The sequence below is a fragment of the Liolophura sinensis genome, chromosome 13 (assembly GCF_032854445.1).
Source record: "Liolophura sinensis isolate JHLJ2023 chromosome 13, CUHK_Ljap_v2, whole genome shotgun sequence".
Lineage (NCBI taxonomy): Eukaryota > Metazoa > Mollusca > Polyplacophora > Chitonida > Chitonidae > Liolophura > Liolophura sinensis.
Genome location: NC_088307.1, coordinates 27622989 through 27767167, shown reverse-complemented (window position 1 = coordinate 27767167; position 144179 = coordinate 27622989). Strand labels below are relative to the sequence as shown.

Sequence of the window (144179 nt, the reverse complement as noted above, 5' to 3'; positions counted from 1 at the left end):
TGGAACATTTGGTGTCAGACATAACATGAGCCTTGTTTTGTGTGGACGTGGTTTACTATTCTGTGGGCTTGGCTTACTAGCCTGTGGAAGGGGGTTTTATTAGCTGAGAGCTGTGTTAACTCTCTGCGGTGGATTGGTCAAATGTTCGGCCATATAATAAAAAAGTCTTGATCTTCTAACGTGTTTTAGTTGTATTACGATAATAATGAGTGTACGATAATAGTTACATGCATTACAACTGACTGTGCCACTTGCCAATCCGCTGTCTTTATCTTAAGGTCTTAAAACGATGTGGGACTTCCTTGGCCGAGGATGTAAACACGCCAGCACGGCGCAATGACCCAGGAGCCTCTTACCAATGCGATCCAGCTTATGCTGGGGTTCCTGTCCGGTCGTACATGGAAAGGTCTTGCAGCAACCTAATAAGTGAAATATTCGTGAGTACGGCGTAAAACACCAAACGAGTGAATCAACAAGTCCTAGAAAGATGAGCTATAAGCAGGTTATAAGGCTGGTGTAGCACCCACTTCGATTCAGAGCAAATGATTTTCTATCGTTTTTCCAGGTATGTTAAAGGTGTTTTTTTTTTTAGATTTTGACAAGTGAAAGTTTTATTTGTTTTATCGCACTGGTAGACTTATTAATATATAGGTGACGCCATGTAGCATTATCCCAAATAAAGGCAATGCTATATTCTACAGATGCTTAAAAGGTGATACGATCTGTGCCAGTGAATGGTTAGGGGTTGTATTTACGCAGTTTTCTCCTTTGTTACCTTTTGAGTAAAACTGTTTTTTTTTCATCTGATAAGTAGTAGCACTCCTGCATTTCCATTAATCCAAAAATTCTCATTTTATCTCTTGTAGAACAAAATATTCGATCTCCAGCCACTGAAGGAAGGTAAGGCTCAGCTTTGCAATATGACGTCATCGGAATTGGGACCCATACTGAGCCAGTTTTGTGACAGAGCCCCGGCTCATTGGTTCAATGTCACAAAGAAAGTTGCGTCATTTCAAACTAATTTGGTTGTGTACTTAGTTTTTAACAAAGTTGACACCATATTTAACATTCTTTACATGCTGTTTTCAGAGTTTGTCTAAATATTTACAACACATAATGAACATTTTATTTACTTAATTTTTTGTTAAGTACGGCGTAAAACACCAATCAAATCAATTAATTTTAGTTGGTTAAGATGACTGTGGAATTACGAATTGCCTAATTATGAATTAGCGAATACTTCAGTTGACAGTTCAGTATAATCGTCATAGTCTTCTCTAATGGATTGATGAGACAACTTCATTACGTGGTTACGTAATGCAGGCGTATGTATATTGTAATATTTTGTTTCTCTGTCACCTTTATCTACAATTTTGCTCCTTTAAATCTTATTATTAGAATTCAGACACCCCTGGAACAAACCACGAGTGGTTTTATTCTCCCCTTCCATGCAAACTGCCACGTTTCATGAGCATGTTGTAATCTTTTGGTGAAATCAAAAAGGTCAGCTAAATCAGTCTAGATGAAACTCCGAATGGAAGTGGTTAGAGTCACGACCATGGGCCGTCAACGTTTGTACAGAATCACGATCCAGTATTTATTTCATTCGGCAATAACTCTATGTGGTGTTTTCAGTAACTGTTCATGCTCTCAAAAATTATCAGTCAGATTGTCTGAGCGATGCTACTTGTTGAATTATTATAATGATATTGCAGCAGGATATTCTTTTAAATAAAACACAAATGCTTTACGACAGCGGTCAGCATTATGGTGGGTCAATACGCTGCGCTAGTGAGCTAACCAACTGAGCCACGGAGGCCCCGTCAAAATAAACATGAATGAACATGAATGAAAGCTGACAGGACATAACGCTGAATGTGAATGAATGAATGAATGAAAGATTATGGCTTAACACCACATCGGCAATATTTCAACCATATCGTGGCGAACGCTGAATGTGATACAGTATTATGTTATGATAGTTTCAATCAGAGTTTCTGTTCAAATAAACACATTTTTTTTTGGAGTGTAGAGTATTCTTTGCCCAGTGAGAAACCGAGCAAAGATCCTTCCTGATTTGACAACTCTACACACACAATTTTAATTAATCGTTTTAAATGAATAAATTGCTCCTATCAATGATGCTTGCATACAAACACTGCGAGATAGTAAATGTTTTATGTTAATACTATCATATAGCGTAAATAACTTGATGTTCAGACATGGTTAAGGTTTCGGGTAGGTAGAGACTACTCACGGTTTGTCCCTGTCGAGAACGGGGTCCCCCTGGATCGTGTACTATCTCCCACCTTATTTAATATGCCAATTAATGATATGCCGAAGGCTATTTCTCCTCAGCTAAAATGCTCGTTATTTGCAGATGATAGGGGCATGTGGTTTCATCCCCGGAGTCATAAATTATGTACTCCATATATACAACAAGGGTTAGATGACATTGTGAAATGGAATTTGTCTTGGGGGTATAAATTTTCCTCAGCTAAAACTGAAGCCGTTATTTTCACTCGTAGAGCTGTTAATGCCGTAGTTATAACACTCAATAACTCCCCTGTCAAATTATCTAAGCCCTTCGTTACCTCGGTGTTATCTTTGATAAGCGTCTAACTTGGGCAAACCATATTGAGTATGTCATCTCTAAATGCCAGAAAGTTTTGAACCTGATGAGGACTATTTCTGAGAAATCTCGGTGAGGCGGATAGGGATTGTCTGCTTCTGTTATATCGTTCTCTGATCCGTTCTACGTTTGAAGATTGTGCAATACCCTTAAGGAGAAGTTCGATTCCATCCAGTCCACTACGGGTGTGTACAGGAGGTTTGCGATCCACACCACTTATAACTATGCCGGTCTTTTGTAATGAGTGGCCTTTGTATCTCCGGCGGCGCCTGCGCATCCTCAAATGCTTATTTAGGTTACCATCTGATGCACATAACTCGGCATCTAGCGCAATCAAACCTTCCTATTAAGATTAGTTATATGAAGGTAAAGATAATCATGCCTTGTCATTCAGCTTGAGGTACAAAGCGATCTCATCATCTTTACGATGTAATGACTTAAACATTCACCCCTCGTTTGTCCCTGACTTCGCCGCCATGGAAATTGTATCCTACCTCTATTTACACATGACTTACATAGCAAAATTAAGAAGGCTGACGACCCCCTCCGTCGCTGTGTATTAAAGATCATATTAAGTCTAGCTGGTCTGAGAACTTACATGTATACATAGATGCGTCTGAATGCCCAGAGAGTAATTGTGTAGGTGCCTCATTTTGTCCCTGAAATGAAATATAACCGATCCTTCAGACTGTCCAATCTCGTTTTTGTGTTTACTGCTGAACTCACTGCCATTATATGTACAATGAAATTTCTGTTCGAGTTAAAACCTGCCCATTTTGCTGTTTTCACGGAATCTTTGTCCTCGCTACAGGCGGTGTTTAACTGCATGTGGACAAAGAAATACGACACTTGTGTACTATGCTTAACTTTCAAGAGGTTGATATCTCATTTGAATGTGTACCAGCCCATATCCGTGTACCTGGCAATGAACTGACTCCTTAGCAAAACAGGTTATTTCTTTCTTTCTCCCACACTATTCCCTTATCAATCCAAGAAGCACTTAGCAAATGTACTTAGCAAACCCAAACTCGTTGATACTTTTCAGCAGGACTGGAATAATTCAGGCAAGGGTAGATTTTTCTACTTGACCAATCCCTCGATTAATACGAAGTCTTTCGAATTGTATCCGGGCACCTACCCACAAATTTGTATTTGTATCTCTTCGTTAACCACGACACTCTAAAATGGGTTTGTTCGAAGAGTGTCACGTAGAAGACTCGACCACCCATCTGCCACAGCATTGCCACATACAATAAAGTGTTCCAAGCTGTGGCAAATTTTCTTACCAGCTGCCATAGTTATTAACTAGATTTAACCATACATTTTGTAGTTAAAAAATATATATACAAATATATTCTCGACCTCGTTGTAAAAAGTAGGAATTGGCGTAAATCGTCCAATTAGGGTGGGTACACGCCATTTCAAATTTATCCACCCCCATGGTAATAACACTTAATTATTTAATTGAATACTTAATTAATGTATCTATATTTTGTTTGTTTTTGTTACAGGTTAAAAAAGTAATACATCTACACGACTATCAACTTCTTACCACCACAACACGGAGTCGTGTAGACCGTTTGGAATGTCATTTCCGAGTCACTTACCACAACTCTGAATTATGGTTACCAATAGTATGAAGAATAAAACAAAACAAAGCAGATGCTGCATGTATACTAACATGTGAAACTCGATGAAACATAACGTAACGTACATGTATTTAGTAAATGTAGAGACCAAGGGGTAAGCACGCCAGCGTGGCGGAGCCTCTCCCCAATTTGGTAGCTGAGAGTTCAAGTCCAGCTCAATTTGATTTCCTCTCTGGTCGTACGTGGGAATCTCTGCAAGCAATCTGCAAAATAATTGTGGGTTTCTGACGGGCTGTGACGGGTTTCCTTCCAGCGTATTGCTGGCTGTGTCGTATCAGGGAAATATTCTTGAGTACGGCGTAAAACAAGAATCAAATAAATAGAAAGATAAATCATAGTACATGTACCACTAGGCCAACAAAAAACACCAGATGTAACAAACAGGGGTTAATGCATGCACAGGGCATGAAGAAACTGATACGGCGTTGTCAGGCGAAATTCTTGTTGATCATAACATTAATTTGATCCCATGTGCCCATGTCTGTAGATTATATACACAAACTGTTGCTATTACCTTCGGTATTATTTTGTTTGTCTATTTTTCTGACTAGCTGTTTGACTTCCGTCGTTACACGTAACCCTAATGTGGAGTGGTAAATAGAGTTAAAGTATGCCACGTGATCATTACAGATGTAACAGCCTGTCTGTTACTTTGGCCCTCCCCTCGCTCTCTGCAAGGCTACAATCTCTACACACGATCACGTTACGAGGTGTGCTCTATGAGCTACACCCAACAAAAATATAAACGCGCCAAGCAATTTTATATTGTTTACTCGACAATTAGGATAAGTGTACATTATCAATTGTGGCTTCAATTTCCTCCAAATTTTCATATTTCAGGTCAATAATACAGGAGCTATGGCAGCGAGAAAACAGAAAGGTGAGTAATCACAGTTCGCGCTGTTCGTGATGCTAACGGTGGACAGTCTCGGCACTGAATGCTTTGTACTGTGATTTAGCGACCAAGCTGCTTTTGCCTTGCCACGGCTCATGGATTATTGCTCTAAAATGTAAAAATCTGGTGGCAGTTGAGGCCAGAATTGATAATGGATATTTATCCTACATGTTGAGTTAACATGTCAGTTAATTCAGATGGAAGGCAATATAAAATTGCTTCGTGTGTTCATATTTTGTTGAGTGTACATAGCTGGGACCAGTACGCTTGACCGAGATTTCTTCACTGAGGCACAAACAAACCCAAGTGGCTACATGTATGTTAAAGTATTGCAATTTGTCTTCACACGCAATTCAGTGCCCTTTGTACGCGTCGTCGACATCTGAGACTATACACGCATTCGAGCATAGTTTGAGGTCAAAATCTTAAAAGGAGACATAATCACCCAAGATAGGTAAGGTTGTGGGCTAAGCATAAATGACGGTGTGCTTTTCTATATTCCCTGTATGACCCGTTCTGTGCATGCATACTGATGGATACAGCTGTTATGCTCACTGCATTTCATTCACAGGTTTTATGCTTAAAAACCACCGGGAGCCCACTAAACGTGTACAATATATGCACAGTTGCTGCATGACACCCACTGTTATTGGTGATTAATATTGGTTAATTGGTTAGTTCTTTTTCATTTTCCCAATCAGCTGATTGCAAGTATGGATTTGTAATAGGTGGCATCAAGTACAAAACACACCTGTACAAATGCGGGTGAGAATAAGAGGAATAAAGAACGGGAGGACGCCTCCGAGGCCGGGGTGATTAGCGTGCCTGCATGACGCAATGACCCAAGAGTCTCTCAACAATGCGGTCGCTGTAAGTTCATACCCAGATCATGCTGGCTTCTACGCTTGTAGAATTGCAGGTGGGCATAGGTGTCATACGGAAAACGCATGTAGAAGACAGACATTGTGTAGGCTGTGATATACTGGGCCCGGTTGTTAAAAAATGTTCTGTCTAATACCGGTACTAAATCACATTATATATCTACGATTTTTTGCAAAACCTAGCGACTAATACAGTTGTGCAAAGATCAAAACTGAAGACTTGGTTTAAAGTTAAGTCTAGAATCAAGTCTTAGGACGGTTTCGAACCACCGACCTCTGGAGGATAAGCTACAGTTTATACTTGTTTGTCCAATATTTAATACTTTAATTGTGAGGTATTTACTTTTGTTTATTCCTTAAGCATACAAGTTTGGATTCCCCCACGGACAGACGTGGGAAGGTTTGCCAGCAACTTGTGCATGGTCCTGGCTTTCCCCAGTGTTAAATGTGTAAAATGGGTTTCCCCAGCGTAAATCGTATAAATGCAAAATTAATAAAAAACAATAAATAAATTGAAGCTTGTAAATAAGGCTTCAATTGTACAAAACCATTGCTGACTGAAGTCAAAATTTGATATACAGTTTTAAAGTTCAATGAATAAAAATATTTATCTCTTCATAAATGGGATCTTAAATGAACTCTGCAAAATTTCGACTTTTATTACCAACAGTTAATCATTATGACGAAGGGTTTGTAGGTTTTTGATACCTAAGGCAGAAATACACATGCAGAGTGCTCCATGCAGAGTGGTCAGACACTCCACCATTCATTTTACAAATACATATATATTCAACACATAATGTAAGCACGTCACTAAGTAGACAATAACAGATTTAAAACTATTCTTTCCTGTTCTTTTTATTTCTTTAAAAGTTTCTCTAGTGGACCAGGAGTTTCTAATTTGTGTGCCTACCCTGAACACGTATCCTTTTTCGCAGACATTAATCGGGGTTCCGTGCAGACAGTAAACAGTGTAATGTGACACACACGCAGGCTACAGTGGATATGTTCTCGGGCCCAGTCAGTGACAGTCACAGTCAAGGCACCCGTGCTGTTTACTGCCTTTAGTTTACACGTGTACACTTCTAATTCCACCTGCTTTAGGCTCACGTCCTCCTTTATCTTCTGCTCATTCAAGATTTGATGAATTCAGAAAAAAGTTTTTTTTGCTTGTATGCAAATGGAGTTGTGGAAATTCTCTCTTTAGATTGTTTGCAAACAAGCCAAATTCGGTCTCAGACATGAACATACATTTTCAGCTTTAAGGTTCAAGAATTTCCAAATGTAGATTGCCTTTTGAAGTTCCACGAGTGAACATGAAAAAATTCCTAAAATATATCAATAAATCGTTTGCAGTCAATGTATGCTTGTCTTGTGTGATCGCTGTGAGTTCGTCCATCTCATGCTGGATTTCTCTCCGGTCGCACTTTGGAATGGCTGACAACAAACTGTTGGTCCTTGGCGTGAAACACCAATCAGATAAGTAAAAAAATGTATTCTTTCGATGTTCCAAATCTTGTCTTCTGATTTGTTGTCGGTATTTCTGTCTTCTCAGTGGGTATCATGGATCCGTAAAGCCGGAGATGTGGACATACACGGGTCGGTTTTATCTGATGACAAAGAAGAAACGATTCTCATGGTGTCGGCGGAGGCGTACAAGATTAGCGAGGAAAACTCCATGGCCCTTCATGACTTTAAATTAGTGAGTAGAAATGTCTATAGATATCCAAACAGTATTATAATATAACATACTCTGCACTGAGCTATCTGAGTCGTGAACACATCCAATGTATAGACAGACACACATCTTATATTAGATCATACTAAAGGATTGAAATTATTTAACATTTCCTCTTTTCGGACTCACCCATTGTCTTTATACTCTGACTAGGTGGGGCGCCATGTGTGGTGTCTTCAACTTGATATTCCAGTGAGACAGCACTAGAAATATTGACACCGGTCTGTTACAAGGAGATAGCGTTATGGTACCATCAGCTTCATAGTGAAGGCAAAGCTAAAACCCGCAGAAACATGGGTGGCTAAGCTTGTTGGTCATAGTCTCCAGTCGTGATTGTTACATGCTTGGGATAAATATGAGTTCATAATGAATCACAAAGCCTTCCTCAGTAACAGCTGTAAGTCTCTGTAGTCTTGGTTTGTGGGGCGTGCGTACAGCGATGTGCTGATATGATGTGGTGTGGTTTCTGTCCAACTAGGGTTACGTGGCGCTGAGAGACTTTGGCCGGGACATGTGCTTGGTTACCAATGTGAAAATCCCCGATTTCTGGTCCGTCAAGCAGATGTTGGAAGACAGACGAGTAAGTCAGCCCCATATATACTTTTGGATCTCTGTGTTGCAGAGACCTATTCAACTATACACTTAAAAATATATATACCTTGATTATTATTCTTAGTATATAGATCAAATTATGCAAACGTGTTACCTTTTGTAAAGATTGTAAGGATTTCAGTTATTTTCTTGTGACAATAAACTTTCTGTTTTATCGCAGTGGCAAACAGCTTCGGGATTTACACAATGTTCACATATAAAATGAAAGAAAACATAAAGATTTGAAGTTTCAAATGCTAATCATCTTTCTCATTTTATTCTTAATGAAAAAATACTTTGATTATAAATGCTGTATTAGTCAACTAAATAGATAAGTGTATTTTATACATATGCATTCCATCTCTTTCAGGGTAAAAGGCTCAGCCATTGAAGCAGGGCAAAGGAGAGCTCCGCAATATGACGTCATCAGAATTGGGGCCCAAGTTGAACCAGTTTTGTGACGGAGTTCCAGCTCATTGGTTCGATATTACAGAGACAGGTGCGCCATTTACGTGACTGATTGCCTTTTGTGTTTAGCTTGGTTTATTATTATACGTTTAATTTTTTGTAGACTGGCGTTTTGTGAATTGTTACATGAAGGTTTACCGTCAAAAATCTAACTCGTGTGTTAAAGTACTGTACACTGAACAGTCATTTATCCAATCGGTCACTCAGTAAATCAACCAGTCTTTATCCCAATGTATTCTCATTCTACCTCTGGAGGAATGGTGAAAAGGCAAGTTGAAGTGAAGCTCGGGGCTGAACTGGAAAGGATACCACCCGTGGGAGACAGACCAGTAGCGTGTTTACAAGCTCGTTTGTCTTGCGAACTTTCCATTAGTTTTTAACTTAATGCAATGTAGCAAACAAATTTAATTGTTTATAGTGAACCAGTCAATCCATTCAGCTTCATCCAAGAGTGTTTTTAGTTTAACCCCTGAGTAATTGGGAAGAGACAAATTGATTTATTGATCCATGGCGACATTAAAAGGGGTGAGCCTATAGGCGAGAGACCAGTCGCATGTTAAGTAGTCGCAAACAATGGAATCCTTCTACTGGATATTAGCTTAATGTGACGAAGCACTTGGAATTAACTAAAAGTTTTCACATAGTATTCCCATTGGCCATTTTTTTATATTTTAAAATTGCGTCATATACCGTAGGCATCTCCATGACGAGTATATTTGTGACATGACCATATCGCTATGTTCTATCACTGACTCCGAAAAAAGTTATATTTATTTTGTTTTTCAACAAACAACTTTATGTTTATGGTGAATTTTAGAATAAATGAAGCCGAAGATATCAAAGTATCAATATCTCTGTTACGTTCTCATGTCTGTTTATAAGAGCTTATTAATACTATTCCCACGGTGTGACATGCGACGCCAGCGACGCGTGAAACAGATTACCTTACTATAAATTTTAGATTAAAAGTGATAAATGCGACGTCAGTGACGTGCATAACATATCAACCTCTAGGTGTTGTTCCAGCCGCGTTACATATACATTTTTTGTATTTAATCATTTGACTGATGTTTTACGCCGTACTCAAGAATATTTCACTTACACGACGGCGGCAAGTATTATGGTGAGAAAAAAGCGGGCTCTCTGTCCGGGGGAAGCTCACGACTTTCCGCAGCCTAGTGGAATACCTTCGAAGGCAACCCCTTTGGTGAGTGGTTCCTGGGTCATTGTTCTTGACTAGCACTCTGACTACAGGGCCACAAAGGCACACTGGACAGATTATAGGTACTATTCAACCCGTGCTACATGCAGGGCTAGTGACATGTACAACACACCATCTCATGGGAGATATTAACTGTTAAATGCGACGCCACTGACGTGCACAAAGTAACAGCTTATAGAAGCTATTCCATCCGTTACATGCGAAGCTAGTGACGTGAACAACATAGAGTATAGCTTATACGTGTTGTTCCACACGTGTTACACGTGACGCCAATGACCTGTACAGGACACCAGGTTATGGGGCATTTTCACTCTGTGTTAAACGCGACGCCATTGGCGTGTACAACGCAACAGCTTATAGAAGCTATTTCATCCGTTACATGCGACGCTAGTGACGTGAACGACATAAAGGATAGCTCATACGTGTTATTCCACACGTGTTACATTCGGTGCCTGTGACCTGTACAACACACTATGCTATGGGTCATTTTTACTCTGTGTTAAATGCGACGCCATTGGCGTGTACAACGCAACGGCTTATAGAAACTATTCCATCCGTTACATGGGACGCTAGTGACGTCAGCAACTTACAGGGTAGCTTATAGGTGTTGTTCCACATGTGTTACTTGTGGCATAAGTGACGTGCGCAACATACAGGATAGCTTATACGTGCTGTTCCACACGTGTTACATGTGGCGTCAGTGAAGTGTGCAACAGTATGGCCTACACTGTACCTCTGCAGTACATCTGTAGTAGAGTAGACAGTGACAGTGACATGTTACAGGAAATTACTGACCAATCGTACGGTAATACCTGTGTAGATAGCTGCACTATCTCCAATAAGCTCGACAGCTGTTTCAATTAGTGCATCAGTGTCCCGTGAGTCATACGTGGGATAAACAAAAGCACTTCGGGATCATTTATGCCTACGCTACAACATTACAGACCTGGACAAATGCCAAATATTCAGCCGTCTGATTTGTATGTGTATTTGTGTCTCATTTCAACTTGAAACTATGTTTGCACCCATTTAAAGCTGCTGTTGTCACGAAGACTATTATAGAATGCACGAAACTTGCTCAAATGGGTGTAATTGCCGAGAGTTTTAATGCTTTAACCTAGCTACATGTTGGCTACGAAGACCACCACATCAAATGTAGCTGGCCCTGAAAAAACTTCCACTAAATAGTGTACTTCACTTTGGCGATGGAGATATAATAGCTACACTGCCATATGTGAACGTATCTGAAACGAAAGGAATGGCTATAGATGAGCTTTATATTGATAGGTAGTTGTGTATATAGATGAGTTGTATATTTATAAGTAGTTGTATGTATAGATGATTTGGGTATTGATAGGTAGTTCTATATATAGGTGAGTTGTAAGTTTTTAGGTAGTTGTATGTATAGGTGAGTTGTATATTTATAGATAGTTGTATGTATAGATGAGTTGTATATTTATAAGTAGTTGTATGTATAGATGATTTGTATATTGATACGCAGTTGTATATATATATATATATATATATATATATATATATATATATATAGTTGTATATTTATAGGTAGTTGTGTATATAGATGAGTTGTATATTTATAAGTAGCTGTATGTATAGATGATTTGTATATTTATATGTAGTTGTATATATGTGAGTTGTATATTTATAGGTAGTTGAATATATAGGTGAGTTGTATATTTATAGGTAGTTGTATATATGTGTGAGTTGTATATTTATAGGTAGTTGTATGTATAGATGAGTTGTATATTCATAAATAGTTGTATGTATAGATGATTTGTGTATTGATAGGTAGTTGTATATATAGGTGAGTTGTATATTTATAGGTAGTTGTATATATAGGTGAGTTGTATATTTATAGGTAGTTGTATGTATAGGTTAGTTGTATATTTTTGGGTAGTTGTATATATGGGTGATTTGTATATTTATAGGTAGTTGTATATATAGGTGAAGTGTGTATTGATAGGTAGTTGTATATATAGGTTAGTTGTATATTTTATAGGTTCTTGTATATGTAATTTATCTAACACAAATATGTTTTACACTGCAGGCACCTTCTTTTAGATTACATAAAAATGTTATGTTTTCAAGTACAAATGTACTTACTGAGAGTAATATACATTCACTTATGGCACTGACCCTTTGTGTGAGCAAATGTTTATATTGCTGCATACATTTAAGACAAACTTAAAATAGATTGTATAAAGATTTATGTATAAAAGTCTTAACTGTCTGTGGTTCAAGAAACTGGCTAGGAATTCTTGGTACTCTGAATTTTTGAGGTTTATAACATGGCAAATTTTTTGACATTTCTCCGCGCCTTCTTGTAACACATACGACGCTGGTGTTATAGAGGGCAATGATAAGCACAGTAAAGAATACAGCGCACCTTTGTGTGGGCAAACAATAGCACCATTCATACATGAGTGCACCTTTAAAATCCACCAATCAGTCATCTTACGAAGCACCAATCAGGTGTCTACTTCAAGCCTAATCGTACCTGATTGGCCGAATCTATCTAGCCTTGTCCCTTGCATGAAAACACATGGCCTTGGCGATATAAAACGTGACCTTGCTTTGTCAGTTTCTAGTTAACTCGGAACACTGTTCACATGTCTGCAAAAGTCAGCACATATTTGTACAAAATGACGGGACTAAAAATGGCAGATAAGATAAAATTGGACAAAGTGGTAAGTAAATATTTTAGATCAGGCATTTTTTTTGTCCTTTTTTATTTTCGTTTTTTTTTCATATTTCACACTGCTGACATAGATTAATCCATACATGGACTTGTGAACACATTCCCCTAGATAAAGAAGCTAAATGAACATATTTCTCATCACTGCTACCAAGAGGGAGGAAGCCTGCATGAACTGGACTAGAACTCACAACGCCCGCATTGGTGTGAGGTTCCTGGGTCATTGTGCCTCTCTGGCAAACTAAACATTTGCCCCGCTCACGTAGGCCCCTTGATGTCACATAGTACAGAGTGTAAAGCACAGACTTGTGTCTATCAACAAGTGTATAACCGACCTATTATAAGTAGTACATGTGGTTTAACGCCGTACTTAGGAAAAATTAAATTTTGTATATTATCGGTCGGGTTCATAGGTGGAAGAAGTTGGGCAGATTGCGGGGAGAGTTACTTCCCCTTACCCACGTACTGTCTCTCGTGCCTTGTAACACAGCCAAAAAACGTGAGCTCCTAATTGCTGCATGCGGTAATTACGACGGCTTTTACGGAACAACCTTTAAACCTAATTTCGTCATCGACTGTTTCCTAAGAAATTGCTAATAAAATCGTGCATGCGGCATGCTGATAGCGAAATAAATGTAGATTCCGAAAATCCCAAGTTACATACAAACGAGATCTTGTTTTGAAAAAAAATGGCGTCTCCATATCCGCGTTTTGGCCAGACAACAGCGGCGTGACTAAGCAAAGGTGTAATTAGATTTAGTAGCCTTGATCAATCCTATCTCTTGTGTAGTGGTTAGAGCGTACACCTCAAATTCGGGAAGATCTGTGATCAAAGCCCAGTCCAATGGTAACACAGAGAAAGGTGCTTTTTTCCTGTTTTGTTTTTTTGCTTAGCATTGAAAGGTTGGAGCAGGGAAACAGGACTGGTAGGCCACATGTAAAATAATGTGACCGGGTGTGGTGCCAGGTCTCTTTGGCACAATACTTCACTGCCGGCAGCACTTCGGCGGCATGAACTCGCCGCACCAGAAGAAGACACAGTATGTGTAGACACTCCTAAGTACAGCTCGTTGTCATCTGGTTGGTTAAATGCAAGGTAAAACTTCCAGCATTGATACAGATATACATTAGCATTCACAAGTTGATTTCACATTTGTAATGTGTTCTACAAAGCTCTGGGTGCACCATTGATTTTATGTTTGTTTATGAATATCGTTTAGTTGTGTTGTTTAAAATTTTGCGTACGTGGATTCACAATGTTTTCACAGTATAACCAAGAGGATTGTACTCCAGCTAGAGGAGAACACAAACGCTCTGCATTCGCCCTGATTGCTGCACTCTCCACCGCTTTGGTTCTTGGTGCCGTTTTTGCTGGGGTAATATTCCATCTCCAAGCCGAGAAAAGTTCCGCAAATCAAGAGGTATGTTTAAATTGTTAACAAACAGCGCACGTCACTTAAGCAGTACACAGGTGACAATAACTATGTAACAACAGATATGAAAAGAATTTTCTTTTACCTTTCTTCTAGTTACTGTGTTTAAAGGCGTGCTCTGTGATATTGCATAATGAGGGAATTATAACGGAAAGTAGCCAAAAAAAAACAGAAAAAAAAAAACAATGACGGGTATACATATTTTACGTTACGTACTGAGGCCTTTTTCCTGATAGAGGGGACTACTTTATTAGCTGATCTACTCGGAACAGTAGTAATGCATGCAATTACAAGTCTCCTATTTGTATCACGTGATGAAACTGGCTGAAGATTGAAAGGCTTTCTGATGAATCCTTGCTGTTTTTGACGCGCCATCCACTAGTATCAAAGAGGACTACAGCCCGATTCGCACAATGTCAGGCCGTCAACCAGCTCGATAAATAATAGCCGAATTTATCATTTTCGGAATTTCCATTCAAAACAGTTTGTCGTTTTGACTAATAAAAAACACATTGTATTTACCACCTAGGTATGGCATTTCCGGTGTAAGTTCCAAACCGCTTCCAGATGAGTGATATGGCTTCTCAATTTCTAAATGCCAAGTATTTTGCCGGATAATTATCATCATTATACTGTTTACTTTTCTGCCATCGATAGTTTTGGAGGAGGTTAGCAATTTCTCCTTGTTAGCTTCTTTTTATCGGTACTTTCCATGAAACTCGTTATCTGTACAAACGTTGGTTTCGCGGTTCTATTTTGTTTCAGTGGATTTCGTGGAAGCGTCTCCATGGCAACATAGCGACTCACGAGTCGGTTGTCATCAACGTGAAGGAACGGACCATACTGATGGTGTCGGCCGAGGCTTACAGACTCAACGCTCAAAACTCTCTGGCCCTGCATGACTTCAAAGTGGTGCGTTATGGCAAAACATGATATGACTTTAGCAATATGTATTGGCCTCGTGATCTTTGTGAAAATTTCCAGGATAGTGCCTTATTTATTTTTTTAGTTGTGTTTACGACGTCTTCGAAGAAGTTTCACCTATATGGCGTCGATCAGGTTTTTGAATGAAGAGAAATTGAAGTGTTCGTTGTAAACGCCCGGAGCACACAACATCTATGTGCTTAGCAAAAAATCATTCTTGGCATTTGCCTTAAGCATGTAACTCTCGCACTGTGACCTTTTCTGAAAGCTTTTGTCTTTAGTGGAGCTGCGCCAAATATATAACATGTTTGAAAATTTGGTTTATTCATGCACTGTGCGTTTGGCGAATGCAAGTTATCTCTTTTAAAATAGTCGCCAAAACGTATGCGTTTCCGGGTCACATGACCTGTAAGATGGCGGTTCACAACGACATGACAATAGGAGACGGCAGATCAAAGCGGTCATCTCTGTGTAATGAATATAGAAATGCAAACATAACCAGTTTATCTTTGAAACTTGAGGAGAGAACATCATATAAAAAGGGATAGTTTGGTTATAATTCAACCAACTTATCTTCTAATATAACCTATGCCATCAAGTCTCTGTGAACCGCCACCTTCCAGATCATGTGAACTGGAAACGCATGCGCATTGGCAGCTACTTGAAAGGAGATAGCATGAATGAAAGAAATTACCAAACACCTTAGATATTTGGAACTGAGTAACCATGTAACTAATATTAGGGTAACAGCTAGTCAGTACTTTAGCCATATGATCCAGGGGACCTCCAGCCGCCTTTAACTACATGCATCTATAAAAAATGAAACATTTTTAAGCACTACTTTCAGTTGTTTGTTGATGAGCCTTGTTTCATTGCTTGCATTCTTTCATTCTACAGCCCATGTAAACTCCATGCAACAAAATGTGGAATAATTTTCATTCATTGTATTTTGTGCGATTCTGTGCATAGTTATCCCTTTAGTGTTAGGTTTTGATAGCCTTTATTTCGGGATAACTTTTTTCAGTTATTCGAGGTTTAGAGTAGGTTTGAAGTACTTACCTCTAAATCTTAACTTAAAACATGGGTCGAGGGTTCAAATCCTGCCTTAACAAAGAATTGTTACGAGTGGATTTCCCGCCCTTAGTGCTGGACATGTGTGGCCTTGGTGACAATAAGCTGTCGTCTGAGCAGTCTAACGATCCAGGGAGACCACATATCTCCCAACAATGTGTGGTAAAGTTTTTCAGTAACATGCTTTTTCCTGTGCATACCCTGGGCACTCACGGGGAATCCGATTCCCTCCAGCCAAGAATCTCCCCGACATCAAATATGTGACAATAAATCTTAAGACTGGAGTTAGGCAACTCTCAAATGAAATGCATCGAAAAATTTTGTAACATATTGCTTTACAAGAATTGATATGACACCTGGGTAGTTCGGGTACACAAAACAGGCTGGGGGTGGGGGGGATCCGTCAAGAAAAGTCACTTGGATAGAACCTAGTATGTAAATAGTTCTTAATAATGACGTTTAGGTGAGTGCTGTTTTTTATTCTTTCGGTAGGGTTATGTTGCCCTGAGAGAATTCAAAAGGAACCGTTGTTTCGTGACTAAAGTTTCACATCCGGATTTTGAGGCTGTTAAAACTACCGTCGAAGCGAGACAGGTGAGTGTCTCGCGTCTACGTAATCTTAAAGTTGGAGAAAGCGACAAACTGGAGTAAAATTCAGATTAAATAATGGGAAAAGAAATTTATAAATATGATCATCAATATTTCACTCATTTTTCTTTAAGGAAAGAAAGACATTTCAAAGACAAATAGCAAGAAGTGGTCCCAAATAACCACAATACAAACATTATTTTAAATGTCCTTTTCCCCATCAAAAATTGAACAAATATTTAAGATCATATTTACAAATAATTTTTCACACCCTTTGCTCATTTTTTGTTTTTTTCTCCTTTAGTCTGAGCAGCTGGTACATATACAGTGTAATTGGTTGTTCCCAATAACTGCTTTTTTAACAGAGAATAGTCTATGTATAACTCTCTGTTACTCCAGTTGAGCTAAATTTTGCACCGAATTCCCTGGCATTAGGCGTGGTGACGTGCCTCACATGTTTCGATTCACAGCATGCAGCTAATACCGACGCATGATTGTAATTTCCTGGCTCAGTCACTGCGTGTCTTATAAAAATTTTCTATGAAATTAATGAAAAGTGCTCAGAGTAAACAACCGATTGTATCAGAGAATAAATTGTGGTGGGACATCTTGTTAAATGCCAGATATAGCTTAATGTCCGCATTTCTGTTTTATGTAGGTTGATATCGATTTGTGTCTAAAATAGTGGTAAAATGTGATTTTTGTTTTAAAGGGACGAGATCTGGCTCCACAGAAAGTGAAACTCGCCAGACTCCGGCCTGGGAATATGACGTCATCAGAGTTAGGCCCCACACTGAGCCAATTCTGCGCCGGCGTGCCCGCTGTCTGGTTTGATCTTACCGATGACACAGGTTAGCGTATGACACAATTTTAATCTTACAGTGTTTAAGTGGTATTATAATTAAGATCGATACTTCAACGAGAAAGATGTCGGCAGTTGAAACTTCGACTTATTATAGCTTTTGGATCTAAATGAAAGAAAAAAGCCTCTGAGATTGTTTTGTTATTTAACCGAATATTTCTCTCTTATAAGTAAAATATTTAGGAAAATATTAAATACATTATTTAAAAGATTTCATGATATTCGATGTCTGGTAGAGTTTTCGAAGCCTCTCACTTAAAGGCTGTGGCCTTTGACAATGGTCTACGCTGCCGTTACGGGATACCTGTTGGCCAGTGAGTTCGCGCTTATAGGCTGTGGCCTTTGATGATGATCTACATTACCGTTGTGGTACACCTATTGTCAGTGAGTGCGCGTTTATAGGCCTTTGATAATGATCTACGCTGCCGTTACGGGTCACCTATTGACCAATGGGGTCGCGTTCATAGGCTGTGGCCTTTGATAATGATCTACGCTGCCGTTACGTGATACCTGTTGGCAAGTGAGTTCGCGCTTATAGGCTGTGACCTTTGATAATGATTTACGCTGCCGTCACGGGACAACTGTTGGCCATTGGGGTCGCGCTTATAGGCTGTGGCCTTTGATAATGATCTACGCTGCCGTTATGGGACACCTGTTGGCCAATGGGGTCGCGCTTATAGGCTGTGGCCTTTGGTGATGGTGTACACTGCCGTTACGGGACACCTGTTTCTAGTAAGGTTGCTGTTACAGGCCGTGGTCTTTGATAATGGTCTATGCTGCCTCTCCAAGTGAGGTCAAGTGTTCGAACCCTTCTTACGCTTCACCTACTTCTGTTTTGTAAAGCTATTTGTCACATTTTCATTATCTGAGGTTTGTGAACGGCCATAAAGAAATACTCATCGAATACAAAAAATGACCAAAAATATCATTCTCTTTTTCATTGCCACGACAGGAATTACAAAGAGGCGTGCTGACGACCAACAAAGCCACGAGAGACTCAACTGCGTGTATTATGAGATTGATCTACCTTTCTGGGACAGTTCAGTTGATTAATGATATTTCAAAACCAACAGAGCAAAATGAGAGGCGTCCACATAAGCTCCTAGTTATACAACACGCCAACGGATACAGGCAAAATGATTTTGTAAAAGATACATCTAAAACGTAAAGAAAGTTTACATACACATCAGGTGTGTGTATGTCCTATATTATTTCAAGATCATGATGGTTTTCTTTTTCTTTTCTTTTTTTGCCTCTAAGGCTCCAGGCTGTATATTGTATATCGGCCATAATACTGACCTGATGACTTTAGCCTAGGCTAGAGATAATGCTGATGACTTTAGACTAGGCTAGAGACAATGCTGATGGCTTTATCCTAAGCTAGAGATAATGCACAAGCCCATTACATTTTCACCTACCAGCCTATTAATTTACAGCTAGCAGTCTACTGCATTTACACCTACGCATTTGCTACATTTTCACATACCAGCCTACTAGATTTACACCTACCGTCTACTACATTTACACCGACCTGTCAACTACAACTACACATTCCCGCCTGCTACATTTGCCTGTCAACTACTTCTACACCTACTAGTACACTACATTTATACCTACATGTACTACTCCTGTATACTTACACCTACCATTCCACTACATTTACACCTACCCGCCTGCTAGATTTGCCTGTCAACTACATCTACATCTACTAGTTTACTACATTAACAACTACATGTACAAGTCCTCTACATCTACACCTACTAGACCACTAAATTTGCACCTACATTTACTAGTCATTTTCATTTACACCTGCCTGTCTGCTATATTTGCACCTATTCGTCTACTAAATTTGCACCAATCCGTCTACTACATTTACACCTACCTGTCCACTACATTTGCACCTAACCGAGTACTACATTTGCACCTACCCGTGTACTACATTTGCACCTAACAGTCTACTGCATTTACACCTAGCAGCTACTACATTTGCACCCACATTTATTAGACATATACATTTACACCTACCTGTCTACTACAGTTGCACCCACCCGTCTACTACATTTGCAGCTAACTGTCTACTACATTTACACATGGGCCTCCGTGCCCTAGTTGATTAGCGCTCTAGTGGGGTAGTTGTGAGTTTAAGTTCAGCTCATGATGTCTTCCTCTCCGGCCGTACGTTGTCTTCCAGCAACCTGCGGATGGTCGTGGATTTCGACAGGCCTATGTCCGGTTTCCACCCACCATAATTCTGGCCGCCATCGTATAAGTGAAATATTCTTGAGTACGGCGTAAAACATCAATCAAATAAATCGAATAAAAATATATTTACACCTTGCGGTCCACTACATTTACGCCTACCCGCCTATTACAGTTACATATATTAGTCCACTACATCTGTCAGTCTACTGACACAGGAGCCTCTTAACAATGCGTTCGTTGTAAGATCAAGACCAGCTCATGCTGGCTTTTTTCCAACAGTGCGTTTTGAAGGTCTAGCAGCAACATACGGTTGGTTGTTGAGTTTCCACCGGGCTCAGTCCGGTTTACTCCCACTATGAAGCTGGTCACCACCGTGTAAGTGAAATATTTTTCAAGTGTTGCGTGGTTAGATATGCTTAACCTACCCCCTCCTTACCCCCACAAACATTTTAAACTTGCTAGGGTGAATTTAGTGCTGGAAATTCAAAGTATATACTTGGCGCCTCGTTGAAAAATTTCAGTTCCTTCTGATAAGAACAAGTATTTCTTTGAAATTCTTAATTTCCTTTCAAACAGATGAGGCTGTTTTACGAAGTTTTTGACTTAGTGAGAAAAAAATCGTCTAAGACGCTCGTCTGTATGTGTCGTAGAAAACACGTTCAACCGCAATGTTATACTCGGAATCACCACTTCTACACCCTGTGCACTAACTTCTAATCTTTTCGTTCTGACCCTCGCCCAGTATGTTGGAGTAAACTTTCAAAACCCTATAATCTTCAACATGTCACTTTTACGCCTCTATGCTCCTCAGATCCCTTCTCTGGTTGCCCCAAAATGGTTGAAATCTTGATTACGGTCTTGTAGAGTTGCAGACCTTCCGACTCGTATGCAGCCCCTTGGACTCTCGCCTGAAGTCCACACCACATTTTGAATTTCCCTCCGACACCACTGATGTATAGATTATATACACTGATATAGGCAACACGCTAATGGTGTATAGATTATATACACTGATATATGCAACACGTCACTGGTGTATAGATTATATACACTGATATAGGCAACACGCTACTGGTGTATAGATTATATACACTGATGTATGCAACACGTCACTGGTGTATAGATTATATACACTGATATAGGCAACACGTCACTGGTATATAGATTATATACACTGATATAGGAAACACGCCTCTGGTGTATAGATTGTATTCATTGATATAGGAAACACGCCACTTGTGTATAGATTATATACACTGATATAGGAAACACGTCACTTGTGTATAGATTATATACACTGGTATAGGAAACACGCCCCTTGTGTATAGATTATATACACTGATATAGGAAACACGTCACTGGTGTATAGATTATATACACTGATATAGGCAACACGCTACTGGTGTATAGATTATATACACTGATATATGCAACACGTCACTGGTGTATAGATTATATACACTGATATAGGCAACACGTCACTGGTATATAGATTATATACACTGATATAGGAAACACGCCTCTGGTGTATAGATTGTATTCATTGATATAGGAAACACGCCACTTGTGTATAGATTATATACACTGATATAGGAAACACGTCACTTGTGTATAGATTATATACACTGGTATAGGAAAAACACCTCTGGTGTATAGATTGTATTCACTGATATAGGAAACACGCCACTTGTGTATAGATTATATACACTGATATAGGAAACACGTCACTTGTGTATAGATTATATACACTGGTATAGGAAACACGCCCCTTGTGTATAGATTATATACACTGATATAGGAAACACGTCACTGGTGTATAGATTATATACACTGATATAGGCAACACGCTACTGGTGTATAGATTATATACACTGATATATGCAACACGTCACTGGTGTATAGATTATATACACTGATATAGGCAACACGTCACTGGTATATAGATTATATACACTGATATAGGAAACACGCCTCTGGTGTATAGATTGTATTCATTGATATAGGAAACACGCCACTTGTGTATAGATTATATACACTGATATAGGAAACACGTCACTTGTGTATAGATTATATACACTGGTATAGGAAACACGCCTCTGGTGTATAGATTGTATTCACTGATATAGGAAACACGCCACTTGTGTATAGATTATATACACTGATATAGGAAACACGTCACTTGTGTATAGATTATATACACTGGTATAGGAAACACGCCACTTGTGTATAGATTATATACACTGATATAGGAAACACGCCACTTGTGTATAGATTATATACACTGATAAAGAGATTAATACTCTATCATACTCAAAACTCATTAGCTCCCCATGACTCAAAGTGTTGCGTTGTAACAAAATATAACATGACGTCAACAGTACTAGTAGCTTTACAATCTCAAAATAGTGTTTTTTGTTATTTAATGTGAATTGAGTGATTAATTTTACGAAGTGCTCAAGCCTTTTTAACATATGGTGTCGGTCTGGTTTTTAAGTGGTGGAAAATCGGAGTCCCCGGTGTAAGGTACCAACCTTCGAAATCATATCACAGTTCAAATCCGCACTCACAACAGCCGGTATCAAACAGCACTCCTCCCCCCCCCCCCCCCCCCACCCCGACTGTTCAATGGCTTGATGGTATCAGCGAGCTAGTACTTTAGACATCTGAATCAGCCCGCACCTATGTTACCTTTACCTATCTTTGTGGGAAAAGAATAAAAGAAGCACTTTTAAGCATAACATTGTTTGTTGACGATCCTTGCTACATGGCTTGAATTCATTGAGTGTAATGCTCAGGTATACACCATTACACCTAAATGTGAAATAATTTTCATTTCTTGTAGTTTTGTCAGATCCTGTGCATATTTCGACATGACTTTAATGTTAGGTTTGGAGACCATGTCAGGGGCTATTTTTTCTGGATTATTAGGACTTTATGGTAAATAACAAGTATTTAACTTTCAACGGTATGTCCACATGAGTTGAGAGTTCAAACCCGGCCTTCGGTAGGGAATCGTTACATGCATAGATTATAAGTGCTCGATGACGAAAAGGTATCCAAAACAAACACAAACTGAAACTGGAATATGGTTGTCAGCTGAAATTCTTATTAATGATAACCTTTGATACAGATTGTACCTGTCAGTAGGATATATCATGACACTGTGTGATCCTCGATGATGTATTAACGTCGGGTTGTCTGAGGTCGGCCTGTCGTATCGGGAGAGGCTGATGCGACCTCAGGCAGCAAGATGTTGATACAACTTCGCGAAACACACACAGTGGCGGGGATTTGTTTATCACACACCTCTTTATTCAACAAAGTGAACAACCTTACATGTTCAAGGTAAATGTGTGGTTTACAGCAGGAGGAACAAATCAAATGTCAAAGTGGAACTGAACTGGCTTGAATAAAGAATACAATTACTGGAGTTTTCAACAACTGTATCCGTGACTGTGAAATTTCACCTTGGAAACAATTTACAGGATAGCCGGTGACATTTTTTGTTATCCCGATGTTGCACGTCACAATTTATACAGTTTAGGAGTTTCCCCAGTAGAGGGCACAAGCAAGGCCATTGGGTTCAAAGTAGTCCCAGAGGAGTGCTGTCAAAACTTTGTATCAGATGGCTTCTATGAGATGTCATAGACAGATGGGTAAATCGACTGTAGCGTTGTTTCCCTTTGTGTGTCTGTGTGTTCGTATTTCCATGCACGTCCTGACGAGAGAGGTTTTGACTTCTGAAGTAAGCTTTAGAGGAGCAGGATGTAGAGTGAAAAGTAAATATAAGCGTCAAGTCCGACATTCATATACCATTCGTAGTCCGTAAAGGGCTTTCCAAGTCGATAATCGCAAGATCCATTTCCAAAACAACGTTTAACACTATCTCCCAAAGACAAAGGTATGTAAGAAATTATACAAATAAGAAATAATGCCGGTAACACACAAGAGAGAAGCGGTCATCAGTTTTCAATGATGCCGGGCAGACAATGAACATTCCAGGAAAGAATTCCATATCAAAGTTCAAATTCGTAGTCCGTGAATGAGTTCCATGTCAGATAACAATTAAACAAGTATCTCAGTCACGCTTTAATTGCAACTGTTCATAAAGGCATCATGCAGATGTAATGAGCATGGCTACCTTTACGGCACCTAGCCCCAGGTTAAGCCATATTAGATACAGTTTGAAAATGACGAGAGTTACACACCCTAACCGATCAGATTATGATTCAAAAGTAACGGACGATTACGTCTTTCCCGTTATAATGTAAAGATCTCATGCTACAAGAGGCGCCATCTATGATGTTACACATGACATACAAGATAGACGGTTACACTGGGCAACCAGCACCATCTATGTTGTTAAATACCATGTAGGTGATAGATATGTACATAGGGATAACAGCGCCGTCTATGTGGTTGATCACAATGCTCTGTCTATACCTGCCAACGACAGTGTTATATTCATTGTAAAGTTTGAGAAACTTAGAATGAAGGCGTTTGATGGAGTATCCTTGACAAACTAGTTTTTGAACTAGCAACTTGTGACGCAGATTGCGGTCATCACAGTTAACGCAAGATCTGACAAATGCTACAAGGCGAGATATGTAAACGCCATATGCAGGACCTTTTGCTATATTGCTATCTAAATAAGGATAATTTACAAAATCAAAATTGAAATTATCCCTCTTGTCGTAAAGGCGGCGTGAAAGGAGACCTTGTTCGTCTTTGTACAGATATAGATCCAAATAAGATGTACCACCAGGACCATCTGTTGTCTCCTTTAAATCCAATGAAGGCGGATAGATTTCCTTCACCGCTTCAGCAGTATGGGGATTATTTAACGCCAGTAGATCATCAATATACCGCTTGGTAAATGAACGGATCGAGCTTTAAAGATATTACTTTTAAGTTATTTCTGCATATAGTCGTATTCATATGAAAACAGGTATAGGTCTGCCAAAAGAGGCGCACAATTGGTACCCATTTGAATACATATACACTGTTGGTAAGTGGTATCTCCGAATTTCACATAGATGTTATTAATGAGAAATACAAGTAATTCAGTAAATAATGTAACATCCAATAAGTGGTAGGTTTTATAAAGAGTGTAACTGAAGAAAGCCTTATCGCTTCTGACATTAATGTAACGGTGACCTGTTTTAGTAAATACCGAGACAATTAACAACGATATTCTTTCAATAAGATCTTTGTGAGGAATCGTGGTATAGAGAGCAGAGAAATCCCATGTGGATACACCTTTGTACGGTATATGTATATGAGCACCAAGTTCTTCTGTAAGACGTTTTGAGTTTTTAAGAATCCACATGAAGTTGACACCTGAATTTTTTGTTATGGCACAACAATACTTATTCCAAAATGACTCTACTTCTTGTAACGCTCTCGTAAGTAGGGTTGACAAGAGTTTGGTGGTACAGCTTCTTGAACCCGCAATAACTCGAGCCTTGTATGGGGATTTATGCATTTTAGGAATCCAGTAAAGTTGTAGTATTTCTGCATGACGGGTAGGTATATTTATGCGCCTTTTTTTAAGAAAGGTTTTGTGTTTGTTAAATAGTTCCTCCAGAGTACATGTAGTAGCAGAATACGTGGATGTCGTTGTAGATGCACATGGCTCTTGAACAAGAATGATAATTCTTGCAAATAAAGATGACATTATTAGGAGCCTTGTCTGCTACAGTGATGACAAATTTACTATGAAGGTCAGCGAGTGTTTCTTGCACAGTGGGATTTTTCAGAACCTGTTTAACTTTAGGCAGAGCATCAATGTCTAGACGGTGTATAGTTAAACTAACCTTCTTTTTGACAATCTCAAGCCAATCGTTAAGTACCGAAAAATCTACTTTCTCCCGTTTTGACCATATTTTAACATACTCCTCAAGTGCCGAGATGATAGTTTTTTTCGTTTCATCGAATGTTCTCAATACTTAGGACCCCTCACAAAGAGATTCCTTAGATCATGATTCTTAATAATATTAAGGTCACCAGTCAGGACATGTTTACATTTGTCGTAGGTGAAAACTGAGTATTCATAATCACAGTTATAGCCGCCAGAAGTATACGTTGCCAAATCGGACTCCTTGATGGCCTGGGAATAATGGAAAATTTTGGAAGCGATAGGCTTTGTATACTCATGGGATATGCAAGGTGGCTCTTGGATATTAAAATAATTAGGCCCAGCACTACGAACATCAGGTTCATTAAAGATGCGTGGTAGGTTAATTAAATCAAGGTCACTGTCTAAATACTTTATCTTTAGAAAGAGTCGATGTTGTTGAGTTTCAATTGTAGTTACAGGGCGATACAATTGAAAATACGATATGTCTTGACACAGACGTACAATGTGAGGTGGAACATTAAAATTGTGTATGTTATTGGATACGTCTTGAACTACCTGTTTTAGCAAGTTCAATGGCAGTGCATATAATAGTGTGCGTAGGGCATGCATGCTATTGGTGTCACACGACAATCCTACTAAATAGCTAACTGTAACGTGTTTGTGAATCATGTTTCTGTTGAACTTCCTCCTACCATGTCTGTGGGGTCTGCGTTTATGCTATTTGAATAAATTTGTTATGATGGAGTCATTTGGTTGGCTGGATGTTACATTGCCAATTCCCATATGGTTATCATTCAACACATACGGGAAGACTGAGCCAATCTCTAGCATCCAGAATAGCTCACCGTCACGGATTTTACGTTCAGATTCGACATCTGTCTCAATTGCTGATGGATAAATCGATTTTATTATCTGAATGCTGAGATGGTCCCAGTCATGGTCGGAGGCAGAGAAATACTTGCCTATTAGCAATTGTTTCTTGCGCACGGACTTACGGTGCCCGTTCACCCGTAGATGTAGTTTCTGGGTGGTCTTCCCAACATACTGCTGACCACACTTTTTGCATGTTACCAAGTAAATACGGTTGTACGCAATACAACATAAGTTAACGTAGGAATTAACAGAATAACATTTACCAGTCAGTGAGGAAATAAAAGTGGCGGATGTATCAAATGATGTACGTGTAAGACAAGTGGTATGTCCACATTTGGAAATAGTTAAATGTTTGTTTGGGGAATTCAGTGTCAAACAATCCTTCAGTTGGATAGAACACGGTTTGGTACAAATACCATTTTTAATGTTCTCAGATATATCCGGTATTTGGCTGGAAATGGGTCTTAGTGCAAAGGAATCATTTATTGACTGGCCCTGGGAACATGCACCACTATTCCCAGCGTAGACCACTTCAAGTGATCATTACAGACTCAACAGACGTCTTCACGTGGCTCTCCCCACCACTCTATGAAGGCAATGATCTATACAAATGATGATTCATGGCTAATGCTATAGAGCTAGCTACATAACATAATACCAAATTCTGGGTCGCCTTCTAGGATTTCCTTGCAGCCTGACAAACAACCCACGTGACTGTGTTATCGTTTTGCAACCTTCGGCCGTCACACACAATTCAACATTCGTGTATTATATTTATTACTTTTTGTGCATTTATCTGGTGTTTCTGTCATACGACGGGATCGAGCTGGAGACAATCTAGCAGACATCTAAGATTTTACATCGGCTCGAGCTTAGTTTAAACTCGAAATTTAGAAATGTACTGATAAAAAATTCAAATTCATCTGATGTCTAGGCTGTTCCTTAAGTTGTTGTACCATATATGCAAACATTATTGGTTCCGCTGGCTAATTTAACATAACACAACTTTGCTCAACTTGTGTTTGTGTATAAATGGCTTGTTATATGAAATATACCCTGTATTGCTTAACGAGGAAATTAATTTATGTTGAATTTCATCGGAGTTACACTTACACCGTATAGACATAATCGACCATGTGCTTTTGTATATGTATATGTGTCCGCTCTCGCATACTGGACCATCAATCAAGGTCACAATTAACAAAGTTACAACATCACAAATAACGAAGTTACAACATCACAATTAACGAAGTTACAACGTCACAATCAACGAAGTTACAGAATCACAATTAATAAAGTTACAACATCACAATTAACGAAGTTACAGAATAACAAATAAGAAAGTTACAACATCACAATCAACAAAGTTACATCACAAAAAAAACAAATTTATATCACAAATAACCAAGTTGCAACTTCACAATTAACAAAGTTACAACATCACAATTAACAAAGTTACAACGAAGTTACAACATCACAAATAACAAAGTTAAAAGTCTCACCCACGGTATTAGGATGGTTTTGACCGTGTGCTGATAGAAGGGGTGGGTCTTGTGTACAATAAAATCATATATTATGAAATTAAATCAGACACATTTATATGTTTGTATTTGGCATTGTTTACCTACAGGAGGACGACCATCATTATGATGCTTGTAATTCTTTCTCTTTTGTGCGTCAATCTTGGGCACATTTCGTTTTTCCTCGCCTCATTTCCTGGGATAGGCCTACGTGATAACATGTCAAACATCAAGATCCGGGTCATTGTATGGCGAAATCTGTCGCCTGTGCAGACAGTAAACAGTGTAATGTGACACTAGCTTTGAAGGATGCGGGCTCAGGCGGTGCAGGCCCTAGTGAAAGAACGCTTTTTAACGCCTTCAGTTTACACAGTCTTTCCATTACAGCGGCTCAAGGAGCACGTCCTCGCCTTCTATGGTCTTACTAAGTTGATCAGTTCAGAAAACAGCTACTTTTCTCTTTTTTTAAGTGGACACATTTATGAATTAACATTTTACTGCAAATAAGCCGAAATTCGATATATGACTTCTCCGAGATCAGATCTTCCTCACTGGTCGGTGCTGAACCAATCGGAACCTACATCCTTGTTGACGCCATTTCTACTGGCTGATAAACAAAGGTTGAACTCAATTACACACAACATGAGGACTTGTATAAAAACGGAATGTGTTCTATTAGCCAGTTCTGCACCGATGTCCAACCTGCCTAAACTTCCTCTCAGCTAAATAAACCGGCAGCTACTTTATATTCGTCAACATGACCGGAACGAAAATGGCACAGGAGTCCGATTTCTGTAAATTGGTAAGTTTCCCTATTGGCGGTATAAGAGTCCGCGTGTTTGGTCCCTTTGTAGTGTTTTTTTGTAATGTAATTGTTTGTAAGTATGATAAAAACAAAGCATTTTGCGGCATTGTACTCTAGTGACATCTGATAAATTGGGATGTGTGAGTTGCTACCATTTCATCTTCTACTTGAACAGTTAGAATAAAACCTGAGCTAAGATCATATTCTTACAAATTTACCACGTTACAAATGTTTACAAAATGATGTCATCTGACTAGCTTATCTTACATGTATGTCAAATCAACATTGATGGTGTTGTATTCCACAACAGAAACATGTTTTTCAGAAACATGAAATGTTTTAATCTAAAATTATTTTACAGGCTGCAAACAATCAATACGTGGAGAGACTTTCTAAACTGTTGGCATTAACATTTATTTAGTTTTTTGTGTATATCATTTGAGTTTTAACTTAATGCTGTTGAACGCAATGTTTCATTTTCCATTTTCCCTCTTTTTGACATGAAGTTTTGCTTCCACGTCAGAGATGGTATCGCAACAATAGATATGCTGTAAAACTAGGCCTCAGTATACAACGCGTGGGAAGCACAGAGCGCATGTCATTGTAATGGCTTAGTTATTTATTTATTTGTTTGATGATTAAAAGGTTACTAAACAAAAAATTCACTTATGCGACGACGACCAGCAGTATGGTGGGAGGAAACCGGGCAGAATCCGGGGGAAATCTACAACCATCCACAAGCTGCTGTCAGACCTTCCCGCGTACGCCCGGAGAGGAAGGGATTGTTAATAATGGATTCCTGGATGTTATGTAGTTTGCAATAAGGTATACTTTTGGACTTTTTCTTAGGACTTAGTGTCAAATTTCCAACTCTCCATCCATGCAGTATTAAGTGCCAAAAGAAGAATATGACAAAATAAAACAAATAGTAAAGCACGAACAACATACTATTCTTCCAGACATATCCGGAAGGAGACCTACCCAGTAGAGGAGAGAGAAGGCGTCCAGTGCTTATAGCCGCGATTGCTTCACTCTCCACGGCACTGGTCCTTGGCTCCATCGTCTTTGGTGTCATATTCTACCTTCAACAAAACAAAGCAGAGAAACCCGAGGTAAGAAAACGATGTTGAATATTTTGTGTTCGTAAATGATGTTAATGTATAATTCCGGTGTATTTTTTTATCTACCTCGCAAATCAGTGTAATATTTTTGTGCTTTGCCTCAAACCAAACATTCATATATCAGCCGTTAACCAAAATGGACGTTCCAGTTCAAATATCGCAAGAAAACTTTCTATGGCGCTGTAAAGCAATATTTTCATAATTAGTTTCACAGAATTTGTAAATGAAGATTGAATTTAATGTTCTACTTAAAACGTAACAAAGTTGAAAAATGACGTTTAGAAATCGTTTTCATGAACTCCATATATCTCAGTGGATATCTTGGGTCCGTAATGCCGGAGATGTGGACATCCACGAGTCGGTTTTGATTAATGACAAAGAAAAAACGATTCTCATGGTGTCTGCGGAGGCTTACAGGATTCACGAGGAGAACTCTATGGCCCTTCACGACTTCAAACTTGTGAGTACCTGTATTAACATTCACCGCACACAGTATTCACCGCACACAATATTCACTGCACTGTGTTAGCCGCTTCATCAACGCTCCCGCTGGAAACAAGCGTTCAATACCATATTGGGGCATTTACCAGTTTTTAACATCTGCAATCGTCTGGTTCCATCTGGATTCAGTATATACTGTGTTTAGTGTCTTGCGTCTTTGGTATGGCCTTTCTCTGAGGCAGCACAAAAATGATATATCGGCTTAGTGTCCAGCTTCCTATAGCCACATACCTACATATACACTGATCAGGCAGGTTAAAATGTGAACATAACACTTGTCAGAGCTGCAGGCCATGCCCACAAGGGGTATATGAAATTTAAACCCTGCCAAGCTGAATTAATGCGCAGGCTGATCAGAAACCCTTTATCACATCGGGCGACGCCGTATAATGACTCAGCTAAAAGTTGAACAGTTATATCAATGACGCATGTATGGGATACATATGACTTTTTATAGTGAACAGAAAAGAATGTCATTTAACGTGAATAAGTAACGGGAGTCGGCCGATATAATAAGTAACGGAATGCATGTAACGGGAGCAGCTTGTTTGTGCTTATACTACCAGCAGCTTGTGGAAATTCCCTTTTAGCTCACTTGACAGAGCGCTGTAGTTCGGCTTCTGACACCCGAGTTCGAATCCTGGTGTGATTTACGTAAATAGTGAAATCCTTCAACCAGTACATATGTATAAAATATGACCTCTTACTTTCGGGGCCGTGTTTACGGCTTAGCTCTGATATAAGGCGGTGCGTTTTCTTTCCAACTAGGGTTACGTGGCGCTGAGAGACTTTGGAAGGGGCATGTGCTTAGTTACCCAGGTGAAAATCCCGGATTTCCGGTCCGTCAAGCAGATGTTGGAAGACAGACGAGTATGTCAGCCTATTGGTGACTATCTTCAGGGTCTATTTTGCCAAACATTGAGGACTAAGTATAGTATAATCGATTTATTTACTTCTGCAATGTTGCGTTGCGTGCAACAAATTTGGGTCTTCGTGGCCGAGGAGTTTAGCGTGCTAGCGCAGTTCAATGACTAAAAGCCTCTCACCAATGCGGTCGCTGTGAGTACAAGCCCAGCTCATGCTGGCTTCCTCTTAGGTCGTACGTGGAAAGGCCAATTCGTTTCCCCCCACCATAAGCTGGTCGCCGGCGTACAAGTGAGCACGACGTAAAACAGATGATAGTCAGAAAAAAATAACTCAACTTTGCTTTCTCTTAACAATAAACTTGTTGTTTTCTCGTAGTAGTGAATAGCTTAGGGTCAGAATACGTATTGTAAACTTTTAACACAAGATCACGCGAAATTGCAAATTGAGACAAATGAAAGACTACAGTAATAACGGCGATTAAAATGTGACTTATCTCTAATTAGCAAAGTGAGACATATTGTGATTTACAAACTTGTTATTGTGGCATGCTAAAAATTATTTTTTATTTTTCTTTTAATTTGAGTATACGCATAATCAACTAAGCAGTAGGAAGAGTCTTTACTACATGCATTTCATCTCTGTTAGGGCAAAACACTCGACCTTCAACCATTAAAGCAAGGTGAAGCACAGCTCCGCAATATGACGTCATCAGAATTGGGGCCCATTTTGAGCAAGTTTTGCGACGGAGTTCCAGCTCATTGGTTCGATGTCAAGGAGACAGGTGAGTCGTTTTCATAATTAACTGACTTTTGTACTTAGGTTCGTTCCACGATTTGTTGTGTGCTTCACGATCTCTGATTGCTTTTTCCAAAATATGTAAGAGTCTGTGCAACAGTTGCTGAAATGTTTACTCATCGTATTAACAGTCTCTGAAATGCTTCATGTAGTGTGGTAAAGTCATTCACGTCCCCTGTCATGTAATATACACATAAAACAGGTAGGTACCCGTAGGAAGAACAAAAAATATGCATCTAAAATATCTGTAGGCATATTGTGTAGATCTGTTTTCACTAGATTAAATGAATTCAAATAGTTTGATTGTCATTTGCTGGCAGCTACGTCACATAACATCTGCCCAGCTTATAATGATGAATAATTAACTTCCCGCTAACTTTACTCATAACGTAAATAACTAACTTTAGTTAACTTTTCGTTAACTTTACTTCTAAAATGTGTACTTGTACATGAAACTGAATCTGGCATGCATGTTTCAGAGCCAGAAAAAAGTCGGTGTGATGTTATTGTCGACTTGTACTTTACTGCACTTACTTCAGTGAAGAAATCTAACTAAACAGTAAAGGGTGTTTCAGATACAGCTTTAAATGTTTTTTCTACATAAGCTTTTTCTTTCCGTTAAGTTTCAAAAAGTTTCATATATAATTTTATGTACAGTTCAAAAAGTCAGTTACAGCAAGCACAATTGTTGCTTTTTTACTCAAACACCAATGAATCAATCCCAACTGATCTACACAATCAGTAAATCATGCAAGCAACCAGCCCTCCAACTAAACAACCCAGAAACTAATCCACAATCAATGGATTAATCAGTCGATGAACAAACCACCCAACAATCTAACCTACCAATTAACGAATGAATCAATCAACCAATCAATCAGTCAATCAATCAATAAATCTGTCAATTAACTAGTCTTTATCCCTACGTGTTTTCATTCTATCCTGGCAGCTGTTGAAAAGAGAGCAGTTGACCCGAGACAGCAGGGGCCTCCACGTCTGGACGAACCGATACTCGCGTGCCTACATATCCGATGTGAACTACCTTCGTGATCATGTAGCTCCATGTAACTCTGTTTTCTGAAGGGTTGTCAAATTTCAATACATCAGTTTATCACCAGAATAACAATAAAGTCAACATGACATGTAACCAGTTACATGAAAACATCTGGATTGAACATTTTTTTTGCTTAATTACTTAGTCATTATCTGGAGATCATTGTTCTGCAACTCACTACGACATTTTCCTATAGCAATTGATAATCAAAACAAGCGATCACGTGATATGAGAGTTTTCATTTATATAAACACCTGAAATAAGAATTTGTTATGCTCGTTTATTTAATTATTTATTCCTTTTCTGCAAACCTTTAGTTCTGCAAAACAAAAAATAACATCTTACTATGCTTGTACATGCTACAACCACCCCTCACCCCTCACCCACACCCAAAAAGTGTTTTACTACTGGATAAGGCATGTTATACTAATGATGTAAAACAATATCTCGTTTTATTTACGTCCTGATGTCTATACAGAATACCTCATAGGTTGGTGTTAGTCCAACACCAGTTTACGGTGCCAGTAACGTGTACAACATAAGAGGTTTACAGTTGTTATGCCAACTGTGTTACATACGGTGCCAATGGGCGAGTTCAACAGAATAGTTTACAGTTGTTAGGCTAGCCGTGTTTCATACCGCGATAATGGCGTGTACAACAGAATAGCTTATGGGTGTTATCGCAGTCGTATCACCTGCGGCACCAGGGAAATGGCTTATGCTGTGCATGAATAGTGCAGTAAACGGCTTCAGCTTCTATACGTGTACAGCATACGTTATTCTGGTTAAACCATGAATCGGTTAGAATATCATCCATAAGCTATTCTGTTCTTCACGTCACCGACGCTGTCTACTGCGCTAAACATGAGCAGCATAAGCTATTCTGTTGTTCACGTCACAGAAGCTATCTACTGCACTACACGTGTGCAGCATATACTGTTCTGTTGTTCACGTCACTGACGCTGTCTACTGCACTACACATGTGCAGCATATGCTGTTCTGTTGTTCACGCCACTGACGCTGTCTACTGCACTACACGTGTGCAGCATATGCTGTTCTGTTGTTCACGTCACTGACCCAGTCTACTGCACTATACATTTGCAGCTTAAGCTATTCTGTCGTGCTTTTGCCTGGTGCCACGTGTGACACGGCTGGGATAACACCTATAAGCAATTTTGTTGTACACGTCACCGAAGCTATCTACTGCACTACACATGTGCAGCATAAGTTATTCTGTTTTTCACTTTACCGAAGTTATCTACTGCACTACACATGTGCAGAATAAGCTATTCTGTTGTTCACGTCACTGACGCTGTCTACTGCACTACACATGTGCAGGATAAGCTATTCTGTTGTTCACGTCACCGAAACTATCTACTGCACTACACATGTGCAGCATAAGCTATTCTGTTGTTCACGTCACCGAAGCCGTCTACTGCGCTAAACATGTGCAGCATAAGCTATTCTGTTGTTCGCGTCACTGACCCAGTCTACTGCACTACACCTGTGCAGCATAAGCTATTCTGTCGTGCTTTTGCCTGGTGCCACGTGTGACACGGTTGGCATAACACCAATAAGTTATTCTGTTTTACACGTCACCGAAGCTATATACTGCCCTACACATGTGCAGATTAAGCTATTCTGTTGTTCACGTCACCGAAGCTATCTACTGCACTACACATGTGCAGCATAAGCTATTCTGTTGTTCACGTCACTGACCCAGTCTACCGCACTACACCTGTGTAGCATAAGCTATTCTGTCGTGCTTTTGCCTGGTGCCACGTGTGACACGGCTGGGATAACACCTATAAGCAATTTTGTTGTACACGTAACCGAAGCTATCTACTGCACTACACATGTGTAGCATAAGTTATTCTGTTGTTCACGTCACTGAAGTTATTTACTGCACTACACAGTGGCGGCATAAGCCATTCTGTTGTTCACGTCACTGACGCTGTCTAATGCACTACACATGTGCAGCATAAGCTATTCTGTTGTTCACGTCACCGAAGCCGTCTACTGCGCTAAACATGTGCAGCATAAGCTATTCTGTTGTTCACGTCACTGACCTAGTCTACTGCACTATAGCTGTGCAGCATAAGCTATTCTGTCGTGCTTTTGCCTGGTGCCACGTGTGACACGGTTGGCATAACACCAATAAGTTATTCTGTTGTACACGTCACCGAAGCTATCTACTGCCCTACACATGTGCAGAATAAGCTATTCTGTTGTTCACGTCACCGAAGCCGTCTACTGCGCTAAACATGTGCAGCATAAGCTATTCTGTTGTTCACGTCACTGACCCAGTCTACTGCACTACACCTGTGCAGCATAAGCTATTCTGTCGTGCTTTTGCCTGGTGCCACGTGTGACACGGCTGGGATAACACCTATAAGCAATTTTGTTGTACACGTCACCGAAGCTAGCTACTGCACTGCACATGTGCAGAATAAGTTATTCTGTTGTTCACGTTACCGAAGTTATTTACTGCACTACACAGTGGCGACATAAGCTATTCTGTTGTTCACGTCACTGACGCTGTCTACTGCACTACAGAAAGGGGGAAAGCATAAGCTATTCTGTTGTTCACGTCACCGAAAATATCTACTGCACTACACATGTGCAGAATAAGCTATTCTGTTGTTCACGTCACCGAAGCCGTCTACTGCGCTAAACATGTGCAGCATAAGCTATTCTGTTATTCACGTCACTGACCCAGTCTACTGCACTACACCTGTGCAGCATAAGCTATTCTGTCGTGCTTTTGCCTGGTGCCACGTGTGACACGGTTGGCATAACACCAATAAGTTATTCTGTTGTTCACGTCACCGAAGCTATCTACTGCACTACACATGTGCAGAATAAGCTATTCTGTTGTTCACGTCACCGAAGCTATCTACTGCACTACACATGTGCAGAATAAGCTATTCTGTTGTTCGCGTCACCGAAGCTATCTACTGCACTACACATGTGCAGCATAGGCCATTCTGTTGTTCACGTCACCGAAGCTATCTACTGCACTACACATGTGCAGCATAAGCTATTCTGTCGTGCTTTTGCCTGGTGCCACGTGTGACACGGTTGGCATAACACCAATAAGTTATTCTGTTTTACATGTCACCGAAACTATCTACTGCACTACACATGTGCAGCATAAGCTATTCTGTTGTTTACGTCACCGAAGCTATCTACTGCACTACACATGTGCAGCATAAGCTATTCTGTCGTGCTTTTGCCTGGTGCCACGTGTGACACGGTTGGGATAACACCTATAAGCAATTTTGTTGTACACGTAACTGAACCTGTCTTCCTTACTATACACATACAGCATAGAATGCCATGTTTACTGGTTGTATAAACATTCTCTAAAATGGTTCATGTAGTGATGTAAAATCATTCACCTTCCCCGTTATGTAATATACATATAAAACAGGTAAGTATCCTTAGAAAGATCAACAAATCTCCATCTAAAATGCTTGTACATTTAGGCATATTGTGTTATATTATTTTCACTGGATTTAATAAGTCAAACATTTTGATGACGTGCGGATAATTAACTTTTCGTTAACTTTATCTACAAAATGTGTCCCTGTTCATGCAAAAGGCAACTGAATGTGACGTTCGCGTTTCAGAAACAGAGAAAAGTCGGTGTGTTTTTTTTGCCGATATGCTGTATCAGTATAGTCCATTACACCCACCTTTCAACCAAAATATTTGCTTGCGTTTACTTCAGTGAAGAATTTTAGCAAATTAAGCTAAAAATTGTTCATGTACAGTGTAAATGTTTTTCTACAGAAGTCTTCCAGATTATGTGAACCGGAAACGCATGCACATTGGCAGCTACTTGAAAAGAGACGCACACGGCAGGGCGTTGTAGATGAATGAAAGAAATTATCAAACACGTCAGATATTTGGCACTGCGTAACCATGTAACTAATATTACGGTAACCGCCAGTAAGTACTTTAGCCATCTGAACCAGCGGGCACCAACTACATGCAACAAAATGAAACATTTTTAGCGCTATTTCAGTTGCTTGTTGATGAGCCTTGCTTCACTGCTTGCATTCTTTCATTCTACAGCCCTTGTAAATGTGGAATAATTTTTCATTCATTGTATTTTTGTGAGATTCTGAGCATATAATTATCAATTTACTGTTACGTTTTGATAGCCTTTTTTTCGGGATAACTTTTCTGGATTATTCGCGGTTTAGGGTAGGTTAGAAGTATTTACCTTTTAATCGTAACTTAACACATGAGTCGAGGGTTCAAATCCGGCCTTGTTACAAATAAAAAATGAATTGTTACAAATAAATTTCCCCGCCTTCAGTGCTTGACACGTGGGGCCTTGTAGGGTGACAATAAGCGGTGGTCTGAGTGGTCTAACGATTCAGCATGATCACATATATCCCAACAATATGAAATGCATCTAAAACTGTTGTAAAATATTGCTGAACAAGAATTGTTATGAATGCAGTGGCACCTGGGAATTTCCGGTACACAGAACTGGCTAGGGGGATCCGTCAAGAAAAGTTGCTCAGATTGGACCTAGTATGTAAATAGTTCTTAATAATGACGTTTAGGTGAGTGCTCTTTATTTTTATTCTTTCGGTAGGGTTATGTTGCCCTGAGAGAATTGAAAAGGAACCTTTGTTTCGTGACTAAGGTTTCAGATCCGGATTTTGAAGCCGTTAAGAATACCGTCGAAGCGAGACAGGTTAGTGTTTAACATATCTACGTAGTCTTAAAATATGAGAAAACGAAAAACTAAGGTAAACTTCAGATGAAAGAATGGGAAAAGCGATCAAGAATATTTCACTTATAGGACGGTAGCCAGCTTTACTGTGGGAGGAAACCGGGCAGAGCCTGGGTGAAACTCACAACCATCCGCAGGTTGCTGTAAGATCTTCCCACGAACGGAGGGAGAGGAAAACAGCATGAGCTGGACTTGAACTCACAGCGACCACATTGGTTCCTGGGTAATTACGTTGCAGTGATATGTAAATATGATCATCGATATTTCCTCATTTGTTCTTTAAGGAGAGAAAGACATTTCAAAGGCATACACCAAAAGGTGGTCCCAAATATCAACCATAAAAATATTATTTTCAAAAGCACTTTTGCCCATAAAAAGTTGAACAAATATTTAAGATTATATTTACGAATAGTTTTTCACACTTTTTGATCATTTTTTTCTTCTCCTTTAGACTCAGCATCTGGTACATATACATTGTAATTGTTTGTTTTCAATAATTGTTTTTTTTTTTTAACAAAGAAGAGTCTTTGTATAACTCTTAGTTACTCCAGTTCAGTAAAAGCCCTGGTATTAGGCCTGGTGACCAATCTCACATGTTTCGATGCATAGTATACAGATAATACCGATACATTACTGCAAATTCCTGGCTCAGTCACTGAGTGTGTTATAATGATTTTCCATGAAATTAATGAAAGTAAACAACCGACTGTATCAGACAATTAGCCTAACATATTATTGTGGACACCTTGTTTAAAGCCATATATAGGTTAAAGTCCGCTTTTTCGTTTTGTGTAGGTTGATATCGATTTCTCTCTAAAATGGTTGTGAAATATGATTTTTGTTTTAAGGGACGAGATCTTGATCCACAGAAAGTGGAACTCGCCAGACTCAGGCCTGGGAATATGACGTCATCAGAGTTAGGCCCCACACTGAGCCAATTCTGCGCAGGCGTGCCTGCTGTCTGGTTTGATCTCACCGATGGCACAGGTTAGCATATGACACAATTTTAATCTTAAAGCGTTTAAGTGATATTATAATTAAGATCGATACTTCAGCGAGAAAGATGTCGGCAGTTGACATTCCTACTTGTGATAACTTTTGAATTTACATGGGAGGGAAAAAGCTAATGAAAACTGTTATTTAACCGAGTATTTCTCTTTTATAAGTATTTAGGAAAATGATCAATATATTATTAAAACGATTTTGTGATATTCTATGCCTGGTAGCGTTATCGAAGCCTCCCACCTAAAGGCTGTGGCCATTTTGACAATGGTCTACACTACCTTTACGGGCCATCTATTGCCTAGACAGTTCGCGCTTATAGACTGTGGCCTTTGATAATGCTCTACGCTGCCGTTATGGCACACCTGTTGGCTAATGAGGTCGCGCTTATAGGCTGTGGCCTTCATTAGTGACCTAGGCTGCTGTTATGTGTTATCTATTGGCCAGTGACGTCATTCTTTTTTTTTCCACCACAGGAATAGCAAAGAGGAATGCTCTATCCTATGTGAGACTCAGCTGCATATATAGTGAGGTATGTGTACCTATGATGGACCTGGGGGAGAAGGTTCAGCACGAAGCAGTCACAAAGCGCCTGGGTGATATTTACGCCAACTGATCCAGGCAAAGATCCTTTGGAAAAATAAGTGTATAACAAGAACAATGTTGCATCGTATATTAAATCGAATATTATGTCAAGAGCATCATGGCTTTTTAGTCAAGGGTCCCAATTTAGACAGCCTTCGATATCACGTATGTCCATGTATGTGTCTTTGGCTGTACAACTCACACAGGGATTTGAACCCGGATATCCTGAACCGCAATCTTTCAGCCTTCAATTATCCAGGTTTTGTTTTTTTTATGCTTCCTATAGCACAGACCTGACCATCACCATTTAGACAGAATGTAGCCTCTTGAGACACAGTCAATAAAAAATAATAAAAGTGAATAAATGAGAACACTTATGGACAGTTCAGTTTTACTCTTTGTCCAGACCGCTAAAAATCTGCTCCTGGTTAATAGGCCTAAATCTTTACATGGGCAACTGGCTGCGATCGGGTAGTAAAAGGGCTTGTAATTCAGTCTGAGGGGCCTCTGTGGTTCAGTTGGTTAGCGCGCTGGCGCAGCGTAATGACCCAGGAGCCTCTCACCAATGCGGTCGCTGTGAGTTCAAGTCCAGCTCATGCTGGCTTACACTTCGAACGTAAGTGAGAAGGTCTTGGCTCAACCTGCTGATTGTCGTGGGTTTCCCCCGGGCTCTGTCCGGTTTCCTCCCACCATAATGCTGGCCGCCCTTGTATAAGTGAAATATTCTTGGGTATGGCGTAAGCCACCACTGAAATAAATAATTAAATATATTCAGTCGGCAGTATACACGAGGTGCGGGTTCAACTCCGGCCTGGGCCAGGGAGTTTGTAGGTTACCCCGCTCTCGCTTTTCGTGCTACATAATTGGCAATAAGCTGTAGCCGACACTCGTGTTGCCGTTTGCACAGTCCAACGGTCGTTGACGACGACTTGTCTTGCACCGATATGATGAGCATATATGTATGTAAGAAGTGGCAAAGTTGCCAGTGAAATGTCAGTAACTTCCACAACTTTGTTGGTTTCCTCCATCAAAGCATTAACCACCATCATACAATTGAAACATTCTTGAGTACAGGGTTAAGCAGGGATCAATGCAAAATAAAGCCAGAGCTATTCACAGAGAGTTCGTCATTAACTTGCCCAAGGTGTTTACCACGGGCACAGCGTGGAATTGAACACCCAGGAAAATGACCACCCTCGTGTAAGGAGACATTCTGGAACATAGCTTTTAAGAAATAAATATATCTTGATACCGATCTTGTCCTGACGCAAAATCGATAAGCTAGAAACAATGCTGAAGACTTTAGACTAGGCTAGCGCGCTAACCAAATGAGCCACGGAGGCCCCTAGGCTAAAGACAATGCTGGGCTTAACTGCTAATAAACGTACACGAACAAACAGGCCACAGTTGACCACACTGGGCCATATGTTGGGCTGGTTTTTAGATAAAAATATTTCTATGATGATAATATATATATATATATATATATATATATATATATATATATATATATATATACACAGACATGTGGAGTATGATGTATTGATCAAAAAGCACACTTCATCACATGTTTAGTCACCTGTCTCACGTACCAAAAGGCGCACTCCCCCACATATAAAGTCACCTGCCTCACGCAGCAAAAGGCACACTACACCACATATAAAGTCAGCTGCCTAACGCACCAATAGGCACACTACACCACATGTAAAGTCATCTGCCTCACGCAGCAGAGGGCACACTACACCAAATATAAAGTCAGCTGCCTCAAGCACCAAAAGGCACACCACACCACATATAAAGTCACCTGCATCACGCATCGAAAGGCACACTACACTACATACAAAATCATCTGCCTCACGCAGCAAAGGGCACACTACACCACATATAAAGTCATCTGCCTCACGCACCAATAGGCACACTACACCACATATAAAGTCAGCTGCCTCACGCAGCAAAGGGCACTCTACACCACATATAAAGTCACACCACATATAAAGTCACCTGTCTTGCACACCAAACGGCGGTTTTACTGCATACCCATCCCTTGAAAAGATATGACAAACATAATCTTCTTGTATAGGGTATCTACACAACTTAAGATGACTGTTTGTAGATAAGCTCTACAAACAAAGCGCTCAGAGAACAACGGTGCCTCGCCGGATCAAGCAGTTCGCAATACGTTATAATGTTCAGATGATGTGATACGCTCAATTACCGACATATATACCCAAATAAAGTAAAGTAATACTATTATCATACACATATATAAGTCTGGAATTAAGTAGTGCTAAAAACTAGCAATTAAATCAACAAAAACAGGCCAATATTGATATACTGTAACAGATGGGAATGTTTATTGGATGCATAAAGGTTACAGAGGAAACACTTTGTCTGTTATAGAGTGGTAAATCGTTGCGGTGAAAAAAGATTGAATTGTGGGCAGTGGTCCTTTAAATTCAAATAGTAAATTCTCAATCCGTGTACTATGGGTTGCATTTGCTACCCTGTGAACGGCCGAGCAAATGCTCAGCTATCGTAATGAAAAAAAATACTTCCGCCTGGAAACATCGAGCACCTCGCTGAGTGATCTTTTATATGCAAATAGCTACGCACCATTGGGTAGAAGCATCCACAAAAAAATCGATTGCATTATGATAGAAACCTTGGTAATCTCGATATTTATATTCCTATGTACTTTGTGATAGAAAATATGCACACGCGGCTTCATAAATCATTAGCATCGTTTGTAAGTATTATCGCCTTACTGAAAATATGACATATAATAGTGCAAATACTGCTGTGAGGAGAATAAAAGGTCTTCCAGGGGAAGGAATAGACGTGAGCTTTCAGTCCGCTCGAATGCCGAGTTACATTGCCCGATTCTGCAAATTCAACATTTCAAATACCATGATGAAATGACGACATTAATGCTTTTCCTCGAGGCTAAAATTACATTGCGTTACAAATTAAACGAAATGATTTAACATTCGATTGAAAACACTGGTGTATTTTTTGGACATGGTATCGTAGACAATTGTGAGAGGACAGAACATATGTTGTCCCTATGACGTATAGTATATGCACAGACAGTGATTGAACCGTTCAGGGGAAGTAACTCTAAACCGATTGTTTACGCCTCTAGATTTATTCACCCTGACTAGCCATCACAAAAACAGGCATGTCATTTTCGATAATTTTTCTGTTTCATTGTCCGGTCATGTCTGGTGCACAGTAACACAGTAAATAACGGGATATGTGTTTTCACTTTAGTCCGTGCCATAAATATTGTATAACCCTTAATTTTAATAGACACCAGGGTTGACGTCATCGCTCCAGCAAGCTATGTCCGGAGCCATTGCTGATGAAGTGGAGTTATATTGTAGAACGTCTTTTGATGATTCTTGTGTCAAGTTTAAGTCATGAGTAATGGAGATTTTCAGATGATGTAAGTTTAAAGACCGAGCTATCTACTTGCTTTTTCACATGTCCCGCAGGTTAATTGCGCAAAGCCTAAATGTTGAATAGAACAATCATAACTTGCTGTTTTGATGGAAATGAATTTTTTTTAAACAATGCAAAGCAATCTCTATTGGCAGAGTAGTAATATTTCTTAAACACAGCATTTATTATGGAATAAATAAAACTCATACCTCCAAAATGTCATGTAGTAAAAATCTACGGAAGCCCGAATACGCCATACTGATATTATCTAAATGCCGTATATAGTTTTTGAAAACTAGTAACGATGTTGGATTAGTATGGAAGAACCCATAACAGTAAAGGAGAAGAGAAAACTCAAATCCTTGTGCATCTATGGAAGCACATAACAGAACAATATCAAAAGGCATTGTCATTGCTTTTGAACATATTTTATTATTTTCATTTGTCCATTTTCCTTTAAAGTAGAAAGAAAAACTGTACCAGGGATGACGTCATCGCTCCAGCAAACTATGTCCGGAGCAGTTGCTGATGCGGTGGAGAAGAAAAACGCGTTGTTTGTCTTTTTACAAACTATTACAGATAACTGTCATTATTATTAAGGACTTAGATATTTAAATGATGTAAAAATATACACAAAGTTTCAGGGACCCATTATTGCATTAAGTACCTGAACGGGAGTGATTACTAAAATAATTAATAAAATATTTACCCGAATGTAATCAAACTTAAGCAAACACAATAGATGAGAGGACGGATGTATCCTGTGTTTCATGGAAATGTTAGTTCTTTAGGAGTTGTTACATGGACAAAATCTGAATACGTGATAAAACAGAATTACTCAATGTCTTAAATGAGTGTAATCATGAAAGTAATTACCCAACCAAGCTTCAGCATGCAAAAGTTCAGAAAATAGGCCAAATCGATGGTTTCATTAAAATTGGAGTAGCAATGCGGGAGGGGATACGTGAACAAAATCGTGTTAGACACACGAAAATGATAGGGGAATTCAAATATACACCCCACTCCCGTAAACACGCAACTTCGTTGAAGAGCCCAATTTACATCAGGTAAAAATGTTTAACTTTCAATCTGAGTATGTACATAAACACACCATACCTTAGGCTAGAAAGTTAAAAAAGGCCTAACATTCAATCCTTGTATAAGAGCCTAACATATAGGTGTTGACAAAGCACGCTTCATCCAAGTATGTACATTTACACGCCGTAACTTAGACCGGAGCTAAACGAGGTTAACCTTCAGTCCATGTGAGAGTCGGCGTGTGCAAGAAAGGGGATCCACCTGTATCTAATCTGGTCCAACTGGGAGCTGCGTTGTGCAAGGATTGAAAGCGACTTTCCCCTTCAGAGTATCGGAAGAGGTGATATGAGAAAGGTTTAGGCTGTCACCCAAGCTCAGGGCGGATAGTCCCGATACGGACGTATAATGCTTTGAGATACCAAATGGCGTTTTTACCGAGTAATTTCCACCACTGCTTCAACACTTTTCATTCCAGGGCCATACTTGTAAAGCCATCGTTTCATATCAAAACCAGTGGTGATAGAAATCCATGTGTGCTATCATTCAAACACAAGGATTCCAATCATTTTGACGTTTTCCCTTAGCCAAAGGGTCACACGGTTCAAAATGAATCACATTTTACAATCATAATCTCTTTTGATGCAGAAGAACATTAATCGCATGTGTACAAAGTCGCCACAATGAAAACCAAGGAGTATTTAAATACGTTCATTGTGTGTACTACATTAACCACTGAACACGAATTTAAATATACTGACGTCCAAAAGAAAATTTACTAAGGCTTTGAGAGACGACCAAACAAAGGCGACAACATGTGGCATATGCAAGAGATATGTATTCATATCTGATGTTTTATGATGGTGAGAACTAGATGGGACTCCATGATGAGAGAAACATTTTCGTGATCGCTCACGCAAAGATGCATGCCTGTCCAAATGAAACAAGTTAAAATGGCATTTGTATAATTTCTTTTGGACGTCAGTATATATTCGTCCAGAAGCTAATGTTGTTTGTGAGAAATTCGAGGTCATCTAGCTCAGCCTATGTGTGCATAAAGTTTACACGGCAAATATATACTTTTTACGGAAAAGACATTTTATTTACCCAAGCCGGAGACATGAAAGTCTCTCTGCTTCACCGAGCTGCAGTGTAATACTAGCCCGGTGGTCTTATCAAACCTCCGCAGTCTGTCCGCCGTATCTAGTATAGGCCTATACAAGGGATCCCTTCACCCATACTAAAATGTTATACCAACCCGACATTGAAGAATACGCGGTATACTTCTTTCACAGCCTTTCTTATGTATACGCTTTTTAGAACTGTAGTCTATTTCTTTCAGCCCGTAGCCTGTATTCGGCTGTTAAAAAGGTTTTTTAACTTCATTTTACTTGCAAGTGTATTGACTTCCAACGTATCCTCGTATAGAGCTGGTGTTGTTACTTGTCACTGACTAAAGGCAATTTTGGTAGCGAGTATGACTTATTTTACACACAGCTCAATATAGGCAACTCTCCAAAAGATATAGGCTATTGGAACCGTATCTCTGTGAACATACGTTATCCACATTTTATCTACATGAGGAGAAATCGGGAGACTGGGATCAAACCCAGGCTGTCATGCCAAAGATTTCAAGAATGTTGCTTGTCGCTGCCTCGTTTGGCGCACAGCTCTGAGAGGTCAGAAGGAGGAAAAAGGACTGGTTAGCCCGGTGTTAGTATAATGTGACATGGTGGGGTGTTGTGTAGTGTCTAGCTTCTTCGTCACACGCCCTTGGCGACGTGGACTCGCCCTGCCACAGGGTGTGCACACACAACTAAAGACTCGTCGTCTTATGACTGACAAATTGTTAAATACGATTAGGTATATAAGCACATATATGCTCTCACATATTTACCTCTCAAAACAATTTACACGATGTGATTTTGGCTAATTAAGAAAACAAAAAAGTAGATAAAGAAGAATGTCAAAAACAACAAAGGAAAATTGGAATTGAAGCGATTCATTAAATGCAAATAATAACGTCAGTGAGGAAGGCCACTTGGTTGTGTTTGAATAACTGTGAACAGTTTTGTTGATGGGGATTATCGAACGTATGATCAAGGCAATAACTTTGATTATTCTCGGACGTTTATGTAGCTATTTTCCTAAAGCTGTATGGATAGAAGACTTTTGTATTCTTCAGAGATGGAATTGTTCTACATTATTCTTCGGATAATATGTGTTTTTAAACTCTGCCTGAATTTTGTGCGGAGCTTCTCGTGGCTCGGTCGGAATTACCCTACCAGTTGAATGTCGATGTACACAAACCAAAAGAACTAATGTTTTGACTATTTTTGTAAATAACATATCACCAATGCGGTCACTGTGTGTTCAATTCCAGCTGATGCTGGCCTCCTCTCACCATAATGCTGACCGCCGTCGATTAAATGGAATGCTTTGAGGAACTGGGTAAAACACCAATCAAATAAATAAATAAGTGGCTTTTTCCGTTAAACATGTCGACCAAGAGTTCATTGCTCTATACAACCCATTTTTGTACACCGTGTTTGGCGGCCCTTCTATCAGTACCAGTATATAAAATCCATTCTTGTACACCGTACTTGGCGACACTTTTCTCAGTACCAGTATATACAGACCATTTTTGTACACAGTGCTTGGCGGCAATTTATCAGTAGCAGTAAATAAAATTCCACCTAAAGTTAAGTTAATGGGAAATAACAGTGTGTCATTTTTGTGTATTAAAATAAAACTGTGTACTTTACAGACATGAAATACGCACCATTGAACATGGCATGGAAAATAACGTTTGGAAATGTTTTTGTGTGTGCTTTTCGCAACAATACATCTACGACACTCTACATTGACTTTCTTGAACTCGGGAAATGTTTGAAAATTCCAGAAGAAATGCCCATATTTATAACTAAATTACATAATTGGCGTATACGTTTAATACTGACCCCCCCCCCCCCAAAATAAAAAAATAGAAAACGAAGGTGAAGGCAATGACACACAGCTTGATGTATTTTCTTCTTGATCATGGGATTTCAACATACAATATATTGTATCAAAATATGGATATTCACGGTTGTTCTTGCCAGATAACAAGTTAGATACGAGTATGGCTTATGCCATAAATATATTTAGTAGCTACGGCCTTAAACTTACCCTTTGTTAGCATTACGGGTACAAGCGATATTGTTTCTTGCAGATTTATTGACGTTAAATTGCTCTTTTGGTTTAAAGTTATGATCAGTATTAACAGAAACTACAACACGTGACCAAATAGGTCTATAAATATCGATCGATAAAGTATCCCACCCAACGTTTCAAAAATCCACCATAAAAAACTTCCTCCATGTTATCGATTTTAACCAGTCAGACTCCACTTTTCTCTACAGCCCTATGTGGCTCTTGTTTCCGGTGTGACGTCACGCTAATCCTGCTATGTTTTCTTTTTCCACCTAGACTGAAGAGCTTAGGGTTCCAATGGCGCGGCATGGTGATATTAGTGCCGTTAACATGACACGTCCCAAGGACCCATACGATTTGCTGATTAAATAATAATTTGTAGAGTTACCATTCACGTCAAAAAACACTGTGCGCAAGAGTCTCCCACCAATGCGGTCACTGTGAGTTCAAGTCCAGCTCATGATGGCTTCCTCTCCGGCCGTAAGTGGGAAGGTCTGGCAGGAACCTGTGGATGGTCGTGGGTTTCCCCCTTCCTCTGCCCGGTTTCCACCCACCATAATGCTGGTCGCCGTCGTATAAGTGAAATATTCCTGACTACGGCGTAAAACACCAAACAAATAAATAAATAAATAAAAAACACTATAGCCGCTTAGGTTATAGTAAAGATCGCTAACAAGGCATCATCGTCAGTAAAATGTCCTTCAGGTTGGCGTTAATCATCAATCAAATAAATAAACAAAATAATTTCTGTGACTGTATTTTTCTTCTTCGCCGTCAATCGTCGATGTGCCGTGCATCCTTATACCACATAGGTACATTGAGTGATATTACATTGGAGGCTACACATGGGCAATTGGTGCAATTAAATCCAAGATTTGCCCCCGAACTGGCGAATGAAGGGGCACTGACTGGATAATAATGACGTCGCCTTGCATGTTAAGCGAGATGAATGGGTATTTATTTAACAGAGACATTTCTGAACTTTATTACCATGGATATTGTGTCATGAAAAACGTGAGTGTATTAGGTCAACATAAACTCACGTATGTGCATATTTATTACGCCAGTGAAGACATTTCCGTAAAACACCAATCACTCCATTAATCACTTATTTTTCACAGACACCATGACGATCAGTTTTGAGCCTGGAGAAAACCCAAGGCTGCCGGAGTAATATGAGTTGCCTTTGGTGAATAACTAGCAAACTCTCCTATGTATGAAGTATAAACTTGCACGCCATATTGGTGGTAAACAGCAAGGGTCACCAATGTGTCCCTTTAGCTACTTTCCCCTGCTGTTCAACCTTGTAACCCGTCAAAGGTTAATCCCTTGGGAGGATAATAATCCGCCAAAGGATAATTCCTTTGGGAAGATAATAATCCGTCAAATGGTAATCTTTATGGGAAGGTGATAATCAACCAGGACTGATAATAGGCGTATGAACCCACTGATCAAGTTCTACACACGCAACAAAGACGAACTAGATGTATAACAAGATATGCGTCAATGGCTAATATTTATTTGCCGTTGGTTGAATATAAAACCAGGTAAAACAGTTAGTTAAGGCGTGAAGACACATACTTCGGTTATTACAGGTAAGTCAGTTTGACGGTTTATCTCCGATGGCCTCAGATGCTCATCAAGGGCAATTACAATTGAAACGTTATACTGATACTGATCGTGATCTTAACATGCCATTGTCTTCGTACTCGTACATTGCCTGTGAAAGATACAACAACAGTTCACAGTAAATACGGTTTACAGCTGGTTGGTTGCGCCCTCGTTTCCATACAGCCAAAGAGCACTTGCTCAGCTCAAACTGTGTACAGAAAATCTTGAAGTTAAACTTTGTCATCTAAATATCAAGCTAAAAGCCTTTAATTCAACTTGTACATGTCTGCTTCTCTTTTTTTTAAGGAATTCATAAGTTGATTCTTAGAGAACTTTTAAGCATTTTGATAAATACTGACCCAGACTTGTGAAGGACCATGGGGGATGAGGCTAAACCTTAACAGTACGGCGTGTGTTACACCGGGTGAAAACCTCAAGCTTATCTAGTAATCGCAACGTTGTAAATCACTTCCATGAGCAATGGCGCATGCGTTGTCGGTGACCATGAACAGTTAGCAGTGAAATTATCCTTTCATCGTATTCATCTAATTTTACACCGTATTCACACAATACTTGGATTATTTTCACAAGCCATTCTTGAATACACCGCTAAACACCAATGAAAAAAGTCAATACTTTTAAACATATTCATATAATTATAAAATGATAAAACACTAATGAAATAAATGAACACATGTAGATGGATTATCATGTCTGGACTGTTAAATTAAAGAAAGAATGATCTCATTGATTGATTTTCTCATTTCCATGTACATTAATTTTCAGTCCTTGTTTCAACAGCTGTCATCTTCAGTCACAGCGGGGACTCCCTGTTGGGGAATTTATTTATTCACATGTTATTTATTTAGATATATATTTGCATGGGCTGTTCTTGACTTTATCTTGGTAAAAACAAGAGTGATAATGCATGAGAGAATTCTAATAAAAATCTGTCTATATAACGATGGCAACTGTTACTAGTTAATAAGATAAAAGCTGAATTCATCAATTATATGAAAGAATCACGAGTGATGGTTAGGTGTTTTATTGCGATGTCACAATAACCAAGGAAACATAGGGCAGAAAATTGTGCTTCTGTTCCATAGTTGAGATTATCTTTGTCCTCAAAATTTAACACTTTATTGAGTGTAGTCAATCTTCAGGTTTTGGAAATGCAAAATGACAAACAAGTAATGTTTCTTAAAAAGGTGTTTTTGTTTGTATTTTTTATCTATAGCGGAACAATAGTTTTAGCCTTTGTTTTCATTCAATTTATTCACTTTGGATAAATTCACACAGGTTTGTCACAGGGGCAGAATGTGTTCTGGCAATACGAGGAGTGTGGAAAACGCACCTGAGCCTTTAGCGTCCGTCAGCCAGTATATAGGCAGATTTCTGCAGAATTCCAACACCTGAGAACCTAGGGCTAGCTCCGCAAGTTGAAAAGGGATGGTCTCCTTTGATCTTACTGTAGTCCGAGTGTCGTAGTTTTCAAGGTCAAACACCGTCTGGAAATCAAACCAATATACATATGTGCATGGTACAGATTTTTTTACCCCCCCCCCCCTCCGAGCCATAGACATGACAGACTATGTTCCGCTCTCAACGCTTGCTACTTAGAAGTACAAATGACCGCCGCCATAAAATAACGTTTCTCTCGGTCCAGGTTTCCAAAAACCTTTCAAATGTCTAACTTGACGCTTATATTTAAGTTTCTTTAATATTATACGATCTTATTTATTTCCACTTACTTCTTTGCCCTGGACCGTTGCCTTGGCCTCCTCGAACTGGATATCGAAAGTGGAGACGAAACACTCGTTCCTGTCAAGGTCTTTTATGGCTTGTATTTTCTGAGAGAGAAAATTAAATACATTCAGTTCTTAAACATGGACTAATAGTGGTTTCTATGTTACAGTTTGCAATCATTGGTATGGCCGTAAAGAAATCGTCCGGTGTGCATTCATTGGTATGGCCTTATTGAAATCGTCCCGTGTGCATTCATGGGTAAGGCAATAAAGAAATCGTCCCGTGTGCATTCATTGGTATGGCCATAAAGAGACCGTCCGATGTGCATTCTTTGATATACGTTTTTAACGGATTTTGGAAAATGTTGAATTTACGGATATAAACTTCGTTTAATTCACTTACAAAAGAGGTCTAACAAGCCTCCCATCAAGCTACAGCCGAACGACGAGGGCTTGATTTGAACTCAAGAGAATTATGGTAGGACGTGCTTCGTATTACACGACATTTTACCCTGTTGAAGTCCTGTAGAGCCACGGTGTCATGAAGTGTCCGATTGGGTGTCCTGGTTTCCGTTATGATCACCCTCTCGGTGTCCTTCACCTCGACCTTTCCCGTGGATTGGGACTCCGAAATAATCAAGAAGAATTTCTGAAAGTAAATGAATCCAAGACAATTGCTATAATAGAAAAAAATGTTTTAAAACATATAGGTGAATAACTGGAACTGGAACCATGCCTTTGATTCTGCTGTTCTTTAAGAAGTCTGTAATCGGTTTTAGTTTCTGCTGTAGTCATCATCTAAATAAAATATTTTAGCAAACGAATACCTGGAATCAATTTCATAAGTGTAAAGGTCGGCGATTTCTAGGCTGAAATGATCTTCACTCTTCAATTCGGAGGCAAGTCTTTGACCCAGTTCCATGCATTTCGCTGGTGTAACTTATAAAAGCTCGTTTGCCGTTAGACAGGAGACATTCTCCAGACATCGAGGTGATAATATCGGTCCTTAATTGTCAAAAAAATATCGACCTTTGCTGAAAGCGTTATCCAATAAATTACTGTAACCTTTCGACTTGGACTGTCCGACAGGCTTCTGGATCAAAAGTTTGTGATTATCTCTAGCTACTGCTGTCTGAAATAACACGTTTAGCCCCGTAACCTCGGGCATTGCACTGAATTTAAAAGCGAATGTCTTTTTTGCCCTAGTACTTGAATGATTTGTAAAACACATACTACGTACGTTTTATTAAAACAGTTTGGTATCTGTGTCAGGATTGGTAAAACAAATCTCGGCTGGTGAAAGGTCTCCTAAGTGAAAGCCCCTGAAGCCAAGATTAGAGGCGAGTGAATCCGGGATGTAGCCGTTGACTAAATTAGCTCGAAACGTAATTGATATTGAGACAGGCAAAAGTGTGTTACTTTTTTGTTTTGAAAATATTTATCCCAACAGAGAGTCTCTTACCTCGGTTTTAGGTGTGTTCCTGGCTTGACATATGTAAGTGCCGTAGTAAAGGGAGATAACCACGGCTATTACAACGAATGCTGTCAGCAAACTCGCTCCACCAGCTGCTAGAATCGCACGTTTGTTACTTCTGTTCTTCTGCCTCTCCATTTCGGTCTGTCAATAAGATTTAATCATGTAAAACTTATGTGTAGTTCAAAGGCAACTGTGAAGACCGTGCGAATGTTTTCTAAGATTTGCTCTACGTGACCACGTGGCATGCACTTTTTGGATGATTGAATGTTGTAATGTTCTGGACTATCTTTGGACATCAATGGACTGACTATGATAAAAGAGAAAAAATAACTCGTCACTGAACGGTCAAGGGAGCTTTGTGTTTATAATTTAAGCTAGACTCCTATATGTCCATACAAACGTTCATCAAGATTTATGAGAATTCTTCAACAATCTTCATAAAAATACCTGCCAATGTGCACCACTTTGGTTTCACTTATATATCTACCCAAACCACAACGTATTTTGTGTGCAGTGTATATTATATCCGCATGCAAATTCGACCAAGTTTTGATACCGACATCTTGGAGGTGAAATGGTGCACAATCCATCAGTCATAATGGATGGGCTTGGTGAATTATCGCAGGACGAAAGCTAAAATACAAATTATATAAAATAAGGACGCATTTATAAACATGTAAATTGTAAGAAAAGCAGTCGACGTCTTTCATTAGTGAGGGTAAGGCGCAGAAAACTAAATTCAATCAGAGCACTCAAATAATCTTAATCTAAGACAATCTTTATGTAGAATTAATAGAAAATATGTCAAACTTGAAAAAAAAAGACAGTCCGTCCTGTCGTAATATCGGCTGAACAGGAAACTGTTGACGTTTTTGCACATATAAATACAAGCAAGGTGTACCATCTGTAGTTTTTGGCAATATATCGAAGATAGTGTAAATGCAAATATTGTATGTCAGAATGAGTGCAGTGGTTTCTGCGGAACGGGAAACTTAGTGATGTGATCAGATCATGCCGTAGGATATATTTGACATATATGTATTTAAAATATATTTGATTTTTTACCTACTTTAAATTGAACATGACGCCTGTCACATATGCAGAAAAAAAAGATGTAAGCCACAGACGTGTTGTGCAAAAGGTTATGTTGAATCAGATTGATATGCCTTCCCAACACCAACAGGGGAGAATTTGTTCCAAATGAGAAAACCCTGTTGTGTTTGGCGCACTCGCTGATGTCTACAGCCAGCTGATGCTGACAGCCAAGCAGGCACAGACAAAGACGAAAGGGGCCGTTGAAATAGTGAGTGAGTGAGTGCTTGGGGTTTAACGTGGTACTTAGCAATTTTTCAGTCAAATGACGACGAAGGAGCCCTTAAAGAGTATGCAGTGTGCCTCCTTGTTGCAGGACGGATTTCCGTCGCTAAAAGAAGACTGTGCTTACAAAGTTCGCCTTGCTGAGCTGCCAAACCCATGCATCGGTCGTTTGAAAATAGAACGGAACTAAATCTCTTGAGTGGGGTATCTCGCGTTTTATTTCCATTTTTCTATGTCAAATGCGTAGACCGTGGATATCACGTGGACCTAATTTCAGAATCACACTATATTGTTCAGTACCCATTATACTTAAACAGGAGAGATCCTAGGTGATGTGACACCATTCTAAATGGCATAGAAAAATAGCAGTGATTAGAAAATGATTATTTGCTTTTTATTCTGTTGATGAGCGTTACAGATTTTTTCTTTGATATTTTAAACGAAAGTATGGAAAACATCCACTGGGATCCACTTCAAAAATGAAGCCTGTTGTTCTGAATTCCACAAGAAAGTTTCTTTAGCTGAATCTAGGCGTTGAAACAGACATTCGTATACCAACGGTCAAGCAAGATGGACAACTCAGTTCAATAATTCCCAAAGGCTAATTCCCAAAACAACGTTTTGCACAAAGTACAGCAGAACTCAAAAAGTATATAGTCAGTCTTACCTCAGATTTGTCCTCTTCAGTTTTCAGCTCAGTCGATTTTTCTGCCTGCGGGAATCCAGTCATGGCCTTGAATGGTAGTCAAAAGTGAGTGAGTGAATTTATAAATTTGGAGTTTTCCAAGCCCTAAAAACGGATGATGCACGCCAAGAATGGCTTTCGAGCGCATTTCAAGGGCTTTTAAACTTTTCTGCCACAAAAGGATCTGATTTATTGCGGAGGTGGAGTTATGTCACGCACAAATGTGCATTCAACCACGGTAACAAACTCAATAGCAATACAGGTTTTTCTCCTGCCTATACATGAGCGATGCCCTCCTCCCTTCCTATACTTCCTCCCTATCCCCTCCCATGCTGTCTCCCCCTCCCGCGCTGTCCCTCCTACCTCTGTTTCCCCCCCCCCCCCCCCACCCCCCACCCTCACCCGCTGTCTCTGCCTCCTACATCCTCTATTCCCTCTCCCTCTGCTTTTCCGTCAAGATTTTATTCAAGATTAATTTAAAAAACATTTTATCTTTAGGTCTGTATGGTGACCCGCTAGTACCACACTACACTCATTTGAATGACTTATACTAGCCGTGACCGAGATATTTGGCCTGCCTCCGCGGCGTAATGACCCAGGAGCCTCTCACCACTGCTACGGCTATAAGTTCAAGACCAACTCTTACCGCTTTCATCTCTGGTCCTCCATGAGAAAGGCTGTAAGCAGCTGTCGGTGGTCGAGGCTTTTCCTAAAGCTCTGCCTGGTTCCCCCCACCATAATGCTGGCCGTCGTCGTATTAGTAAAAAAATTAATACGCGTTATGTCTTGAGATGAGTTTTCAAGGCAGCCACCATGTTTTGTGCGACCGTTTATATCACAATATATGTTGGAAAAAGCTAATCTTTCAAAGCGGTTAACGGTGATCAACGCAGTGGGTTTAATTTTTCGACAGCTTATAGTTTTGCCATAATTTCGGCCAGGTCAGTCAGTGTACTTGATCGGGCTGCAGAATAAATACATACATGTGCATACTGACACACAATCATCCAACAATATCAATACCAACATTCTGACACACAATCATCCAACAATATCAACACCAACATACTAACACACAATCATCCAACAATATCAATACCAACATACTGACACACAATCATCCAGCAATATCAATACCAACATTCTGACACACAATCATCCAACAATATAAATACCAAACTACTGACACACAATTATAAAGCAATATAAATACCAACATACTAACACACAATCATCCACCAATATCAACACCAACATACTGACACACAATCATCCAACAATATCAATACCAACATACTGACACACAATCATCCAGCACTATAAATACCCACAAACTAACACACAATCATCCAACAATATCAATACCAACATACTGACACACAATCATCCAACAATATCAACACCAACATACTAACACACAATCATCCAACAATATCAATACCACTATACTGACACACAATCATCCAGCAATATCAATACCACTATACTGACATACAATCATCCAACAATATCAACACCAACATACTAACACACAATCATCCAACAATATCAATACCAACATACTGACACACAATCATCCAGCAATATCAATACCAACATTCTGACACACAATCATCCAACAATATAAATACCAAACTACTGACACACAATTATAAAGCAATATAAATACCAACATACTAACACACAATCATCCAACAATATAAATACCAAACTACTGACACACAATTATAAAGCAATATAAATACCAACATACTAACACACAATCATCCACCAATATCAACACCAACATACTGACACACAATCATCCACCAATATCAACACCAACATACTGACACACAATCATCCAACAATATCAATACCAACATACTGACACACAATCATCCAACAATATCAACACCAACATACTAACACACAATCATCCAACAATATCAATACCACTATACTGACACACAATCATCCAGCAATATCAATACCACTATACTGACATACAATCATCCAACAATATCAACACCAACATACTAACACACAATCATCCAACAATATCAATACCAACATACTGACACACAATCATCCAGCAATATCAATACCAACATTCTGACACACAATCATCCAACAATATAAATACCAAACTACTGACACACAATTATAAAGCAATATAAATACCAACATACTAACACACAATCATCCAGCAATATAAATGCCTACAAGTTAACACACACTCATCGGCAGCCATAAAAATGCCAGCAAGCTGACACACAATCGTCCAGCAATATAAAAACGAACACACTGACACACAATCATTCAGCCATATAAATACCAACATACTAACACACAATCATCCAGCAATATAAATACCCACATACTAACACACAATCATCCAGCAATATAAATACCAACCATACTAGAACACAATTATCCAACAATAGAAATACCAAAATGCTGACACACAATCATCCAGCAATATCAATACCAAACTACTCACACACAATTATCAAGCAATATAAATACCAACATACTAACACACAAACAACCAGCAATATAAATACATACAAGCTAGAACACAATCATCCAGCAATAGAAATACCAACATACTAACACACAAGTATCCAACAATGGAAATACCAAAGTACTGACACACAATCATCCAGCAATATCAATATCAAAATACTCACACAAAATTATCCAGCAATATAAATACCAACATACTAACACACAAACAACCAGCAATATAAATACGTACAAGCTAGAACACAATCATCCAGCAATAGAAATACCAACATACTAACACACAGTCATCCAGCAAAAAAAAAAATACCAGCAAGCTGACACACAATCATCCAGCAATATAAATACCAAGATATTGACACATAATCATCCAGCAATATAAATACCATCACATTGACACACAATCATCCAGCAATATAAGTACAAAATGCTAACACACAATCATCCAGCAATAGAAATACCAGCACCCTGACACACAATCAATCAGCAATATAAATACCAACATACTGACACAATCATCCAGCAATAGAAATACCAACATACTAACACACAATCAACAGCAGCAATATCAATACCAACATACTAACACACAATCAGTCAACAATATAATACCAACATACTAACACACAATCAATCAACAATATAATACCAACATACTAACAGACAATCAACAGCAGCAAAATCAATACCAGCACACTGACACACAATCAATCAGCAGTATCAATACCAACATACTAACACACAATCAACAGCAGCAATATCAATACCAACATACTAACACACAATCACCCAGCAATATAAATACCAACATACTGACACACAATTAACGGCAGCAATATTAATACAAACATACTGACACACAATCATCCAGCAAAATCAATACTAACATACTAACACACAATCACCCAGCAATATAAATACTGACACACAATCATCAAGGTATTGATAACATATGCACAATGGTCATGGCCCCAGCATGCAGTGCCATGCACTTTATCGAATGCAAGACAGCGCTGTGTACTAGATTAAAGCGTCATCTATGGTAACACACTTGATTGGGTTACAGCATTAAGTATATACTGCTAGTGGTCAACAGTGCCGTAAAGGTGAAATGCAAAGGTTTTTGACCGGTAAATGAAAGTTTATGTATTCATTTGTTTGACTGGTGTTTTACGCCGTGGTCAAGAATATTTCACTAATACGACGGCGGCTAGCGTTATTGTGGGAGCAAAACGGGCAGAGCCCGGGGAAGCCCACGACCTTCCTCAGGTTACTTGCAGACTTTCCACGTACGGCCAGAGAGGAAGTCTGCACATGCTGGACTTAAACTGACAGCGGCCGCATTGGTGAGAGGCTCCAGGGTCATTACGCTGAGCTAACCAACTGAGCCACGGAGATCCGTAAGTGATAGTTAATATCAGAGATACTATATGTTAAGAACTGTTTTACGTTTTTATTGTTTATATGCGATCCATGCAGTTTGAAATTTATTTGTGACTAGAAATAAGCCGCTCAAATTTGGTCAGTGTATAATGGGCTGAACTCGTCATGACTGATTTCCCATGGACTTATAAACGTCGTGACGTCAAAGTGGCCCTAGTTAACTCGCCGTTCCACGACTTCATTAAGACAGTTACATGCACATGTTATAAACCGTGAGTGACGATCTGAAAACAAAGATAAGCTATGCATATTTTCTGAAAAATGTTTCTTGGGGCATATGTAAGGTTTTATGTCAAAACCACTTATGCGTCTATTGGATTGTTTTCCATCCTCCAAATTATATATGTTCTTGGAAACCTACATACGGATGATCATGTATTCTCTCTCACCATATGACGCAGATCGCTGCCGAAGTAGTGGATTAAATATGCTGAAGTGTAACAAATGAATATCTTTTCTTCGATTGGTACCCATGGCCTGAAATATTTCAAAAATATGGGTATGCTGCTGGTAGTTTTATCGAAACCCGAATACCATCATGTTGCATGGCAGATCTTAATATGGTATGTCTTACTTGCAGCTGTGCTTTAGCATCGACTCATTGTCTTGTTTCATGGCTATTTCACCAATCAAAGGAAATAGTATCAACAGGGAAGAAGATTCTGATTGGATTAGCAATGACCAATGATATTACTTACTTTGTATACAGAGTAGTCCACACCAAGCAAGCAGCATTAGGTCGAATCTGCGATTCTTTCATTTACATTTACTGAGGCTAGCTCTCGCAGATTAAAAGGATTTTGTTCATCTGGGCTCGTGGGTAGAAAATACTACAAAATGGAATTGAACACACGTCTAACAAAGTGTTCAATTTACTGAAGTGCATTTAAGGAGATTTAGGACTATATTCGTGTTTGAAATTTGAACTAGCTGTAACGTCTAGAATATCGACTGTCTTCTATGCATCATAGAAAACTGCACACTGCTTCTCCTCTTACATGTTACCAGCTCTATTTACTGTTTGTGTTTTATTTCTTACATGTTTCTTTGGGAACTGGTATCTTACGTTGTTTTGGAAATCGGTCTTGGGACTATCAAATTGGAACGTCTCATTTTGTATTATGAGAGTTACACAAATGTAGCACCGGAGTTTTAGGTCTGTTTGAAAAATATATGAGTAATGATGTTGCCAGTCCTCTGTGTGAATACACATTTTATCAAGTAGAGACTGCATCTTTCATATGACAGACAGTGCTTTGGAAGACAACCATAGCTTTATTCATTTGACCTATATACAGGGTAAGTTTGACTCATGGCAGGTGGTGTACGTGGCATTTTATATGTGTAAAACTCTGCGGGTGCAGATGGGGTAGACGGGGGTCACAGCAAGAGTGTATACCGCTAATGGCTCTTATTGCGGAGAAAGATTATGGCCTGCATATATTTCAGGCATATCCTGTCTCTTTTTCAAACGCAAAATTCTTTCGTTGACGTGCAGATGACCCTGAATATCATTACATTCACCTTCACTTTAAATAACATCTTTGTCAGTTCTCCCCCCCCCCCCCCACCGAAACCATTCTATTCTGCTGTATTTTGCACTTGAGAGAACTGATGTTATTTTCGTCCGCACGTCTGCACAAAGTGATATAATTCGTTGTTCCTAAACCAGTCAGAAACCTCTTCCTGTTGACATTGTTTTCACTGGTAGGTGAACAAACGATGAAATAATTGTACTGTAAATAGATTCTTATCCCATTCAATTCTACTGTATTGTGTACATTGGCGAACTTATGTTGTTTTCTTCTACACGCACGTGGGCCGTTCTATGTAGAGTTAAAAGTGATATCATTGGTTATTGCTTGACTAAACAGAATATTCTTCCTCTTCGATTTTTTTCATTGATTGATTTTAAAAAAAGGAGAAATAATGGTGCTAATAATTTGGATTTACATAAACGCTGATGGTGCCAGTAGCACTGTATAGTCGTGTCTGCATGTTCCAGAAGCACAGCTGATAGACGCTCCAATCCCCAAGCTGGAAGGCATTTAGATAGTTTCTGGAAACGGTGGTTGTAACTTAGGATCTATTTATTTATTTATTTATTTGATTGGTGTTTTACGCCGTGCTCAAGAATATTTCACTTATACGCACGACCATCCGCAGGTTGCTGGAAGACCTTCCCACGTACGGAGGAACCCAGCATGAGCTGGACTTGAACTCACAAAGTCCGCCTTGGTGTCTAACTTAAGAGTATGGCTTTACCGAAAATGGCAGAAAAGTCGAATTCTTATGACGTTGTAAGCTTTCATGTTCTAAAATACTGAACTAGCCCGATAGTAAATAATTTTATTAGCAGTTCAATTTTCCTTTCAGTGCATTGATTTATTTTTTTGTTTTCTTTTTTTAGCAAGACACTTTAAATCTTCTATCTTTGGCGTTAATTTGGGTTTTGCAGTAAACATGAAGTTTTGAAAAAAAGTTCCAAAGTTATCTCGTCGCCATCTATGTACTGTGTCTTTCTACAGATTAGTGGACGTCACATGAGGCATAACTGTTGTTAGAGCCTACACAATTTCCTTACGGCTCTAACAATGATCTGTGTGGGTATTTTGAATACCCCTTTGTTGCTTGAATCGTTATAACTTTGATATCTACTGCTAACCTTGAAGCCCAACGCAAAAAATAAATGGAAAATCAAAAACTAAAAAGGCGGAACAAAAATCGTAATAAATCAATAAGTAAAAAAAAAACATCAAAATTATAACAAATGAAAATGTATCATTATTATTTTTTTAATTGTGGACATACATAAGTCGGCTTTGACTGATGACAAAAAGGAGACGATTATCATGGTGTCTGCGGAGGCGCACAGGATTGGTGAGGAGAACTCCATGGCCCTTCATGACATCAAACTGGTTAGTGTTTATAGTTTTGCTCAATGATGCTTCAGAGCACCGGCCTTCAGCATGTGATGAGTTTACAGACTGCCAGGGCATGTCCATGACTATGGGGCGTCGGGCCTTGTCTGTGGCATGACTTTACAGGGCGGCAGGCTTTGTCTGTGGCATGACTTTTTGGGGTGCCGGGCCTTGTGTGTGGCATGACTTTCATAGTCCGTCAGGCCTTGTATGTGGCATGATTTTATGGGGCGTCGGGCCTTGTCTGTGGCATGACCTTAATGGGGCGTCAGACCTTGTCTGTGGTATGACTTTATGATGCGTCAGACCTTGTCTGTGGCATGACTTTATGACACGTCAGGCCTTGTCTGTGGCATGACAATGGGCGTCAGACCTTGAGCATGACATGATTTCTACACGACCTGTCCCTGACATGACTATGGGGTGTCAGGCCTTGTCTGTGGCATGATTTTACAGAGCGCCAGGCCTTATCTGCGGCATGACTTTATTCGGGTTCGCGCCTTGTCTGTGGCATGACCTTAATGGGGCGTCAGACCTTGTCTGTGGCATGAGGCGTCAGGCCTTGTCTGTGGCATGAGGCGTCAGGTCTTGTCTCTAGGTTGAGTGTATGGGGCGTCAGAATTGTCTGTGGCATGACTTTATGAGGTGTTAGGCTTTGCTCGTAGCATGGCCTTAATAAGACGTCAGGGTTTGTCTGTGGCATGAATTTAGATGGCGTCAAGCCTCGTCTGTAGTTTGAGTTTATAGGGTGTCATACCCTGTCTGTGGCATGAACTTACTGGGGCGTCAAGCCTTGTCTCTTTATGGAGTGTCAGTAGTTTTCTGTGGCATGACTTTATGGGGCGTCAGGACTTGTCTGTGGCATGCATTTATAGGGCGTCAGATCTTGTCTGTGGCATGACATTGTGGAGAGTTAGGCCTTGTCCGTGGCATGGCTCTTTGGGGTGTCACGCATTTTCCGTGACATGACGTTCCAGTCAGTTTATCGGTATTACCGGCCCACTAATATTATTATGCAGGCGTATGTATATTGTTATATTTTGTTTCTCTTTCACCTTTATCTACAATTTTGTTCCTTTAAATAGTAATAATAGAATTCAGAAAGGTCTGGAACAAACCACTAGTGGTTTTATTCTCCCCTTCCATACAAACTGCCACGTTTCATGAGAATGTTGTTAAGTTTTGGTGAAATAAAAAATGTTCAGTTAAATCAGTCTAGACAGAACTCCGAATGGAACTGGTTAGAGTCACGACCATGGGCCGTCAACGTTTATACGGAATCACGATCCAGTATTTATTTTATTCGGCAATAACTCTATGTGGTGTCTCAGTAACTGTCCTTGCTCTCAAAAATTATCAGTTAGATTGTCTGAGCGATGTACTTGTTGAATTATTATAATGCTATCGCAGCAGGATGTTCTCTTAAATAAAACACAAATGCTTTACGACAGCGGTCAGCATTATGGTGGGTCAATACGCTGCGCTAGCGTGAGCCACGGAGGCCCCGTCAAAATGAACATGAATGAACATGAATGGAAGCTGACAAGACACAACGTTGAATGTGACACAGTATTATGTTATGATAGTTTTAATCAGAGTTTCTGTTCAAATTAACACATTATTTTTGGAGTGTAGAGTATTCTTTGTCCAGTGAGAAACCGAGCAAAGATCCTTCCTGATTTGACAACTCTACATACACAATGTTAATTAATCGTTTTAAATGAATAAATTGTTCCTAGCAATGATGCTTGGATACAAACACTGCGAGATAGTAAATGTTTTATGTTAATATTATCATATAGCGTAAATAACTTGATGTTCAGACATGCTTAAGGTTTCGGGTAGGTAGAGACTACTCACGGTTTGTCCCTGTCGAGAACGGGGTCCCCCTGGATCGTGTACTATCTCCCATCTTATTTAATATGCCAATTAATAATATGCCGAAGGCTATCTCTCCTGAGCTAAAATGCTCGTTATTTGCAGATGATAGGGGCATGTGGTTTCAATCCCGGAGTCATAAATTATGTACTCCATATATACAACAGGGGTTAGATGACATTGTGAAATGGAATTTGTCTTGGGGGTATAAATTTTCGTCAGCTAAAACTGAAGCCGTTATTTTCATTCGTAGAGCTGTTAATGCCGTAGTTATAACGCTCAATAACTCCCCTGTCAAATTATCTAAGCCCTTCGTTACCTCGGTGTTATCTTTGATAAGCGTCTAACTTGGGCAAACCATATTGAGTATGTCATCTCTAAGTGCCAGAAAGTTTTGAACCTGATAAAGACTATTTCTGAGAAATCTCGGTGGGCGGATAGGGATTGTCTGCTTCTGTTAGATCGTTCTCTGATCCGTTCTACGTTTGACCATTGTGCAATACCCTTAAGGAGAAGTTCGATTCCATCCAGTCCACTACGGGTGTGTACAGGAGGTTTGCGATCCACACCACTTATAACTATTCAGGCCTTCTGTAATGATTGGTCTTCGTATCTCCGGCGGCGCCTGCGCACCCTCAAATGCTTATTTAGGTTACCATCTGATGGACATAACTCGGCATCTAGCGCAATCAGACCTTCCTATTAAGATTAGTTATATGAAGGTAAAGATAATCATGCCTTGTCATTCAGCTTGAGGTACAAAGCGATCTCATCATCTTTACGATGTAATGACTTAAACATGCACCCCTCGTTTGTTCCTGACTTCCCGCCATGGAAATTGTATCCTACCTCTATTTACACATGACTTACATAGCAAAATTGAGAAGGCTGACGACCCCCCCCCCCCCCCGTCGCTGTGTATTAAAGATCATATTAAGTCTAGTGGGTCTGAGAACTTACATGTATACATAGATGCGTCTGAATGCCCAGGGAGTAATTGTGTAGGCGCCTCATTTTGCCTCCCTGAAATGAAATATAACCGATCCTTCAGACTGTCCAATCTCGTTTTTGTGTTTACTGCTGAACTCACTGCCATTATATGTACAATGAAATTTCTGTTCGAGTTTAAACCTGCCCGTGTTGTTGTTTTCACGGAGTCTTTGTTCTCGCTACAGGCGGTGTTTAACTGCACGTGGACAAAGAAATACGACACTTGTGTACTATGTTTAACTTTCAAGGGGTTGATATCTCATTTGAATGTGTACCAGCCCATATCCGTGTCCCTGACAATGAACTGACTCCTTAGCAAAACAGGTTCTTTCTTTCTTTCTCCCACACTATTCCCTTATCAATCCAAGAAGCACTTAGTAAATGTACTTAGCAAACCCAAACTCGTTGATACTTTTCAGCAGGACTGGAATAATTCAAGCAAGGGTAGATTTTTTTTACTTGACTAACCCCTCGATTGATACGAAGTCTTCCGAATTGTATCCGGGCACCTACCCACAAATTTGTATTTGTATCTCTTCGTTAACCACGACACTCTAAAATGGGTTTGTTCGAAGAGTGTCACGTAGAAGACTCGACCACCCATCTGCCACAGCATTGCCACATACAATAAAGTGTTCCAAGCTGTGGCAAATTTTCTTACCAGCGGCCATAGGTATTAACCAGATTTAACCAGACTTTTTTGTAGTTTACAAATATCTTCTCGACCTCGTTGTAAAAAGTAGGCATTGGCGTAAATCGTCCAATTAGGGTGGGTACACGCCATTTCAAATTTATCCACCCCCATGGTAATAACACCTAATTATTTAATTGAATACTTAATTAATGTATCTATATTTTGTTTGTTTTGGTACAGGTTAATAAAGTAATATATCTACACGACTATCAATTTCTTACCACCACAACACGAAGTCATGTAGACCGTTTTGAATGTCATCTCCGAGTCACTTACCACAAGTCTGAATCATGGTTACCAATAGTATGAAGAATAAAACAAAACAAAGCAGATGCTGCATGTACACTAACATGTGAAACCCGATGAAACATAACGTAACGTACATGTGTTTAGTAAATGTAGAGACCGAGGGGGAAAGCACGCCAGAGTGGCAGAGCCTCACACCAATGCGAGAGCTGAGAGTTCAAGTCCACCTTATGCTGGCTTCCTCTCCGGACGTACGCGGGAAGGCCTGCCAGCAATCTACAAATAATTGTGGGTTTCTCCCGAGTTCTGCCGGGTTTCCTTCCACCATATTGCTGGCTGTGTCGTATAAGTGAAATATTCTTGAGTACGGCGTAAAACAAGAATCAAATAAATAGAAAGATAAATCATAGTGCATGTACCACTAGGCCAAAAAAAAACACCAGATGTAACAAACAGGGGTTAATGCATACACAGCTCATGAAGAAACTGATACGGGGTTGTCAGGCGAAATTCTTGTTGATCATAACATTAATTTGATCCCATGTGTCCATGTCTGTAGATTATATACACAAACTTTGCTATTACCTTCGGTATTATTTTGTTTATCCCTATTTTCTGACTAGCTGTTTGACTTCCGTCGTTACACGTAACCCGGATGTAGAGTGGTAAATAGAGTCAGAGTATGCCACGTGATCATTACAGATGTAACAGCTGTCTGTGACTTTGGCTCCCCCTCCCCTCGCTCTCTTCAAGGCTACAATCTCTACACACGATCAAGTTACGAGCTGTACTCTATGAGCTACACTCAACAAAAATATAAACGCGCCAAGCAATTTTATATTGTTTATTCGACAATTAGGATAAGTGTACATAATCAATAGTGGCTTCAATTTCCACCAAATTTTCATATTTCAGGGCAATACTACAGGAGCTATGGCAGCGAGAAAACAGAAAGGTGGGTAATCACAGTTCGCGCTGTTAGTTATGCTAACGGTGGACAGTCTCGGCACTGAATGCTGTGAACTGTGATTTAGTGACCATGCTGCTTTCGCCTTTGCCACGGCTCATGGATTATTGCTCCAAAATGTGAAAATCTGGTGGCAGTTGAGGCCAGAATTTATAATGGATATTTATCCTAAATGTTGAGTTAACACGTTATTTAATATAGATGGAAAGCAATATAAAACTGCTTCGTGTTTCTATAATTTTGTTGAGTGTACATAGCTGGGACCAGTACATTTGACCGAGATTTCTTCACTGAGGGACAAACAAGCCCAAGAGGCTTCTTGTATGTTAAAGTATTGTAATTTGTCTCCACACGCAATTCAGTGCCCTTTGTACGCGTCGTCGACATCTGAGACTATACACGCATTCGAGCATAGTTTGAAGTCAAAATCTTAAAAGGAGACATAATCACCCAAGATAGGTAAGGTTGTTTCTGCAAAACCTAGCGACTAATACAGTTCTGCGGAGATCAAAAGTGAAGACTTGGTTGAAAGTTAAGTCTAAAATCAAATCTTAGGACGGTTTTGAACCACCGGTCTCTGGAGGATAAGCTACAGTTTATACTTGTTTGTCCAATATTTAATACTTTAATTGTGAGGTATTTACTTTTGTTTTTTCCTTAAGCATACAAGTTTGGATTCCCCCACGGACGGACGTGGGAAGGTCTGCTAGGGACTTGTGGATGGTCCTGTCTTTCCCCAGTGTTAAATGGGTTTCCCCAGAGTAAATTGTATTAATGCAAAATTAATAAAAAAACAATAAATAAGTTGAAGCTTGTAAATAAGTCTTCGATTGTACAAAACCATTGCTGACTGAAGTCAAAATTTGATACACAGTTTAAAAGCTTAGTTTTGGGCTCAATGAATGTAAATATTTATCACTTCATAAATGTGATTTTAAATGAACGCAGCAAAATTTCAACTTAATTACCAACACTTAATCATTATGACGAAGGTTTTGTAGGTTTTTTATACTTAAGGCAGAAATGTCTTTATGGGATAAATATAATGACCCAGAGGCCTCTCAACAATGCGGTCGCTGTGAGTTCAAGACCAGCTCATGCTGCCTTCCTCTCCGGCCGTACGTGGGAAGGTCTTTCAGCAAACTGCGGATGGTCGTCGGTTTTCCACGGGCTCTGCCCGGTTTCCTCCCACCATAATGCTGGCCGCCGCATGCAGGGTGGTCAGAAACTCCATCATTCATTTTACAAATACATATACATTCAACACATACTGTAATCACGTCACTCAGTAGACACTAACAGATTTAAAACTATGCTTTTCTATCATCCTTTCTTACTTTTTCTTTCTTTAAAAGTTTCTCTAGTGGACCAGGAGTTTCTAATTCGTGTGCCTACCCTGAACACGTATCCTTTTTCGCAGTCATTTATCTGGGTTCCGTATAGTAACATACAAACATCAAGATCCGGGTCATTTTATGACGCAATCTGTCGTCTGTGCAGACAGTAAACAATGTAATGTGACACACACGCCGGCTCCAGTGGATATGTTCTCGGGCCCAGTCAGTGACAGTCACAGTCAAGGCACCCGTGCTGTTTACTGCCTTTAGTTTACACGTGTACCCTTCTAATTCCACCTGCTTTAGTCTCACGTCCTCCTTTATCTTCTGCACATTCAAGAGTTTATGAATTCAGAAAAAAGTTTTTTGTGTGTATGCAAATGGAGTTGTGGAAATTCTCTCTTTAGATTGTTTGCAAACAAGCCAAATTCGGTCTCAGACATGAACTGTGTCAGACATCTCTGATTGGACGCTGCTAAACAAATCAGATTCTTTAACTTTGCTGATACTATTTCTATTGATGGATTAAGGAACGTTGAAAGAATGATATAAAAGCGGACTGTTCTGTTGGATTCTTATATCCATTTGTTGACTGGATCCAATCTGCTGAAAGTCCTCTCAGCTACCGAAACTATAGCGTTGTTGCAAACATGACAGGACCAAAAACGGCAGAAAAGTCGGATTCGTATAAATGGGTAAGTCTTGGTTGAACCAGATTTGTCAACATTTCACATGTTGCATCATTTTAAAGCTTAGATCGACAATGTTCTAAGTAAAGCGTTTGAGAATCTAGGGAGTGCTATTCGATTCAGTCTTTTGCAATTCGTGATTTTGAGGTGACGATCTTACTATCGGTGATGGTGTTGCGACAACAGACATTAAGATAAACTTTCTTTCCTTACCGGTATGCAATATAAAATGGAAGAACAGATATATGAGTAAATACAAATAAAAATAAAAACCCACTACCAATTTTGTAATCTTCCAGACATATCCGGAAGGAGATCTACCCAGTAGAGGAGAGCGGAGGCGTCCATTTCTTATAGCTGCGGTTGCTTCACTCTCTACGGCACTGGTCCTTGGCTCCATTGTCTTCGGTGTCGTATTCTATCTTCAAGAAAATAAACCAGAGAAACCCGAGGTAGAGTACAATGATCATTCTTTTATTTTATTTCTTTATTTTCTTACAATGTGTGGCTGTAATACAGTAAAATTTTGAAGTGTTTTTCATCTTCCGAGTGTACATGAGGAAGATTTTTGGATTTTTCAGATATTGTCATTGAAACTTGTACGGCGTTCCAAAGCAGGCCAATCACGTGCATACATTTTCAGCTTTAAGGTTCAAGAATTCACAAACGTAGATTTCCTTTTGAATTTCCACGAGCGAACGTGAAAAAATTCAGGAAATATGTCAATAAATCGTTTGCTGTCAATGTATGCTTGTCTTGTGTAGTTATATTCTTTCGTCCTTCATTGCGATCGCTGTGAGTTCGTCCATCTCATGCTGGATTTCTCTCCGGTCGCACTTTGGAATGGCTGACAACAAACTGTTGGTCCTTGGCGTGAAACACCAATCAGATAAGTAAAGAAATGTATTCTTTCGATGTTCCAAATCTAGTCTTCTGATTTGTTGTCGGTATTTCTGTCTTCTCAGTGGGTATCGTGGATCCGTAAAGCTGGAGATGTGGACATCCACGAGTCAGTTTTGATTGATGACAAAGAAGAAACGATTCTCATGGTGTCCGCGGAGGCGTACAAGATTAGCGAGGAAAACTCCATGGCCCTTCATGACTTTAAATTAGTGAGTAGAAATGTCTATAGATATCCAAACAGTATTATAATATAACATACTCTGCACTGCGCTATCTGAGTCGTTAACACATCCAATGTATAGACACACATCTTATATTAGATCATACTAAAGGCTTTTAAATTATTTAACATTTCCTCTTTTCGGACCCACTCATTGTCTTCATACTCTGACTAGGTGGGGCGCCATGTGTAGTATCTTCAACTTGATATTCCAGTGAGACAGCACTAGAAATATTGAGACCGGTCTGTTACAAGGAGATAGCATTATGGTACAATTAGCTTCATAGTGAAGGCAAAGCTAAAACCCGCAGAAACATAGGTGGCTAAGCCTGCTGGTCATAGTCTCCAGTCGTGATTGTTACATGCTTGGGATAAATATGAGTTCATAATGAATAGCAAAGCCTTCCTCAGTAACAGCTGTAAGTGTCTGTAGTCTTGGTTTGTGGGGCGTGCGTACAGCGATGTGCTGATATGATTTGGTGTGGTTTCTGTCCAACTAGGGTTACGTGGCGCTGAGAGACTTTAATAGGGACATGTGCTTGGTTACCAAGGTGAAAATCCCGGATTTCTGGTCCGTCAAGCAGATGTTGGAAGACAGACGAGTAAGTCAGCCCCATATATACTTATGAATCTCTGTGTTGTAGAGACCTATTCAACTATACACTTCAAAAAGATATACCTTGATTCTTATTCTTAATTTATAGATCAAAATACGCAAACGTGTTACCTTTTGTAAAGATTGTAAAGATTTCAGTTATTTTCTTGTGACAATAAACTTTCTGTTTTATCTCAGGGGCAAACAGCTTCCGGATTTACACAATGTTCACATATAACATGAAAGATAACATAAAGATATGAAGTTTCAAATGTTAATCATCTTTCTCATTTTATTCTTAATGAAAAAATACTTTGATTGTAAATGCTGTATTAGTCAACTAAATAGATAAGTGTATTTTATACATATGTATTCCATCTCTTTCAGGGTAAAACGCTCGACCTTCAGCCATTGAAGCAAGGCAAAGGAGAGTTCCGCAATATGACGTCATCAGAATTGGGGCCCAAGTTGAACCAGTTTTGTGACGCAGTTCCAGCTCATTGGTTCGATATCACAGAGACAGGTGCGCCATTTACATGATTGATTGCCTTTTGTGCTTAGCTTAGTTCCACGATTTATTATTATACGTTTTCATTTTTTCTAGTGTTTTGTGAAGGGTTACACCGTCAAAAGTCTAACTCGTGTGTTAAAGTAGTGAACACTGAACAGACACTTAAGCAATCAGTCACTCAGTCAATCAATCAATCTTCATCCCAATGTATTTTCATTCTACCTCTGCAGGAATCGTGAAAAGGCAAGTTGATCTGAGGCTCAGGGCTGAACTGGAAAGGATACCACCCGGGGGAGACACAGTAGCGTGTTTACATGCCCGTGTGTCTTGCGAAATTTCCATTAGATTTTAACTTAATGAAATGTAGCAAACAAATTTAACTGTTTATAATGAATAAGTCAATTAATCCAGCTTCATCCAAGAGAGTTTTCATTTTATTCCCTGAGGAATTGTGAAGAGGCAAATTGATATATGGAGCAATGCCTAACTTAAAGGGGGTAAGCCTACCACCCCTATAGGCGAGAGGCCAGTCACATGTTAAGCAATCGTAAGCAATGCAATGTTTTTACTGGCTTTTAACCTAATGTAACGAAGCAGTTGGGATTAACTATTAGATTTCACAAAGTATTCCCAAGGGATATTTCTTATTTTTAAATTGCGTCATATACCGTTGGCATCTCCATGACGAGCATATTTGTGACATGACCATATCGCTATGTTATCTCACTGACTTGGAAAAAGTTGTATTTATTTTGTTTTTCAACAAACAACTTTATGTTTATGGTGAATTTTAGAATAAATGAAGCCGAAGATATCAAAGTATCAATATCTCTGTTACGTTCTCATGTCTGTTTATAAGAGCTTATTAATACTATTCCCACGGTGTGACATGCGACGCCAGCGACGTGTGAAACGGATTACCTTAATATAAATTTTAGACTAAAAGTGTTAAATACGACGTCAGCGACGTGCATAACATAACAACCTCTAGGTGTTGTTCCAACCGCGTTACATGTATATTTTTCTGTATTTAATAATTTGGCTGATGTTTTAAGCCATTCTCACGAAAATTTCACTTACACGACGGCGGTAAGTATTATGATGAGAAAAAACCGGGCTCTCTCTCCTGGGGAGGCTCACGACTTTCCGCAGGGTACTGGAATTACCTTCCAAGGCAACCCCTTTGGTGAGTGGCTCCTGGGTCATAGTTCTTGACTAGTACTCTGACTACAGGGCCACGAAGGCACAGTGGACAGATTATAAGTGCATTTCAACCCGTGCTACATGCAGGGCTAGTGACGTGTACAATACACCATCTCATGGCAGATATTAGCTGTTAAATGCGACGCCATTGATGTGCACAAAGTAACAGCTTAAAGAAGCTATTCCATCCGTTACATGCGAAGCTAGTGACGTGAACAACATACAGGATAGCTTATACGTGTTGTTCCACACGTGTTACATGCGGTGCCAGTGACCTGTACAGCACATCAGGTTATGGGGCATATTCATTCTGTGTGAAATGCCACCTCATTGACTCGTACAACGCAACAGCTTATAAAAGCTATGCCATCCGTTACATGCGACGCTATTGACGAGAACAACATACAGGATAGCTTATACGTGTTGTTCCACACGTGTTACATGCGGTGTCAGTAAACTGTACAACACACTACATTATGGGGCATTTTCACTCTGTCTTAAATGCGACACCATTGGCGTGTACAACACACCAGTTGATAGAAGCTATTCCATCCGTTACATGCGACGCTAGTGACGAGAACAACATACAGAATAGCTTATACGTGTTGTTCCACACGTGTTACATGCGGTGTCAGTAACCTGTACAACACACTACATTATGGGGCATTTTCACTCTGTGTGAAATGCGACGCCACCGACGTGTTTGACGCGACAGCTTATAGAAGCTATCTCATCCGTTACATGCGACGCTACTGACGTGAGCAACATACAGAATAGCTTATACGGGTTGTTCCACACGTGTTACATGCTGCGCCAGTGACCTGTACAACACACCAGGTTATGGGTCATTTTCACTCTGTGTGAAATGCGACGACATTGACGTGTACAACACACCAGCTGATAGAAGCTATTCCATCTGTTACATGCGACGCTAGTGGCATGAACAACATACAGGATAGCTTATACGTGTTGTTCCACACGTGTTACATACGGTGTCAGTAACCTGTACAGTACACAAGGTAATGGGGAATGTTCACTCTGTGTTAAATGGGACACCATTGGCGTGTACAACACACCAGATGATGGAAGCTATTCCATCCGTTACATGCGACGCCAGTGACGAGAACAACATACAGGATAGCTTATACGTGTTGTTCCACATGTGTCACATGCGGTGTCAGTAACCTGTACAACACACTACATTATGGGGCATTTTCACTCTGTGTGAAATGCGACGCCACCGACGTGTACGACGCAACAGCTTATGGAAGCTATCTCATCTGTTACATGCGACGCTACTGACGTGAGCAACATACAGAATAGCTTATACGTGTTGTTCCACACGTGTTACATGCGGTGTCAGTAACCTGTTCAACACGCTACATTATGGGGCATTTTCACTCTGTGTGAAATGCGACGCCATTGACGTGTACAATACACCAGCTGATAGAAGCTATTCCATCTGTTACATGCGACGCTAGTGACGAGAACAACATACAGAATAGCTTATACGTGTTGTTCCACACGTGTTACATGCGGTGTCAGTAGCCTGTACAATACACCAGGTTATGGGGCATTTTCACTCTGTGTGAAATGCGACGCCACCGACGTGTACGACGCGACAGCTTATAGAAGCTATTCCATCCGTTACATGCGACGCTAGTGACGAGAACAACATACAGGATAGCTTATACGTGTTGTTTCACACGTGTTACATTCGGTGTCAGTAACCTGAACAACACACTACATTATGGGGCATTTTCACTCTGTGTGAAATGCGACGCCACCGACGTGTACGACGCAACAGTTTATAGAAGCTTTTTCATCCGTTACATGCGACGCTAGTGACGTGAGCAACATACAGAATGGTTTATACGTGTTGTTCCACACGCGTTACATGCGGCACCAGTGACCTGTATAACACACCAGGTTATGGGGCATTTTCACTCTGTGTGAAATGCGACGCCATTGACGTGTACAACGCAACAGCTTATAGAAGCTATTTCATCCATTACATGCGACGCTAGTGACGTGAACAACATACAGAATACCTTATACGTGTTGTTTCACACGTGTTACATGTGGCGTCAGTGGAGTGTGCAACAGTATGGCCTATACCGTACCTCTGCAGTGCGTTTATAGTAGAGTACGGTTGGATCATTAGATAGCAAAGCACCAATCATGTGCCTACTTCAAGCCTAATAGGATCTGATTGGCCGAATCTATCTAGCCTTGTCCGTTGCACGAAAGCACATGGCCTTGGCGATATAAAATGTGACCTTGCTTTGTCAGTTTTAAATTAATTCGGAACACTGTTCACATCTCTGTAAAACTCAGCACATATTTGTACAGAATGACGGGACTAAAATTGACAAAGAACACAAATTTGGACAAAGTGGTAAGTAAGTCAGTGGATCAGACATTTTTTTTATTTTTGTTTTTTGTTGTTTCATATTTTACATTGCTGACATAGATTAATCCATACATGGACTTGTGAACAAATTCCCCTAGACAAAGAAGCCGAATGAACATATTCCTCATCACTGCTACCAAGAGGGAGGAAGCCTGCATGAACTGGACTAGAACTCTCAACAGCCGCATTGGTGTGAGGTTCCTGGGTCATTGTGCCGCGCTGGCAAACTAAACATTCGCCCCGCTCACGGAGGCCCCTTTATGTGACATAGTACAGAGTGTAAAGCACAGACTTGTGTCTATCAACAAGAGTATAACCGTGCTATTATTATATAAGTAGTACATGTGGTTTAAAGCCGTACTTAGGAATATTTAATTTTGTGTAGCATTGGTCGGGTTTATAGGTGGAAGAAGTTGGGCAGAGTGCGGGGAGAGTTACTTCCCCTTACCCACGTACTGTCTGTCGTGCCTTGTCGCACAACCAAAAAAACGTGAGATCCTAATTGCTGCATGCGGTAATTACGACGGCTTTTACGGAACAACCTTTAAACCTAATTTCGTCATCGACTGATTCCGAAAACATTGCTGATAAAATCGTGCATATGTCATGCTGACAGCGAAATTAATGTAGATTCCGAATATCCCACGTCACATATAAACGAGATCTGGTTTTAAAAAATGGCGTCTGTATATCCGCGTTTTTGCCAGACAACAGCGGCGTAACTAAGCCATGGAGAAGTTAGTTTTAGTAGCATTGATCGATACTTTCTGTTGTGTAGTGGTTAGAGCGTTCACAACGAAATCAGGAAGATCTGGGAGCAAACCCACTTAAAGCCTCCCACTTAAAGGCTGTGGACTTTGATAATGATCTATACTGTCGTTATGGCACACCATTTTGGCCAGTAAGGTCGCTCGTACAGGTTGAGGACTGATAATGGTCTACGCTGCCGTTACATGACACCTGTTGGCCGGTGAGGTCGCTCTTATAGGCTGTGGTCTTTGATAATGATCTACGCTGCAACCTAAGGACACATGTTGGTCACTGAGGTTGCGCTTAAAAGCTGTGGTCTTTGATAATAGTATACGCTGGCGTCACAGGACACCTGTTGATCAGTGAGGTCGCGCATATAGGCTGTGGCCTTTGAGAATGGTCTACACTGCCGTTGCGAGACGCCTGGTCCCAGTGAGGTTGCACTTATAGGCTGTGGCCTTTGATAATGATCTACGCTGCCGATATGGGACACCTGTTAGCCAGTGAGGTCGCACTTATAGGCTGTTGTCTTTGAGAATGGTATACGCTGCCTAGACAGGAATTACAAAGAGGCGTGCTGACGACCAACACAGCCATGAGAGACTCGATTGCATGTATTATGAGATTAAGCTACCTTCAAAAGATATTTTAAAAGACACGCTGCAAAAATAAGAGGCACACGAAAAACTCATCGTTATACCATACGCCCATTGATACAGGCAAAGTTACTTTGTAAAAATACTTGTCAAACAAGAAGAATGTTGCATCTTATATTAAATCGTAAAGTATGTCAAGAACATAATGGCTTTTTTTTTATAAAGGGTCCCACTTTAGACAGCCTTCGATATCACGGGTGTCCTTATATGTCTCTTTGGCAGTACACGTCGCTTGTAACTTGTAACCGGAAATTGAACCCGGATATTCTGATCCACAATCTTTTAGCAACCAGAGTTCCAGATTTTGTATTGTATGCTTCCTATAACACAGACCTGACCATCACCATTTAGACAGAATTTACCTTCTTGAGACACAAAGTCAATAAAAAAAATAAAGGTGAACAAATCAGAACACTTATGCACAATTCAGTTTGACTCTTTTTCCAGACCACTAAAAATCTGCTCTTGATTAATAGGCCTAAATCTTAACATGGGCAACTAATTTCGGCCGGGTAGTTAAAGGGCTTGTCATTCACTCTCCTGGGCCTTCGTGGCTCAGCTGGTCAGCGCGCTAGCTCAGCCTATTGCCCCAGGAGTCTCTCAGCAATGCGGTCGCTATAAGTTCAAGTCCGGCTCATGCAGGTTTACTCTTCGACCGTAAGTGAGAAGGTCTTGCAGCAGCCTGCGGATGGTCGTGGGTTTGCCCCGAGCTCTGCCCGGTTTCCTACCACGGTAATGCTATGCGCCGTCGTATATGTGAAATATTCTTGAGTACGGCGTAAAACACCAATGAAATAAATAATTAAATATATTCAGTCGGCAGTATACACGAGGTGCGGGTTCAACTCCAGTCTCGGCCAGGGAGTTTGTAGGTTACCCTGCTCTGGCTTTTCGTGCTACTTAAGTGGCAATAAACTGTGGCGGACACTCGCAAGGAGACATTCTGGAACATAGCATTAAACATTCAAAAAATAAATACATATAAATAAATAAATCTTGTCCTGATGCAAAACTGATGAGCTTATCCTAGGCTAGAGATAATGCTTGGCTTAACTGCTGATACATGTACTTTAACAAATGGGCTACCGCTGATCACATTGGGCCTGATGTCGGGCTGGCAGGTAGAAGGATCTGACCAATACCATAATACAGTTACGCCTATCCGTCTACTACATTTACCCACACCTGTGTTTTGCAGTTACACCTATCAGTCTACTACATTTGCACCTGTGTCTTCCATGGCCGAGGGGTTAACACGCCAGCTCGAGTAATGGTCCAGGAGCCTCTTACCAATGCGGTAGCTGTAAAGTTCAAGCCCAGTTCATGCTGGCTTTATTTCCGGTCGTACGCTTTAAAGGTCTTCCAGGATTTTGCGGATGGTCGTGTGTTTCGGCTCTGTCCAGTGTTTTTGGGTAAACTCTTAAAACTTTTAATCTTCAACATGTCACTTTTACCACTCTTCGAACAACATCTCCAAGATTGCCCAAAGATGGTTGAAGACTGTTTACGGCTATGTAGATTTGCAGACCTTACGAAACATATGGAGCCCCCCTGGACCCTCGTCGTACTGTGATAGCTGACCCAGACCGCATTTTCAATTTCCTGCCGACGCCACTGATGTATATTTGATTTATTTATTTGATTGGAGTTTTACGCCGTGCTCAAGAATATTTCACTTATAAGACGACGGCCAGCATTATGGTGGGAGGAAAACGACCATTCGCAGATTGCAGCAAGACCTTCCCATGTAGTCATATATTTTGTAAATATTTGAGACAAGAAAATATTTCTTAAATGTTTGCAGCAAGACACATCAATTACGGACCAGGCAAGGGATTATTTATTTAGCTGATCATTTCATTCTCTCTTTTAGTTGTGTTTTTAGATAGAAGTATTTCTATGATCATCATATATATACATGTGGACTATGATGTATTGATTAAAAGGTACACTCCAATGCATGTAAAGTCACCTGCCTCACGCACCAAAACGCACACCACACCACATATAAAGTCACCTGCCTCACACACCAAATGGCGGTTTTACTACATACCCATCCCCTGAGAGAATATCACAAACACAATCTTCTTGTAAAGGGTATCTACACAACCTAAGATGACTGCTCTTCAAACAAAGCGCTCAGAGAACACCAGTACCACGCCAGATCAAGCAGTTCGCATTACGTTATAATGATCAGGTGAGGTGATACGCTCAATTGCTGACACCTGAACCCAAATATAGTAAAGTAACACTATTATCATACACATATGTTAGTCTGAAAATATGTAGTGCTAAGAACTAGCAATTAAGTCAACAAAAACAGGCCAATATTGGTATGCTGTAACGGATAGACTGTTTATTGGATGCATAAAGGTTAGCGAGGAAACACTTTGTATGTTTTAGAGTGGTAAATCGTTGCGGTGGGAAAAGATGAAATTGTGGGCAGTGGTCCTTTAAATGCAAATAGTAAATTCTCAATCCGTGTACTATGGGTTGCATTTGCTACCCTGTGAACGGCCGAGCAAATGCTCAGCTATCGTAATGAAAAAAAATACTTCCGCCTGGAAACATCGAGCACCTCGCTGAGTGATCTTTTATATGCAAATAGCTACGCACCATTGGGTAGAAGCATCCACAAAAAAATCGATTGCATTATGATAAAAACCTTGGTAATCTTGATATTTATATTCTTATGTACTTTGTAATAGAAAATATGCACACCTGGCTTCATAAATCATAAGCATCGTTTGTAAGTATTATCGCCTTGCTGAAAATATGACATAAAATAGGGCTAATACTGCTGTGAGGAGAATAAAAGGTCTTCCAGGGGAAGGAATAGACGTGAGCTTTCAGTCCGCTCGAATGCCGAGTTACATTAACCTATTCTGCAAATTCAACATTTCAAATACCATGATGAAATGACGACATTAATGCTTTTCCTCGAGGCTAAAATTACATTGCGTTACAAATTAAACGAAATGATTTAACATCCGATTCAAAACAGTGAAGAAAGCAATTGTCTTTCACGGTGGTGTATTTTTTGGACATGACATCGTAGAAAATTGTGGGAGGACAGAACATATGTTGTCCCCGTGATGTATAGTATATGCACAGACAGTGATTGAACCGTTCAGGGGAATTAACTCTAAACCGACTGTTTACGCCCCTAGATTTATTCTCCCTGACTAACCATCACAAAAACAGACATGCCATTTCAGACAATTATTGTTCGGTCATGTCTGGTGCACAGTAACACAGTAAATAACGGAATATGTGTTTTCACTTTAGTCCGTGCCATAAATATTGTATAACCCTTAATTTTAATAGACACCAGGGTTGACGTCATCGCTCCAGCAAGCTATGTCTGGAGCTGTTGCTGATGAAGTGGAGTTATATTGTAGAACGTCTTTTGATGATTCTTGTGTCAAGTTTAAGTCATGAGTAATGGAGATTTTCAGATGATGTAAGTTTAGAGACCGAGCTATCTACCTGCTTTTTCACATGTCCTGCGGGTTAATTTTGCAAAGCCTGAATGTTGAATGGAACAATCATAACTTGCTGCTTTGATAGAAAATATTTTTTTTCACACAATGCGAAGCAATCTCTATTGGCAGAGTAGTAATATTTCTTAAACATAGCATTTATTGTGGAATAAATAAAACTCATACCTCCAAAATGTCATGTAGCAAAAATCTACGGAAGCCCAAATACGGCATACTGATATTATCTAAATGCCGTACATGTTTTTGGAATACTAGTAACGATCTTGGATTAGTATGGAAGAACTCATAACAGTAAAGGGCAAGAGAAAACTCAAATCCTTGTGCATCTATGAAAGCACATAACAGAACAATATCAAAAGGCATTGTCATTGCTTTTGAACATATTTTATTATTTTCATTTGTCCATTTTCCTTTAAAGTAGAAAGAAAAACTGTACCAGGGATGACGCCATCGTTCCAGCAAACTATGTCCGGAGCCGTTGCTGATGCGGTGGAGAAGAAAAACGCCCTGTTTGTCTATTTACAGATTAGTATAGATAACTCTCATTATTATTAAGGGCTTAGATATTTAAATGATGTAAAAAATATACACAAAGTTCCAGGGACCCATTATTGCATTAAGTACCTGAACGGGAGTGATTACTAAAATAATTAATAAAATATTTACCCGAATGTAATCAAACTTAAGCAAACACAATAGATGAGAGAAAGGATGTATCCTGTGTTTCATGGAAATGTTAGTTCTTTAGGAGTTGTTACATGGACAAAATCTGAATACGTGATAAAACAGAATTACTCAATGTCTTAAATGGGTGTAATCATGAAAGTAATTACCCAATAGCTATAAAGCTTCAGCATACAAAAGTTCAGAAAATAGGCCAAATGGATGGCTTCATTAAAATTGGAGTAGCAATGTGGGAGGAGAAACGAGAACAGAATCGTGTTAGACACACCAAAATGATAGGGGAATGCAAATATACACCCCACTCCCGTAAACACGCAACTTCGTTGAACAGCCCAATTTACATCAGCGAAAAAAGTTTAACTTCAATCTGAGTATGTCCATGTACACACCATATCTTAAACTAGAAAGTTAAAAAAGGCCTAACATTCAGTCCTTGCATGAAAGCCTAACATACAGGAGTTAACAAAGCACGCTTAACTTTCCATCCAAGTATGTACATTTACACGCCGTAACTTAGACCGGAGCTAAACGAGGTTAACCTTCAGTCCATGTGAGAGTGGTCGTGTGCAAGAAAGGGAATCCACCTGTATCTAATCTGGCCCTACTGGGAGTTGTCTAGCGCAAGGATTGGAAGCGACTTTCCCCATCAGAGTATCAGAAGAGGTGATCTGAGAAAGGTTTAGGCTGTCACCCAAGCTCAGGGCGGATAGTCCTGATACTGAAGTATAATGATTTGAGATACCAAATGGCGTTTTTACCGAGTAATTTCCACCACTGCTTCAACACTTTTCATTCCAGAGCCATACTTGTAAAGCCATCGTTTGATATCAAAACCAGTGATGATAGAAATCCATGTGTGCTATCATTCAAACACAAGGATTCCAGTCATTTTGACGTTTTCCTTAGCCAAAGGGTCACACGGTTCAAAACGAATCACATTTTACAATCATAATCTCTTTTAATGCAGAAGAACATTAATCGCATGGGTACAAAATCGCCACAATGAAAACTGGGGAGTACTTAAACAAGTTCATTGTGTGTACTACATTAACCACTGAACACGAATTTAAATATACTGACGTCCAAAAGAAACTTTACTAAGGCTTTGAGAGACGACCGAACAATGGCAACAGCATGAGGCATATGCAAGAGATATGTATTCATATCTGATGTTTTATGATGGTGAGAACTAGATGAGACTCCATGATGAGAGAAACATTTTCGTGAACACTCACACAAAGATGCATGCGTGTCCAAATGAAACAAGTTAAAATGACATTTGTATAATTTCTTTTGGACGTCAGTATATATTCGCCCAGAAACCGATGTTGTTTGTGAGAAATTCGAGTTCAACTAGCTCAGTCTATGTGTGCATAAAGTTTACACGGCACATATATACTTTTTACGGAAAAGACATTTTATTTACCCAAGCCGGAGACATGAAAGTCTCTCTGCTTCACCAAGCAGCAGTGTAATACTAACCCGGTGGTCTTATCAAACCTCCACTGCCTGTCCGCCGTATCTAGTATAGGCCTATACAAGGGATCCCTTCACCCATACTAAAATGTTATACCAACCCGACATTGAAGAATACGCGGTATACTTCTTTCACAGCCTTTCTTATGTATACGATTCTTAGAACTGTAGTCTATTTCTTTAAAAATTCATTAAATGCAAATAATAACGTCAGTGAGGAAAGGCCACTTGGTTGTGTATGAATAATTGTGAACAGTTTTGTTGATGGGGATTATCGAACGTGTGATCAAGGCAATAACTTTGATTATTCTCCGACGTTTATGTAGCCATTTTCCTAAAGATGTATGGATAGAAGACTTTTGTATTCTTCAGAGATGGAATTGTTCTACATTATTCTTCGGATAATATGTGTTTTTAAACTCTGCCTGAATTTTGTGCGGAGCTTCTCGTGGCTTGGTCGGAATTAAACTATCAGTTGAATGTCGATGTACACAAACCAAAACAACTAATGTTTTGACTATTTTTGTAAATAACGTATCACCAATGCGGTCACTATGTGTTCAATTCCAGCTGATGCTGGCCTCCTCTCACCATAATGCTGACCGCCGTCGAATAAATGGAATGTTTTAGGGAACTGGGTAAAACACCAATCAAATAAATAAATAAATAAGTGGCTTTTCCCGTTATACATGTCGAGCAGGAGTTCATTTCTCTATACAAGCCATTTTTGTACACCGTGTTTGGCGGCCCTTCTATCAGTACAAGTATATACAATCCATTTTTGTACACCGTACTTGGCGGCACTTCTATCAGTACCAGTATATACAATCCATTCTTGTACACCGTACTTGGCGACACTTCTCTCAGTACCAGTATATACAGACCATTCTTGTATACAGTGCTTGGCGGCAATTTATCAGTAGCAGTAAGTAAAATTCCACCTAAAGTTAACTAAAGTTAAGTTAATGGGAAAGAACAGTGTGTCATTTTTGTGTATTAAAATAAAACTGTCTACTTTACAGACATGAGATACGCACCATTGCACGTGGCATGGAAAATAACGTTTGGAAATGATTTTGTGTGTGCTTTTCGCAAAAACAAGTCTACGACACTCTACACTGACTTTCTTGAACTCGGGAAATGTTTAAAAATTCCAGAAAAAGTGTCTATATTTATAACTAAATTACATAATTGGCGTATACGTTTAATACTGACCCAAGGCCCCCCCCCCCCCCCCAAAAAAAAAAAAAAAAATAGAAAACAAGGGTGAAGGCAATGACACACAGCTTGATGTATTTTCTTCTTGATCACGGGATTTCAACATACAATGTATTGTATCAAAATATGGATACTCACGGTTGTTCTTGCCAGATAACAAGTCAGATACAAGTATGGCTTATGCCATAAATATATTTAGTAGCTACGGCCTTAAACTTACTCTGTGTTAGCATTACAGGTAAAAGAAATGTTTTTTCTTACAGATTTATGGACGGTAAATTGCTCTTTTGGTTTAAATAGATAGTCGTAGATCATAAGGAAATCCTCCATGTTATCGATTTTAACCAGTCAGACTACTTTTTTCTACAGCCCTATGTGGCTCTTGTTTCTGGTGTGACGTGCTGCAATGTTTTCTTTTTCCACCTACACTGAAGAGCTTAGGGCTCCAGAGACGCGGCATGGTGATATCAGTTTCCACCTAGACTGAAGAGCTTAGGATTCCAGAGGTGCGGCATGGTGATATCAGTTTCCATACAGACTGGAGAGCTTAGGGTTCCAGTGACGCAGCATGGTGATATTAGTGCCGTTAACATGACACGTCCCACGGACCCATAAGACTGATTAAATAATGATTTGCAGAGTTACCAATCATGTCAAAAAACACTGTAGCCGCTTAGGTTATAGTAAAGATCGCTAACAAGGTATCATCGTCAGTAAAATGTTCTTCAGAATGGCGTTAATCATCAATCAAATAAATACAAAAAAATAATTCCTTTGACTATTTTTCTTCTTCGCCGTCAATCTTTGTTGTGCCGTTCATCCTTATACCACATAGGTATATTGAGTGATATTACCTTTGAGGTTACACATACGCAATTGGTGCATTTAGATCCAAGATTTGCCCCCGAACTGGCGAGCGAAGGGGCACTGACTGGATAATAATGCCACACAAACTTAATGGATTGTTGACACACTATGGAATTATCTACTACTATCTTGCACTTAATTAAAATATATCCTTATCTTGTTTGCTTTGGATAGAAATAATTTTTTTTGCTGAGTGTTAGTACATCTATTTTTTAAAAAATCATTGATTTATAAACTGAGATCAGCTTGTTGTGGATTTATCACATTAAGTTTGTAGTGCATTTATTAAATTTTTTTTAAACATTATACTCAAATATGTTTCACTTGTAAACGAAACCGAGGTACCCGGGGTTAGCCACCGACCCTTGGCAACTTACTCACAAGCTTCCCTACTGATGTACAGACCTAGACCCGATAAGAGCATCACTTTCGCAATGCAGTTCTCAGGTCTCCATAAGCCTCCGCGAACAACGAATGACGTCAAATTGTATCTTACGCGAGATGAATGGGTATTTATTTAACAGGGACGTTTCTGAACTTTATTACCATGGACATTGTGTCATGAAAGACATGAGTTTATTAGGTTACCATGAACACACGTATGTGCATATTTAATACCCCACTGGAGACATTTCTGTAAAACACCAATAACTCCATTAATCACTTATTTTTCGCAGACACCATGGCGGGTCAGTTTTGAGCCTGGAGAAAACCTAAGGCGACCGGAGTCATATGAGTTGCCTTTCGTGAATAACTAGCAAACTCTCCTATGTATAAAGTATATACTTGCACGCCATATTGGAGGCAAACAGCAAGGGTCACCAATGTGTCACTTTAGCTGCTCTCCCCTGCTGTATCAACTTTGTGATCCGTCAAAGGATAATCCCTTTGGCAGGGTAACAATTCGTGAAAGGTTAATCCCTTGGGAGGGTAATAATCCGCCGAAGGATAATTCCTTTGGGAAGATAATTATCCGTCAAAGGGTAATCCCTATGGGAAGGTGATAATCAACCAGGACTTATAATAGGCGTATGAGCACACTGATCAAGGTCTACACACTCAACAAAGACGAACCAACTGTATAACAAGATATGCGTCAATGGCTGATATTTATTTGTCGTTGGTTGAATACAAAACAGGGTAAAAGTTAGTTTGAATTAATTCAAATCTGAGCCTTTAGGGTTTGTTCGCTCGGTAAGTAGACGCATAATTCGGTTATTACAGGTAAGCCAGTTGACAGTTCATCTCCGTTGGCATCAACAAAGGTAATCACCATTCAATGGTTATGACAAACCTCACACCAAATATCTTTCCTTTGATCCGGATATAATCTCGCCTTCCTCGTGCTTGTACGTTGTCTGTGAAGAATACAACAATGGGTTTGGCTTACAAACAGTGGTTGTGATTTACAGCTAGTAGGTTGCGTTCAAACTGTGTACAGAAAAATCTTGAAATTATTTGGGGAATGTCACGTGTTATTTATTTAGATATTTATTTGTATGGGTTATATTCAGCTTGTTGGTAAGAACAAGGGTGATAATGTATGAGAAGAAATCCAGTGGACATCTGTCTATATAACGATAACCAGTAAAACTAGCTAATAAGATACAAACTAAAGTCATGATCTATATGAAAGAATCATGAGTGATGGTCGGGTCTTTTATTGTGATGTCGCAATAGCCAAGAAATCATAGGGCAGAACATTGTGTTTCTGTTCCATAGTTGAGATTATCTTTGTCCTAAAAAATAAACACTTTCTTGACTGTAGTCTTTAGTTTCTTTAAAATGTACTTTTTGTTTGTATTTTTTTTTATCCATACCGGAACAATTTTTTCGGATTTGTTTTACACAGGTTTGCCATAGGGGTCAAATGTGTACTAGCAATTGACCTGCATGCATTCGATGAGTGTGGAAAACGCACCTGGGCCATTGGCGTCCTTCAGCCAATACATGGGCAGATTTCTGCAGAACTCCACCACGTGAGAACCTAGTGCTCGCTGCGCAAGTTGAAAAGGGATAGTCTCTTTTGATCTTACTTTAGTCCGAGTGTCGTAGTTTTCAAGGTCAAACGTTGTCTGCAAATCAAACCAATATACATATGTGCGTGGTACAGATTTTTTAACCCCCCCCCCCACCCCCCGACCCATAGACATGACAGAGTATGTTCCGCTCTCCACGTTCGCTACTTACAAGTATAACTGACCGCCGCCATTGACACACTTTTCTCTCGGTTTAGCTTTCCAAACACCTTTCGAATGTCTAACTTGACGCTTATATTTAAGTAATTTCTTTTATATCACAAGATCTTATTTTTTTTACACTTACTTGGTTGCCCTGGGCCGTTGCCTTAGCCTCCTCGAACTGGATATCCAGAGTGGAGATGAAACACTCGTTCCTGTTAAGGTCTTTTATGGCTTGTATTTTCTGGGCGACAAAATCAAATAAATTCAATCCTTAAACATGGACTAATAGTGGTTTCGATGTTACAGTTTGCAATCATTGGTATGGCCGTAAAGAAATCGTCCGGTGTGCATCCTATAACATACCTTTTTAACGGATTATGGCGGTAAATGTTGAACTGACGGTTAATATCACCTTCGTTTAATTCACTTACAAAAGAGACCCAACAAGCCTACCAACAAGCTACAGTCGAGCGACGAGGGCCTTGATTTGACTCAGGAGAACTAGGGAGAACATGCTTCGTATTACAAGACACTTTACCCTGTTGAAGTCCTGGAAAGTCATGGTGTCATGGAGTGTCTGATTGGGTGTCCTGGTTTCCGTTATGATCACCCGCTCTGTGTCCTTCACCTCAACCTTTCCCGTGGATTGGGACTCCGAGATAATCAAGGAGAATTTCTGAAAGTAAATGAATCTATACAATTGGTAAAATAGAACAAAAAATATCCTCTTAATATGACGTATGGAAGAATCTGTATTAAAACATATCGGTGAATAACTGGAACTGGAACCATTCCTTTGATCCTGCTGTTTATTAAAGAAGTGTGAAACCGGTTTCGGTTTCTGCTGTAGTCATCATCTTAATGAAATAGTTTAGCAAACAAATAATTGAAATCAAATTCATTAGTGCACCGGTCGGCGATTTTTAGACTGAAATTATAACTTCTGTGGTATACTCTTCACTCTTCAGTTTGGAAGCAAGTCTTGGACCCAGTTCCATGAATTTTGCTTTTGTAACTTATAAGATCCTGTTTGCCGTTAGACAGGAGACATTCTGCAGACATGGAGGTGATAACATCCGTCATTGATTATCGAAAAAGTATCGACCCTCGCTGAAAGCGTTATCCAGCAACTTACTGTAGCCTGTCGACTTGAAATGTCCTACAGGCTTCTGGATCAAACTGATGTGAAGTTTGGGATTATCGCTAGCTACTGCTGTCTGAAATAACACGTTTAGTCCTGTAACCTCGGGCATTGCACTGGATTTAAAAAGGGAATGTCTTTGTGCCCTAGTACCTGAATGATTTATAAAACACATACTACGTACGTTTTATCTACAGTTTGATGTCTGTGAAAGATTGTAATGGGAAATTCTTCCTGGTGAAGGAGTTTCCTTGGTGTGTAACAAGGAATCCAGGCTGATGAGGGAGTTTCCTTGGTGAAAGCACCTGAAGCCAAGACTAGAGGCTAGTCAATCGAGGGTGTAACGGTTGGCTAAACTAGCTCGAAATGTTATTGTTATTAATAGGGGAAAAAGTGTGTTATCTTTTTCTTTTGAAAATATTTATCCCATCAGAACATCTCTTACCTCGTTTTTGGGTGTATTCCTGGCTTGACATATGTAAGTACCGTAGTAAAGGGAGAAAACCACGGCTATTACAATTAATGCCGTCAGCAAACTCGCTCCAACAGCTGCTAGAATCGCACGTTTATTATTTGCGTTCTTCTGTATCTCCATTGCCGTCTGTCAATAAAGGAAAACGTAACCATGTAAAAATTGTGTAATTCAAAAGTAACTGTGGAGAATACTTTCTTAGATTCGTTAGGCGTGACCAGGTAGCATACACTTTTTATATTTGACTTTTGACTTATTTGATTGGTGTTTTACGCCGTGCTCAAGAATATTTCACTTATACAGCATTATGGTGGGAGCGTAACTCCGGGGTAACCCACGACCTTCCGCAGGTTGCTAGATAAAATTCATACGTACGGCCGGGAAGGAACCCAGCGTGAGCTGGACTTGAACTCAAAGCAACCGCATTGGTGAGAGGCTCCTGGGCCATTACTCTTCGCTAGCGCGCTAACCAAGTGATCCACGGAGGCCCAACGCCCCCCTCCCCCTCCTCTTACCCCGGACTTACACTTTTTAGATGTAGCAATGTTGCAGTGTTTTGGTCTGTCTTTTGAAATCCACGTACCGATTATGATTAAGGAGAGAAAAATAAATCTTCATTGAAAGACCAACAATATTTGTGTTTAGTGTTTAAGCTAGATTCCTATATTTCTATAAAAAGTTCATCAAGATTTATGAGAATTCTTCAGTTTTCTTCCATAAAAATATTTGCCAATGTGCGTTTCTTTGGTCTCCATTTATATTCAAACCATTACGTATTTTATGTGCTGTGTATAAATATCCACATGCAAATTCGTCCAAGTTTTGATATTGATAAATCGTACCAACCCAATCAGTCATAATGCATGCTCTTGGTGAATTATCGCAGGACACAGATTATATAAAGTAAGGACATATTTATAATCATACAAATTGTACGACATGCAGTCAATATCTTTGAATAATGAGGGTAAGGTGCAGAAAACTGAATTTAATCAGATCACTCAAAAAACTAGTTCATTTTAACACCATATCAGGGTAAATACAAAGTATCGTGTTATTATGACATAATGCTGTGTTATGTTGAACATGATATCCTGTTAATCTAAAAAATATCTATGTTGAATTAATACAACATATGTCAAACTTAAAAAAAGAAACTGTCATTGATGTCGTAACACCGGCTGAAAAGGAAACTGCTGCCGTTTTTGCACATATAAATACATGCAAAGCAATATACCAAAGATAGTTTGAATCCAAATATTGTAGGTCATAATTACTGCAGTGGTTTCTGTGGAAACTTAGCAATGTGATCTGATTATGCCGTAGGATATATACAAGCCTATATTTATTTAAAATATATTTGATTTTTCAGCTACTTTAGAGTGAACATGGCGCGTGTCACGTGCAGAATAAAAACCTACAGACGCGTTGTACAGAAGGCTATGTTCAAACGAGATTTATACGCCTTGCCAACACAGACAGAAAAGAATTTGTTTCGAAAGACAAAACTCTGTTCTGTTTGCCGCACTTGCGGATGTCTACAGGCAGCTGATGCTGACAACCAAGTAGGCAGAGACGAAAACGAAAGGGACTGTTGAAAGTTCGCCTTGCCTCACTGCCTAACCCCAAACTTCTGTCGTTTGAAAATAGAACACGACTGAATCCCTTGAGCGGGGTATCTCGCGTTTTGTTTACACCTTCTATGTCTAGACCCAGTCACGTGGACCTAATTTCAGAACCACCCTATATTGTTCAGTACCCATTATACTTAAACAGGAGAGATTCTAGGTGATGTGACGTCAGTCTAGATAGCATAGCAAAATAGCGCTGCCATAGGAGTGGCGATGTAATGCCGATTTTTTGCGATTTATTCTGTTGATGAGCGTTATTAAACTATGCAAACCTTCCACTGGAATTAATTCAAATTTGTTGTCTGACTTTAGATTCACTTTGATATCATACCAGAAATAAATCTTCTTGTTCCAAGAATCTTGTTAAATCTTTCACACGAAAACTTTTTCAGCTCGAAACAGACATGCGTATACCAACAGTCAAGCAAAGATGGACATTCAAGTTCAATAATCGTAAGGCCAATTCCCAAAAGAACACTTAACACAAAATACCGAAGAACCTAAAAAAGTATATAGTCAGTATTACCTCAGATTTGACCTCTTTCAGCTCTGCCGATTTTGCTACGTTCTGGAACCCAGTCATGGTCGTGAATGGCCGTCGGACACATTACAGAGGCTTTTAAACTTTTCCGCCACAAAAGGATCCGATTCATTGTAGATGTGGCGATACGTCATCTATTAATGTGCATTCAACCATATTCAAGATATTTAGCATAACAGGTCTGGCTTCTTTGGGAAAAGCACGTTTCTAGAACATAACACGGCAAAAAAATGTCTTCCTTGATCATTAAGTGCCCTTTTTCTAAGTGGTAAAGACATATATGTACGCTGCACTCCCACTCTTCTGGTTCAATGGTTCAAATCCCACTTACGCCTAACTGGCGAATTTTTTATTTTTGCCTTTTCATGTTTTACCCGTTTTACACGACATAACAGAGAGATAACAAGAGCGTCTATGCTTTAAAAGTTAGAGAATTCAAATACAATGACATCATAGCTTTGCCCGTTAAATTTACCTTTTCTATACTTACTCTCTTTTCATATGAAAAAGATTTAAAGATGCGGGGTCCTCCGTGGCCGCAGGGATTAGTACGCCAGCACTAGTCAGGTCCAGCTCACGGTAGCGTCCACTCGGCCGTGCGTGGGAAGGTGTGCAGCATTCTGTCGATGGTTTTGGGGTTTCCTCCGAGATATATCCGGTTTCCGCCCACCATAATGCTGGCCGCCGTCGAATAAGTAATATTCGTGTGTGCAGGCGTAAAACACCCATCAAATAAATAAAAAGCTAAATAAAGATGCGTTAATGGCAGTAATATAAACACCAACACACACAATCTTCAGCAATATAAATACCCACATACTAACACACAGTCATCCAACAATATGAATACCCACATACTAACACACAAGCATCCAACAATATAAATACCCACATACTAACACACAATCATCCAGCAATATAAATACCCAGATACTGACACACAATCATCCAGCAATATAATTATCAAAATACTAACACACAATCATCCAGCAATATAAATACCAACATACTGACACACAATCATTCAGCAATATGGATACCAACACACTGACACACAATCATTCAGCAATATAGATACCCACATACTAGCACACGATCATCCAGCAATATAAGTAACCACATACTGAAGAAGTCGGCAATCAGTAGATAGACATCTAATACCTGTATAAACTAGATCATCTTAAAGTCACTTACCAGTTTATCCATGCAGTGTCATGCACTTAATCGAATGCAAGACAGCACTGGGTACTAGATCTAAATGTTTAATGTAAATCTTAACACATTGGATAGGGCTACGCTATTAAGTATGAGATCGCCGATAGCGATCAACAGTGCCGTAAAGGTGAATTGCAAAGGCTTGTGGCCTGTAAGTGAAAGGTAATATGAGAGATACTGCATGATAATGACTGCGTCGCGTTTTTTATATTGTTTATATACAATTCATGCAGTTTGATGTTCATGTGTCATTAGTAGTATTTATTTGTTTTATTTTTTTGATTGGTGATTTTAGGAATATTAATATTAATATATATTAATATTTCATTTATACGACGGCGGCCAGCATTATGATAGGAGGAAACCGGACAGAGCCTAGAGGAAACACACAACCATCCGCAGGCTGCTGGCAGACCATACCACAAACGGCCGGAGAGGACGACAGCATGTGCTGGACATGAACTAACAGCAACTGCATTGGTGAGAGACTTCTGGGCTAGCGGGCTAACCAACTGAGCCACTGACTATAAGTAAGCCGCTCGAATTCGGACAGTGTACAATGGGTACAATGGGGTGTAAAATTATACGATTGATTCCTCATGGATTTATAAACGTCGTGACGTCAAAGTGGCCCTGGTTAATTCGCCTGTCCACGACTGTATAAAAACTGTTACATTTATATGATTTAAACCATGATTGACGGTCTCAAAATAAAGATGGGCCATGGATGTTGTCTATAACATGTTTCTATGGGGCATCTGTAAAGATTCATGTCAAAACCACTTATGGGCCTCGTTTCGTTTCCCATCCTCCAAATTATATATGTTCTTGGCAGTCTACACACAGATGTTCATATATTCTCTCTCACAATATAATGCTCATTGCTGCCGTTGTACTGAATTATATATGCTGGAGTGTGACAAATAAATACCTTTTCTTTGATGGGTATCCATGGCATCAACTATAAAAAAACTAAAAATATAAAAATATTAGTATGTTGCTAGTAGTTTCATCTAAACTTGAGTACTATCATGTTAACCGGTGTATCTTAATATGGTATATCTTACTAGCCGATGTGCTTTCGCATCGACTCATTGTCTTGTTTCACGGTTATTTCACCAAACAATGGAAATAGTGTCAACAGGAAATAGGATTCTGATTGTATCAGCAATGACCAATGATATTACTTCCGTTGATTATATAAAGTGTGGTCCATACCAAACAAACATCATCAGTTCGTAGCTGCGACTCTTTCAGATAAGTTTACTGATGTTAGCTGTCTCAGATAAAAATGCATTTGTTCATCTGGCCTCATGGGTACAAAAATATAGCAAAATGGAATTGAACACACGTCTAACAAAGTGTCCAACGTACTGGAAGTGCATTTATTAGATACAGGACTATATTCAAGTTTGAAACTTGAACTAGATGTAACGCCTAGAATATCGACTGTCTTCTATGCATCAGGAAAAACTACAGACATCTCCTTCTCTTACATGTTACCGGCTTTATTTACTGTTTGCATGTTATTTCTTACATGTTTCTTTGGGAACTGGTATCTTACGTTGTTTTGTAGATGGGTCTTAGGACTATTGACTTGGAAAGTCTCATTCTGTTTTGCGAGAGTTACACAAATGTCGTGCATGGGTTTTAGATCTGTATGAACCTTGCACAATGACCCTGCCTTAGTCCACTGTCTAAATACAATATATTAAAACCTGTTATTAATTACAGAGAAAATGTATCAAAATGACAGTGCTTTGAAACACTCCCATTGAGTCTCAGTACTGCCATAGCTTTATTTATTCGGCCTATATTCAAGATAACCCTGATTCATGACTGGCCTTTGATAACTCATGCGCACCATGGCCCTTTGATAGGCTTTATAAGTGGTATTTTGTATGTGTAAAAGTCTGTGTGTTGTGATGAGATAGGCGGGGGCTGAAGGGCTCACAGCAAGATTGTATATCTCCACCATCAATCAGTTCATCTTATTACCGGAGAAAGCTTGTGACCTATATTTCAGGCATATCGTGTCTCTTTGTTCAAACACAAATTTTTTCCCTTGACCCACAGATGACCCTGATTACATTACGTTCAAATCCATTATGTACCAGTAGTGATGGTACCACTCCCCCACCAATCGGTTCTTTTTTATTTTACACTTGAGAAAACTGACAATAACCTAACTGGTTATTTAACTTTCTGCACCTATGTAGGCCTTTATACAGTTAAAAAGCGATTTCATTCGATGCTCTTAAACCAATCAGAAACCTCTTCCTGTTTACATTATTTTCATTGGTTGATGAACAAACGATGAAATAATGATACTGAAAATAGATTCTTGTATCAAAGCTATCCCATTCTATTGTACTCTATTTTGTACCTTGGAGAGCTGATGTTGTTCTCTTCTACACGTATGTGCTGGTTTCTCTGTACAGTTAAAAGCTGATCATGTTAATAGCACTCACAGTGGTCTCTGCCTGCTCCAGAAACAAAGCTGCTAGACGTTCCAATCCTCAAACTGGAGGGCGTTTAGATAGGTTCTTGAAACGGTGGTTGTAATTAAAAAGCATGGCTGGACCGAAAATGGCAGACAAGTCGAAATATTTTGACTTGGTAGGCTTTCATGTTCTAAAATACTGAACTAACAGATGGTAAATAATCTTATTAGCAGTTCAATCTTTCTTTCCGCGCATTTTTTTTTAAATTTTTGTTTTCTTTTTGAGCTAGACACTTTATATCTCCTATCCTTTGCTTTTTTTGGAAAACACGAAGTTGGAAAATCAGTAAATAAAAAGGCAGAACAAAAATAGTAATAAATCGTAACAAATCAATAAATAATAAAAACAAACAAACAAAAAACAGTCAAAACTGTAACAAATGAAAATGTATTATTATTATTATTATTGTTTTATTTTTATTTCGTTTTTTAGGGTTTTGAGATCAAGTCTCATGCCTGTTTTCCTCTCACCATAAAAAAACACCTTTTAAATAGCTGAAAAATTATTTTTTGTTTCAGACAACACCAGAAATACACCAATCCAGAAGAGGACAAAAGAGGTGTCCAGTGCTTATACTGTGGTTGCTTCACTCTCCACTACACTGGTGCTAGGTTTGCTTTCCTTCGGTGTCATTGTCAACCTTCAAGAAAAGAAAGCTGACGAGAAACCCGATGTAAAGTAGCAAGTTATTCGGCTTTTTGTTAGTTTGTGTTTTTGTGTTTAAAACGGTGTTCTGAGTCATTTATTACGTAACTGTATACTACATGTACTTTATTCTTACCTTGTTTTCACATTGCCAATCAGGCTTTTAAGCCAGGTCTTTGTTCGACAATGTTTTTCCGGAAAACCGGAAATGTGGATATACAGGAGTTGGCCTTGATTGATAACAAAAGGAGACGATTCTCAGATTCTATGAGTTTACAGGCTTCCAGGGCATGTCGATGGAATGTGTGTATGGGGCATTGGGCCTTGTACATGACATGCTTTGTACATGACTTGTGCGTGACATGACTATGGGGCATTGAATCTTGTCTCTGGGGCTTGACTTTATGGGGCGTCAGGCTTTGTCACAGTAATGGTAAAGCCCGAAATAAAAACCTTTCGGAATGGCTAAAACGTCGGTGAGATTAACCGACGCATGGTCAACAGAATGTTGCAATCATTTGGGAATAACTTTAAATTTGGTCATACTTGGTCAGTTTGGTAGCACAAAATATGTATCTGATATTTACACTTTCTTTAGTTATGGGACTTTACCTACTGCAGGATGATATTATCCGTAGTATGCTGTCTGTTTACATAGGGCTACGAGCGACTTTAAACTGAACAAATGCTTTCTGAACAGGTTTCTCGTCCGTCAAACAAATGGTGGAAGCCAGACAAGTCAGTAATTTTAAAAAAAGTTGGTTCGTGCTTGTTTATTTATTTATTTATATACTTATTTAGTTATTGGTGTTTCATGCAGTACTCAAGACGGCTGCGATCATTATGATGGGAGGAAACTGCGCAGAGTACCGTGGAAAGCCAAGAGCATCCATGTTTTGATTAAAACGCGCAAACACGAAAAAACGAGAATACGAAAAGGCAAAGAACGAAAATTCGAAACTGCGGAGATAGAAAACACGAAAGTGCAAGGTGAAAGCAAGAAAATGCAAGGAGAAAGACTGAAAGTACGTAGTTGCATCAACTTTTTTTCTTCTTTGTTTTTCTCTTTTTACTTTAGGTTTTTTGACTATATTTCAAGATCAAGAATGCGAAATTAACCTTTTTTCGCCTTTTTTCAAAAGGTCAAAAACACGAAAGAGCGACATTACCTTCTCTCTTTCGCCTTCCGGTATCAGCTGCTTAGACTTCCGGTTAATCCGTGGTGTAGCATTTAACATAGGCCCTGAAGCGGGCGGGAGTGTGGAAAGGTACATAAAACTAAGATTGTGTGTCAGTCCTGCGATTTGTACCCGGTGGTCTGTATTTGAACGTGGCGAATGGGAGAGGGAGATAAAACTAATTATCGCGATTCCGACTAAATACACCGCTTTTCATTGGACAAGTACGGTCACATGGGTACAGGTATATTTTCGAATCCTGCAGACGACTTCAAATGCTTCTGCTGTGAAGGTTATCTCCCTTTGTTGGGTTCCAGCGATTTTCACCCCGCTGAGGCCATTCACCTATACATCGGTCTTCTGCACTGAACTGGGTCTTTAGGATAAAGTCTTTACCTGGTGACCCAGTGATAGGATACGCAAATATATGGCGTCAATAATCTTCATATTGGGCGAGGCGTGATATGAGGATTATTGACACTATACACGTTTTGCGTATCGTATCACTAAGTCACCATGCAACTAATAAAGTGCATATTTGTACCTTTTGCTCGTATATACAGTTACATATACAGGATTCTAAACCGAATATATTCAGATTTGCTAGTTTTTTTTACCATGTGTTGATAGGAATGCATTGATGTATATATTGTTTCACTACATGTGTATAAAGTCAATTAAAACGTCACAGGTAACACATGACTGTAAGCGCTAAACAAAACAAGTATAAGGTGAAACACGAACAGAACAAATAGAGGTATTAAGTGAAATACAAAGAGAACATGTATTAAGCGAAACACACACAGAACAAGTACTGAGTGAAACACAAACAGAACAAGTATTGAGTGAAACACAAACAGAACAAGTATTGAGTGAAATACACACAGAACAAGTATTGACTGAAACACACACAGAACAAGTATTGAGTGAAATACACACAGAACCAGTATTGAGTGAAACACACAAAGAACAAGTATTAAGTGAAATACAAACAGAACAAATATGATTTATTGATTTATTTATTTGATTGGTGTTTTACGCCGTACTCAGGGAACAAATATGAAGTGAAACATAAACAGAACATGTATTAAGTGAAACACAAACAGAAAACAAACAAAACTGGGATCAATCATGAAACACACCTAGATTACTGCATAGCTAACAAGTTTATATTGTGTGCTGTGAACGCAATATATTTCTTGGTATCAGCAAAAGTAATTCTTACATGTAAAAACCTCTTGACGAACACCGTTTCGGTAAAGCGTTAGAGTAAAAACAAGTGAAAAGTGTTATCTAGCAGTAATCGTCTCTCGGTATAGCGTTAGGGTAGAAACAACGGAAAAAATATATCTGGTAGTTCTTGTAATCTGAGTGTGCCTACTACAATGGCACATTTGGTGTCAGACATAACATGAGCCTTGTTTTGTGTGGACGTGGTTTACTATTCTGTGGGCGTGGCTTACTAGCCTATGGAAGGGGGTTTTATTGGCTGAGAGCTGTGTTAACTCTCTGCGGTGGATTGGTCAAATAATAAAAAGTCTTGATCTTCTAACGTGTTTTAGTTGTATTACGATAATAATGAGTGTACAATAATAGTTACATGCATTACAACTGACTGTGCCACTTGCCAATCCGCTGTCTTTATCTTAAGGTCTTAAAACGATGCGGGACTTCCTTGGCCGATGGGATAAACACGCCAGCACGGCGCAATGACCCAGGAGCCTCTCACCAATGCGGTCCAGCTTATGCTGGGGTTCCTGTCCGGTCGTACATGGAAAGGTCTTGCGGCAACCTAATAAGTGAAATATTGGTGAGTACGGTGTAAAACACCAAACAAGTGAATCAACAAGTCCTAGAAAGATGAGCTATAAGCAGGTTATAAGGCTGGTGTAGCACCCACTTCGATTCTGAGCAAATGATTTTCTATCGTTTTTCCAGGTATGTTAAAGGTGTTTTTTTTTTAGATTTTGACAATTTTTTATAAAGTGAAAGTTTTATTTGTTTTATCGCACTGGTAGACTTATTAATGTATAGGTGACGCCATGTAGCATTACCCCAAATAAAGGCAATGCTATATTCTACAGATGCTTAAAAGGTGATACGATCAGTGCCAGTGAATGGTTAGGAGTTGTATTTACGCAGTTTTCTCCTTTGTTACCTTTTGAGTAAAACTGTTTTTTTTTTTTCCATCTGATAAGTAGTAGCACTCCTGCATTTCCATTAACCCAAAACTTCTCATTTCATCTCTTGTAGAACAAAATATTCGATCTCCAGCCACTGAAGGAAGGTAAGGCTCAGCTTTGCAATATGACGTCATCGGAATTGGAACCCATACTGAGCCAGTTTTGCGACTGACAGCCGGATCACTGGTTCAATGTCACAAAGAAAGGTGCGTCATTTCAATACTAATTTGGTTGTGTACTTAGTTTTTAACAAAGCTGACATCATATTTAACATTCTTTACATGCTGTTTTCAGAGTCTGTCTAAATACTTACAACACATGATGAACATTTTATTTACTTAATTTTTTGTTAAGTACGGCGTAAAACACCAATCAAATCAATTAATTTTAGTTGGTTAAAATGGCTGTGGAATTACGAATTGCCTAATTATGAATTAGCTAATACTTCAGTTGACAGTTCAATATAATCGTCACAGTCTTCTCTAATGGATTGATGAGACAATTTCATTACGTGGTTACTCAGTAATAGGATGTGCAAATATATGGTGTCAATAATCCTCGTATTGGTCGAGGCGTATGGGGATTATTGCCATCATATATTTGTGTATTCTATCACTGAGTAACCGCGTAACTAATATTATTATGCAGGCGTATGTATATTGTAATATTTTGTTTCTCTTTCATCTTTATCTACAATTTTGCTCCTTTAAATCTTATTATTAGAATTCAGACACCCCTGGAACAAACCACGAGTGGTTTTATTCTCCCTTTCCATGCAAACTGCCACGTTTCATGAGCATGTTGTAATCTTTTGGTGAAATCAAAAAGGTCAGCTAAATCAGTCTAGATGAGACTCCGAATGGAACTGCTTAGAGTTACGACCATGGGCCGTCAACGTCTGTACAGAATCACGATCCAGTATTTATTTCATTCGGCAATAACTCTATGTGGTGTTTTCAGTAACTGTTCATACTCTAAAAAATTATCAGTCAGATTGTCTGAGCGATGCTACTTGTTGAATTATTATAATGATATTGCAGCAGGATATTCTCTTAAATAAAACACAAATGCTTTACGACAGCGGTCAGCATTATGCTGGGTCAATACGCTGCGCTAGTGCGCTAACCAACTGAGTCACGGAGGCCCCGTCAAAATAAACATGAATGAACATGAATGAAAGCTGACAGGACATAACGCTGAATGTGATACAGTATTATGTTATGATAGTTTTAATCAGAGTTTCTGTTCAAATTAACACATTATTTTTGGAGTATAGAGTATTCTTTGCCCAGTGAGAAACCGAGCAAAGATCCTTCCTGAATTGACAGTTCTACATACACAATGTTAATGAATCGTTTTAAATGAATAAATTGCTCCCATCAATGATGCTTGGATACAAACACTGCGAGATAGTAAATGTTTTATGTTAATATTATCATATAGCGTAAATAACTTGATGTTGATACATGCTTAAGGTTTCGGGTAGGTAGAGACTACTCACGGTTTGTCCCTGTCGAGAATGGGTTCCCCCTGGGTCGTGTACTATCTCCCACCTTATTTAATATGCCAATTAATGATTTGCCGAAGGCTATCTCTCCTCAGCTAAAGTGCTCGTTATTTGCAGATGATAGGGGCATGTAGTTTCAATCCCGAAGCCATAAATTATAAACTCCATATATACAACAGGTTTTTAGATGACATTGTGAAATGGAATTTGTCTTGGGGTATAAATTTTCCTCAGCTAAACCTGAAGCCGTTATTTTCACTCGTAGAGCTGCTAATGCCGTAGTTATAGCGCTCAATAACGCCTCTGTCAAATTATCTAAGCCCTTCGTTACCTCGGTGTTATCTTTGATAAGCGTCTAACTTGGGCAAACCATATTGAGTATGTCATCTCTAAGTGCCAGAAAGTTTTGAACCTGATGAGGACTATTTCTGAGAAATCTCGGTGGGCGGATAGGGATTGTATGCTTCTGTTATATCGTTCTCTGATCCGTTCTACGTTTGACTATTGTGCAATACCCTTAAGGAGAAGTTCGATTCCATCCAGTCCACTACGGGTGTGTACAGGAGGTTTGCGATCCACACCACTTATAACTATGCCGGTCTTTTGTAATGAGTGGCCTTTGTATCTCCGGCGGCGCCTGCGCACCCTCAAATGCTTATTTAGGTTACAATCTGATGAACATACCTAGGCATCTAGCGCAATCAAACCTTCCTGTTAAGATTAGTTATATGAAGGTAAAGATAACCATGCACTGCCATTCAGCTTGGGGTACAAAGCGATCTCATCATCTTTACGATGTAATGACTTAAACATTCACCCCTCCTTTGTCCCTGACTTCCCGCCATGGAAATTGTATCCTACCTCTATTTACACATGACTTACATAGCAAAATTAAGAAGGCTGACGACCCCCTCCGTCGCTGTGTATTAAAGATCATAATAAGTCTAGCTGGTCTGAGAACTTACATGTATACATAGATGCGTCTGAATGCCCAGAGAGTAATTGTGTAGGTGCCTCATTTTGTCCCTGAAATGAAATATAACCGATCCTTCAGACTGTCCAATCTCGTTTTTGTGTTTACTGCTGAACTCACTGCCATTATATGTACAATGAAATTTCTGTTCGAGTTAAAACCTGCCCATTTTGCTGTTTTCACGGAATCTTTGTCCTCGCTACAGGCGGTGTTTAACTGCATGTGGAGAAAGAAATACGACACTTGTGTACTATGTTTAACTTTCAAGGGGTTGATATCTCATTTGAATGTGTACCAGCCCATATCAGTGTCCCTGACAATGAACTGACTCCTTAGCAAAACAGGTTCTTTCTTTCTTTCTCCCACACTATTCCCTTATCAATCCAAGAAGCACTTAGCAAATGTACTTAGCAAACCCAAACTCGTTGATACTTTTCAGCAGGACTGGAATAATTCAAGCAAGGGTAGATTTTTCTACTTGACCAATCCCTCGATTAATACGAAGTCTTTCGAATTGTATCCGGGCACCTACCCACAAATTTGTATTTGTATCTCTTCGTTAAGCACGACACTCTAAAATGGGTTTGTTCGAAGAGTGTCACGTAGAAGACTCGACCACCCATCTGCCACAGCATTGCCACATACAATAAAGTGTTCCAAGCTGTGGCAAATTTTCTTACCAGCTGTAATCGGTATTAACCAGATTTAACCATTTTTTGTAGTTTACAAATATCTTCTCGACCTCGTTGTAAAAAGTAGGCATTGGCGTAAATTGTCCAATTAGGGTGGGTACACGCCATTTCAAATTTATCTCCCCCCCACCCTGGTAATAACACTTTGGTAATAACATTGGCAATAACAATTATTTAACTGAATACCTAATTTATGTATCTATATTTTGTTTGTTTTGGTACAGGTTAATAAAGTAATATATCTACACGACTATCAATTTCTTACCACCACAACACGAAGTCGTATAGACCGTTTGGAATGTCATCTCCGAGTCACTTACCACAAGTCTGAATCATGGTTACCAATAGTATGAAGAATAAAACAAAATAAAGCAGATGCTGCATGTACACTAACATGTGAAACCCGATGAAACATAACGTAACGTACATGTGTTTAGTAAATGTAGAGACCGAGGGGTAAGCACGCCAGAATGGCGGAGCCTCTCCCCAATTTGGTAGCTGAGAGTTCAAGTCCAGCTCATGCCGGTTTCCTCTCTGGTCGTACGTGGGATTCTCTGCAAGCAATCTGCAAAATAATTGTGGGTTTCTGACGGGCTGTGCCGGGTTTCCTTCCAGCGTATTGCTGGCTGTGTCGTATCAGGGAAATATTCTTGAGTACGGCGTAAAACAAGAACCAAATAAATAGAAAGATAAATCATAGTACATGTACCACTAGACCAAAAAAAACACCAGATGTAACAAACAGGGGTTAATGCAAGCACAGCTCATGAAGAAACTGATACGGGGTTGTCAGGTGAAATTCTTGTTGATCATAACATCAATTTGATCCCATGTGTCCATGTCTGTAGATTATGTACAGAAAATGTTGCTATTACCTTCGGTATTATTTTGTTTGTCTATTTTTCTGACTAGCTGTTTGACTTCCGTCGTTACACGTAACCCTGATGTAGAGTGGTAAATAGAGTTAGAGTATGCCACGTGATCATTACAGATGTAACAGCCTGTCTGTTACTTTGGCCCTCCCCTCGCTCTCTGCAAGGCTACAATCTCTACACACGATCAAGTTACGAGGTGTGCTCTATGAGCTACACCCAACAAAAATATGAACGCGCCAAGCAATTTTATATTGTTTACTCGACAATTAGGATAAATGTACATTATCAATTGTGGCTTCAGTTTCCACCAAATTTTCATATTTCAGGTCAATAATACAGGAGCTATGGCAGCGAGAAAACAGAAAGGTGAGTAATCACAGTTCGCTCTGTTCGTGATGCTAACGGTGGACAGTCTCGGCACTGAATGCTGTGAACTGTGATTTAGCGACCATGCTGCTTTCGCCTTGCCATGGCTCATGGATTATTGCTCTAAAATGTAAAAATCTGGTGGCAGTTGAGGCCAGAATTGATAATGGATATTTATCCTACATGTTGAGTTAACATGTCAGTTAATTCAGATGGAAGGCAATATAAAATTGCTTCGTGTGTTAATATTTTGTTGAGTGTACATAGCTGGGACCAGTACGCTTGACCGAGATTTCTTCACTGAGGCACAAACAAACCCAAGTGGCTACATGTATGTTAAAGTATTGCAATTTGTCTTCACACGCAATTCAGTGCCCTTTGTACGCGTCGTCGACATCTGAGACTATACACGCATTCGAGCATAGTTTGAGGTCAAAATCTTAAAAGGAGACATAATCACCCAAGATAGGTAAGGTTGTGGGCTAAGCATAAATGACGGTGTGCTTTTCTATATTCCCTGTATGACCCGTTCTGTGCATGCATACTGATGGATACAGCTGTTATGCTCACTGCATTTCATTCACAGGTTTTATGCTTAAAAACCACCGGGAGCCCACTAAAAGTGTACAATCTATGCACAGTTGCTGCATGACACCCACTGTTATTGGTGATTAATATTGGTTAATTGGTTAGTTCTTTTTCATTTTCCCAATCAGCTGATTGCAAGTATGGATGGGTAATAAGTGGCATCAAGTACAAAACACTTGTACTGTACAAATGCGGGTGAGAATAAGAGGCATAAAGAACGGGAGGACGCCTCCGAGGCCGGGGTGATTAGCGTGCCTGCATGACGCAATGACCCAAGAGTCTCTCAACAATGCGGTCGCTGTAAGTTCATACCCAGATCATGCTGGCTTCTACGCTTGTAGAATTGCAGGTGGGCATAGGTGTCATACGGAAAACTCCTGTAGAAGACAGACATTGTGTAGGCTGTGATATACTGGGCCAGGTTGTTAAAAATGTTCTGTCTAATACCGGTACTAAATCACATTATATATCTACGATTTTTTGCAAAACCTAGCGACTAATACAGTTGTGCAAAAATCAAAACTGAAGACTTGGTTTAAAGTTAAGTCTAGAATCAAGTCTTAGGACGGTTTCGAACCACCGACCTCTGGAGGATAAGCTACAGTTTATACTTGTTTGTCCAATATTTAATACTTTAATTGTGAGGTATTTACTTTTGTTTATTCCTTAAGCATACAAGTTTGGATTCCCCCACGGGCAGACGTGGGAAGGTCTGCCAGCAACTTGTGCATGGTCCTGGCTTTCCCCAGTGTTAAATGTGTAAAATGGGTTTCCCCAGCGTAAATCGTATAAATGCAAAATTAATAAAAAACAATAAATAAATTGAAGCTTGTAAATAAGGCTTCAATTGTACAAAACCATTGCTGACTGAAGTCAGAATTTGATATACAGTTTTAAAGTTCAATGAATGAAAATATTTATCTCTTCATAAATGGGATCTTAAATGAACTCTGCAAAATTTCAACTTTTATTACCAACAGTTAATCATTATGACGAAGGGTTTGTAGGTTTTTGATACCTAAGGCAGAAATACACATGCAGAGTGCTCCAAGCAGAGTGGTCAGAAACTCCACCATTCATTTTACAAATACATATATATTCAACACATAATGTAAGCACGTCACTCAGTAGACAATAACAGATTTAAAACTATTCTTTCCTGTTCTTTTTATTTCTTTAAAAGTTTCTCTAGTGGACCAGGAGTTTCTAATTTGTGTGCCTTCCCTGAACACGTATTCTTTTTCGCAGACATTAATCGGGGTTCCGTGCAGACAGTAAACAGTGTAATGTGACACACACGCAGGCTACAGTGGATATGTTCTCGGGCCCAGTCAGTGACAATCACAGTCAAGGCACCCGTGCTGTTTACTGCCTTTAGTTTACACGTGTACACTTCTAATTCCACCTGCTTTAGGCTCACGTCCTCCTTTATCTTCTGCTCATTCAAGATTTGATGAATTCAGAAAAAAGTTTTTTTTGTTTGTATGCAAATGGAGTTGTGGAAATTCTCTCTTTAGATTGTTTGCAAACAAGCCAAATTCGGTCTCAGACATGAACATACATTTTCAGCTTTAAGGTTCAAGAATTCCCAAATGTAGATTGCCTTTTGAAGTTCCACGAGTGAACATGAAAAAATTCCTAAAATATATCAATAAATCGTTTGCAGTCAATGTATGCTTGTCTTGTGTGATCGCTTTGAGTTCGTCCATCTCATGCTGGATTTCTCTCCGGTCGCACTTTGGAATGGCTGACAACAAACTGTTGGTCCTTGGCGTGAAACACCAATCAGATAAGTAAAAAAATGTATTCTTTCGATGTTCCAAATCCTGTCTTCTGATTTGTTGTCGGTATTTCTGTCTTCTCAGTGGGTATCGTGGATCCGTAAAGCCGGAGATGTGGACATACACGGGTCGGTTTTAACTGATGACAAAGAAGAAACGATTCTCATGGTGTCGGCGGAGGCGTACAAGATTAGCGAGGAAAACTCCATGGTCCTTCATGACTTTAAATTAGTGAGTAGAAATGTCTATAGATATCCAAACAGTATTATAATATAACATACTCTGCACTGAGCTATCTGAGTCGTGAGCACATCCAATGTATAGACACACATCTTATATTAGATCATACTAAAGGATTGAAATTATTTAACATTTCCTCTTTTCGGACTCACCCATTGTCTTTATACTCTGACTATGTGTGGTGTCTTCAACTTGATATTCCAGTGAGACAGCACTAGAAATATTGACACCGGTCTGTTACAAGGAGATAGCGTTATGGTACCATCAGCTTCATAGTGAAGGCAAAGCTAAAACCCGCAGAAACATAGGTGGCTAAGCTTGTTGGTCATAGTCTCCAGTCGTGATTGTTACATGCTTGGGATAAATATGAGTTCATAATGAATCACAAAGCCTTCCTCAGTAACAGCTGTAAGTCTCTGTAGTCTTGGTTTGTGGGGCGTGCGTACAGCGATGTGCTGATATGATTTGGTGTGGTTTCTGTCCAACTAGGGTTACGTGGCGCTGAGAGACTTTGGCCGGGACATGTGCTTGGTTACCAATGTGAAAATCCCCGATTTCTGGTCCGTCAAGCAGATGTTGGAAGACAGACGAGTAAGTCAGCCCCATATATACTTTTGGATCTCTGTGTTGCAGAGACCTATTCAACTATACACTTAAAAATATATATACCTTGATTATTATTCTTAGTATATAGATCAAATTATGCAAACGTGTTACCTTTTGTAGAGATTGTAAGGATTTCAGTTATTTTCTTGTGACAATAAACTTTCTGTTTTATCGCAGTGGCAAACAGCTTCGGGATTTACACAATGTTCACATATAAAATGAAAGAAAACATAAAGATTTGAAGTTTCAAATGCTAATCATCTTTCTCATTTTATTCTTAATGAAAAAAATACTTTGATTATAAATGCTGTATTAGTCAACTAAATAGATAAGTGTATTTTTTACATATGCATTCCATCTCTTTCAGGGTAAAAGGCTCGACCTTCAGCCATTGAAGCAGGGCAAAGGAGAGCTCCGCAATATGACGTCATCAGAATTGGGGCCCAAGTTGAACCAGTTTTGTGACGGAGTTCCAGCTCATTGGTTCGATATTACAGAGACAGGTGCGCCATTTACGTGACTGATTGCCTTTTGTGTTTAGCTTGGTTTATTATTATACGTTTAATTTTTTGTAGAATGGCGTTTTGTGAATTGTTACATGAAGGTTTACCGTCAAAAATCTAACTCGTGTGTTAAAGTGCTGTACACTGAACAGTCATTTATCCAATCGGTCACTCAGTAAATCAACCAGTCTTTATCCCAATGTATTCTCATTCTACCTCTGGAGGAATGGTGAAAAGGCAAGTTGAAGTGAAGCTCGGGGCTGAACTGGAAAGGATACCACCCGTGGGAGACAGACCAGTAGCGTGTTTACAAGCTCGTTTGTCTTGCGAACTTTCCATTAGTTTTTAACCTAATGCAATGTAGCAAACAAATTTAATTGTTTATAGTGAACCAGTCAATCCATTCAGCTTCATCCAAGAGTGTTTTTAGTTTAACCCCTGAGTAATTGGGAAGAGACAAATTGATTTATTGATCCATGGCGACATTAAAGGGGGTAAGCCTATAGGCGAGAGACCAGTCGCATGTTAAGTAGTCGCAAACAATGGAATCCTTCTACTGGATATTAGCTTAATGTGACGAAGCACTTGGAATTAACTAAAAGTTTTCACAAAGTATTCCCATTGGCCATTTTTTTATATTTTAAAATTGCGTCATATACCGTAGGCATCTCCATGACGAGTATATTTGTGACATGACCATATCGCTATGTTCTATCACTGACTCGGAAAAAAGTTATATTTATTTTGTTTATGGTGAATTTTAGAATAAATGAAGCCAAAAATATCAAAGTATCAATATCTCTGTTACGTTCTCATGTCTGTTTATAAGAGCTTATTGATACTATTCCCACGGTGTGACATGCGACGCCAGCGACGCGTGAAACAGATTACCTTACTATAAATTTTAGATTAAAAGTGATAAATGCGACGTCAGTGACGTGCATAACATATCAACCTCTAGGTGTTGTTCCAGCCGCGTTACATATACATTTTTTGTATTTAATCATTTGACTGATGTTTTACGCCGTACTCAAGAATATTTCACTTACACGACGGCGGCAAGTATTATGGTGAGAAAAAAGCGGGCTCTCTGTCCGGGGGAAGCTCACGACTTTCCGCAGCCTAGTGGAATACCTTCGAAGGCAACCCCTTTGATGAGTGGTTCCTGGGTCATTGTTCTTGACTAGCACTCTGACTACAGGGCCACAAAGGCACACTGGACAGATTATAGGTACTATTCAACCCGTGCTACATGCAGGGCTAGTGACATGTACAACACACCATCTCATGGGAGATATTAACTGTTAAATGCGACGCCACTGACGTGCACAAAGTAACAGCTTATAGAAGCTATTCCATCCGTTACATGCGAAGCTAGTGACGTGAACAACATAGAGTATAGCTTATACGTGTTGTTCCACACGTGTTACACGTGACGCCAATGACCTGTACAGGACACCAGGTTATGGGGCATTTTCACTCTGTATTAAACGCGACGCCATTGGCGTGTACAACGCAACAGCTTATAGAAGCTATTTCATCCGTTACATGCGACGCTAGTGACATGAACGACATAAAGGATAGCTCATACGTGTTATTCCACACGTGTTACATGCGGTGCCTGTGACCTGTACAACACACTATGCTATGGGTCAATTTTACTCTGTGTTAAATGCGACGCCATTGGCGTGTACAACGCAACGGCTTATAGAAACTATTCCATCCGTTACATGGGACGCTAGTGACGTCAGCAACTTACAGGGTAGCTTATAGGTGTTGTTCCACATGTGTTACTTGTGGCATAAGTGACGTGCGCAACATACAGGATAGCTTATACGTGCTGTTCCACACGTGTTACATGTGGCGTCAGTGAAGTGTGCAACAGTATGGCCTACACTGTACCTCTGCAGTACATCTGTAGTAGAGTAGACAGTGACAGTGACATGTTACAGGAAATTACTGACCAATCGTACGGTAATACCTGTGTAGATAGCTGCACTATCTCCAATAAGCTCGACAGCTGTTTCAATTAGTGCATCAGTGTCCCGTGAGTCATACGTGGGATAAACAAAAGCACTTCGGGATCATTTATGCCTACGCTACAACATTACAGACCTGGACAAATGCCAAATATTCAGCCGTCTGATTTGTATGTGTATTTGTGTCTCATTTCAACTTGAAACTATGTTTGCACCCATTTAAAGCTGCTGTTGTCACGAAGACTATTATAGAATGCACGAAACTTGCTCAAATGGGTGTAATTGCCGAGAGTTTTAATGCTTTAACCTAGCTACATGTTGGCTACGAAGACCACCACATCAAATGTAGCTGGCCCTGAAAAAACTTCCACTAAATAGTGTACTTCACTTTGGCGATGGAGATATAATAGCTACACTGCCATATGTGAACGTATGTGAAACGAAAGGAATGGCTATAGATGAGCTTTATATTGATAGGTAGTTGTGTATATAGATGAGTTGTATATTTATAAGTAGTTGTATGTATAGATGATTTGGGTATTGATAGGTAGTTCTATATATAGGTGAGTTGTAAGTTTTTAGGTAGTTGTATGTATAGGTGAGTTGTATATTTATAGATAGTTGTATGTATAGATGAGTTGTATATTTATAAGTAGTTGTATGTATAGATGATTTGTATATTGATACGCAGTTGTATATATATATATATATATATATATATATATATATATATATAGTTGTATATTTATAGGTAGTTGTGTATATAGATGAGTTGTATATTTATAAGTAGCTGTATGTATAGATGATTTGTATATTTATATGTAGTTGTATATATGTGAGTTGTATATTTATAGGTAGTTGAATATATAGGTGAGTTGTATATTTATAGGTAGTTGTATATATGTGTGAGTTGTATATTTATAGGTAGTTGTATGTATAGATGAGTTGTATATTCATAAATAGTTGTATGTATAGATGATTTGTGTATTGATAGGTAGTTGTATATATAGGTGAGTTGTATATTTATAGGTAGTTGTATATATAGGTGAGTTGTATATTTATAGGTAGTTGTATGTATAGGTTAGTTGTATATTTGTGGGTAGTTGTATATATGGGTGATTTGTATATTTATAGGTAGTTGTATATATAGGTGAAGTGTGTATTGATAGGTAGTTGTATATATAGGTTAGTTGTATATTTTATAGGTTCTTGTATATGTAATTTATCTAACATAAATATGTTTTACACTGCAGGCACCTTCTTTTAGATTACATAAAAATGTTATGTTTTCAAGTACAAATGTACTTACTGAGAGTAATATACATTCACTTATGGCACTGACCCTTTGTGTGAGCAAATGTTTATATTGCTGCATACATTTAAGACAAACTTAAAATAGATTGTATAAAGATTTATGTATAAAAGTCTTAACTGTCTGTGGTTCAAGAAACTGGCTAGGAATTCTTGGTACTCTGAATTTTTGAGGTTTATAACATGGCAAATTTTTTGACATTTCTCCGCGCCTTCTTGTAACACATACGACGCTGGTGTTATAGAGGGCAATGATAAGCACAGTAAAGAATACAGCGCACCTTTGTGTGGGCAAACAATAGCACCATTCATACATGAGTGCACCTTTAAAATCCACCAATCAGTCATCTTACGAAGCACCAATCAGGTGTCTACTTCAAGCCTAATCGTACCTGATTGGCCGAATCTATCTAGCCTTGTCCCTTGCATGAAAACACATGGCCTTGGCGATATAAAACGTGACCTTGCTTTGTCAGTTTCTAGTTAACTCGGAACACTGTTCACATGTCTGCAAAAGTCAGCACATATTTGTACAAAATGACGGGACTAAAAATGGCAGATAAGATAAAATTGGACAAAGTGGTAAGTAAATATTTTAGATCAGGCATTTTTTTTGTCCTTTTTTATTTTCGTTTTTTTTTCATATTTCACACTGCTGACATAGATTAATCCATACATGGACTTGTGAACACATTCCCTTAGATAAAGAAGCTAAATGAACATATTTCTCATCACTGCTACCAAGAGGGAGGAAACCTGCATGAACTGGACTAGAACTCACAACGCCCGCATTGGTGTGAGGTTCCTGGGTTATTGTGCCTCTCTGGCAAACTAAACATTTGCCCCGCTCACGGAGGCCCCTTGATGTCACATAGTACAGAGTGTAAAGCACAGACTTGTGTCTATCAACAAGTGTATAACCGACCTATTATAAGTAGTACATGTGGTTTAACGCCGTACTTAGGAAAATTAAATTTTGTATATTATCGGTCGGGTTCATAGGTGGAAGAAGTTGGGCAGATTGCGGGGAGAGTTACTTCCCCTTACCCACGTACTGTCTCTCGTGCCTTGTAACACAGCCAAAAAACGTGAGCTCCTAATTGCTGCATGCGGTAATTACGACGGCTTTTACGGAACAACCTTTAAACCTAATTTCGTCATCGACTGTTTCCTAAGAAATTGCTGATAAAATCGTGCATGCGGCATGCTGATAGCGAAATAAATGTAGATTCCGAAAATCCCAAGTTACATACAAACGAGATCTTGTTTTGAAAAAAATGGCGTCTCCATATCCGCGTTTTGGCCAGACAACAGCGGCGTGACTAAGCAAAGGTGTAATTAGATTTAGTAGCCTTGATCAATCCTATCTCTTGTGTAGTGGTTAGAGCGTACACCTCAAATTCGGGAAGATCTGTGATCAAAGCCCAGTCCAATGGTAACACAGAGAAAGGTGCTTTTTTCCTGTTTTGTTTTTTTGCTTAGCATTGAAAGGTTGGAGCAGGGAAACAGGACTGGTAGGCCACATGTAAAATAATGTGACCGGGTGTGGTGCCAGGTCTCTTTGGCACAATACTTCACTGCCGGCAGCACTTCGGCGGCATGAACTCGCCGCACCACAAGAAGACACAGTATGTGTAGACACTCCTAAGTACAGCTCGTTGTCATCTGGTTGGTTAAATGCAAGGTAAAACTTCCAGCATTGATACAGATATACATTAGCATTCACAAGTTGATTTCACATTTGTAATGTGTTCTACAAAGCTCTGGGTGCACCATTGATTTTATGTTTGTTTATGAATATCGTTTAGTTGTGTTGTTTAAAATTTTGCGTACGTGGATTCACAATGTTTTCACAGTATAACCAAGAGGATTGTACTCCAGCTAGAGGAGAACACAAACGCTCTGCATTCGCCCTGATTGCTGCACTCTCCACCGCTTTGGTTCTTGGTGCCGTTTTTGCTGGGGTAATATTCCATCTCCAAGCCGAGAAAAGTTCCGCAAATCAAGAGGTATGTTTAAATTGTTAACAAACAGCGCACGTCACTTAAGCAGTACACAGGTGGCAATAACTATGTAACAACAGATATGAAAAGAATTTTCTTTTACCTTTCTTCTAGTTACTGTGTTTAAAGGCGTGGTCTGTGATATTGCATAATGAGGGAATTATAACGGAAAGTAGCCAAAAAAAAACAGAAAAAAAAAACAATGACGGGTATACATATTTTACGTTACGTACTGAGGCCTTTTTCCTGAGGGGACTACTTTATTAGCTGATCTACTCGGAACAGTAGTAATACATGCAATTACAAGTCTCCTATTTGTATCACGTGATGAAACTGGCTGAAGATTGAAAGGCTTTCTGATGAATCCTTGCCGTTTTTGACGCGCCATCCACTAGTATCAAAGAGGACTACAGCCCGATTCGCACAATGTCAGGCCGTCAACCAGCTCGATAAATAATAGCCGAATTTATCATTTTCGGAATTTCCATTCAAAACAGTTTGTCGTTTTGACTAATAAAAAACACATTGAATTTACCACCTATATGGCATTTCCGGTGTAAGTTCCAAACCGCTTCCAGATGAGTGATATGGCTTCTCAATTTCTAAATGCCAAGTATTTTGCCGGATAATTATCATCGTTATACTGTTTACTTTTCTGCCATCGATAGTTTTGGAGGAGGTTAGCAATTTCTCCTTGTTAGCTTCTTTTTATCGGTACTTTCCATGAAACTCGTTATCTGTACAAACGTTGGTTTTGCTGTTCTGTTTTGTTTCAGTGGATTTCGTGGAAGCGTCTCCATGGCAACATAGCGACTCACGAGTCGGTTGTCATCAACGTGAAGGAACGGACCATACTGATGGTGTCGGCCGAGGCTTACAGACTCAACGCTCAAAACTCTCTGGCCCTGCATGACTTCAAAGTGGTGCGTTATGGCAAAACATGATATGACTTTAGCAATATGTATTGGCCTCGTGATCTTTGTGAAAATTTCCAGGATAGTGCCTTATTTATTTTTTTAGTTGTGTTTACGACGTCTTCGAAGAAGTTTCACCTATATGGCGTCGATCAGGTTTTTGAATGAAGAGAAATTGAAGTGTTCGTTGTAAACGCCCGGAGCACACAACATCTATGTGCTTAGCAAAAAATCATTCTTGGCATTTGCCTTAAGCATGTAACTCTCGCACTGTGACCTTTTCTGAAAGCTTTTGTCTTTAGTGGAGCTGCGCCAAATATATAACATGTTTGAAAATTTGGTTTATTCATGCACTGTGCGTTTGGCGAATGCAAGTTATCTCTTTTAAAATAGTCGCCAAAACGTATGCGTTTCCGGGTCACATGACCTGCAAGATGGCGGTTCACAACGACATGACAATAGGAGACGGCAGATCAAAGCGGTCATCTCTGTGTAATGAATATAGAAATGCAAACATAACCAGTTTATCTTTGAAACTTGAGGAGAGAACATCATATAAAAAGGGATAGTTTGGTTATAATTCAACCAACTTATCTTCTAATATAACCTATGCCATCAAGTCTCTGTGAACCGCCACCTTCCAGATCATGTGAACTGGAAACGCATGCGCATTGGCAGCTACTTGAAAGGAGATAGCATGAATGAAAGAAATTACCAAACACCTTAGATATTTGGAACTGAGTAACCATGTAACTAATATTAGGGTAACAGCTAGTCAGTACTTTAGCCATATGATCCAGGGGACCTCCAGCCGCCTTTAACTACATGCATCTATAAAAAATGAAACATTTTTAAGCACTACTTTCAGTTGTTTGTTGATGAGCCTTGTTTCATTGCTTGCATTCTTTCATTCTACAGCCCATGTAAACTCCATGCAACAAAATGTGGAATAATTTTCATTCATTGTATTTTGTGCGATTCTGTGCATAGTTATCCCTTTAGTGTTAGGTTTTGATAGCCTTTATTTCGGGATAACTTTTTTCAGTTATTCGAGGTTTAGAGTAGGTTTGAAGTACTTACCTCTAAATCTTAACTTAAAACATGGGTCGAGGGTTCAAATCCTGCCTTAACAAAGAATTGTTACGAGTGGATTTCCCGCCCTTAGTGCTGGACATGTGTGGCCTTGGTGACAATAAGCTGTCGTCTGAGCAGTCTAACGATCCAGGGAGACCACATATCTCCCAACAATGTGTGGTAAAGTTTTTCAGTAACATGCTTTTTCCTGTGCACTCCCTGGGCACTCACGGGGAATCCGATTCCCTCCAGCCAAGAATCTCCCCGACATCAAATATGTGACAATAAATCTTAAGACTGGAGTTAGGCAACTCTCAAATGAAATGCATCGAAAAATTTTGTAACATATTGCTTTACAAGAATTGATATGACACCTGGGTAGTTCGGGTACACAAAACAGGCTGGGGGTGGGGGGGATCCGTCAAGAAAAGTCACTTGGATAGAACCTAGTATGTAAATAGTTCTTAATAATGACGTTTAGGTGAGTGCTGTTTTTTATTCTTTCGGTAGGGTTATGTTGCCCTGAGAGAATTCAAAAGGAACCGTTGTTTCGTGACTAAAGTTTCACATCCGGATTTTGAGGCTGTTAAAACTACCGTCGAAGCGAGACAGGTGAGTGTCTCGCGTCTACGTAATCTTAAAGTTGGAGAAAGCGACAAACTGGAGTAAAATTCAGATTAAATAATGGGAAAAGAAATTTATAAATATGATCATCAATATTTCACTCATTTTTCTTTAAGAAAAGAAAGACATTTCAAAGACAAATAGCAAGAAGTGGTCCCAAATAACCACAATACAAACATTATTTTAAATGTCCTTTTTCCCATCAAAAATTGAACAAATATTTAAGATCATATTTACAAATAATTGTTCACACCCTTTGCTCATTTTTTGTTTTTTTCTCCTTTAGTCTGAGCAGCTGGTACATATACAGTGTAATTGGTTGTTCCCAATAACTCCTTTCTTTCAAAACAGAGAATAGTCTATGTATAACTCTCTGTTACTCCAGTTGAGCTAAATTTTGCACCGAATTCCCTGGCATTAGGCGTGGTGACGTGCCTCACATGTTTCGATTCACAGCATGCAGCTAATACCGACGCATGATTGTAATTTCCTGGCTCAGTCACTGCGTGTCATAATAATTTTCTATGAAATTAATGAAAAGTGCTCAGAGTAAACAACCGATTGTATCAGAGAATAAATTGTGGTGGGACATCTTGTTAAATGCCAGATATAGCTTAATGTCCGCATTTCTGTTTTATGTAGGTTGATATCGATTTGTGTCTAAAATAGTGGTAAAATGTGATTTTTGTTTTAAAGGGACGAGATCTGGCTCCACAGAAAGTGAAACTCGCCAGACTCCGGCCTGGGAATATGACGTCATCAGAGTTAGGCCCCACACTGAGCCAATTCTGCGCCGGCGTGCCCGCTGTCTGGTTTGATCTTACCGATGACACAGGTTAGCGTATGACACAATTTTAATCTTACAGTGTTTAAGTGGTACTTCAATAATTAAGATCGATACTTCAACGAGAAAGATGTCGGCAGTTGAAACTTCGACTTATTATAGCTTTTGGATCTAAATGAAAGAAAAAAGCCTCTGAGATTGTTTTGTTATTTAACCGAATATTTCTCTCTTATAAGTAAAATATTTAGGAAAATATTGAATACATTATCTAAAAGATTTCATGATATTCGATGTCTGGTAGAGTTTTCGAAGCCTCTCACTTAAAGGCTGTGGCCTTTGACAATGGTCTACGCTGCCGTTACGGGATACCTGTTGGCCAGTGAGTTCGCGCTTATAGGCTGTGGCCTTTGATGATGATCTACATTACCGTTGTGGGACACCTATTGTCAGTGAGTGCGCGTTTATAGGCCTTTGATAATGATCTACGCTGCCGTTACGGGTCACCTATTGACCAATGGGGTCGCGTTCATAGGCTGTGGCCTTTGATAATGATCTACGCTGCCGTTACGTGATACCTGTTGGCAAGTGAGTTCGCGCTTATAGGCTGTGACCTTTGATAATGATTTACGCTGCCGTCACGGGACAACTGTTGGCCATTGGGGTCGCGCTTATAGGCTGTGGCCTTTGATAATGATCTACGCTGCCGTTATGGGACACCTGTTGGCCAATGGGGTCGCGCTTATAGGCTGTGGCCTTTGGTGATGGTGTACACTGCCGTTACGGGACACCTGTTTCTAGTAAGGTTGCTGTTACAGGCCGTGGTCTTTGATAATGGTCTATGCTGCCTCTCCAAGTGAGGTCAAGTGTTCGAACCCTTCTTACGCTTCACCTACTTCTGTTTTGTAAAGCTATTTGTCACATTTTCATTATCTGAGGTTTGTGAACGGCCATAAAGAAATACTCATCGAATAAAAAACCAAAAAATGACCAAAAATATCATTCTCTTTTTCTTTGCCACGACAGGAATTACAAAGAGGCGTGCTGACGACCAACAAAGCCATGAGAGACTCAACTGCGTGTATTATGAGATTGATCTACCTTTCTGGGACAGTTCAGTTGATTAATGATATTTCAAAACCAACAGAGCAAAATGAGAGGCGTCCACATAAGCTCCTAGTTATACAACACGCCAACGGATACAGGCAAAATGATTTTGTGAAAGATACATCTAAAACGTAAAGAAAGTTTACATACACATCAGGTGTGTGTATGTCCTATATTATTTCAAGATCATGATGGTTTTCTTTTTCTTTTCTTTTTTTGCCTCTAAGGCTCCAGGCTGTATATTGTATATCGGCCATAATACTGACATGGCAGTCGCCATGTAAACAACATGCACCGCCTTGAGGCGCAACGTAAATAAAAAATATAAACGCTTATGGACAGTTCAGTTTTACTCTTTTACTTAGACAGTCAGAAATATGCTATTAATTGATAGGTCTAAATCTTAATATGGGGGAACGTGTTGCGGCCGGGTAGTCAGTGTTTCCACTCAGTCAGATGCGTTTTAGACGAGATGTGGTTTCAATCCTGACCTTGGGCGGGGAGTATGAAGATTTTGCCACTATATCTGTTCTTGCCACATAAGTGGCTAAAAGCGGAGGACGATGCCTGTATTTGCACAGTCTAGCGGTCATTGAAGGCTACTTTTGTTGCACCTATATGATGAGTATATCTGTAAATAAGAAGTGGCAAAGTTGCCAATGAAATGTCAGTTCAACTTCCACAAGTTTGGTCGTTTCTTCCATCAAAGCATTAACCACCATCAAACAAAACATTCTTGAGTACATTGTTAAGCAAGGATCAAACTAAAATAAGTGCAGAGCTTGTCATTGAGAGTTCGTCAGTCACTTGCCCAAGGTCGGTCGTTTATCACGGGAACAGAGTGGAAATGCACACCCATGAAAATGACCACAGCCCTGTAAGGAGACATGCTGGAACATAGCATTTAAGAGATAAATATATCTTGATACCGATCTTGTCCTGACGCAAAACTGATGAGTTTGTCCAAAGCTAGAGACAATGCTGATGACTTTATCCTAAGCTAGAGACAATGCTGATGACTTTAGCCTAAGCTAGAGACAATGCTGATGACTTTAGCCTAGGCTAGAGATAATGCTGATGACTTTAGCCTAGGCTAGAGATAATGCTGATGACTTTAGACTAGGCTAGAGACAATGCTGATGGCTTTATCCTAAGCTAGAGATAATGCACAAGCCCATTACATTTTCACCTACCAGCCTATTAATTTACAGCTAGCAGTCTACTGCATTTACACCTACGCATTTGCTACATTTTCACATACCAGCCTACTAGATTTACACCTACCGTCTACTACATTTACACCGACCTGTCAACTACAACTACACATTCCCGCCTGCTACATTTGCCTGTCAACTACTTCTACACCTACTAGTACACTACATTTATACCTACATGTACTACTCCTGTATACTTACACCTACCATTCCACTACATTTACACCTACCCGCCTGCTAGATTTGCCTGTCAACTACATCTACATCTACTAGTTTACTACATTAACAACTACATGTACAAGTCCTCTACATCTACACCTACTAGACCACTAAATTTGCACCTACATTTATTAGTCATTTTCATTTACACCTGCCTGTCTGCTATATTTGCACCTATTCGTCTACTAAATTTGCACCTATCCGTCTACTACATTTACACCTACCTGTCCACTACATTTGCACCTAACCGAGTACTACATTTGCACCTAACAGTCTACTGCATTTACACCTTGCAGCTACTACATTTGCACCCACATTTATTAGACATATACATTTACACCTACCTGTCTACTACAGTTGCACCCACCCGTCTACTACATTCGCAACTAACTGTCTACTACATTTACTCATGGGCCTCCGTGCCCTAGTTGATTAGCGCTCTAGTGGGGTAGCTTTGAGTTCAAGTTCAGCTCATGCTGCTCATTCTGTACGTTGTCTTCCAGCAACCTGCGGATGGTCGTGGATTTCGCCAGGCCTCTGTCCGGTTTCCACCCACCATATATCTGGCCGCCATTGTATAAGTGAAATATTCTTGAGTACGGCGTAAAACATCAATCAAATAAATCAAATAAAAATATAATTACACCTTGCGGTCCACTACATTTGCGCCTACCCGCCTATTACAGTTACACATATTAGTCTACTACATCTGTCAGTCTACTGACACAGGAGCCTCTTAACAATGCGTTCGTTGTAAGATCAAGACCAGCTCATGCTGGTTTTTTTTCCAACAGCGCGTTTTGAAGGTGTAGCAGCAACATACGGTTGGTCTTGGGTTTCCACCGGGCTCACCCTGGTTTAATCCCACTATGAAGCTGGTCACCACCGTGTAAGTGAAATATTTTTCAAGTGTTGCGTGGTTAGATATGCTTAACCTACCCCCTCCTTACCCCCACAACCCACAAACATTTTAAACTTGCTAGGGAGAATTTGGTGCTGGAAATTCAAAGTATATACTTGGCGCCTCGTTGAAAAATTTCAGTTCCTTCTGATAAGAACAAGTGTTTCTTTGAAATTCTTAATTTCCTTTCAAACAGATGAGGCTGTTTTACGAAGCTTTTGACTTAGTGAGAAAAAAATCGTCTAAGACGCTCGTCTGTATGTGTCGTAGAAAACACGTTCAACCTCAATGTTATACTCGAAAACACTACTTCTACACCCTGTGCACTAACTTCTAATCTTTTCATTCTGACCCTCGCCCAGTATGTTGGAGTAAACTTTCAAAACCCTATAATCTTCAACATGTCACTTTTACGCCTCTATGCTCTTCACACCCCTTCTCTGGTTGCCCCAAAATGGTTGAAATCTTGTTTACGGTCTAGTAGAGTTGCAGACCTTCCGACTCGTTTGCGGCCCCTTGGACCCTCGCTTGAAGTGCTTTTGGTGTATAGATTATATACACTGATATAGGAAACTCGCCACTGGTGAATAGATTATATACACTGATATAGGAAACACGCCACTGGTGTACAGATTATATACACTGATATAGGAAACACGCCTGTGGTGTATAGATTATATACACTGATATAGGAAACACGCCTGTGGTGTATAGATTATATACACTGATATAGGAAACACGCCTCTGGTGTATAGATTATATTCACTGATGTAGGCAACACGTCACTTGTGTATAGATTATATACACTGATATAGGAAACACGCCACTTGTGTATAGATTATATACACTGATATAGGCAACACGCCTCTGGTGTATAGATTCTATACACTGGTATAGGCAACACGTCACTTGTGTATAGATTATATACACTGATATAGAAAACACGCCTCTGGTGTATAGATTATATACACTGATATAGGAAACACGTCACTGGTGTATAGATTATATACACTGATATAGGAAACATGCCACTTGTGTATAGATCATATACACTGATATAGGAAACACGCCACTTGTGTATAGATTATATACACTGATATAGGAAACACGCCTCTGGTGTATAGATTCTATACACTGGTATAGGCAACACGTCACTTGTGTATAGATTATATACACTGATATAGAAAACACGCCTCTGGTGTATAGATTATATACACTGATATAGGAAACACGTCACTGGTGTATAGATTATATACACTGATATAGGAAACATGCCACTTGTGTATAGATCATATACACTGATATAGGAAACTCGCCTCAGGTGTATAGATTATATACACTGATATAGGCAACACGCCACGTGTGTATAGATTATATACGCTGATATAGGCAACACGTCACTGGTGTATAGATTACATACACTGATATAGGAAACACGCCTCTGGTGTATGGATTATATACACTGATATAGGAAACACGCCTCTGGTGTATAGATTATATACACTGATATAGGAAACACGCCTCTGGTGTATAGATTATATACGCTGATATAGGCAACACGTCACTGGTGTATAGATTATATACACTGATATAGGCAGCACGTCATAGGTGTATAAATTATATACACTGATATAGGAAACACGCCACTTGTGTATAGATTATATACACTGATATAGGAAACACGCCACTTGTGTATAGATTATATACACTGATATAGGAAACACGCCACTTGTGTATAGATTATATACACTGATATAGGAAACACGCCACTTGTGTATAGATTATATACACTGATATAGGAAACACGCCTCTGGTGTATAGATTATATACACTGATATAGGAAACACGCCACTTGTGTATAGATTATATACACCGATATAGAGATTATTACTCTATCATACTCAAAACTCATTAGCTCCCCATGACTCAAGTGGTGCGTTGTAACAAAATATAACATGACGTCAACAGTACTAGTAGCTTTACAATCTCAAAATAGTGTTTTTTTGTTATTTAATGTGAATTGAGTGATTAATTTTACGAAGTGCTCAAGACCTTTTAATATATGGTGTCGGTCTGGTTTTTAAGTGGTGGAAAATCGGAGTCCCCGGTGTAAAGTGCCCACCATTGAAATCATATTACAGTTCAAATCCGCACTCACAACAGCCGGCATCAAACATCCCCCCCCCCCCCCCCCAATTGTTCAATGGCTTGATGGTATCAGCGAGCTAGTACTTTAGACATCTGAATCAGCCCGCACATATGTTACCTTTACCTATCTTTGTGGAAAAAGAATAAATGAAACATTTTTAAGCATAACTCACAGTTGTTTGTTGACGATCCTTGCTACATGGCTTGAATTCATTGAGTGTTATGCTCAGGTATACACCATACAACCAAATGTGAAATAATTTTCATTTCTTGTAGTTTTGTCAGATCCTGTGCACATTTCGACATGACTTTAATGTTAGGTTTGGAGAGCATGTCAGGGGCTATTTTTTCTGGATTATTAGGACTTTATGGTAGATTAGAAGTATTGAACTTTCAACGGTATGTCCACATGAGTTGAGAGTTCAAACTCGGCCTTCGGTAGGGAATCGTTACATGCATAGATTATAGGTGCTCGATGACGAAAAGGTATCCAAAAACAAACAGTACTTAACACACACACAAAACTGAAACTGGAATATGGTTGTCAACTGAAATTCTTGTTAATGATAACCTTTGATACACATTGTACCTGTCAGTAGGATATATAGAGACCATCATGACACTGTGTGATCCGCGATAATGTATCAACGTCGGGTTGTTTGAGGTCGGCCTGGCGTATCGGGAGAGGCTGATGCGACCTCAGGCAGCAAGATGTTGATACAACTTCGCGGAACACACACAGTGGCGGGGATTTGTTTATCACACACCTCTTTATTCAACAAAGTGAACAACCTTACATGTTCAAGGTAAATGTGTGGTTTACAGCAGGAGGAACAAATCAAATGTCAAAGTGGAACTGAACTGGCTTGAATAAAGAATACAATTATTGGAGTTTTCAACAACTGTATCCGTGACTGTGAAATTTCACCTTGGAAACAATTTACAGGATGGCCGGTGACTTTTTTTGTTATCCCGATGTTGCACGTCACAATTTATACAGTTTAGGAGTTTCCCCAGTAGAGGACACAAGCAAGGCCATTGGGTTCAAAGTAGTGCCAGAGGAGTGCTGTCAAAACTTTGTATCAGATGGCTTCTATGGGATGTCATAGACAGATGGGTAAATCGACTGTAGCGTTGTTTCCCTTTGTGTGTCTGTGTGTTCGTATTTCCATGCACGTCCTGACGGGAGAGGTTTTGACTTCTGAAGTAAGCTTTAGAGGAGCAGGATGTAGAGTGAAAAGTAAATATAAGCGTCAAGTCCGACATTCATATACCATTCGTAGTCCGTAAAGGGCTTTCCAAGTCGATAATCGCAAGATCCATTTCCAAAACAACGTTTAACACTATCTCCCAAAGACAAAGGTATGTAAGAAATTATACAAATAAGAAATAAAGCCGGTAACACACAAGAGAGAAGCGGTCATCAGTTTTCAATGATGTCGGGCAGACAATGAACATTCCAGGCATGAATTCCATATCAAAGTTCAAATTCGTAGTCCGTGAATGAGTTCCATGTCAGATAACAATTAAACAAGTATCTCAGTCACGCTTTAATTGCAACTGTTCATAAAGGCATCATGCAGATGTAATGAGCATGGCTACCTTTACGGCACCTAGCCCCAGGTTAAGCGATATTAGATACAGTTTGAAAATGACGAGCGTTACACACCCTAACCGATCAGATTATGATTCAAAAGTAACGGACGATTACGTCTTTCCCGTTATAATGAAAAGATTTCATGCTACAAGAGGCGCCATCTATGATGTTACACATGACATACAAGATAGACGGTTACACTGGGCAACCAGCGCCATCTATGTTGTTAAATACCATGTACGTGATATTATGTGCATAGGGATAACAGCGCCGTCTATGTGGTTGATCACAATGCTCTGTCTATACATGCCAACGACAGTGTTATATTCATTGTAAAGTTTGAGAAACTTAGAATGAAGGCGTTTGATGGAGTATCCTTGACAAACTAGTTTTTGAACTAGCAACTTGTGACGCAGATTAAAGTCATCACAGTTAACGCAAGATCTGACAAATGCTACAAGGCGAGATATGTAAACGCCATATGCAGGACATTTTGCTATATTGCTATCTAAATAAGGATAATTTACAAAATCAAAATTGAAATTATCCCTCTTATCGTAAAGGCGGCGTGAAAGGAGACCTTGTTCGTCTTTGTACAGATATAGATCCAAATAAGATGTACCACCAGGACCATCTGTTGTCTGATTTAAATCCAATGAAGGCGGATAGATTTCCTTCACCGCTTCAGCAGTATGGGGATTATTTAACGCCAGTAGATCATCAATATACCGCTTGGTAAATGAAAGGATCGAGCTTTAAAGATATTACTTTTAAGTAATTTCTGCATATAGTCGTATTCATATGAAAACAGGTATAGGTCTGCCAAAACAGGCGCACAATTGGTACCCATTTGAATACCTATACACTGTTGGTAAGTAATGTCTCCGAATTTCACATAGATGTTATTAATGAGAAATACAAGTAATTCAGTAAATAATGTAACATCCAATAAGTGGTAAGCTTTATAAAGAGTGGAACTGAAGAAAGCCTTATCGCTTCTGACATCAATGTAACGGTGACCTGTTTTAGTAAATACCGAAACAATTAACGACGATATTCTTTCAATAAGATTTTTGTGAGGAATCGTGGTATAGAGAGTAGAGAAATCCCATGTGGATACACCTTTGTACGGTATATGTATATGAGCACCAAGTTCTTCTGTAAAACGTTTGGAGTTGTTAAGAATCCACATGAAGTTGACACCTGTTTTTTGTTATGGCACAACAATACTTATTCCAAAATGACTCGACTTCTTGTAACGCTCTCGTAAGTAGGGTTGACAAGAGTTTGGTGGTACAGCTTCTTGAACCCGCAATAACTGGAGCCTTGTATGGGGATTTATGCATTTTATGAATCCAGTAAAGTTGTGGTATTTCTGTATGACGGGTAGGTATATTTATGCGCCTTTCTTTAAGAAAGGTTTTGTGTTTGTTAAATAGTTCCTCCAGAATACATGTAGTAGCAGAATACGTGGATGTCGTTGTAGATGCACATGGCTCTTGAACAAGAATGATAATTCTTGCAAATAAAGATGACATTATTAGGAGCCTTGTCTGCTACAGTGATGACAAATTTACTATGAAGGTCAGAGAGTGTTTCTTGCACAGTGGGATTTTTCAGAACCTGTTTAACTTTAGGCAGAGCATCAATGTCTAGACGGCGTATAGTTAAACTAACCTTCTTTTTGACAATCTCAAGCCAATCGTTAAGTACCGAAAAATCCACTTTCTCCCGTTTTGACCATATTTTAGCATACTCCTCAAGTGCCGAGATGATAGTTTTTTTCGTTTCATCGAATGTTCTCAATACTTAAGACCCCTCACAAAGAGATTCTTTAAATCATGATTCTTAATAATATTAAGGTCACCAGTCAGGACATGTTTACATTTGTCGTAGGTGAAAACTGAGAATTCACAATCACAGTTATAGCCGCCAGAAGTATACGTTGCCAAATCGGACTCCTTGATGGCATGGTAATAATTGAAAATTTTGGAAGCGATAGGCTTTGTATACTCATGGGATATGCAAGGTGGCTCTTGGATATTAAAATAATTAGGCCCAGCACTACGAACATCAGGTTCATTAAAGATGCGTGGTAGGTTAATTAAATCAAGGTCACTGTCTAAATACTTTATCTTCAGAAAGAGTCGATCGTGTTGAGTTTCAGTTGTAGTTACAGGGCGATACAATTGAAAATACGATATGTCTTGACACAGACGTACAATGTGAGGTGGAACATTAAAATTGTGTATGTTATTGGATACGTCTTGAACTACCTGTTTTAGCAAGTTCAATGGCAGTGCATATAATACTGTGCGTAGAGCATGCATGCTATTGGTGTCACACGACAATCCTACTAAATAGCTAACTGTAACGTGTTTGTGAATCGTGTTTCTGTTGAACTTCCTCCTACCATGACTGTGGGGTCTGCGTTTATGCTATTTGAATAAATTTGTTATGATGGAGTCATTTGGTTGGCTAGATGTTACATTGCCGATTCCCATATGGTTATCATTCAACACATACGGGAAGACTGAACCAATCTCTAGCATCCAGAATAGCTCACCGTCACGGATTTTACGTTCAGATTCGACATCTGTCTCAACTGCTGATGGATAAATCGATTTTATTATCTGAATGCTGAGATGGTCCCAGTCATGGTCGGAGGCAGAGAAATATTTGCCTATTAGCAATTGTTTCTTGCGCACGGACTTACGGTGCCCGTTCACCCGTAGATGTAGTTTCTGGGTGGTCTTCCCAACATACTGCTGACCACACTTCTTGCATGTTACCAAGTAAATACGGTTGTACGCAATACAACATAAGTTAACGTAGGAATTAACAAAATAACATTTACCAGTCAGTGAGAAAAGTGTCAAATGATGGACGTGTAAGACAATTGGTATGTCCACATTCGGAAATAGTTAAATGTTTGTTTGGGGAATTCAGTGTCAAACAATCCTTCAGTTGGATAGAACACGGTTTGGTACAAATACCATTTTTAATGTTCTCAGATATATCCGGTATTTGGCTGGAAATGGGTCTTAGTTCAAAGGAATCATTTATTGACTGGCCCTGGGAACATGCACCACTATTCCCAGCGTAGAACACGTCAAGTGATCATTACAGACGCAACAGACGTCTTCACGTGGCTCTCCCCACCACTCTATGAAGGCAACGATCTGTAGGCCTACAAATGATGATTCATGGCTAATGCTATAGGGCTAGCTACATAACATAATACCAAATTCTGGGTCGCCTTCTAGGATTTCCTTGCAGCCTGACAAACAACCCACGTGACTGTGTTATCGTTTTGCAACCTTCGGCCGTCACACACAATTCAACATTCGTGTATTATATTTATTACTTTTTGTGCATTTATCTGGTGTTTCTGTCATACGACGGGATCGAGCTGGAGACAATCTAGCAGACATCTAAGATTTTACATCGGCTCGAGCTTAGTTTAAACTCGAAATTTAGAAATGTACTGATAAAAAATTCAAATTCATCTGATGTCTAGGCTGTTCCTTAAGTGTCTATTGTTGTACCATATATGCAAAAATTATTGGTTCCACTGGCTAACTTAACATAACACAACTTTGCTCAACTTGTGTTTGTGTATAAATGCCTTGTTATATGAAATATACCCTGTATTGCCTAACGAGGAAATTAATTTATGTTGAATTTCATCGGAGTTACACTTACACCGTATAGACATAATCGACCATGTGCTTTTGTATATGTATATGTGTCTGCTCTCGCATACTGGACCATCAATCAAGGTCACAATTAACGAAGTTACAACATCACAAATAACGAAGTTACAACATCACAATTAACGAAGTTACAACGTCACAATTAACGAAGTTACAGAGTCACAAATAAGAAAGTTACAACATCACAATTAACGAAGTTACAGAATTAGAAATAAGAAAGTTGCAACTTCACAATTAACAAAGTTACAACATCACAATTAACAAAGTTACAACGAAGTTACAACATCACAAATAACAAAGTTAAAAGTCTCACCCACCGTATTAGGATGGTTTTGACCGTGTGCTGATAGAAGGGGTGGGTCTTGTGTACAATAAAATCATATATTATGAAATTAAATCAGACACATTTATATGTTTGTATTTTGCATTGTTTACCTACAGGAGGACGACCATCATTATGATGCTTGTAATTCTCTCTCTTTTGTGCGTCAGTCTTGGGCACATTTCGTTTTTCCTCGCCTCATTTCCTGGGATAGGCCTGACATGATAACATGTCAAACATCAAGATCCGGGTCATTGTATGAGGAAATCTGTCGCCTGTGCAGACAGTAAACAGTGTAATGTGACACTAGCTTTGAAGGATGCGGGCTCAGGCGGTGCAGGTCCCTGTGAAAGAACGCTTTTTAACACCTTCAGTTTACACAGTCTTTCCATTACAACGGCTCAAGGAGCACGTCCTCGTCTTCTATGGTCTTACTAAGTTGATCAGTTCAGAAAACAGCTACTTTTCTCTTTTTTTAAGTGGACACATTTATGCGAGAATTAACATTTTACTGCAAATAAGCCGAAATTCGATATATGACTTCTCCGAGATCAGATCTTCCTCACTGGTCGGTGCTGAACCAATCGGAACCTACATCCTTGTTGACGCCATTTCTACTGGCTGATAAACAAACTCAATTACACACAACATGAGGACTTGTATAAAAACGGAATGTGTTCTATTAGCCAGTTCTGCACCGATGTCCAACCTGCCTAAACTTCCTCTCAGCTAAATAAACCGGCAGCTGCTTTATATTCGTCAACATGACCGGAACGAAAATGGCACAAGAGTCCGATTTCTGTAAATTGGTAAGTTTCCCTATTGGCGGATAAAGAGTCCGCGTGCTTGGTCCCTTTGTAGTGTTTTTTTGTAATGTAATTGTTTGTAAGTATGATAAAAACATAGCATTTTGCGGGATTGTACTCTAGTGACATCTGATAAATTGGGATGTGTGAGTTGCTACCATTTCATCTTCTACTTGAACAGTTAGAATAAAACCTGAGCTAAGATCATATTCTTACAAATTTACCACGTTACAAATGTTTACAAAATGATGTCATCTGACTAGTTTATCTTACATGTATGTCAAATCAACATTGATGGTGTTGTATTCCACAACAGAAACATTTAAAATGTTTTAATCTAAAATTATTTTACAGGCTGCAAACAATCAATACGTGGAGAGACTTTCTAAACTGTTGGCATTAACATTTATTTAGTTTTTTGTGTATATCATTTGAGTTTTAACTTAATGCTGTTGAACGCAATGTTTCATTTTCCATTTTCCCTCTTTTTGACATGAAGTTTTGCTTCCACGTCAGAGATGGTATCGCAACAATAGATATGCTGTAAAACTAGGCCTCAGTATACAGCGCGTGGGAAGCACAGAGCGCATGTCATTGTAATGGCTAAGTTATTTATTTATTTGTTTGATGATTAAAAGGTTACTAAACAAAAATTTCAATTATACGACGACGACCAGCAGTATGGTGGGAGGAAACAGGGCAGAATCCGGGGGAAATCTACAACCATCCACAAGCTGCTGTCAGACCTTCCCGCGTTCGCCCGGAGAGGAAGGGATTGTTCATAATGGATTCCTGGATGTTATGTAGTTTGCAATAAGGTGTACCTTTTGGACTTTTTCTTAGGATTTGGTGTCAAATTTTCAACTCTCCATCCATGCAGTATTAAGTGCCAAAAGAAGAATATGACAAAATAAAACAAATAGTAAAGCACGAACAACATACTATTCTTCCAGACATATCCGGAAGGAAACCTACCCAGTAGAGGAGAGAGAAGGCGTCCAGTGCTTATAGCCGCGATTGCTTCACTCTCCACGGCACTGGTCCTTGGCTCCATCGTCTTTGGTGTCATATTCTACCTTCAACAAAACAAAGCAGAGAAACCCGAGGTAAGAAAACGATGTTGAATATTTTGTGTTCGTAAATGATGTTAATGTATAATTCCGGTGTATTTTTTTTATCTACCTCGCAAATCAGTGTAATATTTTTGTGCTTTGCCTCAAACCAAACATTCATATATCAGCCGTTAACCAAAATGGACGTTCCAGTTCAAATATCGCAAGAAAACTTTCTATGGCGCTGTAACGCAATATTTTCATAATTAGTTTCACAGAATTTGTAAATGAAGATTGAATTTAATGTTCTACTTAAAATGTAACAAAGTTGAAAAATGACGTTTAGAAATCGTTTTCATGAACTCCATATATCTCAGTGGATATCTTGGGTCCGTAATGCCGGAGATGTGGACATCCACGAGTCGGTTTTGATTAATGACAAAGAAAAAACGATTCTCATGGTGTCGGCGGAGGCTTACAGGATTCACGAGGAGAACTCTATGGCCCTTCACGACTTCAAACTTGTGAGTACCTGTATTAACATTCACCGCACACAGTATTCACCGCACACAATATTCACTGCACTGTGTTAGCCGCTTCATCAACGCTCCCGCTGGAAACAAGCGTTCAATACCATATTGGGGCATTTACCAGTTTTTAACATCTGCAATCGTCTGGTTCCATCTGGATTCAGTATATACTGTGTTTAGTGTCTGACGTCTTTGGTATGGCCTTTCTCTGAGGCAGCACAAAAATGATATATCGGCTTAGTGTCCAGCTTCCTACAGCCACATACCTACATATACACTGATCAGGCAGGTTAAAATGTGAACATAACACTTGTCAGAGCTGCAGGCCATGCCCACAAGGGGTATATGAAATTTAAACCCTGCCAAGCTGAATTAGTGCGCAGGCTGATGGTCAGAAACCCTTTATCACATCGGGCGACGCCGTATAATGACTCAGCTAAAAGTTGAACGGTTATATGAATGACGCATGTATGGGCTAAATATGAATTTTTATAGTGAACAGAAAAGAATGTCATTTAACGTGAATAAGTAACGGGAGTAGGCCTATATAATAAGTAACGGAATATATGTAACGGGAGCAGCTTGTTTGTGCTTATACTACCAGCAGCTTGTGGAAATTCCCTTTTAGCTCACTTGACAGAGCGCTGTACTTCGGCTTCTGACACTTGAGTTCGAATCCTGGTGTGATTTACGTAAATAGTGAAATCCTTCAACCAGTACATATGTATAAAATATGACCTCTTACTTTCGGGGCCGTGTTTACGGCTTAGCTCTGATATAAGGTGGTGCGTTTTCTGTCCAACTAGGGTTACGTGGCGCTGAGAGACTTTGGAAGGGGCATGTGCTTGGTTACCAAGGTGAAAATCCCGGATTTCCGGTCCGTCAAGCAGATGTTGGAAGACAGACGAGTATGTCAGCCTATTGGCCTCTATCTTCAGGGTCTATTTTGCCAAACATTGAGGACTAAGTATAGTATAATCGATTTATTTACTTCTGCAATGTTGCGTTGCGTGCAAGAAATTTGGGTCTTCGTGGCCGAGGAGTTTAGCGTGCTAGCGCAGTTCAATGACTAAAAGCCTCTCACCAATGCGGTCTCTGTGAGTGCAAGCCCAGCTCATGCTGGCTTCCTCTTAGGTCGTACGTGGAAAGGCCATGCGTTTCCCCCAACCATAAAGCTGGTCGCCGGTGTACAAGTGAGCACGACGTAAAACAGACGATAGTCAGAAAAAATATCTCAACTTTGCTTTTTCTTAACAATAAACTTGTTGTTTTATCGTAGTAGTGAATAGCTTAGGGTCAGAATACGTATTGTAAACTTATAACACAAGATCACGCGAAACTGCAAATTGAGACAAATGAAAGACTACAGTAATAACGGCGATTAAAATGTGACATGTCTAATTAGCAAAGTGAGACATATTATGATTTACAAACTTGCTATTGTGGCACGCTAAAATTTTTTTTTTATTTTTCTTTTAATTTGAGTATACGCATAATCAACTAAGCAGTAGGAAGAGTCTTTACTACATGCATTTCATCTCTGTTAGGGCAAAACACTCGACCTTCAACCATTAAAGCAAGGTGAAGCACAGCTCCGCAATATGACGTCATCAGAATTGGGGCCCATTTTGAGCAAGTTTTGCGACGGAGTTCCAGCTCATTGGTTCGATGTCAAGGAGACGGGTGAGTCGTTTTCATAATTAACTGACTTTTGTACTTAGGTTCGTTCCACGATTTGTTGTGTGCTTCACGATCTCTGATTGCTTTTTCCAAAATATGTAAGAGTCTGTGCAACAGTTGCTGAAATGTTTACCCATCGTATTAACAGTCTCTGAAATGTTTCATGTAGTGTGGTAAAGTCATTTACGTCCCTTGTCATGTAATATACATATAAAACAGGTAGGTACCCGTAGAAAGAACAACAAATCTGCATCTAAATATCTGTAAGCATATTGTGTAGATTCTGTTTTCACTAGATTAAATGAAGTCAAATAGTTTGATTGTCATCTGCTGTCAGCTACGTCACATAACATCTGCCCAGCATATAATGATGAATAATTAACTTTCCGCTAACTTTACTTATAACGAAAATAACTAACTTTAGTTAACTTTTCGTTAACTTTACTTCTAAAATGTGTTCTTGTACATGAAACTGAATCTGGCATGCATGTTTCAGAGCCAGAAAAAAAGTCGGTGTGATGTTATTGTCGACTTTATCCGTATTGCCCATAATACCCACCTTACAACCAAAATATCTGCTTGCACTTACTTCAGTGAAGAAATCTAACTAAACAGTAAAGGGTGTTTCAGATACAGCTTTAAATGTTTTTTCTACATAAGCTTTGTTCGCTTTTTCTTTCCGTTAAGTTTCAAAAAGTTTCATATATAGTTTCATGTGTAGTTCAAAAAGTCAGTTACAACAAGCACAATTGTTGCTTTTTTACTCAAACACCGATGAATCAATCCCAACTGATCTACACAATCAGTAAATCATTCAAGCAACCAGCCCTCCAACTAAACAACACAGAAACTAATCCACAATCAATGGATTAATCAGTCGATGAACAAACCACCCAACAATCTAACCTACCAATTAACGAATGAATCAATCAACCAATCAATCAGTCAATCAATCAATAAATCTGTCAATTAACTAGTCTTTATCCCTACGTATTTTCATTCTACCCTGGCAGCTGTTGAGAAGAGAGCAGTTGACCCGGGACTGCAGGGACCTCCACGCCTGGACGAACTGACAGTCGCGTGCCTACATATGCGATGTGAACTACCTTTGTGACCATGCAGTTCTGGTTGACATTTGCTTTGCTTTTTTTTTGAACGATTGTCAAATTTCACCAGAATGACGATTTGGTCAACTTGACGGGTCACCAGTTATATTAACACACCTCCATTGGAGTACGAATCATACGGCATTCGGGATCATGTCTGTAACCAGAATTTTGTCGAGGAAATCAAATGGTGTTTAGGGCAAACCCATGTGGCTTAAAAGATGTATGACTAACCTTGTGGCACAAAAATCATAGACTAAACCAGCTGACTGGAGTTTCGAACCCGGGACCTCCTTCATCAAGTACTGGACGATCCACACTGAGCCCATACAGTATCTTTTCTGATCAATCTATAATTTAAAACGGTTCATTTATTGCTCGAGGGGTCTGAGTGCAAGAGGACTTTGAATTTCTTCCTAGATACCGCTTCTGTTGCAAATGTGTGCTTGTTTTCTGTATATTTGTTTTTCGAGATCCTTTTTAGAACACTTTTTAACAACTTAATTATTGTTTGTTAATTTTATGCCAAAAACATTAAAAAGGCAATGTTTTGGTTACAATGTGGAAACATATCTTGTTCCATTTATTCCACTTGTTCTGTATAGACAGAGTGTTAGGAAGTGTGTAATTTGCTACCATCACATTTACATGAACTGTTAGAACAAAATCCTAACTGAAGAAAATATACAGAAGGCTGTATTTCACCCGTAATACATGTGACCATTTGCCATGGGTCACATTGTCGTCGCTTCTCTTGTTTTTATGCTGTATTCTTTTATACTTGAATGCCATTGTATATTAAAATTTATTAGAATACAACAATTTGAGTAATTCTAGTCCAGTGACCTCTAATTGCAACTAACATCAATGTCTGTTGTTTTATCTAATTTCCCTAGGGCATATTTCTAGGGGCTGTTTACGTTGCTGCTCTTTAAGCATATACATGAACAGTTAGAATAAAACTCTAACTGAGATAAATTGACAGGAGACCGTATTTCACCACTATCACGTGTGACCATTTGCCAACAATCACACTGTTGTCAATGCTCTGGTTTTACTCTCTGTGTTGTTGTCTTATATATTATATTTTTTTCATATCTAACCCTTTTTGTGTCTCGAACAATTTAACAACTGACGTGAGTCTCGGTGTTCATGGGTCGAATGCTTTATTTAGTCACATTCGGCTCGATACCATACATGGAAAATGAGCAGCTTCCTTACCTGGCAACACTTGTTACAACACAAGACTCCACAACCATCACTCACTGAGACAATACTGTACATGACTTTCATTTTGTCTTCACAGCTAACCCCGTCCGTCTGGATAATGACACAGCGCCTTACCAGATTCACGGCGTTCAGGACATCGTTAATGGGTTTGATTCCCAGTACGGATTTTTTAACTCCATTCTCTCCCTGCAAATACCTGGCTACGCCGTTTGCGGAGCTATGCTGATCAGCGCAACCAGGGCGATCACTGCAGCGCATTGTCTAGATGATGTGAGTTAGTCATACATCTATCAAGCCACATGGGTTTGCCCTAAACACCATTTGATTTCCTCGACAAAACTCTGGTTACAGACATGATCCCGAATGCCGCTACAAGGTGAAACGTCAACGGAATAGACAAATTACTACAGCAATTTGAAAAGGTAAACTTACCCGCCGTAATGGCTAGAAGGCAACAGAAGAGCAGTCCGGAAACCATCTTGATTCTGTGATGTTCTCTACGAGAATGATTTGTCGGTGGAAATACCTGTGGCATTTATACACCATCGGAATGCACCATATGGTTTTCTGGCCATTGTTGACTTAGTGGATATCTTTGTCTACCCACTGTTACGGTGTTGAAAACAGCAACAGAAAACAGACTCAGTGACTCAATATTACAATGTAAACAATGCTTTATATATAAAATGAGACGTACAGTTTTACAGACAGTTCAACAACAACAACATAAAAAACATACACATCAGTATTACCGGTCTTTAAAAGTTTCCAGTTCACCTTTGCATCCCAAGGAACGTATTCCAGGAAATCCAACATACAAACCATGGGATAAACACACAATTCACACAAGTCACAAATTGTGCCAGTCAGGTACTTCGCTAGGTTAGCGAACGCGAACACAGTACACAGGTTACACAGAACTGGAACAGTCAAGCCTTTGAATGACGCCACAACACAGGGTAAATCCAGGCTTAAAGGCATAATCCACTTTAGAACAGTCACAGCTCCCGCAGTAACTCACAAACGAGCCGTTCAGAGACATCGAGTAATGTCACCTTGTGGCTGAACGAACGTCCTTTGCAAAACTGAAAACTTCAGCTTAGAGTCCGTGACGACCTTGTCGGTCAGGTGAGGTCAGCGTGTTAAACAAATTACACAGCCAACACTGTATAATCATAATAAAGTTCCGAACACCAATAAACGTGACTTCCGCAGAAATTCACTTAAACCAGACATCAGTACAACTGTGGTACACAAAAGGTGCCGGCATAGAGATCTGTCCTCCCAAACGAAACTGGCATCACCAGCTCATATCAATATAATGGACTCGATACGAGAGCGTCGCACACTCTCCTGGCTCCCAGTGGATTCAACTATTCTTAAACACAGAATTAACAGCCAACGAAATAAACGAAGCATTGGACAAGGTGCTTTCGATCTGGTCCGCGCTGTACACATATAACAGGGCCTGTTATGCTTTCACAAATGTCCGCAGACTAACAGTACATGAAAACGTTAAATAGTCATACATAACACCACTTAGTATCACTATTATTCACAATGTCCCTGCTCTTTTTCGATTTTGATAAACAACTTAGCATTTCTCCTGCCCGATGTTGCTTCTGATATGTTTCCGCATTGTTCACCAGCACGTGGGTTGGTACTGTTACAAGAGATTGAAACTTCAGTGAAAGGAATTTCACCAGGGGGCAGAGAAACGGTTTGGTATGAAAACAAAAGACTTCGTGAACCGCCACTTAACGTAAAAATATCTCAAAGGCAGAGGACAAATGGACATTTGGGGTAAAATACGCAGGTGTGATATTAGTTTATCTACAAAGCTGGAATTTCAGGACTGTAAGAAGACTCCCAACCAGATTTTGGTGCGCACGATGCATGAAAACAACTCAGTGCAACATCTCACCACATTTTTTACAAAGTTAATTTGAGTCATCTAAAGATCGATATTTAAATTTTGAAGACGGTTCACTAGATTGTACAGAATCCCAAAATTGGTAATTGTGGCTTTGTGACGCATATAGGTACAAATTCATCAGAATATTCGTTTTTGCAGCCACCTACAACTCAACTCATTTAATATATCTTAAAGTTCTTTGGTATTTTTATCAGCTTTAAATTACCGGTAGGATTAATTCTAAACACGATTTAATAGTCTCAATTTGGAGCCTTTGAACATGGATGATATTATCATGATGAGGAAACACCCACAACCACCAATGTCTTCCTGACAGCTCTTCACACAACACAAACCCACACAACCACCAATGTCTTCCTGACAGCAAGTCACACAATACAAACCCACACAACCACCAACGTCTTCCTGACAGCACTTCACACAACACAATCCCACACAACCACCAATGTCTTCCTGACAGCAAGTCACACAACACAAACCCGCACAACCACCAACGTCTTCCTGACAGCAGTTCACACAACACAGGCAACCAAAACCACCAATGTCTTCCTGACAGCAAGTCACACAATACAAACCAACACAAACCAACGTCTTCCTGACAGCACTTCACACAACACAAGCACCCACAACCACCAATGTCTTCCTGACAGCAAGTCACACAACACAAACCCACACAACCACCAACGTCTTCCTGACAGCACTTCACACAACACAAGCACCCACAACCACCAACGTCTTCCTGACAGCACTTTACAAAACACAAACCCACACAGCCAACAACGTCTTAGTAACAGCACTTCACACAACACAAACCCATACAACAATTGTTGTCTTCCCGTCAACATTTTACACAACACAAACCCACGCAACCATCATAGTCTTCTTAACAGCACTTCACACAACACAAACCCACACAACCATCATTGTCTTGTTGTCAGCACTTCACACAACACAAACCCACACAAAAACCAATGTCTACCTGACAGCACTTCACACAACATAAACCCACACAACCATTGTTTTCTTCCTGACAGCACTTCACACAACACAAACCCTCATAATCATCATTGTCTTCCTGACTGCACTTCACACAACGCAAAGCCACACAACCATCATTGTCTTCCTGACAGCACTTCACACAACACAAACCCACACAATCATCATTGCCTTCTTGACAGCACTTCAAACAAAACAAACCTACACAACCATTGTTGTCTTCCTGACAACACTTCAAACAACACAAACCCACACAACCATCATTGTCTTTCTGACTGCACTTCACACAACACAAACCCGTACAACCATCATTTTCTTCCTGACAACACTTCAAACAGCACAAACCCACAAAACCATTGTTGTCTTAATGACAACACTTCACACAACACAAGCCTTTACAACCACCATTATCTTCAGAGCAACACTTCACACAACAATAGTCTCCACAACCACCATTGTCTCCTTGAGAACACTTCACACAACACAAGCACGCACAACCACCATTGTCTTGTTGTGTGATGTGTAAAGTTTTGTCAGGGAGATAATGGTGATTTTGGGGGCTTGTGGTGTGTGAAGTGTTCTCAGGAAGACAAAGGTGGGTGTTGGGGGGGGGGGGGGGGAGGAGGCTTGGGTTGTTTGAAGAGCTGAAATGGAGACAGTGGTGGCTGAGGAACAGTGCATTGTCTCCCCGAAAACACTTTACATAACATACGCGCCCATAACTACCATTGTCCTCTTACCAAACTCCACACAACACAAGCGCCCATAACTACCATTGTCCTCTTACCAAACTCCACACAACACAAGCAACCACAACCACCATTGTCTCGCAGACCGCACTTCACACACCATAAACCGCCCACAACCAAAATTGTCTCCCTGACAACACTTTACATAGCATAAGCGCGCATAACTACAATTGTCTTCTTACCAAACTCCACACAACACAATCACCCACAATCACCGTTGTCTCGCTGACAACACTTCACTCAGCACTAACCCTGAAATTACCATTGTCTGCATGACAGCACTTAACACAAAAAACAAGCTCACGGAACCAAGATTGTCTCTCTGACAAAAACTTCTCACAACACAAGCACCTAAAACCACCATTACCTCCGTGACAATACTTTACACAACACCGCCATTGTCCTAGCGACCTTACACAAAAAACTTCACACAAAAGAAGCGCCCATAGTCAACACTGTCTCCATGACAACGCTTTACACAGCACAGGCACCCACAACCACCATTGTCCCCCTGACCGCACTGCACACAACACAAGCCCACCACAACCACTATTTTCTCCGTTACAAAACTTAACACAACAGAATCCTCCACAACCACTACGTCTCCCTTACAAAACCTAATACAACACTATCCTCCGCAACCACCACATCTCCCTTACAAAACTTAACATTACACAATCCTCCGCAACAACCACTGACTCCCTTACACAATTTAACACCACACAGTTCTCCGCAACCACCATTGCCTCTCTCACTAAACTTAACACAACACAATCCTCCATAACCATCACGCCTCCCTTACAAAACTTAACACAACACAATCCTCCGCAACCACCACGTCTCCCTTACAAAATTTAACACCACAGAGTCCTCTGCAACCACCATTGCCTCCCTTACAAAACGTAACACAACACAATCCTCCACAACCACCATTGCCCCATGGAGTTGCCATGTTTGTGAAGTATTTACTCAAAGCAAGTTGATTTACTTTAAAAAACCATAAACCTGCAGATGCTTTTCTTGATATTTAAATTATCAGCAGCAAATGGCCTTCCCGTTATTCCAATTCTAACGGATGTCATGAAATTATGTTTTTAATTTTAGATTTCAGCAAGATTATGGAACCAGCTTTAATATAAATTTGTTTGGATAGAGATATGCTGCAGAAAAGAAGCCACTTGTTCATACCTGCGTATTCCAAAGCTTCTGTTCAAAAAAGTGTTTACCTGGACGGTGAAATAAGACAACAAGGTAATGTGTGAATTTGCTTGTGTTTATACTTTTGTGTAGGTATGATATTACCGACTGCTAGCATTTTTCATTAGTTTGTTTTATGCACTTTTCCTTTGCTTAATGTTTCCTTGAATGTACATGTTTGCATTCAGTTGAAAATTTTTGAACACACAAGGTGAAATGAGTTACCAAATAAAAAAGGCAATGTTTTCAAGAAGTTATTTTTCTCAAAAAACCGGGTGTGGTTTTATTTGGTTAAAAATGAGATTAAGAGCTGTTCTGGTTTAACATATGAAAAAAAAATGTTTGCAAGAAGACACTTGTCTTGCCTCACAGAGCAGGGTGTGGTTACAGTTAGCTATAAATAAGTTTAAATGTTGTTCTGGTTTAACATATGATAAAACAATGTTTGCAAGAGCAGACTTTTCTGGGTTTACAGAAAAGTGCGTGGTTATATTTGGTTATAAATGAGCCTAAATGTTGTTCTCGTTTAACATATGAAAAAACAGTGTTTGGAAAACCACATTTTCCTGGGCGCACAGAATAGGGTGAACTTATATCAGTCGGCACTACAAGTAGAGTAGCGGCAGAGTTACACAGATGAAAAGCATGCACTGGGAATTGTTTATGGGCAACCATTCATCAATATCCTGTCACCATTATTATATTATAGTATAATAGTTGTATTATAGTATAGCTGATTTATAAATTTGTCATCAATTGACTTGACACAAATATGTTTTATTCTATACACCTTTGCTATTAATGATTGTAATTCCAGCCATCCTCACGCCTGCATCCAACATGTTGAGGAAGATATTGTTAGCACTTTGCTTGGTCGGGTTACTGGAAGCGGGCGCCATTGGTAAGTTTGTGCTTTTCATTTCCATTTCTTTACCTGCGTGTCAAATATACGACGACAGAAAATGAAAATGAAAATATGGATAACGTTTTTAGCTATATCATTATCACATATTAACACATTCATGCACATTTACATGAGTTATACTTGGTGAGGCTGTTAATTTATCCTAAAGATAAGACTTTCTAATATAAGCAAACCTCGGGCACTTATGTGCACATGTAGTTGATTATAATCTCAAGTTTACTTAGCAGCGGCAATACTATTGGAGCCTATGCCAAGGCTTATTTTTTAGCAACGAAATATTGAACAGGAAGATAACAATCTAAGTTTTAATGTAAACCTAGTAGTTATCTTTGCATATATTGACTTTCTGTACCTGAAATTAATGGCTATGATCATTATTATTCATATGAACTCCACCAATAAGAATGACAGAGGTTACAATATGATCATTAATGTAGCATACGACACATTCAAATAATTCAAAAAGCCGCTAAGGCGTTCAATGATCTTTATACATTTTTGAATCTTTATTCACGTAACAGGTTATTAAATGTAATTTACGCTCATTGGTTTTATATTAATACACTTCTCATCATTCCCTGGTCCCCGTGGTTAGCATCCCAGCGCAGCTGAATGACCCAGTGGCCCCTTACCAATGCGATCGCTGTGAGTTGCTCTCCGACCTTACATGGGAAGGTCTTGCAACAACATACGAATAGTCGGAGGTTTCCCCCGGGCTCTGTCATAATGCTAGCCGTCGTTTAAGTGAAATGTTCTTGAGTACGGCGTAAAACACCAATCAAATAAATAAATTGATCCCGCCTCAGACAGTCCGATTTTCATTGGACAACATCGGTCAAGTGGGATACGGATATGTTCTTGAATCCTGCAGACGACGTCAAATGTGTCTGCTGAGTAGGCTATCTCCATTTGTTGAGTAGTGAATACACTTAACAAATGGAGATACTGCGCAAAACACCAATTAAATAAATAAATAAATCACATAAACATAAGTGGCCCTAATATCGGGCCTTTGCAGCACCCAGATGTTACAGAAAGGACGCCTTGGCCGTATTCAGAAATCGATAAATAACCATTTGTAAAATTTTACGTTCCAGGATCTCTAATTTTCAGCCAAATGATGACTTTTAGAAATCTGAAAGTGTTATTATGATATAAACAGGTGTGTCCTACGGGGATCCATTATAGACTTTTGTACTCGCTTTCAGGCTATAGTACTGAACTGATTCAGGTATAGAATACCTTTGAGGCATGTAACAGCTTTACTGACCATTATACCTGTTATTTTTTCTGCCCCGGAACAATTCCAACGGAACAAAATACTACTTTCACGAGGCCACGAATTCAATCTTGTGCAAATTAAAGAAATATCTAAAGGCATGGCCATCGCCTGGGAAACTGTGATGCTAAAGTTTTCTGGAGTTCAACTCATTGGAACGTAAGTTATATGTATTAACATTTAAAAGTGTAAGAATATATAGTGAAAAAGATTCTAAGGAGGCCTGATACCGAAGATGGTAAGTATATGTAAGTTTATTACGACTCAGGCTCAGAACATGACATCAGATCAATTGAACCATTTGTGGAAATTAAATGGCGCTTTTAATCATAACCATAGTAAGAAATTTTGATATCTTACTTTGAAGTACAATGTTTTTGGACTTAAAAATGTTCTTAATTTAAACATTCTGGGCTGAGTTTAACAATGTTTTGGCAGAAAAGGGACTTTTAGTGTAATTTAGCAGACTCTGCAACATAACGGTATTCATCGGCAGCGTCACAAATTACATAATTTACACGAACACACAAAAGTCCTGCCGTTACTGCAGGCTTTACTCGGAATCAGCTCTCCTCATTTTAATTATTTCCAATGTTGTTTTTGTACCAGAGAAGTGACGGTGTTACAATACCTGGATGGAAAGGCGAAAATAAGATTAGGTCATTCAACTATTTGAGGTGAGAATGTCTTTAAATATATCGTCATAGAAAAACGATGCAGAACCAAGTGGAGTGTTACTCAATATGCCGTCTAATGAGGTTCTTTGGATACCTTTTCTTCGAAACAGACCTGCCCTGATAATCCAACACAGAGTGCAAACTGATTTCCTGAACTCATGATGTTGACAAACTATAAATCTTCTGGACAGATCTATATTTCAACAATAAAATATGTTTACTGTTATGTAAAACAGCCAAAAAACTATCTATCAAGCGAGTTTTTTTTTTTTTTCGTTATTTATATTATGCAGGTAGCAACACCAACTAGTGCAGTATTATACAGTTTTAAATGGGTTCAAAGGTCAAATCCATGACTCTCTATGGATTTTCGGCACGGACTTAGTAAAACCTCAACAAAGTAAGATTTAACAGACCTGATACTGATTAAATTCTCACTAAAGTTAGATGTGACAAGCTTGGTATTGGCCAATTCTCACTGGTCAGTCTCATTGTAGTCAGTTGTGACAACTCTAGCAGTAGTCCATTCTCACTGGTCAGTCTCATTGTAGTCAGTTGTGACAAGTCTAGCATTAGTCCATTCTCACTGGTCAGTCTCACCAAAGTCAGATGTGACAAGTCTAGTATTGGCCCATTCTCACTGGTCAGTCTCACCAAAGTCATTTATGGCATGTCTAGTATTGGTCCATTCTCACTGGTCACCTCACTAAAGTCACATACGACAAGTCTAGTATTGGTCCATTCTTACTGGTCAGTCTCACAATAGTCAGGTGTGACATGTCTAGAACTGGTCCATTATCACTGGTCGGTCTCAGAAAAGTCAGATGTGACGAGTCTAGTATTGGTCCGTTCTCAATGGTCAGTCTCACCAAAGTCAGATGTGACGAGTCTAGTATTGATCCATTCTCAATGGTCAGTCTCACGAGTCGGATGTGACAAGTCCAGTATTGGTCCATTCTCACTGGTCAGTCTAACTAAAGTCAGATGAGACAAGTCTAGCATTGGTCAATTCTCACTGGTCAGTCTCACCAAAGCCAGTTGTGACAAGTCTAGCATTGGTCCATTCTCACTGGTCAGTCTCACCAAAGTCAGGTGTGACAAGTCTAGTATTGGTCCAATCTCACTGGTCAGTCTCACCAAAGCCAGTTGTGACAAGTCTAGCATTGGTCCATTCTCAATGGTCAGTCTCACTTAAGTCAGATGTGACAAGTCTAGCATTGGTCCATTCTCACTGGTCAGTCTCACCAAAGTCAGGTGTGACAAGTCTAGCATTGGTCAATTCTCACTGGTCAGTCTCACCAAAGCCAGGTGTGACAAGTCTAGCATTGGTCCATTCTCACTGGTCAGTCTCACCAAAGTCAGGTGTGACAAGTCTAGTATTGGTCCATTCTCAATGGTCAGTCTCACTTAAGTCAGATGTGACAAGTCTAGTATTGGTCCATTCTCACTGGTCAGTCTCACCAAAGCCAGGTGTGACAAGTCTAGCATTGGTCCATTCTCACTGGTCAGTCTCACCAAAGTCAGGTGTGACAAGTCTAGTATTGGTCCAATCTCACTGGTCAGTCTCACTTAAGTCAGGTGTGACAAGTCTAGTATTGGTCCAATCTCACTGGTCAGTCTCACAAAGTCAGGTGTGACAAGTCTAGTATTGGTCCAATCTCACTGGTCAGTCTCACTTAAGTCAGATGTGACAAGTCTAGTATTGGTCCATTCTCACTGGTCAGTCTCACCAAAGTCAGGTGTGACAAGTCTAGTATTGGTCCAATCTCACTGGTCAGTCTCACTTTAAGGTCAGTTGTGACAAGTCTAGTATTGGTCCAATCTCACTGGTCAGTCTCACCAAAGTCAGGTGTGACAAGTCTAGTATTGGTCCAATCTCACTGGTCAGTCTCACTTAAGTCAGATGTGACAAGTCTAGTATTGGGTCCAATCTCACTGGTCAGTCTCACTTAAGTCAGATGTGACAAGTCTAGTATTGGTCCAATCTCACTGGTCAGTCTCACTTAAGTCAGATGTGACAAGTCTAGTATTGGTCCAATCTCACTGGTCAGTCTCACTTAAGTCAGATTGTGACAAGTCTAGTATTGGTCCAATCTCACTGGTCAGTCTCACTTAAGTCAGTTGTGACAAGTCTAGTATTGGTCCAATCTCACTGGTCAGTCTCACCAAAGTCAGGTGTGACAAGTCTAGCATTGGTCCAATCTCACTGGTCAGTCTCACTTAAGTCAGATGTGACAAGTCTAAATTGGTTTATTCTCATTGGTTCAATCTCACTAAAGTTAAGCTTGACATATAGAGCTATCCTTCAGACTCAGGTGTGACCTAATGCTGATGTGACAGGTCTGGTACTGGTTCACTCTCACTATAGTCAGATGTGACAGAGCTAATACTGTTTCAATCTCACTATAGTCAGATGTGAGAGGCCTAATACTGCTTTAATATCAATATATTCAAATGAGACAGCCTCTTTACCGAGTTTGTTTTTGTGGTATTAATCGTCGTTTTTCCGAATTGACCTTGCGAGTATTATCTTGAACGTCTGTATTGGTTGACGGCTGCTATACAAATGTCTGTTTTGAGGCATAGGTTTGCTAAAATCACTGAGTCAGTAAGCTACTCGATCCGGTTAGTTGTCCTCGCCTTGCGTCCATCATAGCTGCAGTCTGCCAATATAAGGCCTCTATGGTTCGACCTTGGCTGAAAAATATGGAGGGAAGCACAACTCTATGGCTTTAAAACCAGTCTCCCTGGCCACATCACAATGCACTGAGCAATGATTCCAATGCTGAGTAGCGTCCCTTCACTACATTGTAATCCCAGTACTGAGTAGCGTCCCTTCACCACATTGTGATCCCAGTGATGAGTGGCGTCCCTTCACCACATTGTGATCCCAGTGCTGAATGGCTTCCCTTCACCACATCACAATGCACTCAGAAATGATTCCAGTAATGATGCACTCAGTAATGATCCCAGTGCTGAGTAGCGTCCCTTCACCACATTGCGATCCCAGTGATGAGTGGCGTCCCTTCACCACATTGTGATCCCAGTGCTGAATGGCTTCCTTCACCACATCACAATGCACTCAGTAATGATTCCAGTAATGATGCACTCAGTAATGATCCCAGTGCTGAGTAGCGTCCCTTCACCACATTGTGATCCCAATGTTGAGTATAAAAATGTGCAGGTAGTGTTCCCTAACCACACAATAATGTGCTGTGTAGTGTCCCCCAAACACATAATAATTTGTTTGGTAGTGTCCCTAACCACACAAAAAAGTGCTGTGTAGTGTCCCCCAAACACATAATATTGTGCTTGGGTAGTGTTCCCTAACCAAATAATCATGTGCTGTGTAGAGTCTCCTAACCAGATAATAATGTGCTGGGTATTGTCCCCTAACCACATAATAATGCACTGGGTAGTGTCCCCTAACCACACAATAATGTGCTGTGTAGTGTCCACCAAACACATAATAATTTGCTGGGTAGTGTTCCCTAACCACACAATAATGTGCTGTGTAGTGTCCCCCTAACACATAATATTGTGTTGGGTAGTGTTCCCCTAACCAAATAATAATGTGCTGTATAGTGTCCCCTAACCAAATAATAATGTGCAGGGTAGTGTCCCCTAACCACATAATATTGTGCTGGGTAGAGTTCCCTAACCACATGGGTAATAATGCCTAGGTACTTCTTAAAGCACTAGGTAATGGTTCATAATTACATCATAATGCACTGGTGGGCGATCCCCAACCACGTCATAATGCACTGGGTAATGATCCTTTGGTACATGATAATACACTGGGTAATAATGCGAAAGTACCTCATAATGTACTGGGTGATGATCCCTAAGACCCACCATAATGAGCTGAATAATGATTCCTAAGTACATTATAATGCACTGGGTAATAATGCGAAAGTACATCATAATGCACTGGGTAATGATCCTTGAGTATATCATAATGCACTGGGTAAAGATCCCTGGGTACATCATAATGCACTGGGTAGATGATTTTAATACATCACAATGCACTGGGTAAAGGTTCCTAATCACTTATCTATTTATTTATCACTGTACTCAAGAATATTTTATTTATACGACGGCGGCCAGCATTACGGTTGGAGGAAACTGAGCAGAGCCCACCACCACCTTCAGGTGACTGCAAGGCATTCCCACTTACCACTGGAGAGGAAGTACGTCAAAGTGTACTAGGTTATGTCCCGTGGTCACACCAAAGTACACTGCTTCATACACTGAAATTCATTAAATATTACATCCCGGTATGGCGATATTTTACTGAACGGACTGTAAACAACTCATCTAAAATTACATTGAGCATTTTGAAAGGAGCTTAATGCTTCAAGCAATTTCCGCCGTTTTTTTCTGTAGAATAAAATATGTCGAAAAATCCTATCGGGGCACCGATGGCCTGGTTGTTAGAGTGCTATCGCTAGAGCATATCAGTGAAACCGGAGCCTCTAATCAATGCTATCGAAGAGTGTCCGGCTCATGCTGGCTCTCTCAGCAACCACAGGATGGTCCTTGGTTTACCCCGGGATCTGCCCGTTTTCCTTTCTTTATAATGCTGGCCGCAATCGTATAAGTGAAATATGTCTTATAAAGGCGTAAAATTCCAATCAAATAAATAGATAAACAAAATCCTTTAAGACAACATAGTCACCTTAAAAGATTTAAACTTTCCGCTCGTCCACCCCACCGCACCCTGTGTTTCTCGATCACCTCTATACTTGGCCAAGAACAACATTTCTTTGCTAATATAGTAAAAATAAATTTATTACCTGCACAATTTTCCTGAGAAGGACGTCGAAAGAGAGAAAATCCTCGATACTAGGCTCATACTATTATAGACACAGAACGCACAAACATCGCCTATAAGAAGTTTGGATGAAACGAATAGTGGCTAGAGTGGATGTGCGATTATCACTCAAGGTCAGGAGTAACCACAATGTCAAGAAACCAATCAAATAATCAATCAATTAAAAAACCCCTTCCTCCAGATTAGCATGTAAAATTATTTTTATTTTATTTTTTGCTTTTTTTGGTTGGCGTTTTACGCCCTGCTCGACAATATTTAACTGATGCGACGGCGGGCTGCACTATGTTGGGAGGAAAGCGGGCAGTGCCCATGGAAAACTCACGACCATCCACAGGTTGTTGGAAGACCTTCCGACGTACGGTGGGCAGCATTATGGTATGAGGAAAGCGGGCAGTGCCCAGGGGAAAACCCACGACCACCTACAGGTTGCTTACAGACCTTCCGACGTACCGCGGGCAGCATTATGGTGGGAGGAAAGGGGGCAGCGACCAAGGGAATCCCAGACCTACCCACTGGTTGCTGGCAGACCTTTCGACGTACGGTGAACAACATTATGGTGGAAGGAAAACGGGCAGTGCCCTGGGGAAACCCACGACTACCCACAGGTTACTGGAAGACCTTTCGACGAACAGCGGGCAGCATTATGGTGGGTGGAAAGCGGGCAGCGCCGA

At 39.6% G+C, this 144179-nt stretch overlaps 7 protein-coding genes and 1 long non-coding RNA gene across 10 annotated transcripts in view; 6 read left to right on the top strand and 2 right to left on the bottom strand.

The window, feature by feature from the left end:
- The window catches only part of LOC135480739 (uncharacterized), a 5722-nt gene extending 2897 nt beyond the window's left edge, over positions 1-2825 (top strand). Inside the window, exons 3-4 of the long non-coding RNA XR_010445958.1 lie at positions 279-565; positions 867-2825. This is a non-coding gene — a long non-coding RNA (uncharacterized LOC135480739). The remainder of the gene's footprint in view (positions 1-278; positions 566-866) is intronic.
- Positions 2826-12692: 9867 nt separating this feature from the next.
- On the top strand, positions 12693-22462 carry LOC135480469 (uncharacterized). The gene is made up of 6 exons (XM_064760306.1): positions 12693-12781; positions 14058-14210; positions 14988-15134; positions 16710-16811; positions 17518-17656; positions 18620-22462. Exons 1-6 carry the CDS (start codon positions 12704-12706, stop codon positions 18718-18720), a joined length of 720 nt encoding a protein of 239 aa, XP_064616376.1. The 5' UTR covers positions 12693-12703; the 3' UTR covers positions 18721-22462.
- Positions 22463-28765: 6303 nt separating this feature from the next.
- On the top strand, positions 28766-33531 carry LOC135480136 (uncharacterized). The gene is made up of 6 exons (XM_064759896.1): positions 28766-28924; positions 29887-30039; positions 30362-30508; positions 31318-31419; positions 32062-32197; positions 33161-33531. The coding sequence occupies exons 1-6, from the start codon at positions 28880-28882 to the stop codon at positions 33259-33261; spliced, it is 684 nt and encodes a 227-aa protein (XP_064615966.1). The 5' UTR covers positions 28766-28879; the 3' UTR covers positions 33262-33531.
- A 16657-nt stretch (positions 33532-50188) lies between these two features.
- On the bottom strand, positions 50189-54228 carry LOC135481031 (uncharacterized). The gene is made up of 5 exons (XM_064760962.1): positions 54091-54228; positions 52092-52247; positions 51141-51278; positions 50636-50734; positions 50189-50392 (listed from the first exon to the last, which is right to left on the bottom strand). The coding sequence occupies exons 1-5, from the start codon at positions 54151-54153 to the stop codon at positions 50189-50191; spliced, it is 660 nt and encodes a 219-aa protein (XP_064617032.1). The 5' UTR covers positions 54154-54228.
- A 13045-nt stretch (positions 54229-67273) lies between these two features.
- On the top strand, positions 67274-104633 carry LOC135480212 (uncharacterized). Of its 3 annotated transcripts, XM_064759986.1 has the most exons (6): positions 67349-67784; positions 68078-68230; positions 68744-68890; positions 69402-69503; positions 69884-70019; positions 70238-70833. In XM_064759986.1, the coding sequence occupies exons 1-6, from the start codon at positions 67740-67742 to the stop codon at positions 70357-70359; spliced, it is 705 nt and encodes a 234-aa protein (XP_064616056.1). In that variant the 5' UTR covers positions 67349-67739; the 3' UTR covers positions 70360-70833. The 3 variants fall into 3 exon arrangements, with proteins under 3 accessions (XP_064616058.1, XP_064616057.1, XP_064616056.1); XM_064759988.1 differs by lacking the exons at positions 68744-68890; positions 69402-69503; positions 69884-70019; positions 70238-70833 and adding exons at positions 103337-103483; positions 103982-104083; positions 104466-104633 and having other exon boundaries at positions 67274-67784; XM_064759987.1 differs by lacking the exons at positions 69402-69503; positions 69884-70019; positions 70238-70833 and adding exons at positions 103982-104083; positions 104466-104633 and having other exon boundaries at positions 67287-67784.
- Positions 83885-86696, bottom strand: LOC135480348 (uncharacterized). Its single transcript, XM_064760176.1, has 5 exons — positions 86547-86696; positions 85499-85636; positions 85103-85201; positions 84699-84852; positions 83885-84135 (listed from the first exon to the last, which is right to left on the bottom strand). The coding sequence occupies exons 1-5, from the start codon at positions 86694-86696 to the stop codon at positions 84047-84049; spliced, it is 630 nt and encodes a 209-aa protein (XP_064616246.1). The 3' UTR covers positions 83885-84046.
- A 3751-nt stretch (positions 104634-108384) lies between the features above and the next one.
- LOC135480711 (uncharacterized) lies at positions 108385-114727 on the top strand. Its single transcript, XM_064760619.1, has 6 exons — positions 108385-108473; positions 109748-109900; positions 110671-110817; positions 112393-112494; positions 113203-113341; positions 114314-114727. The coding sequence occupies exons 1-6, from the start codon at positions 108396-108398 to the stop codon at positions 114412-114414; spliced, it is 720 nt and encodes a 239-aa protein (XP_064616689.1). The 5' UTR covers positions 108385-108395; the 3' UTR covers positions 114415-114727.
- A 10432-nt stretch (positions 114728-125159) lies between these two features.
- On the top strand, positions 125160-130696 carry LOC135480410 (uncharacterized). The gene is made up of 6 exons (XM_064760240.1): positions 125160-125320; positions 126271-126423; positions 126747-126893; positions 127706-127807; positions 128447-128582; positions 129593-130696. The coding sequence occupies exons 1-6, from the start codon at positions 125276-125278 to the stop codon at positions 129691-129693; spliced, it is 684 nt and encodes a 227-aa protein (XP_064616310.1). The 5' UTR covers positions 125160-125275; the 3' UTR covers positions 129694-130696.
- The last annotated feature ends 13483 nt before the right edge of the window (positions 130697-144179 follow it).

Excerpts from the sequence above, each read along its gene's own strand:
- LOC135480212 (XM_064759986.1), top strand. The coding sequence starts at position 67,740 with ATGACAGGACCAAAAACGGCAGAAAAGTCGGATTCGTATAAATGG. Across the intron at positions 68,231-68,743 it reads ATAAACCAGAGAAACCCGAG|TGGGTATCGTGGATCCGTAA; the intron begins GTAGAGTACAAT and ends CTGTCTTCTCAG. Across the intron at positions 70,020-70,237 it reads GTTCGATATCACAGAGACAG|GAATCGTGAAAAGGCAAGTT; the intron begins GTGCGCCATTTA and ends CTACCTCTGCAG.
- LOC135480469 (XM_064760306.1), top strand. The coding sequence starts at position 12,704 with ATGTCTGCAAAAGTCAGCACATATTTGTACAAAATGACGGGACTAAAA. Across the intron at positions 12,782-14,057 it reads AGATAAAATTGGACAAAGTG|TATAACCAAGAGGATTGTAC; the intron begins GTAAGTAAATAT and ends ATGTTTTCACAG. Across the intron at positions 14,211-14,987 it reads AAAGTTCCGCAAATCAAGAG|TGGATTTCGTGGAAGCGTCT; the intron begins GTATGTTTAAAT and ends ATTTTGTTTCAG.
- LOC135480136 (XM_064759896.1), top strand. The coding sequence starts at position 28,880 with ATGACCGGAACGAAAATGGCACAGGAGTCCGATTTCTGTAAATTG. Across the intron at positions 30,040-30,361 it reads ACAAAGCAGAGAAACCCGAG|TGGATATCTTGGGTCCGTAA; the intron begins GTAAGAAAACGA and ends CATATATCTCAG. Across the intron at positions 30,509-31,317 it reads CCCTTCACGACTTCAAACTT|GGTTACGTGGCGCTGAGAGA; the intron begins GTGAGTACCTGT and ends CTTTCCAACTAG.
- LOC135480711 (XM_064760619.1), top strand. The coding sequence starts at position 108,396 with ATGTCTGCAAAAGTCAGCACATATTTGTACAAAATGACGGGACTAAAA. Across the intron at positions 110,818-112,392 it reads CCCTGCATGACTTCAAAGTG|GGTTATGTTGCCCTGAGAGA; the intron begins GTGCGTTATGGC and ends TTCTTTCGGTAG. Across the intron at positions 113,342-114,313 it reads TGATCTTACCGATGACACAG|GAATTACAAAGAGGCGTGCT; the intron begins GTTAGCGTATGA and ends TTGCCACGACAG.
- LOC135481031 (XM_064760962.1), bottom strand. The coding sequence starts at position 54,153 with ATGACTGGATTCCCGCAGGCAGAAAAATCGACTGAGCTGAAAACTGAA. Across the intron at positions 52,248-54,090 it reads CTGAAGAGGACAAATCTGAG|ACCGAAATGGAGAGGCAGAA; the intron begins GTAAGACTGACT and ends TCTTATTGACAG. Across the intron at positions 51,279-52,091 it reads GGAACACACCTAAAACCGAG|AAATTCTTCTTGATTATTTC; the intron begins GTAAGAGACTCT and ends ATTTACTTTCAG.
- LOC135480410 (XM_064760240.1), top strand. The coding sequence starts at position 125,276 with ATGACCGGAACGAAAATGGCACAAGAGTCCGATTTCTGTAAATTG. Across the intron at positions 125,321-126,270 it reads AGTCCGATTTCTGTAAATTG|ACATATCCGGAAGGAAACCT; the intron begins GTAAGTTTCCCT and ends CTATTCTTCCAG. Across the intron at positions 128,583-129,592 it reads GTTCGATGTCAAGGAGACGG|CTGTTGAGAAGAGAGCAGTT; the intron begins GTGAGTCGTTTT and ends CTACCCTGGCAG.
- LOC135480348 (XM_064760176.1), bottom strand. The coding sequence starts at position 86,696 with ATGGAGATACAGAAGAACGCAAATAATAAACGTGCGATTCTAGCAGCT. Across the intron at positions 84,853-85,102 it reads CAACGGCCCAGGGCAACCAA|ACAACGTTTGACCTTGAAAA; the intron begins GTAAGTGTAAAA and ends TTTGATTTGCAG. Across the intron at positions 84,136-84,698 it reads GAAGGACGCCAATGGCCCAG|ACAACGTACAAGCACGAGGA; the intron begins GTGCGTTTTCCA and ends TATTCTTCACAG.